This window comes from Microchirus variegatus (genome assembly GCF_963457635.1).
Source record: "Microchirus variegatus genome assembly, chromosome: 9".
NCBI lineage: Eukaryota > Metazoa > Chordata > Actinopteri > Pleuronectiformes > Soleidae > Microchirus > Microchirus variegatus.
This window is the reverse complement of record NC_139810.1, coordinates 10674008-10793364: the sequence shown is the minus strand read 5'-3', so window position 1 is coordinate 10793364 and position 119357 is coordinate 10674008. Positions and strand designations below refer to the sequence as shown.

The 119357-nt window shown below is 40.2% G+C and overlaps 9 protein-coding genes across 10 annotated transcripts; 6 read left to right on the top strand and 3 right to left on the bottom strand.

Annotated features, from left to right (window-relative positions):
- Positions 1-10616: 10616 nt before the first annotated feature.
- On the top strand, positions 10617-20696 carry LOC310931798 (proline-rich transmembrane protein 3-like; the record flags this gene model as incomplete). The annotated part of the gene is made up of 3 exons (XM_083895027.1): positions 10617-11415; positions 12547-12870; positions 18228-20696. 3 exons carry the CDS (start codon positions 10617-10619, stop codon positions 20240-20242), a joined length of 3138 nt encoding a protein of 1045 aa, XP_083751153.1. The 3' UTR covers positions 20243-20696.
- A 3091-nt stretch (positions 20697-23787) lies between these two features.
- On the bottom strand, positions 23788-31158 carry LOC310931614 (cytosolic sulfotransferase 2-like). 2 transcript variants are annotated; one of them, XM_083894830.1, is made up of 8 exons: positions 31097-31158; positions 29497-29635; positions 29281-29409; positions 28516-28616; positions 28311-28437; positions 28126-28223; positions 25519-25693; positions 23788-25438 (listed from the first exon to the last, which is right to left on the bottom strand). In XM_083894830.1, the coding sequence occupies exons 2-8, from the start codon at positions 29633-29635 to the stop codon at positions 25326-25328; spliced, it is 882 nt and encodes a 293-aa protein (XP_083750956.1). In that variant the 5' UTR covers positions 31097-31158; the 3' UTR covers positions 23788-25325. The 2 variants fall into 2 exon arrangements, with proteins under 2 accessions (XP_083750956.1, XP_083750955.1); XM_083894829.1 differs by having other exon boundaries at positions 28126-28437.
- Positions 31159-35960: 4802 nt separating this feature from the next.
- wdr46 (WD repeat domain 46) lies at positions 35961-51708 on the top strand (the record flags this gene model as incomplete). The annotated part of the gene is made up of 14 exons (XM_083895026.1): positions 35961-36017; positions 36584-36745; positions 37717-37797; positions 37891-38006; positions 38109-38196; positions 39988-40049; positions 42733-42837; positions 42929-43079; positions 43396-43631; positions 46551-46704; positions 50354-50501; positions 50740-50930; positions 51025-51138; positions 51237-51708. The coding sequence occupies 14 exons, from the start codon at positions 35961-35963 to the stop codon at positions 51360-51362; spliced, it is 1791 nt and encodes a 596-aa protein (XP_083751152.1). The 3' UTR covers positions 51363-51708.
- A 6168-nt stretch (positions 51709-57876) lies between these two features.
- Positions 57877-59010, bottom strand: b3galt4 (UDP-Gal:betaGlcNAc beta 1,3-galactosyltransferase, polypeptide 4; the record flags this gene model as incomplete). Its single annotated transcript, XM_083894828.1, has 1 exon — positions 57877-59010. The coding sequence occupies one exon, from the start codon at positions 59008-59010 to the stop codon at positions 57877-57879; it is 1134 nt and encodes a 377-aa protein (XP_083750954.1).
- Positions 59011-62603: 3593 nt separating this feature from the next.
- nr2c2 (nuclear receptor subfamily 2, group C, member 2) lies at positions 62604-72226 on the top strand (the record flags this gene model as incomplete). Its single annotated transcript, XM_083894825.1, has 15 exons — positions 62604-62716; positions 64207-64291; positions 64527-64622; positions 65731-65931; positions 67068-67173; positions 67278-67457; positions 67589-67751; positions 67863-67947; positions 68135-68280; positions 69007-69169; positions 69261-69382; positions 69512-69651; positions 70169-70306; positions 70398-70503; positions 72052-72226. The coding sequence occupies exons 2-15, from the start codon at positions 64232-64234 to the stop codon at positions 72224-72226; spliced, it is 1881 nt and encodes a 626-aa protein (XP_083750951.1). The 5' UTR covers positions 62604-62716; positions 64207-64231.
- A 5988-nt stretch (positions 72227-78214) lies between these two features.
- Positions 78215-81221, top strand: mrps25 (mitochondrial ribosomal protein S25). The gene is made up of 4 exons (XM_083894833.1): positions 78215-78385; positions 79349-79455; positions 79576-79663; positions 80232-81221. The coding sequence occupies exons 1-4, from the start codon at positions 78252-78254 to the stop codon at positions 80419-80421; spliced, it is 519 nt and encodes a 172-aa protein (XP_083750959.1). The 5' UTR covers positions 78215-78251; the 3' UTR covers positions 80422-81221.
- A 342-nt stretch (positions 81222-81563) lies between these two features.
- On the bottom strand, positions 81564-85495 carry LOC310931796 (keratin, type II cytoskeletal 8-like; the record flags this gene model as incomplete). The annotated part of the gene is made up of 9 exons (XM_083895025.1): positions 81564-81673; positions 81774-81820; positions 82436-82656; positions 83633-83758; positions 83863-84027; positions 84128-84223; positions 84350-84410; positions 84502-84710; positions 85160-85495. 9 exons carry the CDS (start codon positions 85493-85495, stop codon positions 81582-81584), a joined length of 1353 nt encoding a protein of 450 aa, XP_083751151.1. The 3' UTR covers positions 81564-81581.
- A 1060-nt stretch (positions 85496-86555) lies between these two features.
- LOC310931795 (deoxyribonuclease-1-like) lies at positions 86556-91903 on the top strand (the record flags this gene model as incomplete). The annotated part of the gene is made up of 9 exons (XM_083895024.1): positions 86556-86636; positions 87193-87281; positions 87391-87477; positions 87566-87678; positions 87945-88057; positions 88974-89131; positions 89231-89327; positions 89403-89517; positions 91782-91903. 9 exons carry the CDS (start codon positions 86556-86558, stop codon positions 91901-91903), a joined length of 975 nt encoding a protein of 324 aa, XP_083751150.1.
- A 2897-nt stretch (positions 91904-94800) lies between these two features.
- abtb1 (ankyrin repeat and BTB (POZ) domain containing 1) lies at positions 94801-108167 on the top strand. Its single transcript, XM_083894826.1, has 12 exons — positions 94801-95007; positions 95528-95590; positions 95677-95732; positions 97083-97227; positions 98298-98457; positions 98560-98605; positions 99683-99799; positions 102179-102291; positions 102386-102484; positions 102560-102727; positions 105171-105371; positions 106227-108167. The coding sequence occupies exons 1-12, from the start codon at positions 94952-94954 to the stop codon at positions 106431-106433; spliced, it is 1431 nt and encodes a 476-aa protein (XP_083750952.1). The 5' UTR covers positions 94801-94951; the 3' UTR covers positions 106434-108167.
- The last annotated feature ends 11190 nt before the right edge of the window (positions 108168-119357 follow it).

Genomic DNA, 119357 nt, shown 5'->3' with positions numbered 1-119357 from the left:
TGCTTTTAAACTGACATGACACCACATGCATGTCACACCTCTCAGAACAGACAGTCCTAACTGTCAGAGGAGCACAACTCAATCGATGAGGCTCTAACAACAACTAGGACAGCAACTTTGTGATTATTATTGGTCCACAAAATGTCATCATTTCAGTCAGTATATCTCAAGCCTTCAGAATAAATGCTATAAACCAAAGATATTCAGCTTGTAAAAGAAGAGCAAACAGAAAACCATTTAAGCTGAAATCAGAAAAAATACACTTACAATGATTGTTCTGATGAAAATAGGAGGCATGCACGATATTATCAGCATCGGCCGATATTGGCTTTTGTACCTGCTTGCACACCAGTCTAGCTTTTATTTATAATGTTTAATTATTTTTTGCACAATAAAGATAAATAAGTCATACGTTAACATGCCCAGAACTAAATTTAATACTGGTTATGTGTAACACATGACTAGACTATAGCCAGTAAATGGTAAAATAAGGAAGAGCGGATCCAGCAATTTGAATATTCTAAACTCCAGTGCATGAGAGCTAGTGAAAGTAATGCAGGGTTCACGTAAACAGGAGTAGCTTATATGATGCATTCAAAGATGCTGTAACCACTACTATGCGTAATTAGATCTACATCTGTTATGACGAGAGTATGAAAATTATGTTAATTTCACTACAGGAGAGACAAAATGACCTCTGTAGGTGGCGCGGAAGGATAAACGTTTATATATTGGTATCACGCCGTGTCTGATATCGTGCATCCCTAATTAGTTACAGGAATATTAAGCAGTGCAGTAAATTCATTGCACTGTTCTCAAGTCGTAAATATGTACCAACGAGGTCCATGCCCAAGCTAATACCGTGTTTATATGATGCAATTTGCCTGCAAATTGAGTGATTGCCACGCAAAACACCACTTAACACAGCAGTGTTTTTATTGAATGCAGCTGTTAGAGTGTGGGTGAAGTGGAGCCATGGTTAACTCCCTGTTGCAGACACACAGTTTATGACTTTGTGATGCCTGTAACCAGTTTTCCTGCGAGTGTTTTGTGGCTCGACGTGGTGCAGCAGCTGTCTTAATCAGTCACCTCACTTTCTTGTCTCTTCGGGGTGTAATTCTGGGAATGTGTGTGCGTGCTAATTTGAACATGTGAGCGCACACTTTGTCATCATAAGTTACTGGATCTTTGTGGACTCTGTCAGCTCTCTGGTAAACTGGTCACCTATCATATGTCAGTAAAGTTGGAGCATGTGTTTTTATGTAGAGGGCTGTGTCTAGCTAGGTGTGTGTGTGTGTGTGTGTGTGTGTGTGTGTGTGTGTGTGTGTGTGTGTGTGTGTGTGTGTGTGTGTGTGTGTGTGTGTGTGTGGTGGAGTGACAGTTCAAGTGCCTTAGCCCTTTAAGGCTGACCTTCTTCAGCCTTTGATCTGTGGTTCACATGAAGGCAGAACATCAGTCAAAGATGTTGTGGAGGCTCAGCACTTTTAAACTGGACATCCGATTTTCAGATGAGGATCAAAAGCGTCCATGGTTGGTTCTGGAGCCTCCTCTCTCCCCATAGCATGATCTCGCTGTGTGGTCGGTTGCCCCCCCAGGGGCAGCAGGTCACAGGGGCATTTTTTGAAAAGGCTTTGGTTTGATGTAGGAGCTAAATGGACAGCCTTAGTCTGGACCAGAGGACTAAAAGTTGGGTGAAAACTTCCTTGAAGCTCTTGTCTGTCTTTTAAATCAATGTAGAATGAACTGAATAGAGAGAGCAATGCTATTCAAGTTTTGCTGGTCATGCTGTCACTGTAGCAAACAATGATATGAAGCGTGATATGATCTGTGTCTGTGTCCAGTCTAGTGGGTTAGTATGTATGTAGTATGTAGCTCATACTAATTTGCCTATAAACTTATGCTGCGTTTCCATTGTGGTACTGTCCTGGGTCAGGCTTGTGTTTTGACAGAGAATAGTGCCTTTACTTGGTAGGCCGGGGGTGTGGGCTCTGCCCCATAGCTGCATAGTGTGACATTGTTGCTGCAATGAGGAACAGCAACATTGAACACGACACAGACGGATGGACAACAATGGAGGACATCCAGCAGCTCTTTTTTTCCTACTCAGTTTGTTGCCGTTTGTCTCAACAAGACGTCAAGCTTTGTATGAGGATAGACTGCAGGTGCCTCGACTTCCATGGGCTTTTTCTGTCACCCATTCAGCTGCCGCTCATGATTGTACCAGATCAATTAACTTTGCGTACTTTTGTTTAGAACGCTGAGAAGACAGAACGGCTATGATTTCATCCACAGGTTTATGCGTTTCTCAGCTCAAAACATTGCGCGCACACACAACAGCTATGAACTTAAAGGTCCGCCTCCATGTCTGTTTATATTCTGAAGTTATGTTAAAGTTTCTGTGAGATCCCAAATCCTTGGCATCACCTCCCTGAAATCGTCTGACTAAATGCCAAGTGTGTGGTCCTGCGCCTTGACTGGATCATCTAGTCTGTGCTTTCTCAGGATTAAAACATTATGGTTACAAAGTTCGTTGACAAGGTGAAACTGAAAGTAAGGGTCAATGGAGCTTTTCATTCACAGCAGATGCAGTGGATGAGTCACGACTGATAAGAACAATTCAGGAAATGAATGGAGATAACTAGATTATAGTTTCTGAAGGTCTGTGTTTTTGTCCGTCTCAACAGAAGTGCAGCGCTGCCTGGAGATTTTTTTTCAACCTTTCACTTTTGGGCAGTTTATAATGACCCATAATGTGTTGGAATAAAATTCACAGCCCACCCCTCATCCATAAAGCTCATGACACTGACCCATTCAAAGTGAATGAGTAGTTTTTTGGTTGATGCCACCACCATGTACATGCGAGTGCAGCATGTATCCAACTGTAGATCTAAGAGAAACCTTTAGATCTTCACAATACCTACCCGCCAACTAGAAGTAGTCATTGGATGATGGAGAAAGAGGAATGCCTATGGCAGCAGGACAGTAACAAACAGGAAGTTATCCAAAAAACAACATCACTGACAGTATCTTTACGTTCCACACTCCTCACAGTGTTCCTACTAAAAAAAAAATGTACATGGGAGGAATGAAAGAGGCACCATTCTCACTTTTACACATCAGTGGCCAATCAAAATATCTTTTAAACTGTTAGTTGAAGGTTGAATGGTGATGCTTTAAGTGCCAGTTTTATAAAAAGCAAATAAAAGAAATCAGTGTGGAAAGTGAGATTCAAAAAGGGCAAGAAAATAATGTGGGTGCTGTTGGTTGCTATACATATGTTATTTCAAGGTGTGGAATTTTCAACGGTCAGAACCAGCGACCTCCCCCCACTGCTCACATACCAGCATAACCACATATAGTCCCCCACCCATTTCCCCCCTCTCCCTGATTCTCTCTCTCTGTCACATACACACAAATTAACAAACATACACTTCTTCACAGTCTCACCTCAGAGTGCAGTGTAAATAAGTCACACATCTGTAATGTATGAGCTGATGGTTAGGCAGTCACACTTTTGCATCAGTGATTCTTCTTCTTCTCGTTCCATCTTTACTGTTCCGTTGCTTGTGTCCGTTCATCCTTGCTGTCACTGCAGAAATACTGTTACCGTACTCCTCCTCTCACCTTGTAATGAAATTCTTACTGTCAAGTTTACGTTTTTTTTTTAGAAAGCTTATTAGCTCATCACTTCCCCCTTGTCTCTTTTGGGTCCATCCATCCCCAGCCTCCATGAACCAGCTGTCCCTCTCAGCTGCGTGTTTCTCCGGTAATGACCCCGTTAAGTCCGGCTCATTTGTGAGCCACCTTGACACTGGATACTGTAAAGTCAACACAGGCAACTGGGCACACAGTCAAAGACATGACCCTGTAAACTCATGCCCAGACACATGCGGGTGTGTCTTTAGCTTAGCATTCTCTTTAATTCAATGTCCTTTGCATTATTTTCAGCTAATTATTTTATCTAGTATTTTATTGTATGTCAACTATATGTGTATATATGACTGCACAATGTTCAGCACAATGGATTGCATATTTACAGCAGAGAGTACTATATAAATTGGTACACTTTGGTGCAGTGGCTAGCATTGTTGCATTACAGTAAGTACATAGTACCTAGTACCATAGATGAATTTCCAAGCGAGCTGAGCCAATACTATGTGTGACGTCGACAGACTGCCGGCCACTGATTGGCAGAGTGTTAGACTTAAAAATCCTGAAGAAGTGCATTAATCTCCAACATTTACCAAGGAAATGTCTAAAATCTCAACATTTAACATATATATATATATATAATATTTAGTGACAGCTATTTAGTATTTAGCGAGCAAGTCAATAGTCACCAGTTTGTGTGTGTCACAAAAAAAAAAATAAAGTCACGGTAGTTTCATGCAGCTGTGATATGATGACTTTGCCCACCTTGAGGATGTACTATAGTATATAGTATAATGGAAAACAAACCAAAGTGTGTCGAGTCGAGCTGTGCAGTGTGGTGCCGAGCTGTGGAAAAGTGCTGTTCTCATCAGTTTAATATCTGATATGTTCTCTATATGGGGATTAAATATTAAATGTGTTTTTGAACAGTGGGAGCAGAAACCTGGGGCCAGCTCTATTCATTCCTTGCATTGACCTGGTATGGCAGTGCCACCAGGAATTGTGCAAAAAAAATAAAACATTTCTGTGTGGAGTTTCAGTTTGGGTTCTCATAGGGCAGTCCATCCTCCTCCCACATACGGCCCTGCAATGGACTGGCAACCTTTACAGGGTGAACTCCACCTTTTCACCAGCCTTTGAACCTTTTCTGATCATAAAAGCTACTTAATCTTGCAAACACTTAACTCTGATTTTATGATTGTTAGACCTTCAAATTAGCAGCTCTAGTATGAAATCAAGTTTGAATCAAAAATGATTTTTCATTGAATCATGACCAAATCGAATTATCGAATCAATTCTGAATGATTCCCATCGCTTGTAAATGTCCCTTTATTTTTGCACCTGATTTTTTTTTTTTTCCAATATTAATATTTACGATGTTACTATGTTCTTCTTCTTTGTTGAATTTATTGGTAGGCTACATTATGTCATGCTGGTATGATGTTAGTTACACACTGCTGGAGCATCTACTGCCAGGGGTGAAGGTAACTCAAAGGTTGTGATTCTGTGATTCCTGGCTCCGCTAGTCTACATGCCGATGTGTCCTTGGGCAAGACAGCAATGTGTGAATGGGTATGAAAAAATGAAGATGTGCTGTGTAAATGTGTCAGTGAATTGGTGTGAATGGGTTAATGGCAAAACTGCAGTGTAAAGCAGCTTTGTTTGGTCATCAAGACTAAAAACGCTCCAGCCTACACCAGAGATTCAGATCATCATGTGAACTCACAAATGCAGATCAGGTTTAGGTCAATTTGATGTTCTCAACTGATGAAAGGTGTGAATATGAGTGTGAATGTCATCTGTCTCTGCATGTTCGCTCTGTCATAGGCTTTCTAATCTGTACATGGTGAACCCTGCCCCTCGCTCAGTGCCAATTGACGTGAGACCCTCACAGCACAGGCACTATAGATAATGGATTAATGGACATTTATGTTCTCCTCAGAGTGATCGGTATGGGCTAAAATTAGGGTCAGAACGTTTTTGAAATACTGTCGCTGCAAATCAGCCTTTGCAAACTTTGGATGCTCCACAGCCAACGATAATGGAGTTGAGTGTAGCTTGGAGAGCAGCCTTTGTTGAGAAGACACAAACCCTTCTGTCCCTTAATGGATGAATGTCTGTCCCTGGAAATACCACAGTGACTGCAGGGAGGGAGTGATTTACAAGAAAAATGGTTCTGCAAAATCTGCACTGAAACACCCCGCCCTGTTTGCCTGGCTCCTTACGTAAAGTGACATTAGTCAGCCATATTAGTGCATTAGACGTGGAATCCCTACTGCACGGTTTAAACAGCTGCTGTTGTAATGAGTCATATGATTGTATAACCAGCAGGTCTATACTGTGGGCGAGGAGTTTACAGGAATCTTCATATTGTTGTTCTGCCACTGAAGAAGGGATATTACAAATGATGGATATGATCCATGGGCATTTCCTGCCTGGGATAAAGAACATATTGTGCGAGAGAAGACTGACAACATTCACTCAACATGCACAAGCCAGTGCTATTCAAATACAAAGGGATGGGTGCCTGGCCTAGAGCGGATGAATGGGATAAAAATACACTCGTCTGCACTCTCCCCCCTGGACACTCACAGAGGAACGTGCTGTTTTATGTGTGTGTGTGTGTCTGTATTATACTCCTTTGTGAAATGAATGCAGTATATGTAAGTATGTGCTGTGTTTGGCTGAGAACATGCGGGTCTACGTTTGGTCCAAACACAGAACGCAGCTGATTATACTGATGTGATTCTTGGGAGTGTTTTGGTTTGAAATGAAATCCTACAAATTATTTTCCAAGCCTGAAATTCCCACCGTTCAGAGGAGCTTCCAGACCACTCCAAGACTATAAGAGTTTAACTTTTGTGGAAACGTGTAGTAAAATTGTTCGATATGCAGTCAAGAAAAACATTTTAGTGTGTGTTTGTGGCTGTTTTGTACTTATGGCCCGTGTGTGAAGATGATATTAATGCTGACAGCGTTTTCAAATAGAGCAGCCGAGTGTTTTCTCTCTTTCACCAATGTGTTTGGGGTAAATGCATTTGGAGACTCATTTATCACTTCTACTTACAGAACTTTCATACACATAGTCTGACTCACGCCGGATTACTTTGGATCAAGGTGGTAGTGTGTTTACTTAAAGCCATTTCTCAATAGTCAGATTGTTTATCTCCAAACTGCCAGAGACTGCACACCTGCCAGTTTAGCTTCAGAGCAAAGAAAAGTAAAGAGGGCTCATTTTCCCCCGCATGCCTTCTGGACGTACTGCCATAACTCTGCTCGGACCATAACAAACCTGTTAATCCAGAAAATTGTTTTAGTTTCCTCAGGACTCATGTTCTTTTTCTCAGATATTCTGCCTCTGCGGTTGGGTCCACGGTCGTGTTGGGTGTTCGCGCAATGTGTGATGGCGGCCTCACAGCTTTGTTCTTCACACATGGAGCTTGTCTGCTGTGGAGCTTTTGCTACGTTTCACATCGTGTTTGAAAATCATAGAAATGACACTTTTATCTACATAAATACTCTTTACTGTACTAAATGTCAGGGCTCTTCTGCAAATACCTCACAATAAAGCTTTGTTGGGTTCTGGGTTCAGAAACGCTAGAATGCGTTTACTTTTAAGATAGGTACAGGATGTGTTGTGTTTGTGATTTATGTGACAGATGATAGATTGTGGTGTCTTACTTTGAAACGTGGCTCATGAAAAAAATAGGCAGTGCTTCTATTCTCAAAGACAGCTGTGTGGCTCACTTGCATGAGACGCATCTGTGTCAGGGTTATTGTGAGGGCATCTCACTCATATTTTCTCACTTCCGTTCTTACTTAAACAAGGGTGTGTCAGTCTATCGTTCCACGCATGTGTACATTAGCTCAAATTTCATGCTAGTAGTAGTGATTTCTCTCTAGGAAATCACCCACTTATGTGTGTTCTTGTATTATTTGGGGCGCTGAGTTCACAGATGTTCTTGGTTGTTGTTGTTTTCTGTTCAAAGGAGCGTTCATTTTATTCGGTCACAAAAGCAGTCGGGGGTCAAAATTACCAGAAATTCAATCCAGTAAAGCAAAGAAATCCAATAAACAGCACCCTACAATTCAGGGGTCAGAACACAAAACAGGCCAGATTAGGTAGACTATAGAACTTGTAGGATAGCTTGGCATAAACACAAGACAATCTGGCAGAGGTAAGGTGAATGTATATATATATATATATATATACATGTGTGTGTGTGTGTGTGCGTGTATAGCTACAGGGTGCAACTGCTAAGTTTTGTTCTCTGTTTCGGTGCATTTTTTAGGTACTTCCTGTTTTATTTTGGTACCTCTCTTTACCTTTCTGCCCTCCCGTGTCTTCCCCACCTGTGCTGATTATCTGCCGCTCCGTTATTACCTACACCTGTGTCTCGTTAACTCTCCTCCCCTTGTGTATTTAAGCACTGTGTTTTATGCCTGCCTCTCACTGGAGGACTTTAAAAAAATAATAATAAAGAAAAAAAATCTGAATTGATTATTTAAAAAAAATGTGGTAGACCACAGACACAACAAACTGCTTTTCAATGTTTTAATCCTGAGAAAGCACAGACTAGGCAATCCATTTGAGATGCAGGACCACACACGTTTGATCAAGCGATTTCGGGAGGAGATTCCAGGGATTTTGGATCTCATAGAAACTTGCATGATTTAGCCTGACTCCAGAATATAAACAGACATGGCGGCAGATTGTTGGTGTTGTCACTTAATACCTTTTCTCGATTGTCACAAGGGTCAGATCAGGATCGAAATCTGACCCATTATCCAGTCAGTTTTCTTGTGTATGACCTAGTCTTGTTGAATTAGCCCCTTGCCTCACAGTTTTATTGGATACACCTGCTTATTCCATTGTCTTTTCTTTGTTGCGACCTTATTCAACTGATTAGTCAACTTATAAACCTTGTATTGTAACAGTTGGGAGCAGTCTGCGAGTATGTTCCAGACTCACACTGGGGGTGTGCTTGTGTTTGTCTACATTGGATCCATACGGCGGAAACGTGCAGATGAATATACGTCACGCAAACCGTAGCAGACCTCTGGACCCGGCATTTGTGTCTCACACCCCTGCCTATTCTACATGCTTTCAGCCTTAATTTCCCTTCAATTCTTGCCCCCCCCACCCCCCACCCCCCTTTGCCACAACCTCGACTGTCAGATTGATTTACATCACTGTGTCTCCAACTTTTCCATCTCTTGCTTTTCCCCTCCAGCTGCACTGTCCTCTGTGAGCCTCTTTTCTTATCTCTACATTTTTACATCCCACATCCCTCCTACATTTCGACTTATCTCTCTTATCTGTCAGCGCCTTCTTTCAACCTTCATCCAGGAGCATGCGGTTCTATGTTGAAATATGTGGTCAAATGTCGGAAAATAAAACGAAGTGGTGGTGGGGGGGGGGGGGACAGGGATTAATCAGAGATCGGGTCGACTAACAGTCGAGAGCAGAGGAGGTGGTTGAGACAGAAAAGAATATAAATGCTACAATAGAGGTTACTGTGAGTGGGTGCAGATTGAGTTATAGCGCCACACATATTACCTCACTCATGGACACATTTTCTCCTCTGACACTGAGTAAACAGAGAAGTAAAACATCTGTAAAGCGACAATCGCAAAAGCATGTCTTTGCTGCGTGTGCTGGTCTGAACATTATCACACACCTACAGTATACGCTCAGGGAGTTCCTGCTTGGCGACTGACCTTTATGCACACACATACTTAAACACATGTTCCATATACTCGCACAGGTTTTCTCATGCATGTGTCCATGAGCACAAAATGTATGTAGCAACTGTGAGTGCTGCTGCTGCAGCTGCAGTACTTTCTCAGAGTGAATGGGACCTGAGGTGAGTCATATTCAGCAGAATGGATTCTCCTTCAGGCACTGATGTCTTGTTTCTGTGCTTTCCCTCCTCCTAAAGTTTCAGTATGATCCTGACTCTGCTCCCCTGAGGGTTATCTTCTACTGTGAGTCAGAGGCTATAGTGTAAACGGGGGAGATTTACTTCAATCTGATGGTAAAGTGTTTTTTTTTTTATTATTAATTTTGAGGATAGCAAGTGCATTTTGAGATGCGACTGGCAGCCGCTCAGCTAGATGACTCGTTGGATTGTGTAATCCTCACGACCCCCGGGGGTTTCTGTGTACCGCTGGACCGTCTGAGCTGTACCACGCTCGGTTTTACAGCTGTCAGCTCCTTGGCATCCGTGACTCTGACTGAATGCAGAAAAGGGAGTAGAGTAAAAAAGAAACTGATATCCATCCACAGAACATTTTATGGCAGGAAAATAGATAGTGTGGTGGAGGGAAAAAAGTTAATTTGTCCATCTGCTACTGAATGAAACCATCTGTGTCTCCTTCTGGTTTTGACAGTGCTTGTTATATAACTTTAGCGTTGAACTCTTGCCTTTGTGTTTGTCCGTGTGTCATTTATTCTGTAACAGAATACCTTACCACACCCTGTGTGTCTGTTGGCGTCACGCTGCTGAATCCATGTGGGTGTTTCATTGACAGGCTCTCACGAAGCCGCAGTGTACACTCCTGAGGTTATATATAACTGCAAAGTCATACATATTCACAAAATTTATTGTATTGTTTTTAGCAATCTATGACCCTTTGCCACGGCTTAGACAACATTCCTGGACGAAAGCACAGATGCACCAATGGGAGGGTTGCGTCATAAAGGTCATCCAGCATAAAAATGCATCATCCCCATTAGTGTCCGTATCAGTGAATATAATTTTGTTTTGTTAGTGGGCCGATGACAGTGTGACAATGTCGTGCAATTCTGCACTACAAGCTGTTTAACTGCACTTCTGCCTCTTGTGGCTCATACAATATGTGTGTTTTTTTTCTCTGTCAACAGAAGCACAGTGGAAGGATGTTGTGACAGATACAGACACAGACAGAGGGACTAGTCACTGCTCACCACTCAGAGGCAGACCATGGCTCCCGTGTACCTCCTCTCTCTGGGATTCGTCCTCTCCTTTCTCCATTCTTCAGATGCCCAGACCATCATTGGCACCTCCTCCTCCTCCTTTTCTCCTCTCAACCTGCCTATTAACGCTTCACCGCCACCAACCAAGCAAAGTGTAAGATTCGGGTCCTCTTTACCTCCCAGAGGGCGCAGTGATGTGCCTGTCAGAGCTACAGTCTGGGATAGGCTGACAAATACAGTGCCGCAGGGTCAAAGAATGAGCCGTCCTACTGCACAGTCCATTCCGTCTCTTATGTCTGCCCTCTCTACGAAGAACCTTAGCAGTGGGCCAATTTTAACCCAACCACCTGCTTCCAGGCCCAGGACTGACATGGACAGTTTAGTCAGCAGGGCCTTTGGACAGAGAGATGCTACGACAAAAGGCTTGACTTCAACGTTGCCTGCTGCTGTCACTGAGCCTGCTGGTACTAAACCAGTAACAACAAGTGTACCAGAGGAGGAGCCTCTTAAAGAGTCAGAGGTTGGCGATTCACAGGGATCAGGGAGTAATCCAACAGTGATGCTTGTGGTGAAGGAATCACCTGTTCCACTGCCAACAGTTGGTGATGAAATGGCACAGTATCAACCACAGGCACAGACTGTGGTCTCTGAAGCGAAGGTTCCACCAACTGACAGTCAGAGTGCAAACCCTCCGCTGTTTACGCTCACCGAAGCCGGTGAAACCTCGACGTCAGCACAGAGTGACACACGAACCACACAGGTCTCTGTGGTAACACAAGCAACACCTCGCAATGAAGTATTAACAGGTGAGCTATCAAATGTACCATGAGTTAAGCCTTGTTTATGCTTGCGCGTGGCACCGTGGCACAGGGCCGTGCAGACGGCGCACGACCTACAAGCATGCACAAAGGCCTTTATGCTCAACGGCAGGGGGGCGTACAACCAAAATATTCAGTGAATAAGCAGGAAGTCAACGTGTGCTGACATCATTATCCAACCTGGTGACACCCGCTGTATCTATATACGACTTTAGCAGAGTTGTTACAAAGTTTATTTTACTGTTTTGTTGCGTGGTGCCTTTTTATCAATAAGTAATACAGAACACGTGCTATAAACTTACAAAATGAACAACAGTAGAGATGGCGTAAGTAAAGTACACTGCCTAGCAACAGTAGTAAACAACAACTTTTTTTTCCATGTCCTACGGCAAAATCATTGTGTTTGTGTCCAAGAATTTAAAGCCATTTGACTGTCTCAGTGCTCTCGGACAAAAGAGTCATTCAAATGCTTGCCGCATTGAACAAAGTAAAAAAAAAACGTAAAGGTGCGCGCCCAAGCACCGCAACACTTTTTGGAGCTGATGCGTTTGGCGCGACACAGGATATGGCTTCATTTTTGTTGTGTGCCTGGCACACTACAGCGACCATAAACCTAGCTTTAGCCTCTTCATTCAGGTACTGACCCTCTTGGTCAACGATGTGAGTGTCATAATAAAAGGCACTTCCTAATCAATAGAATTTCCTCTACTCATTAATGCTGACTGTCAAGCTCGCCACAATATATACCAAACACATTACTTTACTTAAGCATGTTTACGCGAAATCCAGGCATTACTTTATAGGGTTTTCATTATCAGCAGAAAAAAACAAGCTGATATTATGTTATTATGCTAATATCAGGCCGATATTATCGGTTGGTCGATATTATCAAACATCCCTATGTTGAACATCTCTGCATCTTTGGCTGACAGCTTACTGTGAATATTCTGGCTTGTTGAAAACCAGGAAATGATTATTGTGGCCTATGTATCATGATATGTCTCGTACCAGGAGGTTGCAGAAAAATACCCAGCTGTGGATTGTATTAAATATCAGAACTTTGTTAGATCAAAATGTTAACACACTGTTACAAATGTTGTCTCTTCCACCATGTTGTAGGTGAACTGACTGCAAACACTCCTCCCACAGACAGAGCTCCTCCAAAGCTGGACTCTGCCACTGTGACGACTACTGCCACCAACGGCTCTTCCCACAAACAGCCTCAGAGTTCACCACTGCCAGTTTCTGCCCAAACCCAGAAGAGTCCACATTCAAGCACCACAACACCACCACAAGCAACAACCACATCTACACGTACAAGTGTGCTTACTACCACACAGGCGGCTGTGAGAAGGTCCACAAAAGCGTCAGATCAACCCAACAAAACAGCAACACACCTTGGAAGGAACACAACTAACACAACTGTACAGTCGTCTAAGACAGGTAAGAGACAATCGAGGGGTTCTTTATCCTTAAATGTTTTTTAACAGTGGAATTATTTATGCAGCTGGGACCTTTTCATGGGGGGAATCGGGGGGAAAAAACACTTGAAAGGGGGAAAAAAAGAGACACTTTTCCATGGAAAGTGGGGTGGTAGTTGTTTGGAGTAGACACAGCAAAGGGAGCAAGTATGAGTGGGAGGAAAGAGAGGGGGCTGAAGAGGGTGGGTGGGGGATTGCAGCCGAGCAGAGAGAGAGATAGACAGGAGGGAAAAATTTAGGGTCCAGAAATGAACTGTTGGAAAGCCATATGAGGGAGCAGACTGGGTGGGTGAAAGTGTGGCAGAAAGAAAGGTGCAGGCAGAGGAATATAGGGAGTGGGGAAGGTAATGAAAACCAGATGAAGAGGGAAAGCAGTGAAGGGAAGGGAATTACGGAAAAGTCGATGGAAAAAGAAAAACCACGACACATGGGACATATGAGGCATTCTCTTAAATGCTATGAGAAAAACATGATCACAGAACTTTAAAAGCTGTGTATTAATTGTGTCTTACAATAGTAGCTTGTTGGTAGGTCATTGAAAAAAGCATGTGTATTAGATGGACTATTACATAGATCAGCCACAACATTAAAACTGGTAACTGTTTTTAGTATTGATAGAAGACAGATGTGTTATGATGCTTCAAAAGAGTCTTTTCCCAAGTGCATCAGGGAACAACTGATGGTTTCCCACAGAGGACGTGGTTCATCCTGGTTTGTTTCCATAAACATTTGCCGGATATATAAAAAAATATAAATAGTCATCCAGTTGCAAAACAAATTCATGCTTTGGAGCTTCAAGGTTTGACCAGCACCATGTCACTTTTTGAAACTATAAGTTCCCAGATGATACCTGCACCCAGGCTCCTATTGGACGGCAATCTGTCAATCACAGGGTGTCAACTTGTTTGTGCTCTAAACGGGAACATACTTTACTAAAATTTAGATTATGTTCTATTGAAGGAAATCTGGCACTAGTGATTAAGACCATGAACCCCTCAGACTTCCATTCAAACTTGTTTTTTTTGTTGGAACTACTATTTGTGCCCTTGGCCAAGTCCATTTCATGTATCCAGCCGAAGGTAGTAAACTTCTGTTTCAAAACTCTGGCTTTTTTGTCCTTTTCGGGGGTGTTGTAGACGAAATATGGTGGCGCAAGATGGCGGCCTACATAAAGCAAGGCCCTTGCCTAAAGTACACATAAAAGGCTTATTCTAAGGCTAAGAAAACCTAATGCTTTTGATTTTAAAGTGATTATACATTTATATAAACATACTTATGGGTAGTATATACGATTCCTGCCAATAAACCCCTGCTAAAAGTTACACACTGGACTTCTAAAGCCAGTTACTGGTTTCAATGTTTTAGTCCACTGTCTACATTTATCAGAGCCATAAAAATGATTGTGTTTCCAATGAGATGGAACAGGATATTTATTTTTTTGTTAATTGCACCACGTGGACATACAGTATAAAGCTGTGTAAGCAGTAAAAGAACAAAAAAACTCAAGGGTATGGGTAACTTTAAGTGTATCCAGCTGTGAAATGTGATCAGCACATCTGGAATGTGTCTGGATGTTGCTCCTTTGAAGAAAAAATGGTCGTTTGTCGGGAAGGAAGTAAAACATACCTTTATAAAAATAAAGAAGTGTGTCCGTGATGTGTGTGTGTGTGTGTGTGTGTGTATAACCGGTGTAGTTCCTGCGGTCTGCACTGTGAAGAATTAGCCACAAGATGGATATCTTTGGAGGCAGTCTCCGTTTATTTGCCTCTCCGACACGAGGCATATAAAAGAAACTACCGTCAGAATGTGAAACATGGGAAAATGTACCCTCCATACAATACCCCAAAAGTGAACACAAGGGGAACATTACAAAGGTTCCACATGACAACATGTGCTCCCATGTCAGATTAAAATAGACAAATGGGAGGGATGGATAACATGAAAAGGGGGAAATAAAAATAAATAACAAGCACGGCACGGGTATTTCGCTTAACAATCCTAAAAACGTGGGTTAATCTCCAACAATTACCAGGGAAATGTCTAAAATCTCAATATTTAACAGAGGAGTCTGGTGTATTTAGCGACAGCACTGCTGATCGTGAGCGGCATCACAAACCCTGCCACTGTGTCAGACGGAGTCTGTGCTCCGGTCATGGAGGAAGTACTGAACAAATAGTTTTAATTAACTGATTCTAGTCATTCAGTTACACTGGAAACAACTGCTTTACAAGTCACAGTTCACTCGTTTGTGTCGCGTGTAAAACAAAGTCACAGCAGTTTCATGCAGCCGTGCAGTGATGACTCCGCCCACGTTTAGTTGGTACTATTTTGTGGTGGAAAACCAACCTAAACCATCTCCAATCTAACGTGTTTTTAGTATTGATTTTTTCGGTCCATCACCTGTAATAATTCTTTATAGATAATTACGGGTGACCTGAGGCTATATATCATTTCTTAAACTTTTTTCAAATCCTCCTCATGTCCCGAAACCCACTGATAAATAAAGTTGTCTGGGGAAAATAATTCAGTTTAACAGGAGTCTGGAAAAGCTTGACACTGTAACCGATACATCTGTCTGCTCTGTCATCAAAGCTCAGCCATCAAAACACACAGAGCACACACTCACACTGCAGCCCCAGTCCCAATCCCAATCCACTCCCAACCCACAACCTCTTCACTCCAAATCAAGTCACACTCAGAGCTGTGGAGGGCACTCCTGATAAAAGAGTGAGCACATAAAACAGTGTAAAAGAGAGAAAATTACAAAAAGTATCAGGACAATGATAGAGAAAAACATTTTAATTAACATTTAATTAAGAATTAAAAAGACTTGCATCCAAAATAAAATAAATGTATATAATCAGAGAAAGATTTTGGATTAAAAACAAGGACAAGACAGTCTGGCTTTGAGTGGTTCAGGAATAGGTGATGCTGATGATCAGGACATATAAACTGGAACTTTTTTTCTAGAGAACCAATCAGCTCCCATGATTCACCTTGACCCATCATACACACACACACTGACCCATGTAGAGAGAGAGATGGATAGAGACAATGAGAGCTAGAATGAGTTATATGGCTTTTCATACATTTGTATTGTTGTAGCACTCGGGCTGTACACTTTATGTATTGATTTAGATGCTACATATGCTATGGCAGCAAATGCTGTGATTGTGGTCTTGAGACACAAAGGTGCCGTGCAGAGTTGACATAATGAATTGACATTAACAAACTGCCAGTAAACTATAAATTGTGCTTGAAGTGTTTCTAACCTTATACAAAAGTGCCTGTTGACTGGCACTAATACTATTTATTGCAGTGTTATTAGCCATCATTTGACCAGTTCTCTGTAGTTTGTGTCTTATTACTCTCTATGTCTGATTAGTCTGTTTAATTGAAAGTTAACAGGATCATGTCAATATGATCACAAGTATGATCAATTAGTTGTCTGTTAAGAGTCGACAATGTTATTGTTGACAATCGACAGATTATAAGAAGGGGAAATACTCTTTCATCTGTAAAGGAGTGTCAGGACCATGTCATTCAAGTGAAAAACAGCTGAGAACAGTAGATATAAATAAGTGTCGACTGATGATCTGTTGACATGATAGTGAATACCTGTCGATTACTAGTAGAGAGTCAACAGCGGACTATCAAAATAAGGTGCTACCAGAGTCAATTGACTTCCATTTCCCTTGATGTTGAAAGTAAATAAAACTGTCTGCCCTACCCAGCCCTAATAAACACACATAGGTCAATCACTTGTTGACAGTTGGGATGTTTTTCCAGATTACTTTATTTGTTAATGGCTATGACGGGGCATAAAGAGGGTTTCAACCAGTGAGATAAAAAAGTGTTTAAGAAATCAATGACAGACTGCAGCTTTAATACCCCATCACTTACCCCAGTTGTGTTTTACATATTTATTTTACAGAATGCTTAATTTCATTTAGTTGCGTTGACAGACACATAATGTTTAAGTGCTTACTTAGGTCTTTAATTGTATATTTTTAATGCTATATCAGTTTAATTACAGCAATAAATAGCTTACAAAGCACTCAGTGATGGATGGCCCTATTGTTATAATGTTGGGTGTTTCCAAGGTATTACAGGACAAGGTGCAGGGCCTTGAACAAACACAAATGTGTGTGTGTGTGTGTGTGTGTGTGTGTGTGTGTGTGTGTGTGTGTGTGTGTGTGTGTGTGTGTGTGTGTGTGTGTGTGTGTGTGTGTGTGTGTGTGTGTGTGTGTGTGTGTGAGAGACAAGGTGAGAGAGATTGAAATACCATGTATTCTCATGAGGGATTTAGGCATTTTAAGCAAAACTGCACATCTGAACAGGGATTTCCCATGTTCAGACAACTCAACTCAACTCAACTTTATTTATAGAGCGCTTTAGGCAGCTAAAGCTGGTACAAAGTGCTTAACAGTACAATAAATAAAACATGGCACATAAAACATAGGAGACAAAATAAAAACAATAAAACTATAAAACAGTAACAATGTTTAAATAATAAAAAAAAAAAAAAAAAAAAAAAAACTATAAAACAATAAAAATGTTTAAACAATAAAACACTAAAACAAGAGCAGAGTCTCATGCTGAGTTGAACGCAGAAGAATAAAAATGTGTTTTAAGATGAGTTTTAAAAATGGACAGTGAGGGGGCCTGTCTAATATGAAGCGGGAGGGCGTTCCAAAGTTTGGGACCGGCAATGGAGAAAGCTCTTTCCCCTCTGAGCTTCCGTTTAGACCTCGGTACCTCCAGGACTGTGTCTTTGCACTGCAGCATGTAAAGCAGACAAGCTTAATGACATAATCTAATCCAATTAGATCACGGAAGAGTTTTGCTCAGCAAAATGTCTCAGTGTATTTTTACGAGGACGATGCGGTGGCATGATACTCAGATCCTACTGACATTTGTGCGTGTTTCAGTTGTACCTACGTAGTGTGTACATAGTGCATAGATTTTCGGGACATAGTTAAATAAACTATCCTAATGTTATTTTTATTGTGATACAGTGTTAAGACTGATGGGCAGACCCGACATAAACAAAAGAAGAACATTTTAAAGTTGTTATTAATGCTGTATAAATGTTTGGTCTGTACAAAACTGATTAGAGTTAAAAGGTCGTGTCTCTTGAACTTCATGGTGAACTACAGCCCTCTAGTGGCTTTGAATATTAATGCGTATCCTTTTATGGCATTGTAGCTCCCCAGTTAAATGTCTTTTAGAAAAAAATAATCATATTGTAACTATACAGTTACAGTTGCATTTGGCTTACTATATTTGACCCTAAAAAATCTCTGTTTTAATTTCCAGGGACCACTTCCTTCCTCACCACTGGTGTTATCCCAGTCACAAGAATGAGGGTCAGCCCCACCTATCAGACTGGTATCGTTGAGAGGAACCATTCTATTCTCCTGGGACATCCTCACCAAGCTCCACACTCCACTTCCAATCCAGCCCCCTTACCCAGCAACAGCCCATCCCCGAATGGCACATTTCTTTCCTGGGGTGACCTAAGCAGGACACTGGCATTCGCTTGGGAGCTGCATGTCTTCGGCTCGGCGAGTCTCTTCCTCCTCCTGTTCGCTGGAGCTGCTCTCGGCCTCACCCTGTCCCCCGGCATAAACTGTCCTCATCGGGGTGCTCTTGCACTCGCCAATGCTCTGCTGTTTCTAGCTGGAGGCCTCAGGGCAGCTCTTTTTCTTATTGATCCCTATGGCACGCGGAGACTGCTCCCTCGCCCTGCAGTTATGGCCTTGTACAACTTACCTCTACACTTACTGGTGTGGACACATGCTGCCCTGGCACTGTTGGCCTTGAGGGTGGCAGGGATAAGTGTGTTACCTTCAAACATGGAGCGCCCTCCTCTGGTGGCTGTGCTGGCAGTGTTGCAGTGCACCCTGCTGTTGGCGGCTGATCTGCTCTCCCCGGCTCTGTCCCCCGTGGTGCCTGTCACTCTGCAGGTCCTGTCCGTGTGCTGGGGCCTGGTCCTCTGTCTGGGCTTCCTCTTTCATGTCTTCCCACGTATCCGATGCCCTCCTGTTTCTCAACCTGGAGTCCCTGAAGGAGATGGGAGAAAGGCTTGGACAGGAAGCAAGAGGATTGGCATCATCCTTGGGAGAGTGTTGGCAGTCTGTGCAGTTTTGGGGACAATATGTTGTGGACTGCATGTCCACGCTATCTTATGGCTCTATGAACTGTTAGGAGACTGGACGCACTTCAGCTGGGGATGGTGGCTGGTCCACTTCTGGGCCCGGCTCTTAGAACTCTCCTGGGGTTTTTCACTTCTCCTCCTGGGTTCATGGGTGTTCTGGAGGCCTCAAGGGTGCCAGGGAAGAGAGGAGAGTGCAGTGGATGGCAGAGCAACAGGAGACTTGCCGTCTCCTGGCCAATCTACAGGATCCACTCAAAGACATACCTGCTGGTCTAAGATAGTGCAAAGTCTGAAAGGGAAGCCTTGTAAAAAATCAGACAGTAATGGGGTTGGAGGAGGTGGAGGAGGACCAGGGGAGGTGCCTAACAACTGGGCTGGTCAGGAACGTCCTGGAGCTGATATCAGTAAAAGTCTCATCAGGAACCAAAACCACGAGCAGGCCGCTATCCAGCCTCGCTACATAAAAGACATCAACAGTGGGCGCAATTTCAGAGGCCAGTCTGCAGATAGAGGCATATGTGATGGTTCTACAGGTTCGCTGTTGAGACTGCAGGCACTGGGACGTCCTCCTCAGCGTTCAGCAAGTGGAAGCCTCGATCATGAAAGGGACACGTCCCTCTCTTTATGTGAGTTTGATCTGCGGCCCCCATCTCCCATTGACCTGACCCGCAGCATTGATGAGGCTCTGCACAGGGAACACCTGCTAGAAGGACGCAGTCTGTTTCATCCTCTGAACCCAAATTCACAGTACCCCTCCCAGGGCTCAGGAGTCAGCCAGGGACCATGGCTCCGCAGGAACAGTGATCCTCAGCTGTCCGAGAGCAGCGAGGCTCCAACAGAGTCGTCCATGCCACTAGGGGGCAGCATACTCAGTAGTGTACCCAGTAGACAGGTGACTGCTCCCCCCACGCCTTCCCATCAGGGTCACAGGTGGACTGGGAACGGGGTGGGCAATGTCCCCTCTTCCGTGTCCTGTCCTGTGTCACTTCGTCCCTCCAGAATATCCACAGGGAATCTGGAAGACGAGGGAGTGGAAGACACACGGCCGTTCATCACGCCAGACTCGGAGAGGGTGCGGGGAAGACACGCAAGGCCAGCAGGTTCGCGGAGCTACCTGGAGGTCAGCCGTCATGACGACTCTGCCAGTGTCAGCAGTGAAATAATTGACTTATGAACCAAACATGACATGAGGACCAATGACTGCATGTCAGGCATACCCATTTAACAGACACTGTTCCCAATGAAGACCATTGGAAAAATCTGTTCACCTTGTTATAGGGGTTTGTTGAACAGAAATGGTACACATTTTACTCTTTGTGTAAAACTGGGAGCTAGCACAGATGAACCACATCATTTCACTCTTATACATACATTCTTATTCTTTCTTGGCCTCTCTTTTTAAAAACATACACATACCTGCATCACACTGATGGGACATCGAGTAAAATGGGACCAAGTATACATTCCAACAAGTGCTGAGAACGGTTCCTCAGCAGGTGTTGGGGTGAATTTTGTGATGCTGATGGATTTCTTTCTCCCGTTAAAACTTCATGAGCCAAGATTTATGGAAAAATATTTAATTGTTGAGTTTCGATGCCGGGTTATTAAATCCTAAAGCCTTGACGACCTGAGACCTAATTATCTGAAATACTCCATGTCCATATTGACAGTTTTATTCCATTTATCTCACTTCTTCCACTCTTTTTTCCTTTTTTTAAGGATGCTTTGCAGTGCCCTCTCTCTGTGATCAGCCCTGTGATTGGTTAAACTCTCCCATTATGTACCAGATTAGCCCACATCAGGGAGAATATGCTTTGGTCAGACAGTTGATGAAAAACTGTCTACTTCAGGGGTCTCAAACTCACATGACCTTGAGTCCTTATCACGCAATGATAATATTTCATAGAATTTTAGAATAAAAGTGTATTGACATGGAATTATATTTAGTTCATGATAACAATGCAATGCAAAAAGGTCCACATGTGGCCTTGCGGGCACAGAGTTTGAGACCTAGTCTATGTACAGAAAAGGTGACTATCAATCCCATTGTGTGGCAAAATATGTGTTCACAACATAAGAAGCTTCAAGGTGCTTGATACATTTAAAAGTGTCATGCAACGAAAGCCCATACCAGGCTTCAGATTAAGCTGCAGTGTTGCCTACCCCAGCTTTAAAGCGGACCTAGACCGGAAGTTCCGATTAACGCTGTTTTTTAGTGTGTATCTGCGTCATTACCTTGTTTACGAAGCCCTGAAGGTTCTAAACAAACAGTTCAGCCATTGCTTAGAACGCAGTGTTTTATTCTAATCTCGGGCTCAGCGAGATCTCCCTTCTGGTTACATAAACAGCATTTCTCCTGAACAGCAGATCCTCCTGCTCCGGGCACTAGTCCGGGCACATCTGGTTGCGTACATTGAACCGCAGAAGAAGAATAACGTCCGTTGTGGAGGTGTTTTTTCACGAGTGACAGTGTCTTCTGACTATGAGTCAGACTCCGGGTCAAAGTCATAAAAGGGACTGCGGCGGGGAGTCGTGACGAAACAATTGTTAAAACAATGTTTTGATAATGAGTAGCAGTGCATCCACCGTTCCAGAGGGGGGAGCTGCGCTTCTGAGAGCGGGTGTGCTGATTATGTCACTTCCGGGTATTGGCCAATCACAAGACAGTTGGGAAGGCTCTACGCTGGCTGGCCAATCACAACACACTCTGTCTTCTGGGGGTGAGATTTCAGTCTGAAATATCGCGGCTCAGGAACAAAAAAGAAAAGTCAGAAAAGAGGGATTTCTATCGGCTCGTTTACAGCAACTAGGAGGTTTTTGACCATAAAAACCAGTTAATGTATGTAGTAGATCTCCATAACTAACATGTATGTGCAACAGGACCACTCTATGTGAGCTATAAGTAAAGAAATCCATAAAATCCTTAAAATGATGGATTATATGGCTGACAAGACACCTAGTTCCATTAGTGACAGGATAAATGTGGCTGGACCCTTCTGCAGGTCCAATTTCTGTTCTGTTCTGCATGTGATCAATCATGAATTTCATTGTTTCATTAGGTCTATTCACAGTCTTCCATATTTCAGTTTGTGATGTAAAGATGTGCCATATACATAACCTTGGTTGGTTCTGTGCTGTTTTTAAATGCCCTATGAACCCATATATTTGGGTTTACTCTATAGCGTCTTACCGGTATCATAGTGACTCAGCTATGGATTACTACTTCTAAGCTCTTAATATGCTGCCGCTGTTGTTGTTGATGTTGTTGTTGTTGTCTAGTCTGCCTGGCAGGCGGAAAAACAACAGGTCTCCTGAAGACTCATGCTTACATGCAAAAGTGTTATCGAGGCTTTTAGCTTTAGCTGAAATTGGGTTTAAAGATGAATTCAAGCATCTGTTTGTGAGGTTACTGCATTTCTATGAGTGCATCTATACATAATTTAACAAAGAATATTAAATATCATTAAAATCCTGCATTGAAAGTGCAGTGTGTAAAATTTAGCCACATTGGTGAAGTTGCATGTCGCCGCTGAATATCCCTCAACTTTTTATGTCTTGTTTCCACCGGCTCGTCTCACTTCGCCTCGGCACGGCACGGTTAAGTTGTGTTACCAGGTACTTTTTTGAGTACCTGCTCTGGTAAGGTTCCAAGTGCGCTGAGTAGATACTATGCGTGATGTCGCCAGACTGCCGGCCACTGATTGGTCAGAGTGCCGTCACAGGAAAAGATGTCAACACAAGAATCATGCCAAACTGTAGATCCGTTAAAAAGACTTAACTATCTTAAAATGTGGGTTAATCTCCAACAATTACCAGGGAAATGTCTAAAATCTCAATATTTTAAAGAGGAGTCTGGTGTATTTAGCGACTGCAATGCTGGTCGTGAGCGACATCACAAACCCTGCTGCTGTATTTCAGTCCAGTGACTGTGTGCTCCGGTATAGTTTTATAGTTTTAATTAACTGATTCTAATGATTCAGTTACACTGAAAACAACTGCTATACAAGTCACTAGTTACTTGTTTGTGTGTGTGTGAGTAATATGAAGACACTGCAGTTTCGTGCAGCAATGCAGTGTTGACTCCGAAGAAGAATACAAGAAGAATAAAAGGCTCATTCTCTGGTAAGGTAAAACAACAATTCATTATTATTTAATCTTCAATTACTGCCAAATGAAAATGACTTAGCCCTAAATTTCACACACTGGACCTTTAAGTCAATTCGCGGGGGACTACAGCTTAGCAGAGCCTGCAGCACACAAGACTGACTTGGCACGAGCCTCTGAACTGTTATACTTAACTCATTACATAACAGAACACTTAACTGTAAGCCTGAGCACTAGACTGAAGTATTTTCCTACTCTAGAGGAAAAATATCTTTCAAGTATATGTTGTATATGCAACAATGTAAATACTGTTTGGGTTGTTTATTTCCCCCGTTTGTTTCTTTTCGATGTTCATGAATAAAGGTGTATTTGAAACAGTTGTAGGTGTTACTGTGAAAGACAATCTAAAGTGGTGTAGCTTATGTCTGTGAGCCTGCGTGGACAGTTGTTGTAACTTTGGACTTCGGCTTGTGGCTATGGTTCAGGACAGAGCTGTGACGGTCCATACTTGACTTGCATGATGAGGACTCTCTGGGCTGTGCTCGGGATTATGATGATGATGATGATGATGATGATGATGATTCTGGTTTTTAGCAAAATGATGTCAAATGGCCATGGTTCGGCTATTTTCCTGATTTTGAATGATTACAAATGCATTTGTAAATGAAGAAACAAAACATCGCTTAGTTTGTCTATTTATTAACTCTGAAACAGTTTCTGAAAATATCCGTTTTAAATATTATATGAAACTAAGACTTGCTGACACTGATTTCTGTTGGTGTGATGTATTCTATTGACAAAAATTACCATTAGGGATGCACCGATACCAGTATAGGGTCCCATGTTGCCCTTGTATTGTACTATGATTCTGCTGCTCTTGATACCACTTTACGTATCTTCAAGTGAGCTGAGCAGATGTGCAAGCGATAAGCAGATGTTTTGCAATGTCAGCAGTTGAACGGGAATACTTTAAGATGTCAAGTAAACTGCAACCTGTATTAGTATTATAAATAATCGTACTTGTACTCACATTCAGAAAAAAAGTGGTATTGGTGCGCTCCTAATAACTGTTTTTTCAACATTTAAAAAGAAGAAGAAAAAAAAAGAAATATGAACTCATGCCTATGTTCCTGGTTCCTGACAGCACCTCCCAGTGATGTGAGAGATTTGACTTTTTTTGTTTAATATTTGTATTACAATGGCCTTGTGTTGTTGTCTACATTCCAATGAACCCCTTCCGTTATTGCTGTTACCTCCTTTTCTTCATGACCACAGTGGTATATCCAGGATCCAAAGTGTTTCTTTCCCTCAACAAAGCATTATTATGTGCCATAGAAAATAGAGAAGGTACAGACATCTACTGTCATCTCCCTCTAGTCTATAGTCACAGTGCAGAAGTACAGTGTTAGTTTGATTCATTTATTTTGCTCATTGAACTTTTATTCTTGTATTTCTTGCTGCATTTTGTGTCTGGATACTGAATAAAAACGAGGAACCTAAAATCTGTTTTTCCATTATGTTCTGAACATCCAATTGACAGTCACACATCAGTTCTTTGATTTGAAATTGGATCATGATTAACATCATGTGGGCAGCCCATGGCCAAGAGGAATGGAACTTGTAACCGGAAAGGACACCAAATCTCTTTGTGTGCAAAAACTGTAATAATTCTAATACAAAGTGGACATCATGCTGTGTTGAAGAAAGCCTGGACGAGTCACCATGAATGAACCTCGCAGGAAAATGTTATCAAAACTGTCAAGAATTCGAGTGAGAAGGAAGTATCCTTTTTTGTCACAGTCTCTCACACAAACCGATCGTCTTGACTCCTGCAACTCTCTTCTCAGACTGCTGACGACTTCCCCTTAAACGTGGGATAGTGGAGGCACTGGAAAGTTTCCTTGATATCATAATATGATATGCACTACAGATACACTAGGTAAACATTTTACAGTAAAGCTATTATATATACGACTTTTGATAGATGTATGTAAATCAGGCTATAGATTAATTCCTCATTATTTGAAATTATATTTAAAAAAAAGAACTGGCTCGCACTCTATTATACCCATTGTACCCAATGTCACATGATATATATAATTACAAAGATATTTACAGTAATTATCTTTGTAATTAATTATGCATAGCTCAACCTAAATCTCAGTGCGAAACTTGACGGTGGAGTTCTTCATCTTTTTCACGTAGTCTTCATCAAACACTTCATTCTGGGCCACGGTGAAGTGGTTCTTCCAGTCGCCGACTTTTCCTGCAGAACCAGAGAGACAATCAGTCACTATCATGATGATGAGATCCAGCAGCATGCAGATTTTTTCCATCGCTTCGTACCTTTTCTCATGAACGGAGACACCTTTTGATCCATGGCTGAGAGAGTGGAATAGTTGGCCATTTTGTCTTTCTTCATGTTTTCAAAACTCATTTTGGCCAGGACACTTTCCCGCTCCTCTGGCGAGGGAGACAAACCGAGGAAGGAGCAGAGGTGGTCGAGCTCTCGTCCAGAATCCTGCACACATTCCACAATCTCAAGTTCTCTTTTCCAACAATTATTCTGTGCGACATACAAAAAAAAGGCCCATGTTAAAGCAGAAAATTGTCATTTGGAATTGTGCATAATATGTAACCCGACCGGTAATAACCATATCTCCCTATTCAAGAGTCTGGTATGACAAAAGTGAGAAAAGCACTGTGACAGAAATGAACTGTAACAATTTCTCAGCCCTGTTGAATTTCATCGTTCTTGTGCATGTCTTCTGTCATTCTTCATGTGTCCACCAGATGTCCTCAGGCTGCTTTATTTCTTTGAAGCACACAGGGTTGGACCTACCTTCAACTAACTAACTGTGGTAGACAAGAGGATAACATAGTGAAAGCAAGTCTTATGGGTAGGACGGAAATTGCAATTTTTTCGGACAGAGATAATATTTTTCTCAGCTGACATAGGGCGATAGGCTGGGTTTTGCCAGTCCATAGCAGAGACACATATGGAGACAAACAACCATTCACTCTTTATCCACTTAGTCCAAATGTTTTTTGGACTTTGGGAGGAAGCTGGAGAACCCAGAGAAAACCCACACACACACGGGGAGAACATGCAAACTCCATGCAGAAAGGCCCTTGTTCTTTCTTCTTGCTGTAAAGGCATGTGTGCTAACCACTACACCAACCGTGTGGCCCTTTGTCACTCTTCGTCAAGTTTATTAATGTTCGTCTTCCTTTTTTGTTGAGTCACGTTTTCTGTCACTTCCTGTTTTATTTTGGTGAGGGTTTCCTTTCCTGTTCATCTGCACTCTGTCTTTTCTGATGTCCTAAATGTCTGCACCTGGTGTGATTCCTGATTACCTGCACCTGGCCTTGGCTCCCTCTTCACCTATATAGGCGTCTCCCTCCCTTTGTTTGTCGTCTGTGCGTTATATGCTCCCACACTTTTGGTCCTGTGTATGCATTTCTCTTGTCAAAGAAAATTTAAGTTCTAGTTAGTTTGTTTTTGTTATTCATGCCTTGTGCATCCTTTTGTTTTGACGCAATTTTGAGCATTAAAAACTCTTAAAGGTGCCATATGTAAGAATGTGGCCAAAAACGGTTACTACACCCAAATTCAAAATACCAGGGTCTTTTAGGTAGTGATGGGCAGATGAAGCCCCATGAAGCCTTGAACCTTTCCAGCCAACTGGTTCGAGAAAAGGTTAATAGGGCCACGGAGGAAAAACATATTTGAGATCTGACTTTAACATCACAATTCTGAGAATAAAGTCAGATCTCAATTATTTTTTTCCTCCGTGGCACTAGTCCTCTTCCTTACATGGGAATAATCATAGATTTTCCCATAGAAATAAAATAGATTTTGGGTGGTTCATTCATTTATTCATCTATTCTGTTTTGATTAATATGTGTGTAATGCTAATAGTGGTGTATTAGTAATTACTAATAATATTTAATAACAATAATAATAATAATAATAATTATAATACTTATTATTATTATTGCTTACTTTACCAGTATCAACAATGAGATATTTGTTGAAAGTATTACAGTGTTTTCAAAGGATGGGACAGAGATGGGACATCAATTGCGCTTGTGACTTTATTTGTTATTGTTTAAAAACAATAATCTCAACAGTGGCGGGACTCTTTTCGTTCTTTTTTTAAGTATATTTTTGGGGCTTTTTATTGCCTTTAATCAAGAGTATAAGTAGAGAGAGACAGGGGTAATGACGTGCAGGAAAGGGCTGCCTAAAGCAGGATTCGAACCAGGGCCACTCGCAAACAGAACTGTTGCACCAACAGGGAACAGCAGCTCTACCAGGTGAGCTACACGCCACACCTGCCGGTCACTTTTCTTGGAGACAACATATCCAGCTTTTGAAAAAACTCTTTCGCATGATACTGAGGAACCACCGAGGCTTCAAACGTCATCAGTGACGTCACTCGCCCTAAACAACACAAGCGTCGATACGCGCTCCATTAAAGACTTCCGGGATTTCTCGACACACGCTCCGAAGCATCGACGCGGTACAACCCATCACTACTTTTAGGTTTCGTTTTCTCGGCCATTGTAGCTCAGACATAACTGGCAACCCATGGTTGCTCGGCAGCTGAGACTCTACTGACTGCAATGATTGGTAGACGGCGGTAGGTGGCGCCACATGCCAAAACATGATTTCAAAACAAACTAAAGTACATACATTATTTGCTATTCACTCTTGTGGTGCTCACAGTTAAAGAAAATAAACAACCCCCTCTCGTGGGAGACATTTATGTCACATGGAACCTACTGGACCTCGACAGAGCAGCAGAAACAAAAAGTAGGACCTAATATTAATAATATAACTAATATAAAGAGGATTTCAACAACTTCTGGAAATGACAGACTATCAGTTTTCATGACATTGCTTCTGTTTATTTTAAAAACACACACTAATAACACCTCTCAGCTTACCTCGATCAGATCTTCGTAGAAGACCACTTTAAGATTTGAGTAAGTCTCTTTTTTCTCCCACCAGCCGTTCACATGGTCATACCACGATCCGAACACCACTGAAGCCACAGAACAATGTGCGGTTGAACAAGTTAGAGTGAGTAAACTTGAGCCTCCTTTAAGTATGAGCATGACTTCAAACTCACCCTTCCCATCCATGAAAGCCTTTAGAAACGTGCACCAGTCTCCTGGTTCTGGCTGGATAACGTTCATACGGTGAAAGTGATAATAGGACACTGCGCAGTCCTTAGCATTGCGGACAACACAGACGATCTACACAGAGAGGAAATATGAAATTTAAACATGAATATGTGTATATATATACAAATCAGACATTTACAAGGTGTTTACCTTGCTGTTCTTCTCCCAGAAGGACTTGGGTAAAAACTGGACTGGCAGATGAGTTTTAATCAGACGAGGAGAGATGGTAAGTTGGTCTGCAAGCGCTGTCCCTTCATGACGAGAAAGACGAAAGACCAAAAAGTCACACATGAACCATTTACTGTACATGAACAATGGGTCAAACTGAACATGCATGAATGCATCCAATACAAATGAGGTCATGGTAAAAATAAGAATTGACACAAATTCCTAAAACGGGTCGTGTGTCAGGACTTTTTCAGGACATTTTCTGTAAAACATGCCACTTTAGTAATAATCCATTCATGTAGATCAGCAGATTACACACACCCCTTAATATAATGTTATATGAAAACATGACCCGTGACCACCTGTTCCTTTAAACACAGTGCATGTTGCTGAGGCATAGCTGCCAGCGAGGTCATAAAGTATAGACAGAATGTCATTCAAATCACGTTGTTAAACATTCAATTACACACACACGCACACACACACACACACACACACACACACACACACACACACACACACACACACACACACACACACACACATGAATATTTTGCATCATACATGTGTTTGTATTCTGAAGTATGCACCATCCCATATTAAATCAAGCACTTTTACTTTGAAATTCTGTGAAATGGCATCATGAATATCGTTATTGTGATACTATGATGTAAAATGTTGTCATTTGAGTATGTAATATATATTACATGACTGTGTACGTGACTGTGACCATGTGAGTGATTCAACCTTTTGGATAAGGCGGTACGGAGAACTCCAGAAAGGGCACTCTTTCATAAATCGGGATGGTTTTCTGACGCTCCGGACTCATCTGCCCAAAATACAGCAGGTCCAGGACGTGAGAGACCCACGTGGTCCCTGAAATGAAAACACATTTAGTGATTTAATTGTCACTAATTAAGATTTGAGGGCCAAAAGGACCAGGTTATATACACAGTGCCTCACCTGCTTTAGGATAAGTAGCAATAACAACATCATCTGGTCTGGCCTGGAAGTTTTGTATTTCGTCCCAGTTGTCAGTGAAGAACTTGCTCATGGAGACTCCATGGAAGTCAATCAGTGCTGGACGAAGTTGTTGTTCCATCTGTGAGACAAAGTCAAGCGAATATCAGCCACACCACACGGCAGCAACTCAAATCATTTAGGTGTGTGTGTGTGTGTGTGTGTGTGTGTGTGTGTGTGTGTGTGTGTGTGTGTGTGTGTGTGTGTGTGTGCAGATATGGTCAAGATGACCAGCTGGATTTCCAACAATGCATCACAAGAAAGGTGATTGATGTGACTTTCAGCATTGGTCTTGGGGTTTACAATGACCAGACTGGTTCAACATGATATTAAAGGTAATGAAAAATAAAAACAAGTGACAACCAATGTTTGTACAAGAGCATCTCTGAATGTGTTGAACACGTCGAATCCACAACATGCCACTTCCATTAAGAAATAGGCAAACATCTGTGTGACAGTCATTAGAGATTTCCATATTCAAATGAGAATCTAAAATCTATTCATTTGTTACTTGACCTTGCACCAAAAAATAGCAAATATTTTCAATATTGATATGCTTACATTTAAAATAATAATAAAAAAAAAAAACGATAACAGGTCTAGAGTTGAAACAATTACTTGATTATTAATCGATTACTAAATTAATTGGCAACTATTTTGATCATCGATTAATTGGTTAGAAGCTTTTCTTTCATGATTAAAACAAGATTTCTGATTGTTTCAGCTTCTTAAATGTGGATATTTTCTGGTTTCTTTGCTCCATATCACAAATAAATCATTTTCGTTTGTGGACAAAAACAAGAAACATTCGAGAACATCATCATTTCCAGGTTTGATAAACACTGATCAACATTAAAAAACAACAACAACAACAAAAAACGTTTGAAATGTATGGAAATAAGCGTTAGTTGCAGCTCTAAAGAGGTCGTACATATGTTTGTGTTCTTGTATTTATTCCCTCTTTAGAACATTTTTGACATTCTGGCACTAACACTGACCTTGTCAGCCCCAATAGACCAAAACTAGACAGGTTTTATGATTAACATTCGAACTGTTGTTCGAACTGTTGTTCGAATGTTAGTTATTTAGCCGGCCGAGAGTGTGTGTGCGTGCACGCGCGCGCGTGCGTGTGTGTGTGTGTTACGTAATGATTTCCTGGACCTTTTGTGTTGTGAAGAGAACTGAAAACGTGACCAAAATGAAAATAGGAACGCGTTCTTCAGCGGTTATAATAATGTATTGGTTATAGGTCCATGTCCGGACAGCACGACCTCTGGACCGCGGTCTGTCGTTTACTGGCCTTTGGATATGCACAATGTCATTGTTTACGGTCTGCTGAGTTTTTGTGGATGAGATATAGTTTATAGTTCAAGTGTGGAAAAAATAACGTTCAGCGGCAACACAATAAAGAGCCAACAGAACTTTCACAACAACATTGCAGAGGACTAGAAAGAGCAAAAGAGAGCAAATAAACCATGGATGTCTAGTATTCAAACATAACAAGATGGAGAAGAAAGTTCTAGAAACCAAAGAGTAACGTTACCTCAACGTCTGTAGCGCACGGTTGGATTAATTCACAGCTGCTGCGATTCAGAACCCTGCAAAGTTGTGTGATTTAGTCTGCAGGCGGATACTTAATAAGGACGACGTCATAAAAAAGGGGGGGGGGGGTAAAAAGGTCAGATAACAGAGACGAAGCATAGAGAAGAAGAAGAGGACAGTAATCATAAAGCAACATCACATAAAAGTTACTGCCTCAAACCACCATGAACAAATAAGCAAAATTTATTCATCTAAATTTAAGAGACATGAGACTACACTTCTTTTTACACGTTTTTTTATCATACACGTGCAAGCCAAGCCTTTAGGGGGCCCTAAGTTAAATTTGATTTGGGGCCCCCCTCCCACTACCCCATGTGTAACCGGTGTTTGACTCTTGTGGCCCTTTTCCACTGTGGTCCAGGCACGATTTAGGTGACGTTTCCACAACAACAACAAAAAACTACTCAATGTGGGCGGAGTCATCACTGCATGGCTGCATGATTTATTTTATTTATTTTTTAATTAAAACGATATCTTGATGATCCATCATGAGGTTGCAATTCAAAATATTTAGGATGATACTGCACATCATTTCAAAGTCAAAGTGTTTGTTTTGGCATCCTTATATAGTAGTTCACAGAAAAGAGCATGATAATGATGATGATGATGCAAAATTAATCTATAAATAACAGACAGAGTTGCAATATAACAACATGTATAACACAACTGTAATTAAAACACCAGACAAGCTTATATACTGTTAAATGTTGAAGTTCATACATTTAATAATGTGATAAATGTAACCTATTGTATTATGATTATGATTATGATCATTAAAAGTATTGTTGACTGGACAGTTTTCGTTCTAACTTTAAAATAAGCGTGAGTTTGGAACCTCTGATGTAGGATATACGTAAATAAAGATTAAAAAGAACAAACATCAGTAATAAATACTTCAACTTTTAGGTTACATTTTTAAGAGTCTTATCGAGGCATCTCTCCTGCATCTGCAGCACACAGACATGGACATTCATGGTGTTGTTGTGTTTTTGTTTGTTTGTTTTAAAGGCAAACAGCTGGTCTTCATCGTTGCTTTAGTTAACATTCAGTGCCAGATGTTTTCGGAGAGGCGTTCCTTTTCCCTCGTTCCTCCCTCGACCGTGCTTTCATCCTGCTACACATCCCCTTTTACTTGGTTTCCCCCTATTTCAAAAGTGTCAGTTAAATGTTGAGAAACATGTACTCGGCTGCACACGTGATCATTTTTTTTTAATGGAAAGCAAGAGGAAGTTGCCTTTGCGTCTATTATTTTCCTTCATTTCCCTCAAATTAGATTGCATTTTAAACCATTCATTCATCACATATTCTGACTCTGTTGTAACGCTCTCATGTGTAAGCAGATTCTCTCTCCTCCATGCTGCATGAATGAATGTGAATGGGTGAAGGGCAAAACTGTAGCTTTGAGTGGTCATCAGGACTAGAAAAGCACTATATAAATACATGCATGGTATTGTTGGGATGCATACATGTATTTAAGATCTAGAATGAGTCATTTTTGCACACACACCAATCAGTGATAGTGAATTTCACATCTCACGGTGAAACAGACCAAATTAACCCCCTATCCAGAATAAACCTGGGTATAGTTTAGCGTGAATATACCCGGGAATAAACTGGCCTAAACCAGAGGATGCCCCTCTAGGGCAGCGTATAACCCTCTTGTGTAAATAGATGTTGATTGTGTTCACACAGTATATTCACTAAACAGGAACATTTAATTTACCCTGGAATAATATACATTACATTTCACATTTTCTTCAGGTGATATTGATGTGGTGCTTTCTCACTTAACTTACAGGACACAGCTGAACCCCAATAAAATGTTGAACAATTAAGTAATTCTATATAGGCTAATTTATACTCCGGGTTAACTCAGCCTAGGCCAGATTGGAATTGAGAAACACTGGCCTAGGCAATAATAAACCCAGGGTATAATCTATCATATTTAACTTTAACCCCAGGTTTATTCTGGGCTGGGGGTATACTATAGTCTGTTACACTGGGATTTGAACTGGCCACCATCTAGTTACAGGCACAATTCCTTTCCACTTGGCCATGGCCCTTAAGATATGTTGAGTCTGATTATGTGCAGAAAGAATATTTGCGCTTTTATTATTCCTAGTGTGTCATTTATCCCAGCCGTTTTGAGCTGGACAAAGAAAAGACTGTAGTAACTGATTTCGAAATCTTATTCCACCAGCTTGTTGAGTCCTCGTGCTTTTGTTTTTAGTGGTTATTGATCACAGCTTATTAAAGCTGAGCTGTGTGACCCAGCCACCGGGGAGGCCACATCAGGTGAACTCCTAGTGCCGCTCCCAAGCCCGAATAAATGGGGAGGTTTTGCACCAGGAAGGGCATCCCTTATAAAACCTTTGCCACATCAATGTGTTTGTCCCACATTTTTTTTCTGCGAAAAGGGTCTTTTACATCAAGCCATCTTTGAACATTACATGCACATGTTGTATGAGTTAAACCCATCGACACCTTGTTGATATATAAGACCATGTTTGACTCACATTATTCCAATCCAAATGCCAATAATCGCAGGATTTGAGGCAAAGGTTTCCTGAAACCTTTGTACAGTATTGTATAAACACAAAAGTGTCCGTGTTAATGTTCTACAGCACTGACAAGAAGTTTTTTAAAAGAGATATACAGCATATTTACTCGATTTATCTCTCTTGGTTCTCATTTGAAGAGTTGAAGTTTAAAGTTAATTTTTAACTAGAATCACCTTTGACTGATTCTGTGTTTCTGCCAGCAGGTCAAGGTGTACTTTTTGAGTTACAGTTTATATGCTTCTTACATTTTATAGTATAATTATTGAGTTTCAAGCATGTTGTGCAGTGTTTTATGTATGTATGTGTTTTATGTGTTCTATATATAAGGCAAAAGGTCAACTTGATTTATTTTATCTATTAATTTAGACTTTGGACTTTTGTATGAAAAAGACATGGTAAAAGCTGCAAAAACCTAAATTGAGTTCAACAACACGAAGCCATACTTAGAATTTTGACATTTGGCAACCATACTCAAAACAGCTTTTCTTGTGTATTATATTGTATTATATAATATAATTAGGACATTCTGGTAGACCCAAGTTGTGAATGCTTAAGCCATATATCATTGCAATTAGACGGCTCTCTTTCTCTCTCTCTGTCACACACACACACACACACACACACACACACACACACACACACACACACACACACACACACACACTCACACACCCACAGTCAAATAGAGTTTTTGCCAGTCATTGTCAAAAAGATCTGTAACTGAAGCAATCCACCTGCCAACTCCCACTAACTGCTAGTATAAATGGTGAATTGCAGTATGTATTATTACTTTATAACAAGCTATACAATTGCGAAAATGATAACATAGGCAATGTTTTTTCAAACAAATATTTATTAGACAAAAAAAAAAAAATATCTTGCAAAAAAAAAATCTCGCCAAAAGGACCAGACTATTTCCGAAGGACCAGCTTTTCTGAAGGCTGTCCAGCCAGTGGGTCAACCCCTGTACTACTATTTAGTGTTGCATGTACAGTAACCTGATACAAATAGATACAAAAGGGAAGTAACAAAACCACCAACATTCAGGTACAATACAATTTGCGTATAGTGCAAAAACGTTACAGTATTACAGTAAAGAGCAAAGAGTAAAGAGCAAAGATACAGTACCACCAACATTTGGGTATAACAGTCACAATTGGCTGTTACAAAATTAGAGGTAACAATATAAACAACATTAAGGTGCAATGGCCACAATTTTGCAGAAATATAAGTAATAGTAACAATAATATTCCGGTCCAATTGCCAGAGTTGGCTCTTAGTGCAAACAAGGTGATAATCTCATCTCTTAAATCACAGACCCTCTGCAGTGAGTTGGCCTGACTAAAAGAAGGTCAGTGTGGTCAGCTGTCATGTCAGCCAGTAGTTGACTGATGTATGAGGCAGTGAAGGGACTGTATTTTCGGGGGCAATAGCCGACATTCATGAATTTGTCCCCTCATCCTCCCCTTTATCGTAATGGGCCGCTTGAAGGGCCGGTTCTGGCCTGCGGGCATTAAGTTAAAATACAGGGGAATGCCGTTCCCCCGCGTCCACCGACCACTACACCCCTGGTAATAACGAGTAGTTAAAAGAGAATATATTTTACACAGTGCTTAAATAAACTGAACACTGACTTGGAAAAAAATGCAACATCATTTAAATTGCAAATGCAATATCTGTCAGAAAGGTCAGAATTGGTATTCCCCCAGTCACTATGTTCTTGTTTTTTTGTAAAACAAAAAAAAACTATCTAACTACTAACGACTATCCATCTTCACGGGTAGGTTAGAACCTTCGGTTGACCCTGTGTGGTTAAATTAAGTAAAACAGTCTGAGGACATCTGGTGGACATATTGAGAACGACAGAACAAAACTTCACAATAATAATAATGTGAGGTTGTGAATTTTTACCTAAAGAAAATTAGGTAAAATTAATCAAGATGTATCAAGAAAGATACATTCTAAAATAAAACAACAACATCATAATATCAAAATAAATGTTAAAATAAATAAGCATGTGATAAGGAGGGATTTGTGTAGAAATTAACAGTTTTTATACTCGTAATCGTATTGACAGATATTCAAGTGTGAATATATTATTCCTTGAATTCCATCAGAAAACCAATGAAATTAGGCCTGATTCTAGAAAATTTACAGAAAAATCAATCATTGGCTCATCCAGAACAGGAAGTGACGTTTACCAAAGTGACGTCACAGGAACTCAACAACGCGTACACAACAAAGATGGCGTCTCCCAGCACGGCTGACGTGAAGAGCCCACACGTGGGGAAAAAGAACAAGGTAAATGTGATTATTTAGCCAGTAAAATGTTGTTGTTTTTTTTTTTTTATACAACCAAGTCAGTTTCTTAATGTTGTCGGCGCGAACAGACAATGAGTAACAGTGGTTTATTTGCTAGCGCCAGCAGCAGAGCTGATGGTGTGCGAGCAGATAAAAGTGTGAACCAAATTCATATCAATGCTTTGTGAATGTTATTATAGAGGGGGACGCTGAAATAATAACAGATGAATAAATTCTAAACTCTACAGCGATATTAGGACTGTAAACATGACATGGTGTGAGGAAAACCGACTAAACAAGGGGGTAAATATGGGAAGAGTCCACTTAAAAATCAAGCATTTTCCCCCTTTCTCTTTCATTAGCTTCATGTTACAAGCAAACTCTTTATTAAAGTCCACCATCAGAAATTGTGTGTTGATGCATTTGCAGTTGTCGATAGAATTTTTGCCTAGAATATTTACAACGTTTGATAAGTTGCCTGAGTTCGTACCCATCCTCCCGTATGTTGTCTTACATGTCGCAACATTGCTTCTAATATCATCCCTTTGTCTGCTCCTCTTCAACAGCCACCGGCGCGCTACTGGGATAAACTACAGCAGAAGGAGGAAGGAAATAATAACGAAAACAAAGATGGAAAAGATGGAGGAAAAGCCCAAGATGCTCCACAGCAAACACAGAAAAGAAAACTTGAGGATGCTGGATCATACAGAAACAAATTCATTTCAGGAGTAAGAATGTTAAGGCTATTTTAATTATCCATTTATTGTTGTTAGTATGACTATGATAGAATAAAAGTGGTTATTATGTGACCACCAAAGCTTCAAAATACCACTTTCATCATTTCATATCCTCTCTGGGTGAATTTCTTGATGCATAAGAGGGATGGGCTTTTCAAGCGAAGGGGCTAATTGATAGACGCTGGGTATTATCAGGCGGTTATTTGTAGTTTTCCTCCACCCAACACACACACCCCTCAAAACACACACACACACACACACAGAAATTGATAATCTGGTGCCACATCTACTACCATTAATTTGGATTGTCATTTGACATTTCAGTTTAGTGTGTGTTTATTGAGCTTCTCGCATCTATTCCTGTTCTGCTACATCAGAGAACACACAGACAGTCACAGTCCCATGTGTTAGTGACATGGGCAATGGATGAAGTGATCTAAAAATTACTTGGGTAAACATTTTGTTAAATGTCTCTCAAAGCTAAAGATGGACCAGCCTTAACATGAAAACCATGCTGAAATATCAGCATTTGTAAACACCCTGGCTCTCGTTATGAATCTGCTAACAGAGCTGAGCTGCAGTTCTTAAACTCCTCAGATTTTGGGATGTCTTTGTGTGTTTTAATGCAAACTTACTTTGAGCTGTCGGAGCATAACTACATAACTGACTACAGCATAACTCGTTTAAACGTTTGTTGTTGTTTGGATTTGCCACACTGCCATTACAGGATAATGATGGCAACACTCAATGTATACATATAGATAAAAAGTGGTATGCTCACGATGGGCCATTTATCAGATATAATATCTGAGCTCGGGCCACACAAATCTGATTTGAAAATGGGAAGTAATGAGAGGATGTTTGTCCACACAACCCTGAATACAGTCTGGTCTGAGACTGATGTAAAAAAGTGAAACAAAGCAAATCCTGTGTATTTACTCAAAATTGGTTGTACTCCACAGAAATCCGACCCTTTCCCTGGTCCTGCTCCGATTCCCGAAGAAAGGCTGCAAAAGTTTAAGAGGAAAGATAAAATTAAAAAGGTAAACAATGCAGTGTCTCTTTTATTGACATTACATGCAGTTAAACTGTTTTCATCTGCCAACTCATTGGTCACATTCTCTCTGTCTATCTAGCCTCGCAAGGGGCAACAACACACGTTGAAGACAGCGATAGCTCGCTCTGAAGAAACTAGCGAGATGGCCAAGAAACAAGCCGCTCGCTTTGACCTCCTTCTCCCAGAGGACGCAGGGTAAAAAGCTGCCATGTTCATTAAGTGACTCCGATTCAACAGAGATTACCTTATAACAAAACAGTTGAAAACCGCTTTGACGGGTTTCTCTCGCAATCCCAGGTTTCTAGAAGGAGACGAAGATGAGGACACATGCACTATCTCTCAGGACGATATTGCGGATGCTGTGGATATAACATCTGGAGCAAAGGTGGGGACACTCGCTGGATGTGTTTTGAAGATTTCACTCCAGACATATAAGTGCTAGGGTGTTAGGCAGGTTTTCACTGGATGTATGTGCAGCAGTGATTAGTGAGTCGGGCGTTTTTATAACCCGCATCTACCCGATTTGTTGCGAAAGCTGAATCTGACCCACCCAGCCAGGTAATGTTAATTACAAGTGGAACCAGTCGGACCACTATGCTGCTGATATTATTATATATAGATATGTTCACAGCCACTTGTGTAGGTAAAGCAAAAAGACACAATTAATATAAATATATAGACGAATGATTCCAACCTATGTTGTTTTTTAATTGCTTAAGGGGAAAATATGGCCTGTTCCTACATCATGTGACCAGCTGAGCTAAATGCGCCCTTGCTTGTGATTCTGGGTGCTGGGAGACACAACACCGTTCTGGCCAGCATGTAGAGGAGAGGCTATGTAGAGCAGTGATTACTTTGAGAATGATTTTTAGTAGTCTGTGTGAGTGTGAGATAGAGAGTATATGTTTATTTATTATGATGTCATCTTTTCACCAGTGGCTTGTCTCCTGTTCACCTGCCACAAACAAAGCAGCTGTAATTAGTTTGCTTTTGAAAACCATAAAACATTCTTTTAAATGCTATCAGGACCAGGACATACTTTCAATGTCTGCATGGCCCAAATTTGATAATTCACCTATTTCTGCATTGGTCAGTCCATGCAGACACTAAGGGAACCAGTTCACACGTGGACTTTGTGTGCCAGCAGTTCATTCCCCTTGTAGCACACACTTGATGGTAACCATGGAAACTCCCGTGATGTTATAAGAGAAGTGCACCAGTGCCCATGCATGTATGAGTCAGTGCTTAAAGAATACAACATACATCGGGGCAGTTTTCTGTCACTGCTGCTGTACTGGAAAATGAGATCGAGTATGCATGCTAGGAACGTTAGATTGACATGGACCCTAAATACTCCTCTGTACTCGACTTAATACCAGGACAATTATTGTTGTAAAAACAGAATCAGGGAAGTGAAACTCAGTCTGTTTATTTTGAAATAGGAACAGGACACTTTGCGACATACTTGAACGATAATACTGACGAAAACAAGCAAATTTTCCACTGTCAATTTTTGCTGTGAAAGCAAAATACAGAGAGGTCATACCCTTTTAACTTGTCACGATTTATTCACAACATGTAGAACAAAGTGCATAACATCTATGTATGGAATGTAGATGGGGCATCTCATATCGTAGCTTTCTTTGCCATTATTCTGCTGTAAACTCCTTCTTTGGCCAGGTAACTTATGCCCAAGTTCGCTCACTCATTTGATCACCACCCGGCGAGTGAAACTGGCAAGGACTGTTTAATTAACAGCCACTGCTGTTAATTAAACTGCCTCATACATCAGCCAATAATGGTCAATTTCAAAGTCATTTAGTTCTATTTTCTTAAATAATATAAACGATGTTTGGTCCATAAATATCAGGGGTAAAACCCCCAAAACTCAAAATAACTACAACATTAAATGTCTTATTCACAAACCAAAGCACTTAGAGGAGCAAATAAACCAGAATGTATTTACATCTGAGAAGCTCAAATCAGAAAAACACAAACAGATTAATCATTATCAAAATACGATTGAATACCTGCTGCAGAACTTCTGTGAACATACAGTCATAAACAAACATATATCTGTGTTGTATTTAAACTGAAATCCATTCACTCTGTCAAATTCTTCTGTTCCTGCCTTGATTTTATTTTTTTTCCCCTCTCTACCTTTGTTCCTGTTTAGTATTTTAACCTGAAACTGTCTCAGTTTGGACCATATCGAGTGGATTATAACAAAACTGGACGGTCAGTATCATGCACTCTTCACTCACATCATCACCATTTTGGTTCTTAAAAAAAAAAGTATTAAGAAGATGAAAGCAGTACAAATCTGCTTCAAATTGTTCTCAATTTAAAGCTGCATTAGTGTTTTTTACCACTTGGGGGCAGCACAAGAATGTCCAAACTAAGACCAACATTCTCAATAATGAAATGGTAATATGTATACAGGTTGTATGAAACTGTAAGAGTGAACATTATTGTTGCGGTGAAAGTACAGATGTAATTACTTAATAGTTTACCTCCCTAATTAAATAAACACGACAAGCCTTGTTACATGATTAAGCAGTAGCTGTATTATTGGTTAAGTGACTCTAGGGCTTCAGTAACCATAAGAATTTAAAAAGTTGTACTTCGGTCTAGTTGTAGGGGTCGGTTTGGCAGCATCCAGTTTCCATATTTATCGCTGCTATGAAAAAAATAGTGTCATAGGGCTCAGAGCAAGTGCCAAAATAAATAAAGTTACAATAACAAAGGCAACACAATAGAGCAATTATCAATTTCAAATGGTTATTGCAATAGCAGATGTTTTGCCTGAAACTGAACTGCATTTTTGACTGTTGAATGTTCTTTTATTTAAATTTAAACAAATGTAATTAGGAAAAAAATTTCTCAATTGCAATCATATATTCTATCTATACTAATTGTTCAGCCCTTCTTTAATGTGTATATTTACCCTGTGAATGTTTACTTTTGTATTTTATTAACCTAACAACAGCTCCTACATGTTTGTCATGGTGCTGACGTAACCTGCACCCTGTAATAAAAGAGTCTTAGACTCTTCTGTCTGGTCACTGTACCTGGTGCTTGCTGCTCCACTCCAGTCTCACCAGTTTACAAGTCAAGCTCCATCTTTGTCATCACTCTGCTGTCCTCCGTGATACTGGGGGATAAGAAAGGTGTGTCATTTCTGCATCGACTTGCTCATTTCCGTTTCATGTTTATATCCAGTTCGGACAGAATTCCAATTTTTACCTTCTTGGGTTACCTGGTCTGGCACAACAACACATCAGCAGTGATGTTCTTTCGAACTGGCTCACTTGATGTGCGTGCTGCTGCTTGCCATTTTATCTTCTATTTTTCCTCTCTTATGAGGAGAAGTGTTCACGTGGCTGTTGTGTCCATAGACTTTGTTAAATGTCATCATACGAATCAATTGTCAAAGAAACATTCTAGTAAAATTAAAACTTCTATATTTAGGGAATCAGAAGAGACGCCACAATACGGTCAATTTAGATTGACCAATTTTACCTAATCCCCACATTGCATGTTTTTGGACTGTGGGAGGAAGCCGGAGAACCCGGAGAAAACCCACGCACATGCCATGCAGAAATGCCCTAGTTCCAAACGGGGCTCAAACCCAGGTCTTCTAGCTGCAAAGGCAAGAGTGCTAACCACTTATATTGTGATATACTCACACAACACCTCTCTTGAGAATGAACACTTTCACACCCACCATCTAGTGGATTGAAAATACATTGTGTACAGGGGTAACGATATAATATACGGTGTTTTTTATTGTGGACACCACTCACCCATACTCTGCTGGCATTTATCAGGACTAGTGCAGTGCCCGTAAGAAGTATGCATTCCTATAGTGGGAGCTGAATGAGATTTTTCAGTATTGGCCAAATTATTTTTCATGAGTTGATTGAAACTCAGCAGCAGCAGCTACAGCCGGGAAATAACAACAGCAGAAGACAGCACGAACACGCTGCTGCTGCAGCAGTGGAGGCTGTCGCAGAGCCCACGCTCCTCTTGTTTTTTAATTATTTTTTATTTTTTAAAATAAAAAAGTGGAAGGTAAGTCCCGGGCAGCCGCGGTCCACTATCCAGCTCTGCTCGGTGCGAGGCGCAGGCTCCGCCACGGTGTGGGAGGGCTGCAGTGAGAGCGGCTGGCTGTGGGCGCGGTGTGTGGGTCTATCTGACCACTATTACTCCCAACTCTTTTCAGTATAACTCCATATTCTGCGTTGAACCGTGTGAAAATGTCTCACCCACCATGAGGACAACCTCTTCAATCCGATCTCCCTGCTCTAGACAGCACAACACAGCTGCTGCTGCTGATGAGCCAGTCTGAAGTGAAAATCAATGATGCACACCATCGGGCCATTCTCAACCCATATCCAAAGTTTTAGGGTGATCTAACAAACGATCAGCGAGATATGCCTGTCACAGACACACACACACACACACACACACAGACGCAGCTTGCTTTATAGATAGATGATGGGAAGATGAATAAAACAAGGGGAAATCGTTACGTAGCGGAATATCCCTCACCTCTCTCCAAATATGTTGGAGAACCTGGGGCGTTCAGTTCAAAACTCAAAAGGTTTTTAGTTAGTCCATTGTGGTTGTATCGGTTGTAAACGCATAGTGGTCCAAAACGGCCTCCATACAGTCAACATACATTATAAAATGCTCATTCTAGTGTAATGAAAAACAATCCATGCAATTAGGTTATTCTACAATTACCAAAGAAATAAGAAATTATTTTCACACTTGACCTATTAACTGGATCAACGGCAACATTTGGTTCTTCCATAGTCTGGTACTGTTGTTTAATATTTCTTATAATCCCAATCTCTATTGGTGAACGCATTGTTTGAGTGTTGTTATTAATTATTGTTTTTTTTGTCTTCTTCAGTCATCTTTTGCTTGGTGGGAGGAGAGGCCATGTCGCTTGTATAGACTGGCAGTCCAAACAACTTATGTGTGAAATCAACGTGATGGAGTCTGTCAATGACGTAAAGTAAGCTGTCCAGCCCTTCTCGACAATGTGCTTCACAAAATGCAGTGGTTTACAGTTGCGTACAAGGATTCTCTGTGTTTGTTTTGTTAAGGTGGCTCCACAGTGAGGACATGTATGCAGTGGCTCAAAAGAAATGGCTCTATATTTATGACTCCAAGGGAATTGAGCTTCACTGCATCCGCAAATTCAACGATGTCCTGCGTATGCAGTTCCTTCCCTACCACTTTTTGCTAGCCACAGCGGTAGGTTCACTTAAACGCTGCTTAAAATATGCACTTAAATTACAGTAACACAGAGCTGTTCTCTGCCACCCTGGTGTTCATTTTTATTTTATTTTATTTTTCAGATTAAAATATAGGGAAGCGTATTGCTGCCACACCAACAAAATAATAACTGTAACAACTGTTTCACATTTTAACCTGATAGCTGATCATTTATACATAATTATGTATACTGTTCTTACAATATAATGATTTTATCATTAATATAATGATTTCCTTGGGAGGTTTAAGTCACTTAAGTTCTGACAAACTCTCCTGTTGTCGTGCTCATTTTCAGAGTTCTACAAGTTTCCTGCAGTACTTGGATGTGTCTGTGGGAAAAGAGGTGGCAGCCATTTGCACCAAGACTGGTCGGCTTGACGTGATGTGCCAGAACCCTCACAATGCCATCGTCCACCTGGGACACTCCAACGGCACAGTCACCCTGTGGTCGCCAAACCAAAAGGAGGCCCTCGTCAAGATGCTCTGTCACCAGGGCGGCGTTCGCTCAGTCACTGTTGACAAGACCGGCACGTGAGTTACCTCAACGTTTACTGAGTTGGAGTCTGTCCACAAACACATTATTATTTACATGCTTCTTTTTTGCATCAACTTGTCATTGTGAAAATGTCAAACTGATGACACAGTGTAATGATAATCTGCGCCGTATGCAGCCAAGTTTCACTTTTGCGCAAAGAGACTTTCCAGCATTTAATAGCTGCTGTTCCACAGTGTCCTCACGTCTTGTTGGAACAGTTTTATTGGTGTTCCAAACTAATCTTGGACAGACTCTAAGCAGGAATAGACAGGTGTGTGTGGGACGCTGTCTTTGCATGCGTCGTCTAATTTCTTATTATTTTTAGTACAGGGCGTCCCGCTGACTAAAAGCCTGCATCATCGCAACAGTCTGTTTTGGTCATTTTGTTTTGATAAACGAAAATGCCATTTTCGGCCGATATGTTTCGGTCGCCAAATTTTCGGTGCATCTCTAACGTATTTTAATACCACCCAGACGATGTGTTTGGTCCTCAAGCAACTACTGCATGTTAGGCCTGGGCGATAAACCGAAAAATTTACAGATACTGAAATTTACAACATTATCCGACGTGATTTTGCCCATGTCGGCATATTCTGTATTTTTTTTAAAAAGAAGAAAGAAAAGTTGTTACGTCTTTTTTGGCTGTGTGTGTGTGTGCAGGCTACTGGTATGTTCATGTCCCAACATGCTCTGGCTGTGTACAGCGTGTGTAGTCGCGTGACTCCACTCCCTCCAGTCTGTAACAAGAAGGGAAAAGGTCAGGCTTTTAGCCAGCAAGGTGTCCGGGCACCCGCGGACGCCCTGTGCCAAAAATAATATGGAATTAGACGCCCTATTTTATGCAGGATGCTCTAAAAGACGCCCTATTTTTTCCTCCCGTTTCCCCTGATAAATTTGCTGAATGTGATCAAAATTAGCTGCAGGGATTTTTCTAAACCGGCGAGCAATCAAATACGTCATAATTACAGTTATATTGTTCTTGCCTATAAATATGTTATATTTAGGGATGCACTTAAAATTTGGCAGCCAAAAGCGAAACTTTGCTGCATACATCGCAGATTATGAACTCCACGCAACAGAACATCCTCTCTCTCCTTGCTACCTTTGAGCAGTTAACTAAAGAGAGCAGTTAATTATCGTTCATTTATCGTTATCGAGGTGAGCTGCTCAATATATCGTGATATTGATTTGAGGCCATATCGCCCAGCCCTACTGCATGTTCAGTCGGACCAGAGTCGGACACGAGCTGACCTGGAGTCCACTTCCTACTTAGCTTGACGTTGTATCAGTGCGATGTCAACGTACAACGACATTTTTCATGCCGTAACAGATAACAATGGAAGACATCCAGCAGCTCTTTTTTTTGGCTGTTTGTCTCAACAAGACGTCAAGCTTGGGGCTGGTTATTTTGATACTACCGTAATTTCCAGACTAATATAAGCTGCTACTTTTTTCACACAATTTGAACCCTGCGGCCTATATAACGATGCAGCTAATCTATAGATTTTTACAGGCCAAAACTGGCCGCATGCAAAGAGTCTGCCAGTGGATCCTGACAGCGTGGGGCAGTGTGAAAAAAATCCACAATCACAAATGGGTTTCGAAAGGCTGGACTGCTGCATGATGAAGAGAACGGCACACACGCAAATTCACCTCAAAACAAAAGTGACATTGAGAGCGACAATGAAAGAGAGACTGTGACAAAGACATTCTGAGGCTGTTCAAGTCCGACACTGAATAAGACGACGTCTGTGTTTTTAGTGTGCAGGAGGAAGATGAAAAGAGCGATCAATTACTTTTATGGTAGGCTAGTTATTTTTTTAACCAGCTGTGTTGTATTCCTAATGGGAACGCAAAAACATTTGACCATACTTGCAAACAGAACCATTCCACTTGGTAGAAATGCCACTTAAGTTTGGTTTCACCCAGTATGAAGTCACACACGTCAGTGTTACACATATTTCATAATGGAACAATTGAATCTGAAATGCCACAGTGCTTTTACTTTGAAGCAGAAACAGGACGTGTTTTGTGTTTGTGACCTATGCAACAGATATAGATACTGAGACTCTCATTCAGTAGATAAAATAAAACATTTTCATTGTATTTGCTGAGGGTTGCATTATTAATATTTTTCTTAATGTATGAGACAAAGATGAGTCTAATGCAGTATAATTATTTTAGGGCTTTAGAACAAATGTTGACCAAGACTCACAGTGAACATTTTGATGTCAGTCAACATTAGATTTTTGGTGGACAAAGGGCACGGTGCTGTCACAGAACATGTTTTGTTTTTTTTCTGGCCCCAGGAGCATGAAATTCCTTGTGTGTCAATGTTGTTTATCTCAACGTTTGACTTGTGCCAAAAATGGGAATGGGTAGGGGCTGGTTATTTTTCTACTATTCCTAATAGAAACACAAAAAAAACCAAAACTGAACTGTTCTACATGATGGAAACACAGCTTCTGTGTATACAGCAGCTGTGCAGATGTATTTGACATGAGATCAATTATTTATATTAAAAATGTTACATGTACAATGTAGCTTTAATCCAGACATGGAAATTCACTATCACTGGTCTCTCTGTGTGTGTTATTAATGTATGCTTTAACTTGGAACATTTTAAGGTGGAAATAAAAGGCTTTACTAATATACTTCTGCATGTCTGTGTCCATACATGCAGTGGATCACATGTTGCCAAGAATGTGTGAATTAAGTACAGTTCTTTTTGCTTCTGTCCCCGGGCTGTGCAGTGGTTGAGTTAAGGCAAACGCATTACCAGAGGAAACCTATTAATGATGAATCAGCTCCACTTTGTTGTCACTTCATTGTCAGGTTTGATTTTCTGTGTTGACCCAGTGAGCTGCACTCCTCCATGTAATCAGTCTGTTGTCCTGGTTTTCTTCCTTTGTTAGATACATGGTTACGTCTGGAATGGATAAAAAGCTGAAGGTTTATGACATTAGAGCCTTCAAGCCCCTCAAGTCCTACTTCCTGCCTGCTGGAGCTTCCTCTTTGTCACTGAGCCACAGAGGGCTACTGTCTGCAGCTACAGGAGATATTGTGCAGGTCAGTGGTTCCTAACCTTTTTTTTCTGTATACATTGAGCCCACCTGCTCATGTGTACTTACAAAAAACGAAATAATCTACTATTGTAATATTTTATTTATATATTGAGCTGCCTTGGAGGAGGTCTGCGCTCTCTGGGTGCTTTTCTAGTGTTTTCATGGATTATCTGAGAAAAAAAGGAGGATAAACATGTTTTAGAAAGCTCATCAGAACTCTGAAAAGCTGACTATACTTTTCAAAATACATGTTCACACACTGACATTTGTATTTTATCATGTTTTATTATTTGAAAACAAACATCACATCACAGGTATACAGCTGGAGACCACAGCTGCACAAAGTTGCACGTTTAATCAAATCTACGCTCACTGACAACGTCCTCTGGACCGCCCCTCACATAATTACTGAGAAGCGCTGACCGTATAACCACATGTCTGCAGGATATGTAGTTTCAGGTCATGAGATTATTTTGTCATGGAGCCTGCTCTGCTACCATACACACATAGTTTACACAGCTATCCTTTTAAGGACATTTGTACAGCTTGGCGGAAATCTGCGCTCTCTGAGTGCTTTTCTAGTTTATTATATTAATCCCAAAAAGTAAAAATAACAGAGAGCAGCGTAGAACAATTAATTAATCATTATGAACCATTGAACATAATGCAAGGTTCACAGTGTGTTGAGCAGCTAAGGAGATGCATTCAAAGACTCTGGTAAATTCCATCACCTGTGGCATGTACAGCATGTTTAACAGAAGCAGCTTCAAGAGGAGTTAAAGAAACCTCATGAATTTCATCACTTCTGTAAACAAACACTGACGTCCACTAAGTCATTGTTTACTTTCACTGCCACCTTGTGAGAATAGATGCACCACAAATTAGGTCGCCATTATTGTAGAAATATATTTTTCAAATCACTGATAAAACATTTGTTTTTACATCTTTGTCATTGTATTACGAATAATCAAAGTGACCGGTGTACTTTGTATAATCAAGCAAATCGAATTCTCACACCCATCCCTGTCATGCACTGCAACTCTTAATATCTGCTGGAAGTCTCGCTGTTGAGTGAATTCAACCATTTTGAATACAATTCAGAATAGGATTATTGCCTCTAGATGTTGCCTTTTTTTTTTTTTACACAAAACTAGTGAACTCACACAAGCTGGCGTATGAGCATTGGGTAGCAACAGGGATTGGCTGCCTTGCTCAGGTGCACCCCAGGCCTTGACCTGTCCAGGGATTTTGAACCGACAACCTTCCGGTTACGAGCCCAATTCCTTTACACTTGTCCATGGGATACTCAAAATTGGAGCATGTCTTCTTCTTAGACAGAGTGTTGTCTAAGAAGGAGTTGTATTTAGTTTCGGAATTTGTTGTTGTGTTTTGGGCATAAAATTAAGCGCATTGCTCTTTAAATGGCGAGATGGATCTGCTTGTGCGCGAGGTGAAGCTACGTGAGCAGAAACGATGCAAAATTAAAAAAAAAAAAGAATCTGAGATGAAAATCAGTGTTCATAAAGAAAGGGTTGGAGAACTTTAAAGAAATGTGCCAAAGGCAGGTTTGGAGATAAGCACACAGGGCCTCACATGATGTGCAGTTGCGATAAAAATAATAGTTGTTTTACATTTAAGACAACACATGGAGTCGGCACTAATGTGTGAGACACTTTGCTTCGTCTTTCAATTCACTCATGGAGGGGAAGAAGATGGTAAAGTACAGACCCTCTCCCTCCATTAGACTGCACAGCATAAGGAATTGCGCTAACACATTTATTTGACGAGGAGACAACACACTGTCAAGCACCAGGCATAAGAAACAGTTGACTGCAGGATAATATTGATACATGTGACAAGAGGCCTGTTCTCTCTCATCCAGGTTAGTTTTCTTTATCTTGAGTAGTTTAACCATGTTTAAAGACGCTTCACCTGGGTTAATTTATGAATGAGTGACAATGAGGACAATGTCTGTTTCACTTCTCTTCAGAATCAAGATACTTTTTGAATCCCCGGGGGGAAATTGGGTTGCATTACATTTGCTCCTTTTATAATTAAAATAATGTTGAGGAGAGGAAATAAGGATGAATGAGATACAAACATTTTTTTTTTGTGGTTTAAGAATTGGTTTTATTTTGGGTTCAGTTAATGGTTAGGGTTAGGAATGTATGTGATGTTAATATAAGGGTTAGAGGGTTAGAATGAATCATGTCAATGCTTGTCCTCACTTGGGATGTGTGTTTGTGAGTGCGCTCTGGGTGAGGGGTCGAGTAAGAGTTGCTGTTGCATTGATAATCATCATATTTATTTATTGACCAGTTATAATTAAAGGTAATTGTTTTAGGATTTTGCAATACAGATCATAAACAGTATTATTTTAGATTGTATTTACAGTGTATTGTCACTCTCCTAGAGAAGCGCAAACCCCTTAAAGAAAACTTTGAGCCCAGAGAAACAACCTGTGCATGCAGCTTTATATCCCCATATATCTTGTATATCATTGTGTCAACTTACAATTTCAAGATATTATTGAGACGCATATGACCCAGCCTTAGTGTGGATCATGAGAAGCCATAATTCTGTGTGCCAGTGGGAATAAATGAATGCACAAACTCCACCAGATCAGGCCAACTGTCTGTGTGTATATCATCTGTCAGTATGAAGGGAGGATGTTTGCCTGAAGAATTACGTCTATATCCCTGGAAAAACAACCACCTCCTGACCACGGTCCAGGAGTGAAAGCAGAACTTGACTGAGTTTTAAAGCACCGTGACACACCAGCTTCATCATACAGATGCATAACATTAAAAGATGGGACATTGAACAGTTTGTAGCACATTTAATCAATAATCAATAAAAGTAGAAATAAGTTGACTCCTGAAAACAGTCCATTATCTTGACTCAAAACCTTTGGAAACCCAAATCTACAAGTCTTCTTACTATGTAATTTAGGGTCTTATGCACATAATATTTAACATAAAAATATTAGAAATAAGTTTTCATCCAAATTCAAAATATTTCTCTTTTTTACTGTTGAAAGTTGGGCGGAGTTATCTCTGGGATTTATTACGCAATAAATCCAAACCAATCATAAATCATCTACCCGAACCTCGCCGCTGACATGTGTAGTACCTCCACTGGCTGCCTCCTCATCACCGGGGAGTTTCGGTGGCGGTGGACCCCGGGAGACAGAGTCCATCTGTTCCCGACGCGACTGTCAATCAGAGCGTTATCTGCCACACTCGCACTGTCCTGACCAGTGATCTAAACCAGTCTTGACAGCAAAATGAGCTGTTTACAAACCAGGTTTTTAATAGTTATGAATAGTTATTATCACTCAGACTTCTGTGGATGCTTAATGAGACACTCAACTTTGATATAATATAAACATTTTTAATATTGCAAGCCATGTTTCCACAGATTTTAAAAATTTAGAGTTGGAATTGTTTTGGCTTTAAACTTTGCACCTTTATAATGTGTATCCTTTTTCCACCTAGTTTCTATATCAGGAATCTCTATAACATGTGATTTTTGTGGCCACTGTTTGTTTGTTTTGGTTTGCTTGTTTGTAATATGTAATGTTTATAGTGTTGTAAATGCTGTTTTTTTGTATGCATTACAGCCATTAACCTATCATGTGTGTCTCCATGCAGGTGTACAGGGATGTATGGAGCAGTCCTGTGACCAAGCCCTACATGGCCCACAGACTGCGAGGAACGGTGTGGGGGCTACAGTTCTGTCCCTTCGAAGACGTCCTCGGGGTGGGACATGGAGACGGTTTCACTAGCATGCTCATCCCAGGTCCCTATTGATTTCACATCACACACACATACACAAATGCACACATTTAAAGCAGAATGTGTGTCTACTGCTTTATCCTCACTGTCGTAAACACTGCTGATGCTCCCCCCGCCCTTACCCTCTCCTGGCCAATTCAAAAATAATCCCATTGGGGCGGGGGCGGTGCCGAGCTGCCTTGGCGGAGGTTTTCGAGTTGAATGTGTTTTCTCACTCTGCTGTCCTGAAATAAAATTCACAGGTGCTGGTGAACCTAACTTTGACGGTTTGGACGCAAATCCGTACCGCAGTGTGAAGCAGAGGCGGGAATGGGAGGTTAAAGCTCTTCTGGAGAAAATTCAGCCAGAACTCATCAGCCTGGATCCAAGTGAACTGGGAAAAGTTGACCACGCCACCTATGAACAGCGACACCAAGATCGAGTCAAAGCTCTGGTCAGTGTTTGTCACGCATCAGGTGTTATTGTCTGATACAAATCTGTGCTTTTGAATGTTGATGACCACCTTCTGAAAATGTTTGCCTTCTCAGGGATTTGACCCACTCGCCAAAGAAAGGTTTGTGCCCAAGCATAAGAAAAAAGGACGTAGTTCTGCTGGCAGTGTTGAAAGGCGCAAGAAGAAAGTGGCTCATGAAGACCAGAGGGTAAGTAAACCAGAATGCAAAAGGTTTAATAATTGAAATTGTGATAATTTTTTATAGCTGCGGTGCTTAGCTGACCTCTTGATCTATTTACACTCCAGGATATAATCAAGCAAAGTGTGGAAGACAAAATGAAGATGGGAAAGCAAAGAAAGCAGGAGAGCGAGAAGAAGGAAGAGGCGTCATTATCTGGGCAGAAATCTGCTCTGGACAGATTTAAAAAATAGAAAAGAAGCAGCCTTTGTTTTGCACAGAGGCCAGTGACCTTTTGTGGGAGTGACCTTTTTGAACTTCAAATTCATGACACATTTTATGGCCATTTGGGGGCAAAACACCAACAGTCCATGACATTGATAACTAACAAGGACATTCTGATAGTGGCAGTACATCCGTTTCAGTGCAGTGGGAGAACAGCCCAATGTAACACCCGTAGCCTGGAGCACTTCCTGTCTACTTGGCCTGATACTGTCACATGCTGTTACTGGCATGTGTGTCACCTAAACACAATGTATTGCTTTTTCTTAACTCTACTGATAAAATCTTGCAATTCTGTGGCTGAACTGATGGAGAATAGTGTATGTCAAATGTTTTATATGAGTGTGTCCGAGAAAAATAAATAACATGAAGAAAATTCTCTAAATTCAGTGTTGCATAATACATTTTAAATAAAGAACCTGCATGTAATAGCATAAAATAAAATGCTGCCTGCACACACTGTTGGAGGAGCAGGCTAAACTGATTAATCAGGCTAAACTGGGTCAAATCTCCCCAGTCCAATGAATATATAAATAATATATATTTGTTTATTACACATGGATATTACATAGTAAAGAACGATTCTGTAAATAGGCCAGACTTAATAAAAGGTTTCGTGACCATCATTAATGATACTTAATGATGATGTAGTTAAGTAACAAGAAGATAAGGCATTAAAATGAGCTCACTGCACAGTAGCCATTTTGATATTTTTCAGTAGGAAAATCAAAATCATGTGAAATAATAAAAAGTATTCAGCTGAATTACATTTCACAAAACCTGTGGTTTTCCTGCTAAAATGTGTCCCATAATCATTATAGTAACGTTAATGACAATCAAGCAGGACAAATGCATGCAAAAATGCATGCTGCATGTAATTAACCTGGTCAGCTTTGGCAGCTTTTGTGACATATAAAGGCGGTAAACTTCAGAACTATGCAGTTGTTCACATTAACCGTCCATTCATCATCTACTGCCCTTATCCTCCACATGAGGGTCGCGGGAAATGCTGTGCCTATCTCAGCTGACATAGGGCGACAGGCGGGGTACACCCTGGACAGTTGGCCAGTCCGTCGCAGGGACACATATAGAGACAAACAACCATTCGCTCACATAAACCATCAAAGAAATTGTTAAAGGGCATGGTCAGCACTTTAGGATCGTGAAACTACTTAGAGCACTGCACAGGAAATGCCCTCAATAGCACATGCAAAAAGAAGCCAAATTCAAAGACTGATGCTGACAAGATACAGCAGAAACCAAGTGTTTTTATTGTGAGTGTCAATGAAACCCCCTTTTTTTTTCTTAAATGAGGTTGATGGTTTAGCAGTGAACACACACACAAGCCAGGCACAGGAGCAGTGGGCAGCACTTATCTGTGCCCAGGGAACAATCATGGATTAGGTGCCTTGCTCAGGGACACACCAGCCCTTGGCTCTTGCCGGGATTTGAAACGGCGACCTTCCTGTTGCGAGCCCAGTTCCTTTCCTCACTTGCTTTCATGGAAAACATGGCTACCAGCAAACTCTGAATCCACATCCTCTTAAGTCTTTGATACCTTAAGAATGTTTAAGATGGCCTTTTTCTACTGCAAAGTGGAGTTAATGTCACCTTGTAAACTGCTCACTCCCTGCACCAAAGTCCAGAGAGAAAGTCAGTTATTTTTTTACATCACAGGCAGCACATGTTTAACTGTTATTTTGTATAGTGTTTGAAATCCTTCACTGGGATTAACCAAAAGACCAGCAGCTCCTGCGGCATCTTAAGGTAAGAACAGATTTTTCTCTGTGGACTTCTCTGCAGTGAGTGGGTTACAAACGTCAGTTTCTGGTAAGAAAGGCTATCTAACCATAAGATAAAGCAGCAATATCTTCTTAAGGAATCTGATTCATCTAAACGGGTGTATATTTAAGTGAGCCTCTTGTTGTTAAATATTGTTCCACTTTTATGAGGCTCTAACAGAAAATGCTGCCTCTATCTTAGTGAAATAACACTGAGCCATTTTGTAAGTCCTCTGTCACCTTGTGTGACTTTGACTTATGTTCTGAAAAGGCTTATATAAGATTATGTTGACGGTTTACTTTTCATATCATCAGGTCTTGGTAAAGGGAGTGGTGGTGAGGCTGGTTTCACTTCACCAATAACTTCACTGTGCCATGGAGATTGAGAACCTGAAAGACTGAATATACAGTGGTATGCAAAAATTTGGGCACCCATGTAAATTCTCATTGGTTGTTTGGATAAGAAATTTCAGTTAAATATATCATATAGGAGACAAACACAGTGATATTTGAGAAGTGAAATAGAGTTTATATGATTTACGGAAAGTGCAATAATTATTTAAACAAAATTAGGCATGTGCATAAATTTAGTCATTTAGTCATAGTCTTTAGCACTAATTATTGGAACTCAAAATTGGTTTGGTAACCTCAGTGACCCTTGACCTCCATACACAGGTGAATCCAATCATGAGGGTATTTAAGGAGGCCAATTGTAAATGTTTTTCCTCTTTGCATCTTCTCTGAAGCCTGGCAATATGGGAGCCTTAAAACAACTCTCAAATGACCTGAAAACATGATTGTTCAACATCATGGTTTAGGGTGTCGTTTAGTCAGGCTTCCTTCTTGTTCAGAACACCAGGTGATGAGATGATGATGTAGAATGAGACTCCGTGACACAAGACTTTTCACCAAACAAAGAGATCTTTATTTCGTTACAAGTCAAGTGTCAATTCCAAGCGCTGCAGGTCACTTGGGAGAGCTTCAGCCAGATACCCAAGAAGCTCTAATTTTCCCTGAGCAAGATGGCACTTTTAAAAGGCTACCTGCTCCTCCTCCTATACCTCACCTTACACCCTTGTTTAGCCAGTCGACCGTCAGTTACCCCTTTAGGGAACACATCAAAGGACAACTGCCTAACCTATGCATACACTATGGTCAACTGAAAATGCAGAAGGCAATGCCTCAGGTAAAGCCTACAACTTCCAATTTAGGCAATGTGTATCTAGTTACAATGTATATGTGGACACCAACTTATAATGCAACGTAAACATTTTTCCTGTGTTAATGTGTGTATCTAAGACACTTCAAGGGGAAGGATACAGAAAGCTATCTCAGAAATTTAAGCTCTCAGTTTCAACTGTGAGGAACATTGTGAGGAATTGGAAGACCACAGGCACAGTCCTAGTTAAGGCCTGAAGTGGCAGACCAAGAAAAATCTCAGATAAGCAGAGGATAAGGATGGTGAGAACAGTCACAGTCAACCCACAGACCAGCTCCAAAGACCTACAACATCATCTTGCTGCAGATGGTGTCACTGGGCATCGTTCAACTATTCATAGCACTTTACACAAGGAGATGCTGTATGGAAGAGTAATGCAGAAAAATCCTTTTCTCTGCACCCGTCACAGAGTCGCTTGAGGTATGCTAAAGCACCTTTGGAATAATGTGCTGTGGACTGATGAAACTAAAATAGAGTTATTTGGTCAAAACAAGGGGCGTTATGTATGGCAGAAAAAGAACACAGCATTCCAAGAAAAACACTTGCTACCTACAGTAACATTTGGTGGTGGTTCCATCATGCTGTGGGGCTGTGTGGCCAGTGCAGGGACTGGGAATCTTGTTAAAATTGAGGGTCACATGGATTCCACTCAATATCAGCAGATTCTGGAGAACAATGTCCAGGAATCAGTGACAAAGTTGAAGTTGTGTCGGGGCTGGATCTTTCAACAAGTCAACGACCCTAAACACTGCTCAAAATCTACTAAGGCATTCATGCAGAGGAACAAATACAACGTTCTGGAAAGACCATCTCAGTCCCCAGACCTGAATATTATTGAACATTTGTGGTGTGATTTAAAGCGGACTGTCCATGCTCGGAAACCATCAAACCTGACTGAACTGGAGATGTTTTGTAAAGAAGAATGGTCCAAAATACATTCCGCCAGAATTCAGACTCTTAATTGGAAGCTATAGGAAGCGTTTAGAGGCTGTTATTTCTGCAAAAGGAGGATGCACAACATTTTTCTTTTGTGGTGCTTAAACTTATGCACATGCCTAATTGTGTTTAAATAATTCTTGCACACTTTCTGTAAATCATATAAACTTTATTTCACTTCTCAAATATCACTGTGTTTTTCTCCAAAACTTTATCCAAACGACCAATAATTTATAAAGGAATATCATGAACATTTACAGGGGTGCCAAAACTTTTGCACTGTAACTGATCTTTACAATTCCCTCATGTGCCTTTTACCAAATTGGATTGGTCATATTATGTCATATTCAAGACCTTCCACACCACGCCTCCTCATTCTGCAGGTACCTGTGACTCAGGACCAAAGGATACATGACATTGTCCATCTATCCATTTTCTACCACTTTAGCCTCCACACGTTGTTTCCTCTTCCCTCTCGATAATACTGTGAAGTCTCTGCCTGCATGATGTGATTTAGCGCTATTGAAATAACATTTAATTTGATTTGGTTCACGACATCTTCAATTTTCTTATAAACTTTCCCTCATTCTACTGTGGAGAATGTCTACTACACATTGCTATAAAAGCCTGACAACTAACGATATTAAAATGAATAAGAATTGGATTGTGTACTTGATATGAGGTGATCAATTTACAAGTGGAATCGGTTGCCTGTGTTCCCATCGCTCCACCTTCTGTGCTTGCTTTGAGCAGAGTTTCATGGCAGTCTTTAGTAATCCAGTTTGCTCATTTTCGACAGTTATTGTATCCCAGGGCAAAATGGATATACACCATCTTCTCTTTTTATGAATACAGTCGGCGGAAAGCATGCTGTCTGGTATATTTGCTGCTGGTTATATGCTGTATCATATACCTATGGATTTGAACAACGTGGCTTCCTGCCAATATGGCGTTGTTTTAGTTTAAGATTGCATGATGTCATCTACTGATCCATCCATTGTGTTGATTGTGACACAACTGATGGCTCTGCTCACTTCAAAAAGACCAGTGTGACAGTATTTGGAGGGACTTTGAAGGAAGTTAAAGAGAAGTAACGTCTCTTTTAGACACTTAGCGTCCTAAAGAGACAACACTCCTTCCTAGCATTCTGGGAACACGTGGAACAGGCTAGCAAGTGTGCATCACTGACTGATTGATGCCCACTCTTGGTAGACGAGAGGACATTGAAACCATGCAGTGTGTGAATGCTGAATCAGCATTTCCAAATACAGTGTTCCTCTTTTCTCTTTATTACTGCCATATCAACTGATTTCAACAGTTCAACATTGAAACTGTTGTTTCGTAATATAAACTATCGTGTAACTCGCGGTTTACGGTTAAGGGTGGGGTGGGGGGGGCCTGCTGTCTTTAGGAGAAAAGATATATGTGTGTGCGTTCTGTGAAATGACAGCTGCGTACGTTAGGAGGTGTGAGTTCCTGTCAGTTGCGATTCACATCTTCCTGTGTAGGTGGCAGAGCACTTAAAGTTACATGAGTAAGATGTGGAAAGTTTGTATAAACGCTGATTTTAAATGTGAATAAACGTGAGTCAAATGTAAATAATGTGATGATGTGTTACGTGTCTTTGTATGAGGGAATGTATATTCCATGACACTATCAGGTCATGCCAGAAACTGCCAGAAACGACTGTGCCCATGAGTATCTGCATTGATAACTGTTTACCAGGGTCCTGTTGCATGTTCTGCACTGTTTATGTTCCCTGTGGTGATAAAACGGTCTCGCCCTTCCTTTGAGGTGCAATTAACTTAGTACAATAATAATTTAAAAAAAACTTTCAAGAAAAGTGTCAGACACAGCTTAGTTACGATACTGAGTTATTTATTTGTGACCATAATGGATTCTTGCATCTATTTCCTGAGTGTAAAAACACTGACTTTTTCATGGCGCAAGACAACCTAAATGTCTCTAATTGATCCATCAATCCCTGCAGTTACACATATTATCTTTTTCCTTCTTATTCTTTTTTTATTTATTAATATTATTAATTATTTCTTACCTACTACTGGGTGTATGAATTCTGTGATTTGATATTATCTATTGTGGGTTCATTTTGGAGACATGCATTATCATGTTTTTTTTTAGGACTAACATCTACAATTTAGGTACCTGGTGATATATTTCATATGTGACAGCAGCAGCTTGTAGATGTCTGACTTATCATGTTTTAATAGAAGGGTGTGCTTGCTCATTACTTTCTATCAGCATGCCCGTGTCGTTTACCTACGTCTACAGTGTGTGTCAGGATGCTATAACAGTCAGTTTAAAGATGAGACAGTTCTTCATACAACCAGCTGGTCATCCATCTTTTTCTGGAAAGAAAAAGCCTGTTAAATACATTATAGTGTTTAAAAAAATAAAGCTATAAATATAAACTGCCACTTTCTCTGTGCACATTGTTGTAGCTTCACATTTTGAAGAGCACTTGAGCTGTTCACAGCGTTGAAGCAAGGCACAGCTTCACTTGTTCATTCGTTCTCCTCAGTCTCACTCTTACAACCCTCGCTCTAGGCCCAAGGCCGTCCCGAGCATCGCTCTGACTTTGCACAATCCCAGAGAAGCGCGTACGCTGAGCCAGGAGCAAGCAGGGGATGAGTGAACGTCAGGCCAAATTTGTAGCATCTCCCTGGGTGAGATGTGATGGATGGACACCATGGCCTGATAGCAGCAGCGACCATAAGGGATGCCTGGTCCTCCAGAGAAGAAAGGGCAGTGTGAGGGCAGCACCCCAGCGGCCCGAGCACACAGACCAACAAACACATCCTCAGGGGGCAGAGGTGTGGATAAAGGAGAGGCAGAGGCTGCCAGGGAAATTTTGAGCAATGCAGAGCGGGACAGGGCATAGGCCGAACCACTGCAATAGTCTGGAAAGACAGGCGGTGGGTAGGCTCCTACAGGGAGGTAGTGTTTGCTGTCTGGGTCACGGTTTGGAGCCACGTGGAGATGCACCCTGCCCAGGTACAAGTCTCCTTGTTCATAAGGGTTGCGGCTTTTGTTCAAGAAGTGCAGGAGGGCACCGGGATTGAACAGGACATCATCGTCCACCTTGGCCATGAAGTGAGCCTGTGAGCAGAAGCGGCGGGTCCAGCCAAGCATGGACAGGGTCTTCAGGGTCAGGTTGGAGTACGTGTCCACAAAACGTCCTTGAATGAGATCACCTCGCTCTCGGGCCTCCTCTACCAGCAACTTGGACAGTCCCGGGTCAGAGGCAATTCCCACCATGAAGAGGGTCATGACCCGGAGGCCCCTCACTTCCACCTCTCCTCCCCAGGTGTCTCTGATCGCCTGGCGGGCCCTCTGATTGGCAGGAGCCGTGGTAACCATGGTGATGAGGTAAGGCTTGGCACGCTGGCACACGAGCGGGCTTGGCATGAGGAGGAACTCTTCTGGTCTGGTTGGAGGAACGCTCTGTGGAGGGATGATGCCGGCGTGCGGCTCCAGCACAGTGCTCATGCTCATAGTGGTCACCCATGACTCGATGAAGTCCACGAAGAGCAGCGCCAGCAGAGCTGCGCTCCCCGCCGCCGCGCACAGATAATAAGGCAGAACCCCGAGTCTGCTCCCACGCTTTCCCAACCGGGGTTTACACACCCAGAGTCCACACAGCCAGAGTCCCCGTCCGACCATGGCCGATCTCGGCTCTGAAGAATCTGGACTGCTGCTGCAGCTGCTGCGCCTCCTCCGTCTCCGCCTTGTCCGCCTTCTCTTCTCCCGAAGACTGTCTGTCTTTGCGTTATTGCGCGGCTCCTATGTTGCGGTTTTGCGCAGAGATCCAGACCCGCAGCAGCAGCAGCAGAGAAGAGGAGGAGGAGGAGGAGGAGGAGGAGGAGCAGGAGGACACAGTGTCAGTGCTAGTGATTCTGCAGCTCAGTCAGTTTCACTGAAAGGACACATCCGTTATGCAGCTGCGCAAATCAAACGCTCATCCACAGCCTGCAGCTCTTGTCTCGCCCTCCTTCACATGTGGAAACACGCGTCCTGATGCTCGTCCTTCCTCTGATGATGATGATGGCTTTTGGTTATACACATACACATACAGCCTGTGGCCAAAAATCACCATTTACTCGCTGTTTTCTTCTATATATATACTGTGGGACACGCAGATTCCCGTTTCCCTTCACTGTATCAATACATGCTGACCCGGTTAACACACGCACCATCTTGATAGCACAGCGTCCTATAGGCTGATCATGACCTATGCATTATGAGACAGCAGCCTATTAAAATTAGCCTCTGTGTTGTTGAGAAACTGCAATTGGCTCAATGGGCTCCATTCTGATAGGAGCAAATCATCTCGACGCACCTAACAAATGTGCAGTGGTCTGCGAAACATCTGAGACACAGTGGTGGTGGTGGTGGGGGGACAAATGAGTAATTATCTGACCATCAGCAGCACTGTTTTGTTGTTGTTGATGATGATGATGATGATGATGATGATGAGGATGATGATGATGATGAAGATGATGTTGATGATGATGTTTTTTGTTGTTGTTGTTGTTGTTGTTGTTGTTGTTGCAAAGCTGGATATTCGACCAAGCACATTCACTCGGTGTAGCAACGGTGTCTTTCTTATCACGCAGCACCTTCTGACTGTCGGCTCTCCTCCGCCCTGCAGTGCTCAAGTGTTGGTGGTTGACAACAAAGTAGCAAAGCTGGAGGAGGAAACCAGCCTCCATAAAGGAAACCAACTAGAAATACATCTTTGCTATTATTACTACTACTACTTATTGTTATTATTATCATTATTATTATTATTATTATTAACAATTATATGTTGTAGGAGCCAGTGTGTTGTTTTGTTTAGTTTGGTCCAATAATGTTTTTTGACCGTCAGGTCACTACGTGAATTTGGATTATGTTGTGTTACAGTTTGAACCCAAAGATCCTCATTCACGACCCGGAACATCAAGGGGACATATACCCCCCCCCCCCCCCCCATATGTTCTTAGTATTTCCCATTATTTCCAGTTCTTGCAGCTGCAGATCGACATCTTGTGGACATTTAGTGCTAAAGCTTGTTTTCTTTTCTGTTGACCAAACATCATATATATTAACATTATAGATAGATAGATAGATAGATAGATAGATAGATAGATAGATAGATAGATAGATAGATAGATAGATAGATAGATAGATAGATAGATAGATAGATAGATAAACTAGGTGCTTACTAGTGCATTATATAAGTAGCATACTAGCCCTTGATTAGTCAAATTAAGCACGATAACCACTTATTATTTTGTTAACTCGAGAAAACAAAACGATAGTGTAGCATATTAAATCATTGTCACCGCGTCACGTATCTATTCAATCAAGGCCTGACACGGGCTGAAATAGCATTATGCCTTGCTATTACAGACAATATACACACATTAGTGAGCGTAATCTAAGAAGACGTTAGAAAGGCTTCAGCTGTATCGGCGGCACAATCTAAGTGAGGCTGAAAAAGTTACGAGGTCCCTGGCGTCTCCATGGATTCCGGATGATGACTGAGAGAAATCAAGACGAACACATTATTAATGAATTCATTATCACGAGAAAACAATCCTTGTTATATTGAGTTAACGAAATAATACATTTATTATCACGAGATAACAATCTTTGCTATATGGAGATAACGAAATAAATTAACTTGTAATCACGTGAAAACAACCTTTGATATATAGAGATAACAATATATTAATTCATTATCAGGAGATAACAGTACATAAAAAAAGAAAAATCCATGGTCATTTAGGGCTTCTGTAGTTTTGAGTGTGGAAAGTGTGTCTAATTAGCCAGATTAAAAATAAATAAATAAAAAATATTGCCCCCCCCACAGGGATTTTTTTGGGGGGAAATGCAACAAAATTGCAGAACTAAACACACTGTATGACATGAGATACCACAAACACTTCAGAATGGACATACAATTTGCACCTGTCCTAAAACACCATCTGATTTTCAGCTTGGGTAACATTTAAATCCATGAGCAAACAAATGCTGCTTTGCACCATCACTAAGCACTTAGTCAAACTGGGTGGGTGGGTCACATGACACACTGACATTTCCAATTCAAGTTCAGCATCCAACACACTTAGTGCTTCACTTTGAATATGGAAGTGCAACTTAATGAATTACTACTAGGCAACTTTTGTGATTCTACTACCCTCTATTGCAGTGGTCCTTAAACTTATTCTGCCACCTGAGAAAATATTGAGCTCTCAAAGTAACACCATTATCACCAACATGTGTATATAATCACAGGAGGCAGATTTATTCCCATTCTCTTCCTCATACTTCATACACTGGTATAGTGAAATTAGAGTATGATGGAGCAAGAAAGCTTGCTGGTACTGGTGGTACACATACCACAGTTTGAGAACCATGGGGTGACAGTGACAGTGGTATGGTGCAGATAACACAACAACAATTAATCCAATTTATACTGTTACATTTCTACCAATAGTCAAGCACAGGTGACTCCAAGATATACCACCATCTCGGAGTCAGCTGTGCTGGTCACTTTTAATCTGGTGAATGCTGGGTTTTATATGTATAATTATGAAGATTTCCTATGTATAATAACATTGAATTAGAAACCTTCATATGCTTTTTCCTAAAATAACATCCCTTTTCTTCAAAGCTGTATTCCACATCAACTCAGAACAATTAAATATCCATCCATCCATTATCTACAGCTTTCTCCTCCAACGGAGGGTCGTGGGGGGTGCTGTGCCTATCTCAGTAAAAAAAAAGGATAATACATCAATGCATATTGAAATGCAGACTCACAGAACTCCATATGAGAACCAATTAAATTAAGGGACATTTATTTTTAGAAAATATACATTTTAGTTTCTGCCAAACAGAATATACTAACAAAAACTAATGTCGTGCTTCTACTGTAATTTCAATTTCAATACTTGAATTATAAAATAAAATACCTAAATATGAACTAATTTTTAGTCAATTCAGCTGTAATAAGCAGTAGATGAGATATCATGTCAAGTGGATTATTCTGCCTGTCAATGAGGATTGAGAATGAGGATTTAGAGAAGTGGAACTTTGTGTGATTTGTGTCAAATCCTCATCATAGCGTAACCACAGAGTCCCCAGACACGATGACGTCACTACTGTCTGGCTCGCGCGGAGGAGGGAGGGAGGAGGAGGAGGAGGGGAGCGCACGAGGACGCGAAATAGGAAGGAGGGGAGAAAAAAATAAAAACCTCAGCCATCATCAGCGCCCTGGCGGTGCGGGGTCACGAACTATGACCTTTAAAAGAAGAAAACCAAAACAAATATTTATTAAAACAGCACAGCGTCCCAAATCCACGAGCACCGTTCCCTGCAGGTAAGTCCAAGTTCCTGACTGAAAACCGCAGAAAGCTCTGGAAAGATACAGGATGATAAAGCAGTGCAGCTAACATCCCGTTTAGCTTGTTAGCTCGCCGATGCGGAGCTCCTCTTCCTGCCTGCAGTCTCCACTAACTTGGGGTCTGGGCATGGATGCTGGGCTCGCTATGGCGACGCTGGTTTTCTTTAGACAGTTACACACATGCCGACGTTTGACAGCCGTGTTGAATTGACCCACGTATACTAACGTGACACACTCGGGGGGCAGAGTAGGACAGAAAGGGCTTCGAGCAGCTGCGGTGTGGTTACACAGGCTTAAGCTAACGTTAGCTGACAGCGCTATAAGTGGAAAGACGCAGCTGCTGCAGATGAACTCGACCCTTTTACCTTTGCCACCCCGGGGACAGGAATGGCTTCAAACAGTTCTGACTTAATTCACCAAAGCGGCGTTTTACACGTACTACCAGCACACCGACTGTCGTTCATTTCATTTATGGAAAGAAAATGTCACTAATATATTTAATAAGGATTCGTCTCCAGTGTTTTTGGATGACTGCCAGATTCTCCATTTTGTTCAATGCTGTAATGATGCGTTTAGGGACGGATGCGTTTTGATGGACATTAGTGTTGAACCAATCGGTAAACAGCAGCATCAATGGTGCTCGTCTATGGAGTACTGCAGGAACTTTAGTCACTGTTCTAAAGTAATCAGTAATCGATAGGCAGACATTTTTAAATCTCCAAACTACGACCTTTTTGTGTTACACTTTATAAATTATTAAAATGTAAATATTATTAATACATTTTGTTTTTTATTCTGAGCCCCGGTTAACAAACACATAGTTAATACAGTAAAGAACAGGGGATTAAATTATTAGTTAATTAACTGATTAGGGAACGCACAGAAAAGTAATTGGCTCTCTTGGCATTATATATAAATATTTGACTGTGAAGGTTCTCAGTCATCCAGGTCATGGTAGTCTTTCAGTGCTGAAATTAAAAAAATAAAATGAATCATTATAGTCAGATACAGGTTATATTTAGGTCAAAGAAGGGAGGAAACACCCACTGAATCTTTCTGTAGAAGTCCAGTTGCCTTCATTTTAATAACAACAATAATTGTGATGATTATGTCACGAACATGATATGATAATTATTATAATAATCACATTATTATTATTATTACTGTTATCACTGTGTTAACATTTTAAACAACAAGAATAGACAACCATGTCAATAGACATTAGTTTTAATTGTTGGTGTCCTCAAAGGTAATTACAGTGTGTGTTTATACTCATGATTTCAAATACTAACTTGTGATGTTTCGGGCCTCAATTTGATTAATGTATGACAGTTATGTCACATAAATTAGGTATAATGTCGCTACAAATCGTACAGAGGAAATGCAATGGTGTTTTTCTGTCCTGCTCTTCTGAGTCAGGTTGCCCCTTTGTCACAGATGAATGTGTGTGCCATATTTCCTTACAGACCTCACTAATGACCTCACATCATCATGGCATCCAGCCTGAATCTGCTCGCTCAGCAGAAAGTGGATTCTGAGCACGAGGCAGAGGTGAGTGAGTGCACAGGGCAGGAAGAGTTGCTGCCCTTTTGAGTTGTTCCTCAAAAGCCATGAGGGTTTTTTCTTTAACAGAGATACTGTCTCTACATAGTTCCCTCTTGACTTTATATGAAAGTGTTTCATAATGACATTTTTGTGCTTTACTAAGAGTCGAGTGAAATTTGTGTTGCTGATGTGTCGTTTTAAATGTCCTGTATTTAACACACAAATGCTTTCCAACTGATAGGTTCCGTCCTCTCCGTCAGACTCAGCAATGAGTGAGTCTCCTCAGCGCTTTCAGTTCATTTCAACTGAGCCTGCGACAACACCACAGCGTATACAGGTACTACTGCAGTTTGCTTTAGTTATTAAAGATATTTGGACACTGCTCTTGCCTGTTGTTTTAGTCCTCTTTAGGTGTGTTAGTTAGAGGTCGACTGATATTGGTTTGTCAATGTCTGATAACGTTTTCTTTTTTTCCATTCTCCATTTGATAAATTAAACATTTTGTGTCTGTGCTGAAGAGCGCTTATTTATTCAGTATTTAAGTATAAACTAATTAATAAATACATGATAGTAGGGCTTTTTAACCCAAAATCCACTTTTGTATACATAGTATGTGCTCCTGCATTGTCTAGTCGCTGTATAATAGTGTGTGTTTCATTTTCGTAGTGTTTCAAAACGTCATGTAAAATAACATGGTCGCAGGCCGCTACTGCATTGCCACGACGCCATGTTTCTACCGGAGCCTGTATAGACAAACGCGCGAGAACAAATAAAGCGTCGCTTTACTTGTAGCGGAAGTCCCGCCTCCACTCTCTCCGCTTCGTCTGCTACGGCCGCGGTAGCTCGCCCTCTCCCTCACCTCATGAACCTCATCTGCTGACACGGAGAAAGACGACGAGGACGACATTTGACTGGCTGAGGTTACTGTAGTGCTCAGGGAAGGGAGGGGGTGAGCAGAGGAGCAGTATTTTGTTGTAAATTTCAGCCTCTCCTCTAGATGTCACTATACTTACTTCACCTTTAAATGTCAAATGTGTTTTCTGGTTTTTTTGCTCCATGTAACAAAAACAAATTATGATTTAATAATTTCTAGTTTCTGGACAAACTTAATTATTTAGGGGTTTGGGAAAAATGTTTCAACATTTTATGGACCAAACAACCAGTCTATTAATCAGTTAAATGATAGACAGATTAATAAATTAAAGAAATTAATTGTAATTTGTCACTCAGCTGATTGATTGCTGAAAAGGGCACACTCTGGTGCAATTATTAAGTGGGTTGACTGATTAATCAATCTATCTCTAGCATTAGCAGCAGCAGTGATCAAGTTGACCAAGTTCTCTCATGTACAGTTACGTTTAATTTTCTTTTTTAATTCTCTCCAACCATTTGGTGTGTGCTCATTTCCTCCTTTTGTCTCTCTTTTCCACTTTGATCACCCTCAGATTGTAACTGACCAGCAGACAGGTCAGAAGATTCAGATAGTGACCACGATGAACTCATCATCCACTGCTCCCAAGCAGCAGTTCATTCTCACAACAGCTGATAGCTCAGGGGGCAAGGTTATCCTGGCCTCACCAGAAAGCCACAACACTAAGCAGCTGATCTTCACTGCTACAGACAGCCTGATGCCAGGAAGAATACAGGTAAACCTGTACCCAGAATATCAAACCCTGAGTTGACACATACTGTAACATTGCAATCTCTTGGTCTTGATGTTCATTATCATTATTAAGCTGGATACACTGTGTGTTTTTGCATTATGCACCCTACTGCACATATGCACCATATTTGTGAATTTGATAGTGTAGTAAGCCTAGGAATTTACTGTATATGCTGAGTATGAATATATGACTGGGTCACACCTCCTTCGGGCTACTACTTTTAAGTATTATTTATATATTTATTATGTTAAAATTATATTTAGGTTCATGTCGCATTTGGTCATGCTGGCTGGACTAACCCGAGTACATATGTTGCACCACAAAAGAATGTGATTTTTTGGGCTACAGTATACTCAAAAAATCACATACTTCAGTGTTATGATCTGGGGTTACTTAAGTTTGTCAAGTCTAGGTTCTGCAGCATTGGCCCCCTTTACACCTGGTAGACAGACAAGGGAGGTGAGAGAGATGGGGAGAAAGAGAGAGGGAGGGAGAGAGCGACACTGGATAGAAGTTAGTAGCATAACACAATAAGGCAATAATTATAACATCATAACATTAACATCACTGATATGCATTTGAATAAGTGCAGCACCAGATGTGGAAAAAGTACTAAAATATTGTACTCAAGTAAAAGTACCAATACTTTGATGAAATATTACTCAAGTAGAAGTAAAAGTAGTCATCTGAAAATGTACTCAAGTAGAAGTAAAAAGTAGTTCATTTGAAATGTACTTTAAGTAAAAGTTACTTAGTTACTTTGCGTGGGGTATGAGGGTAGTAGAAAGGGGTCAGAAATCCAAAAGTATTTTGGAGCTCACGCGCCCGGCGCGACACACGATATTATTACACATATCCTGTAACAAATAACTAAAGCTGCACAGTTTTGTTGATGTTTTCACTTGAACTGTGCCTGGAGTCTTCAATGTATTTCCACTCAAGTAGTTGTTGTGGGTGGAATGGAGATGCATCGAATTAACCATCATGAACGGTTGCATGTTAGGGACAGGGTGGCACAAGCTCAGTGTAGCTTACATTAAATGCTATGCTATGTTGCTATGTAACAAACATACACGAACGTGCACGCTTACCAACCTTCCCTTGATTTTGCTTTTTAGATTGTCACAGATCCAGTGTCTATTGGACGTTTGTTGGGACAGTCGGGGGACCTGAGCCGGTCACAGCCAATAGAGTACTGCGTGGTGTGTGGGGACAAGGCTTCAGGTACAGTTGTGATATTGAGACGGGCAGTTCATGTAACTTCGTAGTGTCAACAAACACACACACATGCAACGCACACAGTCTTAATCCGTTTTGTTTGTGTTCAGGGCGTCACTATGGAGCAGTCAGTTGTGAAGGATGTAAAGGCTTCTTCAAGAGGAGTGTGAGGAAGAACCTGACCTACAGCTGCCGCAGCAAGCAGGACTGTGTCATCAACAAACACCACCGCAATCGCTGCCAGTTCTGTCGGCTGAGGAAATGCCTTAAGATGGGAATGAAGACTGAGTGTGAGTTTGTATCCCAATCTAAAAAAATAAATGAATGAATGAATGAATGAATTGATTGATTGATTGAATTGAACTGATGTACTTGAGTAATTATTGGTAACTATTGATTTGAGCCCCTTGGTTTTCCTTAGCTGTCCAGAGTGAGAGAAAACCCATTGACATATTGCCCAGGGAGAAACATGCCAACTGTGCTGCCTCCACTCAGAAGATCTACATTCGCAAAGACCTAAACAGTCCACTCATCGCCACACCAACCTTTATCTCAGATACAGAGACAGATGGATCCAGGTCAGTGTGAAGCAGTGCCACAGGCAAACCTCAGGTGGGATGCCTAGTTCTAGTTTCTCAGCTGTTGGTTTGAAGTGGATGTGAACTAATGTCTTTTTCTGATATGTGCAGATCCAGCCTGCTGGACCAGGGGATGCTGGTTAACATCCAGCAGCCAGTCATCCAAAGTGATGGAACTTTGCTGTTGGCCACTGACTCAAAGGTCAGTAACATTTCTTTGCTCTACACTGCTGCCTGTCTACTTCTGCCACTTAATTTAGTTCCTCAGTCTGTTTTAAGAAGTAACAGTTGTTTTCCTTTTGCTGCATGCCTCTATTTTTTGTCTCTGGAATGGATCAAGTCTCATGTGACCTTCAAACATTCTGGACCATTATTTGTGTTGTCTTCAGATGGAGTCTGGTCATGGGGACCTGGGGACACTAGCCAATGTGGTGACATCGCTGGCCAACATGAGCGACTCGCTGAAAGAAAACCTAAACAATGGCAATGCGTTGGACAGCCAACAAGACGAGCAGTCTGCCAGTGAGATAACACGGTCAGTACATCCAGGAAGGCTGATTTTTATGAGCTAACAACAATTTTCTCTCAATTCATTTTAAAGGTCTTTGTCATTTGTTGTGTTCTTATTTTTACATACCATACTTGTATGCAAATTCTGTGTGCTCTGTGGAACACATTATGTGCACCACCTCTGCCTAACAACTGAGCTGTGCAGCAATTATGAATGACATATTTGCAAGTGGCACTGGTGCTCCCAATTAGAACATTTACCTACACCAACTCCAAAATGTGACTTAATGGTTACAGTCTGGAACCCTTTGCTGCTGTAGTGATTTAGATAAAATGCGAATCAATCCACACAGAGTAGGTGTAGAGGAACAGTCAATAGGGGCACATGCTCTGTCTTGCTCCCTGAGTTGCTCTGTGATTTATTAGGTCAAAAGCTTCTATTGATGGTAAGGATATATTTAGTGCAGGCTGTAAAGTGAAAGTGAACAAGCATTGTTCTCTCTCAGATCACTTGACTGAGTGTTTATTATGGAATAGTTGATCTATAGCACCAAAAAATATGTCTACTATACCTTTAATTATTTATTTTTCATTTTAGATTAGTTAGCTTCATATATTATTTCTTCACTGGAATAGCTTAAAAAGTAAATATGTGTTGGGAATGTATAGATCAGTAACACATTTGCATTAAATGATGTTAAAGGACTGTGTGTGTGTGCGTACATGTGTGTTTGTGTACATATATATAAAGTGCCTTTGACACCCTGGCGAAAGTCTTCAACCCATCTGAGAGACGGAGTCTGGTAGATAAGTGTGTCAGTGGAACAACAATCCAGCTGATTGGTAGAGACCAGGAGACCCCCATCATTGAAGTGGAGGGACCATTGCTCACGGACAGCCATGTCGGCTTTAAGGTGGATGGAGTCAAACGCTATTCAATGTTCAAAACATTGGTCCAATAATCTCACCATAATAATCTCATTCTGTCATTGCATGTTTGTCTAGCTGACCATGCCCAGCCCCATGCCGGAGTATCTGAATGTACACTACATCTGTGAGTCAGCGTCCAGGCTTCTCTTTCTCTCCATGCACTGGGCACGCTCCATCCCAGCCTTTTTAGCACTCGGGTGAGAAAATATTTCACAGACCTAAATTACACTCTCAGGTTATAACCCAACAAGCTCCATTCTCCAGTTTTCCCAGTATATGATCACGCTCATTTTTCTTTGTTGCTGTCATTATTAAAACATTTTCAGTCAAGAGGCAAACACCAATCTGGTGCGAGCCTGCTGGAATGAGCTGTTCACACTGGGTCTGGCTCAGTGCGCTCACGTGATGAATCTATCGACCATCCTCACTGCAATCATCAACCACCTACAGAGCAGCAACCAGGATGGTAGGACCACAGACCTCGTCATCACTTCACAGTAGGACACACACAGAAACCGGAGATGAAATGTGCTTACAACAACAAACAAAAACCTTGAGAATTTATCAGTGTTTTTAAATTTTATGGTGATGGAACTCAGAGATATCATGTTTTACCACTATACCACTTTACCACTCATTTGTCAGATGCACAGATGGCACATGATTGCATTATTCACATGTTATTGGTGACAGCTCAAATACTGTACCACCAATTGAATGCCATAAATTGGAAAATATATGCATTCTTGAGTCCTGACACAACAGGTTGTGCATTCAATATATTGTCACTTCTTGACCGACTTCACCCAGGAAACCAGAAAACTTCGTCCATTTTTCATGTGGTTAATGATCCATATGTGAAACTGCCGTCTTGTTGCAACTGTATGTCTTATATTAACATTTCACAAGAGTTCCTACCTTATAAGTGGTTGTTTGGATGAAGCTTAAAAAAACAACCTACATTTTCTTTTCTTCCATCTAAGACAAGCTTTCAGGAGAGAGGGTGAAGCAGGTGATGGAGCACATCTGGAAATTCCAGGAATTCTGTAATGGCATGACAAGGTTGGAGACAGACAGCTACGAATATGCCTACCTGAAGGCTATAGTATTGTTCAGCCCAGGTGAGTCTGCTTATAGGAGCATCTGGTTGTCTTAATCTGGTTAATATTTACAACTGTGACTGCATTTTGTGAGAAGATAATTGTGTGTTAGATCACCCAGGTATGGACAGCAGTGGACAGATTGAGAAGTTCCAGGAGAAGGCGCTGATGGAGCTGCAGGACTATGTGCAGAAAACATATCCTGATGACATGTACAGGTGCGCTCATACCTGTCAGCCCAATCTGCTTAGAAAGTGACCGTTACCTATAGTAAAATCTTCTCAATAATAATTATACTTTAATTTATATTCACTGCCTAATTAACATGGTATTTTAATTAGGCTGAACTAGGGATGTCCCCATCCTGAGCTCAAGATCAGAGCCAATCTTGGCATTTTTTAACTGATTGGAGATGATCAATCACCCCAATCGCCGCACCTCTGATCATTTATACCAGTGGTATCTATTTCATATCCCATGTGTTTGATATAATTTGTCATATTTTAATACAATTACTTGTCTTTATTTGCTCTGGGTAATTCAGTTGTCTCTGCCCTGAACGCTTCAATGCTTGCTTATACACACACACAGAAACACAGTTGTGTTTGTACAGAAAACAACTGTAAATGCTCCGGTATCAAATCACCTGTTAACCAGTAGAGGAGCGACATTGTCACCGTTTTGGCCACAGTTATTAAACAACATATTGTGCACAAACACAGTTGGTTTAACTAACAGAGAGCTGTCTCCCCTACAGCGGTACCTGCAGCTTCAGTTTTATTCCCAGTGACCTTTTTTTTTTTTCCTTTCTTTTTTTAAAGTTGAGAGGTATACGGGATAAGCACTTACACTTTACAAGTGATGTAATGTTTTCAGTTTATTGTCTGGCAAAAGGTTTCGTTCATCTTAACCGGATACCTTTTAGTTGATAATTTCAGTAGCCAGTTTACATCATTAATGGCCTGATCTTAAACCTTCAGCTTGTTTTTTGTGTATCCATATCTAAGCTAGTTTTTTCTTTGTTTTGGTAATGGATGCATTTGATGACATTCCATCCATCCATTTTCTACCACTTTATCCACCACAGGAGGGTCGCGGGGGGTGCTGTGCCAATCTCAGCTGACATAGGGCGATAGGCGGGGTCACACCCTGGAAAGTTGGCCAGTCCATCACATGGCCACATATAGAGACAAATAAGTGAAGTGTGTAACTTCTAAGTATAAACAAACATTGAAACCATTGTATGAACTCCCACAATGCTCATAAAGCCAGCTTACACAACTGTCTTGTGAGAGTTGCGCAACATTCCTGCGCTTGATTTGTGATCAAGACAGAAGTAAAAAAGTTGCAAACAGGTTTGAGCATGACTGAAAACATTAAGAAGTGCCCCTGAGAAGTTTCAGAGATTGATTCTCCTTTCTGTCGTTAAGCAGTTTGACTGGATAAACACCTCTTTACAATCTACACCCAGCTCTGCTCTGCCGCTGTATACACAAACGCTTCCCCAGTCAGGTCTGATAGTTTTGCTAGACAGAGTCTGTTTTCAGATGAAGGATTTAGCAAACAAACAATATTACATCGTTTCTATTCACAAAGACCAAACAGAAGCAGAATAATGATATCAACAACAACCAAAATCTCCAAACGTTACACATTGCATCTTTAAGTGCCTGGCTATTAATGGCTCACAGAGGAAAACAACCTATCATGTGGCTATCTCAACACAAGTAACGATGACCTGAAGTGTTGTTTGTTTGTCGCCTCAGGTTGACCCGTATCTTGACTCGTCTCCCCGCCCTACGCCTCATGAACTCAAGTATCACAGAGGAGCTCTTCTTCACTGGCTTAATAGGTAATGTCTCTATTGACAGCATCATTCCCTACATCCTCAAGATGGAGACGGCTGAATATAGCAGCCAGGACTCTGATGCTACAGACTGAGACAACCACCACTCCAGCACTCAGAAATGTTAATTAAGACACACCACTGTCTCTGTCGCAGGTTAATGGGTTTAGTTTTGAACTCTAGTAGCCTCTTGTTTTCTGACAGTACATGGTACATGGTCCAAGTCATTCAGGAATCCATGGCATATTAAGACAAGCCATTATTTCAGCGCCACTGAATGTCTTCTGGAGCTGATGCACTGTGGTCCTCTTAAGTTTCTGACCTAAACTAAGCCACACCAAAAAAAGAAAGAAATGATGAGCGAAATCTCTGCAGCTTCAGCCACGCTCGTCTCCTGCAGTGCATTTATAGCACTTAAAGCTTGTTACATGTGAACTTTACCCTTTAGCTACACCTGTCAAATATGTTTGTTTTAAATTTAAGCCTTACCATGCTCTCAAGTTTATCAAGGTATCATCAAATGAGAATTGTTTTATTTTTATTTTTAAAGAGGAATTGAATTCACATATTTTAAACTCCAATCTTATTCCTTAGCTGTATTTTAGTGTGTAAATTATTTAATTTATGTTAGCCTCTAGAAATACTGCTTCAGTATTATCTTAAATGGCTAATGACTATACTAAGTTTTTTTTTTTTCTTTAATTTTCATAGTGACACAGTTGTCACTCTAATAAAATCCAAATAACAGTTGGCAAGAAATAACTGAAACTTAAGCGCTTAATCACTAGGGGTGGGAAAAATAATCGATTCTTCGATGCATCGCGATTCTCTTTAGAACGAATCCGAATCGATGCGGATAAGTTAATAATCGGAATAAAAAAATAAATAAAAAAACTTTACTTCGCCTGCTGCAACATTCTGTTCGCTTCACTCGCTGCAGAGCTAGGGTTTCCCCCAGTGTATTATAAGCCTAGCGGGCCGCCAGGCTTTGCGTTGCTTGTTTATTTATTTAAAATATATTTTTTTATACACCTCAGCTTTTTCTATACCGGGGAACAAGAGCGCACGTTCCCCCATGTAATCCGCGCAGCGCACTTGTACAGGTGCCGATTGAAACCTAAGTCACACTATCAAGTGCGTCATTATTATGGTTACATCGTTCTTGTCAATAAAGATGTTATATTTAGGGATGCACCGATAATTCGGCGGTCGAAACACAGCGAGTTCACTGTGGAACATCACCTGTTAAACGCTGGAAAGACTCTGCGCAAAAGTGAAACTTGGCTGCGTGCGGCACAGATTATGAACTCCCCGCGACATTGACTTCACAGCAGAGAACATTCTCTCTCTTTGAGCAGTTAACTAAAGACATCAGCTCATCTGATGCATCTGTTATTCCCGTAATTACAGCGTAAAAGCGTCTTCTTTCACAAAGATTAAGACCACAGTGTGAAAACGATGAAAAGTTTTCTCTGCTCTTCAGAGTCTGTCACCACTCAGTTTCACTCGGATCACCTGCACTTCATCACGACTGTACTCCATCCTCGTCATAAAGATCATTATTTTTATGTGGGGATAAAACATGTAGAGAAATGATCCAGTCTGCTTTAGATCAAATCAAAATCAAATGAGCGCTTGGAGACGCAGGAGCGACGAATGGCAAAGGAGAGGGAGAAGAGAACAGAGCAGGGGCGGTGCGCAGAAATAAAAGGGCTGTCTGCACCAGATGAGGCAGATGAGGGGGCACTACCACATTTATATTTATGTTGCTTTATCTTACTTTTAAATGAGTAGCAAAGTATTAAAGTAAAAAATTGTTGCATCGAGATGCATCGATAATCGGTTTAGAATTGAATCGTTGACCTCTGAATCGTAATGGAATCGAATCGTGAGGTGCCAAGAGATTCCCACCCCTATTAATCACACCATGAAGCTAAAGTTTGTCGCTCATTACCAACGTCAAATTATTTATTCTGTTTAGTTATTCAGTTTCGTCCTCAGAATCACATGAAGCAAATTTTCTCTTTTATATTGGAAAATATTTAGAGCTTTTATGTTTAGATACACTCTGGGCCACTGTGACTATGTTTATATTTTAAGCAGTGCAATCACCATATTACTCGATCTTTTTACGACAATCAGTTATATGCCGTTTCCCCTCCTTCGTCGTGTTCTCAATCTGCAGTCTGTATGTGTCATCATTAGTGGCAAGTATTTCTTCAAAATAATGACATCTTCACATTTTTGAGTTCAGAAATGTTACATACGTATGGGTAGCTCAGCTACTGTTTATACTGTTTGCATTTGTATGCTGTTAAATGCACATCAAATCAGATTTCGTGGCGTTTTGCTGCAGTTGTTCTGACTAATACGTTTGTGTTTTGTATGTTTTCTAAAAACTTTAATTTGTTGTGTACAAATTTGCTTGTTGAATATGAAGTGTACTTAAAAGTACTGGGCAGGTTACCCTGATTGTAAAAAAAAAAAAAAAACATAGTGAGGAATACAAAGCTCATGAGTGAAGCCAGTCTTGGGTGTCAGTGTTTCCATGGGTTTGTTAGGGGGCGGGACATCCATTATTTTACTTTGATCTTTTGGCATGAGCTTCAGATTACTGGATGCATCTTTAATTTTAGAGGGATTTCAAGCACTTGATTAAGTGCAGCATCTTTTCCCACCGACAAATACTTGATTTGTTTGACTATGAAGACGGGCATCAGATGTGCTCACTGACATGAGTGATGCTGTTGCAATGCACATACCGTTGACGCTCATAACAAATTGTAAAATTCTAGAAGTAGATCAAACTGGTATTTTCCACTGTTAAATTAGCTTGAGGTACTTGAATTAGTTGGTGGAGGAGAGGAGCGGTTCTCAAATTTTGGTCGTAATAATGACAGATGCAACAGAAATGCAATCCCAAAAGATCCTTGGTTAAAAACATAAGTGGCTTCTTCCACACGTCCTGTCAGGGTTTTTGTTTTTGTTTGTTTGTTTTCTTAAATGAACGGCCTCCAAAAGCTTGTATTGCACTTTAAGAGTTTTCAACCTCTTTGAAACAGAGACAAACATAACTACAAAGTATACTCTCACTCCATGGTAAAAAGAAAGAGTGCATAAATTAAGTAAATAACATTTTTAAAGCTCGGCTATGCAATTGGTCAGCACTATTAGTTGTCGCAGTTGAGCACACGTCAGACCAAAACAAAAACAATCGTGGCGGCTAATGCTAGTAAGCTATCGACCTATTCTACCTGCTCACCAGGTGTGTGGCATGTATGCATCAAGTTAGGGCTGGGTCATACTGCATTTGTGGAGAGCTGCTTCCCATTTCCACATGCCTGTACAAGCTGGAGTTCCCGTTCATACTCAAACGTGGGTCCGTGTCAGTCTAGCACTCCACACCTGCGTACTCAATCTCAAATTCCATTCCATACCCTAATTTGTGTTTCCTTGTATTCTTTGGTGGACTTCCGCCTATAACCTCCAGCAAGTTTCCGTGGTAACCTTCTTCTTTGTCGCCTCTTTGTACTAAAACAAGAGCGTGTCAACAGTTGGACTGGGAAAGTGTTTTGAGGCAGTTGGCCATACGAATCAAACTGGAGGTGTGTGTGTTGGCCGTGTGGATGAAAGCAGACATTGGAGGATGATGTAATTTACATACAGTGGACCACTGCAGACTTCAACCCGGCACTAACTTATGAGTTTATGGAAAGGTAGCTCGAGTCATTTTGGAGCCCTTCCTTCACTCACAGAGCTCAGAGACAAATATTAACCCTGTTCTCTTCTCCATGCCTGTAGCCCTTTTACTTGAAAAACAACCCTTCTTTGGGAGTAAAAACCCTGACAGTTGCCTTCCGCTGACACTTTAAACCACTTTCTGCCACAACTGAGCAGCTCGTTACTCTATGTGTCTATTGCTGCATGAGAAACTTGTAGTAATTACATACACATCCTCATCACTCTGAACTCTTCGAAAACATTGAGCAAACAGATTATGAATGTGACAGGGCTATGTAGCAAACAACCCTGTTTGAAAGCAGTATATTTATTTATGGAGTCTTAAATTTCGGTACTCAAATGCAACTGCTAACGAAACAGCAGACATGACAACTCAACAATAGGAGTATGACGCCACTCTTTACCCGAGACAGTAGCACTCTGCCATATTTTTACATACTTCACATCTTATGAGGCAGAATGTTGCATATTTCCCTCTCAATACATTTTCTACTTTTCACATTTTCTAATTTTTCTTATCTTTTTGCCCCCCCCCCCCCCCCCCCTCAAAGCAACAGTATGGGAAAATGCTGATTGTCTTGTCAGACATCCTTTTTATTTACCACTTGTATAATTAGGGTTCCCACAGTCATGAAATGCCTGGAAATGGTTTGTAATTTTGTCTTGATCTGATATCAAATATCAGATATAAGACTCCGAGCTGCATTAACGTCACTCACTTATGTCCCATGACACATGTGATACCTGTAGTATGCATTATGTCCACTCATGAAGTTAGGATGATAATCAGCAGAAATGCAAGGCAAATGTTTTTAATAATGTTCGGCTTTCCAATGACAAATATACAGTTTGTTACACTAAGATATTCCATTCCAAAACCCATGTTACATTTTCAACTTTTGTTAAACTACTAAAATTGTCATGGACGTTTGGTAGAATCTCATGGAAAGGTAAAAATGTGTGGGAACCCTGTACAATGCCTCAGAGTAAGCCTCCACAGCAACATGAATGATAACATGAATATAAAGAAGTCATCAATGGCTGTGTCTCGTGAATATATAATGTCAGTTGTACTAATAGGGTTGAAAGCAGACTCTATGTAAAGACACTGGTGTGAACTGACGTTTGTATGTGTAATTTCATTTAAATGAATGCATGTTGTTTTTAAGCAGGGTTTTATAATCGTGTTGCTGTGTGCTCTAATAAGGAGCATTGTTGTCATTTTTTATAGTGCATTGCAGTGCATGGAGAAGCTGCTTAAATCCGTTTTATTAAATGCTGTATAGGAAAAAAAAATTGATTTTAATGTCTAAATGTGGCTTTAAAATATCAACCATGAGCTGCCCATTTTAGAGGGGTATTTGAGCAGATTTTCTTTTTCAGATTTGTGGATTGAATATCCAAAGGTCAAGAATGTATACCATATAAATGTTTTGTTTTTGCTCATGTAAAACAAGAGAGAGAAAGATGAAGACATTCGGATGTTCAAGTTTGTCACAACACTACATTTCTACCTCATACCAATGACAATATAAAACAAATGTATAAAGACTGTAACAGCATTCCTGTCTCTGGGGCCGGCTTCCCTGAAGCCACATTATTATGAAAGAAATAAACAGTTATTCATGACATATAACAAGACTCTGTCTGTACATGATGGAAAGGTTTTACATCTCTAGGATTCAGTTTTATCCTGTTAGTTTTACAGACAACAGCTAAAACTAAAAGCAATGTGTCCTGTATTTTCAGGTAAATGCTAGTAAATACTAATGGTTTATTTTAAAGTTTTTTGTATTGGTTTTTCTGTAATTAACAACTGTCTGTATACTTATTCGATTTATTATTTTTTATTTATTTAAGTATTAAGATTTAAGACTTTTTTGTTTTGTTTATTTTATTGTTCTCAAATGAGAGAGCACCAAACTCCCCACTACAAAAGATATAATATAATAATAAGGCAATCAGAGAGACTTCCCCCCATTTATGCAAGAAGCATTTGGCGCCCTCTGCTGGTCATAGTGGCAAGTGCAAGTAGAAATGTGGAAACACAACAAGCAGACGGACAAACAAACAGGCACATAGAGCCGCCAAAAACAAAACTTCACTTCCTCTCCGACATATATAATATAATATAATGTAATATAATAATGTATACCATTACATCACATAGACTAAAAAATATCAGACTTATTTACAGACAGTGAATGAAATACAGAAGTTATTTTGAAACACTACATTTCCCAGGACGCTCTGCTCCCTTGCCACGCTTGACGTCATCAACACGCGTCTCTCTATACGCGCATCTGTGACTTGCTGCTCTGCGAAGAGGCTTGATTTCACATGTTAGTGTGTAAATAACGAAGGATTTAGTTCACCAAGATGCCTATGAAAGGAAGGTTCCCCATCAGGAGAACACTGGAGTATCTGCAGAAGGGCGACATCATCTTCAAAAACAAAGTGAAGATCATGACGGTGAATTACAACACATTCGGAGCGCTGGGCGAAGGAGCAAGGTCAGAGCTAACAGCTAGCAGCACGCTAGTCTAGGTGCAAGATGAAACACAGTTAAATATATTTACACGCTAAAGTGTTACATATTCACCAGCAATTTTATTACTGGGATATGAAACTGTTACGACTAAAAAACGAACAAAAAACACTTGTATCTACTCAAGGCACGTATACTGCAGACTCGTGTAATAATAACACACTTAATCAGAGTTGTCAGTGTTTTTATTACTGAGCTTATCAGTATTCTTCATGTTTATGATTTATAAAATATATTCTTATTCAGTAAAACTTATTCAAACCAGTAGTCCTGCTGATGGCGCTACAGCAGCAGTGTATATCAAAAACTGTATGTAAACACAGTTTCATGTGTTGTTTAACTATAATTTAAACAATTATTTCATGTCATGCAAGGGAAATTAAATGCACTTGTCTTCATAGAATTACGTAATGTAAAGTCATGGTAAAGAAATTTGGAATCTTGAAACTTGCTACAGCAATACATCTGCAGACTGTCGCACACAATCTACACACGTTTGTCTTATCCTAAAAGTTGCTTCAAATATTTGACTGTAAACGGCTGTGTATCATTCTTCGAAGCCGAACGAGGAAGAATGCTGTACATATTTGCTGATTCTTGAATACATCTACAGTGTTGAAAAATGTACAGTGTTTTTTCTGTCATGTCAGTTGTCAAGGTTTGACATTTTTCCATGCACTATATTGGACTTTTTTTCCTTCCAATATCTGATGTGATGATGTATATTGGAGATGCTTAGGCAGATGACATGTATGTGCACCTCACAAGGACAATGACTTGCCTTTGGCGTCTGCGAGGTTGTGAGTTTAATACTTGTGTAATGGGTAGTTGTTGTCATCCAGTTCTTCAGTTACCGCGACACATTGCTGCACAACAGCTCTAATGTATAATGTTGCTAAATGTTGTACTTTCTCATGTTGTTTTGCAGGAAGTTTGTGTTCTTCAATATTCCTCAGATCCAGTACAAAAACCCCTGGGTCCAAATAATGATGTTCAAAAATATGACACCATCCCCCTTTCTGAAGTTCTACCTGGGTGTGTAGATTTGCACTGTTGTTTACTCTGTATTATTGTCATTGAAATACCACTCTTAATGATCACAACTATCATAACTGTGCAATATCCCATCAAGTTAATCTTCTGTCTCTCTTGTAGATGATGGTGAACAAGTACTGGTGGATGTGGAGGGCAAGGAGCACAGGGAAATCGCAAAACATGTTAAGAAGATTTTGGGCAAATCAGAGTAAGATACTTGTATTAATCAATTAAATTTTATTTGTATAGTGCCAAATCATAACATACATTATCTCAAGGCACTTTACAGACATTATAATGTCCGTGTGTTCAAACATCATGAATATACAGTAGGTCAATGTATGTCAATGTATGTATATGTATATGTTTTAAAAAGAAAAAAAAACATCTTCTACAGGTGTCAAGTTTTAGCGTGATCTACCCTTACACTTGAAAAATAACAGCTCTGTTAATAGTGGAGTGGAACCTTAATTAATGTTACTGGTAAATCCTGTGTTTGTTCTACTATTTCATTTAAAGGAATATCTGCTGTAAAAAACGTATTTTACGCCAGGTTTATTCAAGACATGCTTGAACATCACATACACTTGTTGCATGAGTTAAACTCATTGACGGCTCGCTAATATATAAGAGCAGCTTTAAGTCGCATCACTTCATTCCAAATTCCAATGAATTCCACAGAATTTGCTTGAAACTTTTGCACAGTTGTGTGTCACAACAGTGACCCCTTCAGTGACAAGTCTGAGGTTTTTTTTTCTTACTCCCTCTGCTCGCAGAGAACTGTTACAAGATGAGGCTCAAGCCAAGATGCAGGCGTCCAACCCTGCCAACTTTGGGCCAAAGAAGTACTGTCTGAGGGAGTGCATCTGCGAGGTGGACAGTCAGGTGCCGTGTCCCGGCACCACGCCGCTGCCCAAGGAAATGACAGGCAAATATCGAGCCCAAATGGCGGCGTCGCAGGAATAAGAGCAGACTGTTGATCGTGAAGTGGACAATATTGTATTATTTTTTATTATATTACCGGACAAACACACGTTGCATATTAAGTTGTAAATATGCACAGGTGTTTGTACTTCTAGTGCCTGTGTATTGAAGATTGGCAGGGCATGGACTGACTTCCTCCTCTCCACCAGGAACCAGCAGAAACACTTGTCAGAGAGGACGTTTGGTTTGGATAACTTGACATCACACCTTGTTTGTACTGTACGTGACATGACCTGGTTCCAGGATGTGAACAGAATATCGCAGTGTAAACATTCAAATAAAAACCCAGATTCGTCCATGCCAGTTGAAGTCAGTGTTGTAGTTGAGTCTCGGTGTTTGAACCCATGTCCAAAGTCAGTCCCCATTGCTGATTGACAGTCATCAAGGTTGAGTCCACATAGTACATAGTACAAGTTATGTTCTGTGTGACTTGAAAGCAAAGGTTAAGGTAGAAGCAGTAAGTTGCATTACAGAGACATGAAACGCAGAGTCTATTGAAAGAAATCAATACAAAGTCAAACATTGTAATCCATAGCAATTGTTCAAATTCAAGCTACCTGCAGCGTTGAAAAATGAGGGCATGCAACAGTTATATCTGTTTCTCTCATCCTTTGTAATACATTAGCATTTTGACATATACAGCAGCGAAGTGCTGCCTGGAGTCCAATAGGCAATTGGGGAGCGTTATATAGTTATTTTGCCATGTCCAAACCTAAGTGTGGTATCAAATTATAGGATTTGTGCATTTAAAAGGATGTCGTGGTTTGTCTTCTTAACAACTTTCCTAAAGGCCTCGAAGACATGTTAGTAGATATTAATAATATCTCAGACATAGGATAGCTGCGTATATCTCTGTATGTGTGTGGAGAAATTAAGACAAAATATTATGTTGTGAAGTATCTTTATTTTTTGCACTTCAGTGTAATTAATATATTAATTTGATGCATATTTCATTTATTTGCACTGCCTTTATGCTCAACTTGGTTTCTACTGATTGTGTTACAACTGAAATAAATCGAAGATACCATTAAATCAGAGTCAACAAACGTGCAGACGTTTTATTGCAGGTTACAGACGTTATAAAGGTAGAGTCACAGTTTCTAATCGCAGAGATTCAGCAGTTGAGAGCTCCGTGTGGTCTTTTAGTTCTTGTTGTATGATCTGTCAACGGTCTCCATTGTCTTGATGTAAAGTGGACCTGAACGACGCCGCTGGTGGGTCTTTACCATGGTGGCTGTTAGAGAGAGGATGGTGGAAAGGGGGGGAAGAAAATGGTTTCACCCAAACATGATGCCAGGGACTGTGGTAATAATGGTGTCATCGTCAGTGTTTACCTTTGGTGGGCACTGTCTGGATGTTGACAACTGAGTTCTGTCCAATTCTGTTCAAGAAAGAGCAGGGGATACACAGTAATAAGTGTACACTGGGATACTGTTCTTATTTTGGGCCTAAAAAGAAATAACAATTTTAAGGAAAAAAAAATCTAAATTTCTCTTAATGAGAAATTGCATCTTTTGTTTTAGCTTTTTTATCCCAACTGTTCAGGATTAAGGATATGTTAAATACAGAAGTAAAATCCACTGTTACAGATTGGTGTGGTATAAATTCCTAAAGTCAGCTTACTTAAGTAATAAGTACTAAGATACTGAAGATAAGTTCCTTAAAGTTGGGGCAGCTTGTGCTTATTTTATTATTTTATTGCACATCATTTTTTTAAAGAATTTTAAATTCATTGCATATTTTCCTCATTTGTGCACGGACAATTTGTAAACTGCACAATGTTGTTTGTATAAAGGTATCAGAATTCACCGTTAATACATGTATGTAATAGGTACGATTATAATCGGTGTCAAAAAAGAAATTCTGGTCTAAATTCTGGGGAAATTCTGCAAATTTGTTTGGGGACCCCAACAAATTTCCCATGAACCATTTGTAGGTCACTACCCAGACTTTGGGAATCACTGGTCTAAACTACCCTCACCATGAACTCACTCACCTTTGCTCCTCTCCCTCCAGCAGCTTCCTGTAGGTGGAGATCTCTATGTCCAGGGCCAGCTTGACGTTCATGAGCTCCTGGTACTCCTTCAGCTGGCGAGCCATGTCCTGCTTGGCCCTCTGCAGAGCCAGCTCCAGGTCCCTGATGCGAGCCTTGGCGTCCTTCACGGCCCCCTCCCCGCGCTGCTCTGCTTCCACAATCTGGTGCTCGAGATTTTCACGCTGAAAATAACGTGCAAGTATGAGTCATTTCAGGCATTCAGTAAACTGAAAGGGTTTCAGTCAGTCGTCAATATTATGCTTGACAAGTGTCCGAGTACAGTATGACTGTAGCTTAGTTTTCACTTACCAGCACATGAAACATAACGCTTGATTAATGTATTAACAAATTAAAGTTAAAGCTGCTGTTGGTGAAATGTTAACTGTTGTCTTGGCTTGGCTGTCAACTGGGACAACAAATAAAACCATTTTAGCCGCACCTGTTTAAATCTATGATATCCTTAAATATGTTCCCAGCTTTACCTCACCATTAGATGCTCTTTTCTGACAGGAAACTAAAGTTCTTGAACTGCTCACTCTCCTGCACCAAAGTCCATATAAGAAAATCAGCATTTTTCACTTTCTGGCGCTGGAGAGCTGCTGGTCTACTGCTGCCTTTTTGGTTTGATATATGCAAAGTTGATAAGTTTGTTTCTGCCATTTCTGCCTTTCAAGGATTTCAAACGCAAAAATCACCAAATAACACATTAAAACTCATTGACGGAAGCAGCAGAGGATCGACAATGCAAAAAGTGAGCCTAACCCATGTTGTTAAGGTGAGTCTGTTCCTGCACCACGTACATTTCACAAAAAAAACATTACTCTTCTTTTAACTGTTTCCACTCTCTAACAGCTCTCATTGAAACCAGACTGTCATGGGTCTCTAAATCTCAAGGGTTTGACAGTAAATCATAAAGAAACCATTTTTGGAATCCCTCAACAGGAACTCTACAAATACCTGTTGGGGGTCATTTGGGAAGAAGGGTTATTGAGGTGATTATAGGGAGAAGGGAGGAAAAGGCAAATGGCAGCAAGTGAACCAAAGTTTAGCCGACAGATGACATCACTGACAGCAGCTTTAATATGAAGTATCCTGTTTCCGCTGCCTTCGCCTTTTTCATCACATCTGTATTTGTCATTCACTATATCCGATACTCACCTGTTTCTTGGCAGCCAGGATCTCATTCTGCAGACGGCTGATCAAGCGAGTGAGATCAGCTATTTCTGCTTTGGTGCTGCGCATGTCCTTGCCATAGAGTTCAGCGTCAGCAGAAATCTGGTCAAACTGGAAACAGTAACCCAGATTAAAACATGTAATTATCAGGCATGACAGAATGATTTATGAGTGTTCGACATTGACCCCTTTCAAAATATGCTTTACTTCCTCACCTTGTTCTTGTACCAGCTCTCAGCCTCGTCGCGGCTGCGAGCAGCAATGTCCTCATACTGAGCCTTGACTTCAGCTACAATCTGATCCATCTTCAGGGAGCGGGAGTTATCCATCTCCACCACCGCGGATGTCTCTTTCAGACTTTCCTGCAGCTCGTGCAGCTCCTTTTTAAAAAAACAAAACAAAAGATTTTCGCAGTGAGAAGAGAGACCCAGCCCAGAACACACTTATTTGTTGTTCAAGATCAATAAAAGGTTTGTGTACCGCATCATAGATCGCCTTGAGGAATTGGAATTCATCAGTGAGACCACACAGCTTGTCATTCAGCACCACCTTGGATATATAACCTGAATCCAGATCCTGCAAGTAGCATGGAAAAAACAAATGAACCTACACCTTTTGCACGAGACAGACAACACTTACAGCCTTTGAACACGCCGCTCATCATTGTTTAACGTGTACACAGTGATAGACTGCAAACTGTACCTTTTTCAGCACGACAAAGTCATTCTCAGCTTCGTTCCTCTTGTTGATTTCCTGCACGTACCTGAAACCACCATATTAGAAATCCTCTTTAATTATCACACCCCCACACACTTTCATTACTGACATTCGGTCTTTCACAAAACTTGTCTTACCTCGTTTTGTTGTCATTGACATTTTTGTGCATGACACTGTTCTCCGCGTCGAGCCGGAGTTTTTCGTTGTTGAGAGACTCCAGCTGTTGCTCCAGTTTGAGGATGTAAGACTTCAGCATGGGCTCAATGGTCGACGGGGCAGTCGTCTGTCCCTGCAGCAGGTTCCACTTGGTCTCCAGCATTTTGTTCTGCTGTTCCAGGTATCTAACCTGTCAAAAATACAAAATAATAAATGTTTAAATATTAGGTCAGGTACAGTATTGGCCACCATATCAATGATATAATGACCACACAGTATGTTTAAAATACAGGAAACCCTGGTTCTACAGGTTAAAGGATCAAGTATTTAGTGGGACCTACCCTTACACTTGAACAACAGCATGACCCTGACTCTCATAAACCTGGACTGGAGTCTGAACAGGCCTGTTGTTTCAGGTTTGAGCATTTACAAACACATGCTGTATGAGTTCAAGTGATTGACAGCTTGCTAACATCTTTCAGCCACATCATTCCAATCCATATGATCCAATGATCACAGAATTTGACAGACATAAAAGCCACAAAGCTGATTGTGCCCTGAGACTTTTGCACAGTTCTCGTCTGTAAAAGGATGACAAGATCATCCAACACAAATAACCAGAGATGCTGTGATTCTTACTTTATCGATGAATGATGCAAAGCGGTTGTTGAGGCTCTTGATTTGCTCTTTCTCCTGGGTGCGGATGGCCTGGAAGTTGGGGTCAATGTCGACGTTCATCCGCGTGAGCAGGCTCTTGTTGACGGTCACGGCTGTGATTGGGGCCATCTGCTGAGCCCCGCTGCTGATCCTGGGGATGGAGTAGGATCCCATGGACGTGCTGCTGAAGCCCCCTGCAGAACTTTGCAGACCTCGGCGGGAGGTGCGTGTGGCATGGAAGCTCATGGTGGTGATGTGTGGAGACTTTGGGTATGGATGGATGTAGAGGTCAGGCAGTGGTTGAGCCCTGCAGTGCATCCCTCATCTCTTGGGTGTTGCTTTATAGACAGAACAAGGCGTGGTTGTTGATAGGGAAGGTATGCGTCTCCCAAATGTGGCTTAACCTGTCTGACGGCATGCAACCTGTTCCCCCCCCACCTACCCCTGCTGTAAGTAAAGGATGGTGTTGTCACACTGGATTCCAGGCCTGCTTCACAACCTCTGGTATGCTACAATTGCAAACTGTTTTCTATAAGTAAACTCTGTGTCAATGACAGTAGCTGCCACTGCTGTCATCCAAGAAGTCATTAGATCGTGTGTGAAATCAGAAAACCATTGTCAAAAGGTCCTGGGATACACTCCTGGTATACTGTAGACACAGAGAAAGAGAGAGAAACACTGTGACTACAGAGACAACACAGAGTCACACACCACTGTTATTCAGTAGTATGACCCCACCCACCCCTGCTCTGCTGCTGTATATAAACAAACATCAGGTCTGATAGTTCTGCTTGTCCATTTTCAAGTGAAGGACACAGCAAATATATATATATATATATATATATATGCACTGTATAATGTTACAGCATTTCTTGCCACAAAGACCAATCGGAGGCAAAATGTCAACAAAAAAACAATTTTTTTTCAATTAATAGTTTTTTGGTTTTTTTTACTGATAAGGAGCTTAACCTAAATATTGTACAATAATAATACACTTATTTCATACTGGCTTTGGGAGAGTCTTGCAAGACTGAGAGAAAATGTCACAGTTGGATGCATGATTTCCGTATAGCTGAGTGTAAACTATGAAACTGGTCTGACCTCTCAGTCTTTGCTTTGTTTTCACGCGCCAACGTAACTCTCACCCCTTTTCAGACTGATTGCATAATCATGGCCTCCCTTTAAGAACACACGCATTCACACATGAATACGTTTCTCACACATTACATGCAGGATTATTCTGGGGCGAGACTGCAACACAACACAGAGACTCACCACTGAGGTAGGTACTCCAGTCTCTGTCTGCTGTATATTTTAAAGCAATTTGAATTATTTGAAATATGTTGTTGACATTTTTTTCCCTTTCTTCTTGTCAGACATGAAGATAGCTTCCTTCAATGTTCGCCGGTTTGGCCTGGCAAAAGTCGCAGACCCAGACGCCCTGTCGACTCTGGTTAAGGTAAAGCAGTCAAAAGTATGAGGTGGCTGGTTTTCAAAGCAACTCTGTGGTTTATTGATCATTTTATATAGTTTACAATTAAAGACTAATGATAATTACAAATGTTTAGGTGTGGAAAGCAGCCAGTTCATAATTAATAGCTAGTGTAGGGAACAAAGAGTGAGTGGCAATGATTGATGTTATAATGTAAAGAAGGACCTCAATAAGTTCACACAAAAACTTACAGAAGTACATTTTCTTTCTTTCTCTAAACTTCTTGCTTTGGTGTGATTAAACTTAATTAATTTAAGTAATAATATTTTATACGTTCTTCAACCACTTAAAATGTAAATGTACAATGTTACAATTTTTTAAATGTCATTTGTTAAAGACCTTTCTGCTTCATTTAAACCTGGTTTGCATTATGGTCAACCCATTATTGAAATGATTCCATAACTTGACTCCTCTGACACTAACACCCATATTTATTACTGTTAGTTCTCACTATTTATTGTTAATGACTTTAAAATTTCTCCCAGAAGGCTAAAATATACATTTTTGACTTTGTTTTGAACAGATTGTGTCACGATATGACATTATTTTGATTCTGGAGGTGGTGGACGTGAGTGGAGACTCTGTCAAACTGTTCATGAAAGAACTGAACAGGTGAGTGAAAACTATTGATGATGCTTAATATATATATATATATATATATATATATATATATATATATATATATATATACAGTATATTTTAACTCTGGTGTGTATCCCAGGGTCAACACCAGCCATCACTATTCTCTGCAGCTCAGTACTCGTCTGGGAAGAAACAGATACAAGGAACAATTTCTGTTTCTCTACAGGTAAGACGATATCTTCTGTCATCTGTAAGACTGGTTGTTGTACTTTGCTGAAAGGCGGCTTTAAAAAGACATCTGCTCCTTGTAAAAGGGACGACGTGGTCAAGCTGATCGACTCCTATCAATACGAAGACAACCAGGTGAACGACGTGGACGCTTTTGCAAGAGAGCCGTATATTCTTCACTTCATGCCACGCTACACAGGTCAGCACGAGGGAATGTTTCATCAGTACTCATGTGTTTGTGGTTGAGTTGATTGGTTGCCACAGCACTGTTGTCATGGTATGAATGAGTCATGTCCGTATAGATCCTGTAACGGACGTCTTTGTTTTTATTAAAGCAAATCACTCAAGCATAGTTTGATGTTTGAATCGAAGCAAGCAGCGGGTTTATCAAGTTTGTTCAGACTGTGTCAGTGAGCACTGTCGTGATACGCACTCGTGGTCTCAACCGACTGTTTCTTCTCGCAGTGCTGAAGGACTTAGTGCTGATCCCAGTCCACACCACACCTTCAGACTCAGAGAGAGAGCTGGATGAGCTGTACGAGGTCTTCCTGCACGTCAGGGACAAATGGAAAACTGATGTGAGTTCATCCATGCAATGAAATATGAATGATCGACCGGTGGTTTGTTTTATTGTGGTGGTAGACTGAAGACTTCATGATTTAGAGGCAGAGGAAGTTCACAGACACACCTTGTAACAAGGCTCTTATTGGAAGATACCAGCTGTCAATCATACTGCTGTCCACTCGCATGGAAACTATGTTATCCTCAATTTCCTCGAAATGGAAACATAATTTAGAAAATTTATATATTTTATTGGAGAGGATCTGTAACTGATTGAAAACAGCAAAGTTGCCCCCCTGGTGGCCATTCAATATATCCTTATTTCCCTCATAGCTTCAGGAGGAAAGGTATATTGTCTATGGTCCTGACACACCCATAATATGCTCAAACACAGACAAACAGTCATGGTCAGATAAAATGGAAAAAAAAAAGGTGAAAAATTAAACAATAATGCACAGACAATGTCTATAATGTCCCATTATGGTGACATAATAATCAAAGTCAAACAAACAAACAAATAAAGACTCCCTGGGGAAACATGTTGTCAGTAATCCAGTGGGAATCCAAAATCTAGTAAAATGAACCAGCAGTTACAAAATTGCAAGAATAGTTATTTAAGGCTCATAGAGCGATTGTCAACACAAAACTAGCCAATTTAGTTCTGATAAATATGAGTATAAATAAAAAGAAATAAAGCAAAACAGACTGTTTTGCAGTATCAGTTTTTTTTATGGTAATTGGTTTCATATTTACAGGATACTAAATCATAATTATGAGATGTTAAGTCATAATTATGAGATACTAAGTCATAATTTGGAGATAGTGTCTCATAATTATGGCATAGCATCTTGTTATTATACTAAGTAAGTCTTGTATGGCATTTCTTTGTGTTCTTATACTAGTGTTGTAATGGCTGCAGTTGATTTCCTCCAGAACATTATGATCCTGGGCGACTTCAACGCAGACGGTGCGTATGTCACGCGTAAAGAAATGAAGGCGATTCGTATACGCAGTGACACCAATTTCCACTGGCTGATTGGCGACGACGTGGACACCACTGCAAACACATCCAACGATCACACCTACGACAGGTGGGGGCGTAACAGAGGTTAAAATGCTGTCAGGAAATGTTTGTTTTTCAATAGTAGAAGAATGATTTTCTACACATGAATGTCATGTTTCTTTCACAGGATTGTTGTGTATGGAGACGACATGTTGGCAGCCATCACACCGAAGTCGGCCAAGCCATTCAATTTCCACACAGAGTTTTCTATGACAGAAGAAATGGTAAGTTTATGTTTTCATTTAACCATCCTGTGTCACGACAACATGCCTCATCTGGTATGTCCATCATCCCCGCAGGCCCTGAGAGTAAGCGATCACTATCCTGTGGAGGTGGAATTACGCATGAGTAAAAGCAACCAAAGGTGTGGCGTTGTTGATGCCCAGAATGTGCCAGGTGACAACACAATCACAGGTAACAGAGACACATGTGTCACACAATCCTTTCTGTGTCAGTTGTCAGACATGGATGAAAGCATTTCAGACATCTGTGTACTTGACTTTTAAAATGCAGAGCTGCTTCCGTGAAAGACAAGAGTGGGGTGTCAGTAATGAGAGGAATGTTTTACAATGCCTTGTGAATCACGTTTACAGCATTTTACACAATGATAATATCTATATTTGACTGAATCCTATTGATTTACTCCATTTGTTTTTCTGTGACATAAAGGTCAACAGGAAACAGATTCAGTACGCACTAGCTTATAGAGAGATGCAGCGCCATCTACAGAGGCGGAGTCAGACGGACGTACACAGCCAATAAATTAGCATATTATCCCATTAAGCTGCTGAACACCTGGCATTTTGAGCAGTAGAATTCACCGCTGAGGCGTTTTTGTTGTTGGCACTTCTTTGTGTATTCATTCATACATATAACCTGTTTTACGCTTTACGAGCTCAGTGTTGTTGTTCCTTCAGTCTGTCTTGACATAAAACAAATAATTTCCTGTGTGTAGCACAGCACCGGAATGGGAATGTTGCCAAGTGAGATCGAAATGCTGCTATACTAAGAAACACACAGAGAGAGTCACGTGGAGCGGAAAGGCTTAATCAACTATGTGTGAATTCATTTGACAATGGTTTCATAGTAGCAGATGTTTTGTTTTTATTTTAAAACTTACACACTACAGCTTTAAATTATTTGGCAGGCAAATGTTACATTTTATTGAATTAATCCCTCCATACATTTCCTGATGCCCACTTATTGTTTATTATGTGTTATTGTTACATGTGTCAAATGTTGACAATAAATATTATTTATTATTTGTAGATAAATGTGCATGGTTTTGTAGAATCACTTCATACTTCCTTAAAGCATCACTATGTAACATTTGTCAGATGTGCTGTCACTGAAGGAAACATGCCACGATGATGAAAGCAGATATTTGATGACTTCTAAGTCCTTTTAATTGACCTCAGTTTAGCATTACTGTTTAACCTGCTGGGCCTGATTCTGGCATAGTAGATCGTCGCTGACTATCATTAAGTCACACACTTCTCTCACTGTGTTTATACCTGCTCCCCAAGATGGCATAGGACAAAGTATCAGGTGCAGAATGAGAATAAAAGGGACTTAATTCTCCCTATTGCCTATCCCATACCAATGACCCATCTAAAATGCTTTTGAAGCTGTTATTTTATGTTAAAAGAAAGTAAAGCATAGTAGTCAAATGTAAAATACTCCTGCATTCCATTTGTAGTCGTAACTCGTAATTTCCTACACCATGGAGCGTTCCTTCAAAATGACAAAGAATGGCTTACTAAAAATCTCAAGAACAACCACTTGTAGAGCATGCTGCAAACATTACAAGTTCAATTCAATTCAATTCAATTCAATTCAATTCAATTCAGTTCAATTTAATTCAATTCAATTCAATTCAATTCCATTTGTATAGCACTGAATCACAACATACATTATTTCAAGGCACTGTACATAGACAACATCAACACAATGAGCAAACACTAGGCATCAGTGGAGAGAGAAAAAAATTCCCTGATAACAGAAGAAGAAATCTCTGACAGAACCAGACTCAAAGATGTGCAGCCATCTGTCTAGACAGGTTGGGGTGAAAGGAAAAAATGGGGGACAGAAGAGAGGGAGAGAAAGGACAAGAGGGAGGTGAGGTAGAGACAGAAGAAAGAGACCAGGAGCAGATATACAACAACTGTATCAAGTTATAAGTTTATACAGGACAGTTCTGAGTCAGTGATGACATGTTTATATAACTACAAAGTCATTTATACAAGCAGCAGAGGTTGCCCTCCCATCTTAAACTGTGTCAGCATATTCGGCCCTTTTTGAATTTGAATGAATTGGTCCTGGGAAATCCTTGAAAAGTCCTTGAATTGATGTCAACCAAGGTGTGGGGACCCTGTCCACAGTAAAAGGTGCACATAGTTAACCACTGACTGAACTTCAGTGCTCTTACACAAGATTAACATTTCTCTGATCAATCAAATGACATTTTAAGTGATATTTCTGAACATTTCAAGCCCAAAGCCAATGACCCCACTTCATCAACAATTCTATGAGGAAAAAAATGCCATCATGTACAGTCACACTGATCCATTTTGTTGAATGAAAAACACATCTATTGGATGAGAGAATGATTTCTGTTGACATTTATTACTTGTGTGTCTTGTGTGTGACTAACTAAATGTACTTGTTTCCACTCCCAGAGAGTTTGCAGGCTGATGTGTTAAAACTGCAGAGGGAAAATCTCCTCTTGGAGCAACACAAACTTCAACTCCAGATCACTCTACTACAACGGAAACTTGCCAAAATGGAATTGGAAGAATAAATGGTTTACCTCAAATTCTTCAAATTTAGCTATGCTATTGTTCTGTGTGTGTTTGTAGTTCTTTTGTGTCTTTCTGTAAAAAAGTGGTTATTAAAACCAATAACGAATCATATGAGAGAAACCTGTCATATTTTCATGGTTAAATCTACTACAGTCTACTACAGGTGAAATAATGATATTTGCATATAAAAGTGGAATATAAATAGTCATTTTTTATTTAATTGCTTGAAATTACTAAAAGGACACTTACCTGCTCAGCTATAACCTAGAATCATATTTTCGGTCTATAAAGAGTAACTACACTGAGGTCCATAAATATTGGGACATCAACACAATTTTCTTCTTTTTGGCTCTATACACCACTACAATGGATTTGAAATTAAACAAACTTTACATGCTTTAACTGCACACTTTCAGCTTTAATTAGAGGGTATTTACATCCAAATCAGGTGAACAGTTTAGGAACACTTTCTATATGTGCCTCCCACTTTTTAGGGGACCAAAAGTAATGGGACAATCTAAACAATCATAAATCAAACTTTCATTGTTTAATACTTGGTTGCAAATCATTTGCAGTCTACTGCAATGACCTTCAGTTCCTGCTTGTTCTTGGGCCATTTTCCCTTCATTGCTGAAAACACTTCAGAATTCATCATGCTGCTTTTGTCAGCAGTTACAAAAAAATATATGCCTTTTACTTCAGCCTAGTCCTTTTTTGGGGTGAGTTACACCATATATTTCAGTGAAAACATTCAATAAACACAAGGGAACCAGTTCCATTAGCAGCCATACATGCCCACACTATGACACTACCACCACCATGCTTCACTGATGAGGTGGTATGTTGTGGATCATGAGCAGTTCCTTTCCTTCTCCACACTCTTCTCTTCCCATCACTGTGGTACAAGTTGATCTTGGTCTCATCTGTCCATAGGATGTTCTTCCAGAATTGTAACTGCTTTTTTAGGTGTAATCTCGTCTTCCTGATTTTGAGGATCACCAATGGTTTACATCTTGTGGTGAACCCTCTGTATTCACTCTGGTGAAGTCTACTTTTGATTGTTGACTTTGAAACACATACACCTACCTCCTGGAGAGTGTTTTTGAACTGGCAAACTGTTGTGAAGGGGTTTTTCTTCACCAGGGAAAGAATTCTCCTGTGGTCCACCACAGTGGTTTTCCAGGTGTTTTGGTGTTGCTGGGCTCACCGGTGCATTCTTTCATTTTAATAATGTTCCAAACAGTTGATTTGACCACACATAATGTTTTTGCTATTTCTCTGATGGGTTTGTTTTGATTTTTCAGCCCAATGATGGCTTGTTTTACTGACAGTGACAGCTCCTTGGATCTCATACTGAGAGTTAACAGCAACAGATTCCAAATGCAAATGTTACTCATGGAATCAACTCCAGAACTTTTACCTGCTTAATTGAAGATGGCATGATGAGGGAATAGCCCACACCTGTCCATGAAACAGTTTTTCAGTCAATTGTCACATTACTTTTGGTCCCTTAAAAGTGGGAGGCACATATAGAAAGTGTTGTAATTCCTACAAAGTTCACCTGATTTGGATGTAAATACCCTCAAATTAAAACTGAAAGTTACAAGCCTTCAGTTACCAGGCTCCTCTCCTGTGGAAACAGCTCCCAATGACAGTTCGTAAGGCAGACACTCTGTGTATTTAAAGTTAGACTTAAAACTTTATTTTTGATAAAGCTTATAGTTAGAGCCGGCTCAAGGAAACCTGGACCATCTCTTAGTTATGCTGCTATAGACCTAGACTGCAGGATCCAGATCCAGTTTCGAGGCTATTATTCTTATCACTAACAGTAGTATTATTGTCATTATTAATGTCATGCTATAACTAAAGTTGATATCAGTATAATTTTTTTGTATCAACAATCTCTACTGCTGCTTGAATAAATGTCACTGTAGTGCAATAAACCCCTTTCTCTCCCCCAACTCTCCTTTTTCCTGTCTATCCAGTCAGGGCAGTTGCTGCACATGTTTGAATCTGGTTCTGTCAGAGATTTCTTTCTGTTGAAAGGGATTTTTTCTCTCTCTCTCCACTGATGCCCAGTGCTTGCTCATTGAAATGTGAATTGTTGGGTGACTATTGTCGGGGATGTTGCAAAGGTTTATGCCTTACTATGTACAGTGCATTGAATTGAATTGAATTGAATTGAATTGAATTGAATTGAATACATATAATTCTCCCATTTCTAAGTTCATTGATATGTGCAAAATGTTTCACAGAAATATACGGTGTAACTCATCCCAAAAAAGGACTAGGCTGAAGTAAAAGGTATACATTTTTTTAATAAAATATAAAGATTAAAAAAGAAAGAAGAAAACAAAACACACAATATGACTTTAAATTGTTGTTTAATATTTTAAATTTTTACAGTTTTCATTGGTTCTCACTTTACATATTTCAAAGACACACAACTGTCCTACATCTACTCTTCCACAACTGTAAAATGCTGTGTTTATTTAAGGAAGGTCTTTATGCTCAGCTTCAAACGTAAAGAATATATATTTTATATTTGTATTAACACACAACAAAAAATATACATTTTAGGCGACGTCTTTCATGTGATTTGAAAGTCCAACGTGGAGCAAAACAAAACAAAAACATTCGTCCCGTGGACGAATCTCGGTTTTCCGATATTTTGTATTGCTCGTGAAGTAAACACTCTTGACACTGCTGAACTTCCTGCCCCTTTCCTTACTCTGATTGGCTCAGTCGGAAACGGCCCAGGCTACAACCAATCATCACTCTCCGTGAAACCAGACACGGAAAGACAACAACTAAACTAGCCAATCACAATGGAGGCTCGTAGCGCGGGGGGTGGGGGCAGAAAAGGGGGTTGACCATCATAACAGTGAGGTCTCGAGTAGTTTGTAAACAACTGAAGGTTGCAGTCAGCAAAGTCTCTCAGCTGAGATCCAGAAGGTAACGAGGAAGCTTCTTTAACCCATCGCCCTCCTGTCCAGCAGACAGGCCGCCTCAATGCATTACAGAGCACCGACAACGCCGACGACGTCATGGATGTGTACGACATGTTTAGTAGCTGCAAGAAGGGCGACGTTAGTAGAGTCAGGTAATCGACTGACTGCGTAGTTTGGCTTGTTTGGTTGTGCTTACATCTAATTTGTATGTTTTCATGAAGCCAAATGAGCTTGTCACTCCCTTAGTTTTGGACTTCCGTGGAGTAGAGTTGATGTTTGCATATAAGCAGGAGGTGAACAGTGGAGGCAGTGTCGTTTCACAGTAGCTTCGACGGGCTCGGTGCTGGCTTCTGTGCTCCTCAATGTGTGACAGCAACAACAAATCAATACATTAACTGGAAACGTCACCATCAGACACATCTGTACAGTCGAATTTGCAAAAAAACCCCAAAACACCTCATTTTGTTCTTGCAGACAGACATGGTGGTGGTCACAGGAGATGTATTGAGGACAAGTACAAAAACAGTTGAGTTCAAAGCTGTCCACAGATCATTGAGGGTTGATGTTAGTACCAGGGATAATTAGTAATTCAGTCCCCATACCTGTGTTAAACAGTACAACACCACTGCAACCACTTCTTCCATCATGTCTTGTCTGATTTCTCTTTCTCAGGTACCTTGTTGAACACAGAGACGTGGACGTCAATGTAAGAGACAAATGGGACAGCACCCCGTTGTAAGTTCATGTCTAGGCAAGTCATCTTAAACCTGTAACTAACACTGCATATCCTAACCTGAGGTGTGGCCATGTCTATCCCTCAGGTATTATGCCTGCCTCTGTGGTTACGAGGAACTGGTCCAGTACCTGTTGGCTAGTGGTAAGATCGAACACACAGCACACGTCATTTAAGACCCTAAACAGTAAAAAAACATAATGTTAGACAACAACATAAGGAAAGTAATAGAATGAGTGGGGGCCGATGAAGACATGTAGGTGTTTGTTTAAAAACCACATCCAGTAAACTTACAACAGGTTAAAAAAAAAAAAGGTGAAATAAGAGCGGTATTTCTTTTACATAATCATATATTTATCTATATATAAATCTATATTTTTCCAAATCAACACATTTTAGATTATTGAGAAGTTCTCAGGCCTTATTTCTACAGGGTTGTTTTATTTGATTATATATACACCAATAGATATATTGGTGTATATATATACACACATGTGAATGCAATAATTAACCTTCTAAATACTGAATCCTTTACTCACAACAGATTTTTCATGAGGAAAAAAGAAAATAGAGGGTTGTCAGTAAGTAAGTGAGTGCTCAACAAGGATAAGAGCAATAGTCTCTTCAAACAATAACACTAGTTATATAAAACAATAGTTAAAGTGCAGGTGAGCAGAATGAATGATGGTAAAGTATTCCTATTGATATAGCTTTTGTGCTTGGTTTTATATATTGTACTTCTTTCCTACCTTTATTGTCATGGTTTATTCATCACCGTTGAGTGCGTTACGATTTTCTTGATGATAATACTTTTTAACATTTGTATTTGTATATTATCACACTGTTAAAATAATTGCATAAGTCTCTTTTTTTGCCTAAATCATCTCATCATGACGCCGGCCACCTATGGTAAAATTGCCTACATCCTCAGTTGATCAGATCATGTGATTTTACCCCTTTAAGATAATGGCCTATGTCAAGTGTGTGACTTAAGCTGTGAAGTTTTTTGTGTTCCCTGAAAAACTTGAAAAAGTTAGTTAGGCAATTATTTTAACAACGATATCTATTAAATATTACCTGTATTTTCTTTTATTATTTATTCAAATAGGTGGACTTTCACTTTTCACCTTTCACTCGTTTAGTCCATTTAGGCACCTGCCATCTTTGAACTGAATTTAGTCAAATAGGCTTTTAGCTACTTCATTTATATGCTAACTCCCTGTGGACCAAAAATCCACTGCACCTTAACACTAGAGGGGGGAGTTTCTTTCCCCCACATCTGAGATCAAGGAGGTTACCATATTTAATATATACTTTACATTAAAGGTCCAGTGGGTAAGAATTAGTGACATCACCACTCACTCAGTTTCTTCCCAACTCTTTCTTACAGTATGCGTTGGGTGCGTGGAAGTATACAAGGGCCTTTACAATTGCATAGACATTTTATCTAGTTTTATTTTAAATTTTCTATTCTTTTTTTTCTTTCGCTACCAGGTGCCAAGTGTGAAGCCAACACATTTGATGGCGAGAGGTGCATGTATGCCTGCCTGCAAGACTCTATTCGCCGCCTGCTGAAAGAGTACAAGTGCGTTAGCATGCACGCTATGCAGCGCGATGACTTGAACTACTTTCTGCACATGTAAGTGTCAAACATCTGTATTTTTTCATTTCAAATATCTGCTTTCCCATGGTGATTGCTCTAAGACAGAAGGAAAGCTGAAGCTTCCTCTAAAATATTACCAAATAAGTGTTTTATTTACATTTCAATACATAACATGCGCTAGAATGCGATTAGAACGTGTCGCTTGTCTGTTCAGAATCAGCTGTTTATCTCTTTATGACGGATCATTTACGCGATTTTGGTAATTCCCCTAGCAGCCACCGCAATAGAACCACTTGAAGCTCAGCTTCAACTGTTCGCTATGCAACGACACAAAAATGGCAAACGACGCCAGCCAACGTGCGCCGAGCAGGGAGGGAGTGACTAGTAAGAAGAACTGTGTCTGCCGTGCTGCTGTGATTCTGACACACAGAGAACTGGAGAACTGTGGCTGAGGACATGAATCTCGTTCGCGCTGTCACTCACTCAATGACCCGCGGCGCGAACGTACTGCACTCAGGGAGGACGTGAGTCACGTAGCAGGGTACTGGGCTCCTGCTAAGCACTGAATGATTCGGTGAACGAATCTTTTGAACAAATCATTTTAATGAACGGATTCTAGTGATTCAGTACACTCAAATCAACTGCTGATCCCATCACTAGCGGGCCCAGACACTGGGCCTCTGCATGATGATTGATGGAACTGTCTGAAAGGCGGGGCCAGTTTTTGATTGACAGCGCTGCAGGAACATACACAACAGTGGAGCCTTTACTGCCTGGAGGAAAAAAATAACTGTTCGTTTGTGCGTATTTGCTCTGCGATATAGCTCATGTAGCATTTCAGTTTAAGTAATTATCACGTTTCCTAGTTGTTCTGCTAGTTGTTTGTTTGCAGAATTTCTGAATCAATAACTGGGCCTGAAATGAGCTTCCCCTGGTTCAAAGAGCAGCAACCGTTACTGCTGCTTTTGTTACTGCTGCCGTCATTTTGACAGATGACATTTAAGAAAATGTGTTGCATCTTTATAGTTTACCATTAATATGCACATAATACAGTACAGTGCATGAAGCTAATCCATGACTCATTATGGTTGTTTTTTTTGCCTCAGGTTATTGGAGCAGGGTCAACACAATGACGTGAAGTTCCTGATTCATGGACAAACTTTCCAGGCTCATCGCTGCGTCCTCAGTGCACGCTCTGAGTACTTCAGTCATATGTTTGAGAGCAAGTGGAAAGGGAAGAACTTAATAACCCTCAAACATCCTCTGGTATATAAATATATATATCTTCTGGTTTATTACTTTTATCCTACTAGGAAAATACATGGTCATTACTTTGTCATGAGATTGTGATGTCTATTGTGATTTCAGATTAACTCTGCAGCCTTTGGAGCAATAATGCAATTTATATATACAGGTAAGTTTCTATAACATTGACAAATATTCAGGCTCTTTTTCAACTTAAAAACGATTGTTAATTTGTCAAAAGATAAGGTTTGACCATGTCCAGTTAAAGTTGTAGTTGGTTGGATCACTCGAAATATTGTTAATTGTTAAATCTCATCCCCATATTGTTAAAACTAGTGCAGTGCCTGTGCAAAATCTGTGTTTTTACATAGGCATCTGTGTAATTATTGGTTTGGTGTGCTTGAGTGCTCATTGTTACACAGAAAAAGTTCATTGATAGTTTTATTAATGTATGGTAGAAAGCAAGTACTGTTACTGACATAATGCATACAATAATTATGGGAAATGTAACTACATGGTTGCATAACGGTTGGTTGAGTTAGACTTCAGTACACTATTAGAAACAAAAGTGCTAAGTAGAACCATATAAGGTTCTTTGGCTTGTCCTCATAGGAGAACCCTTTTTGGTTCCTTTATAAAAGGTTCTACCTGGAACCCTGATTGTTACCAAGAACCCTTTTAAAACCATTTATTCAGGAAAGCGGTTTTAAAGGGTTTTCTGGATCAAAATGGTTCTTACTGGAACCATTAGTATTACCAAGAACCCTTGAAAAACAAATGGTTCCAGGTAGAACCTCAGCCCTTGTAGAAGAACACTTTTGGAACCCTTATTTCTAAGAGTGTAGGGTGACAGCTGCAGGAAAGAAGCTTCCTCTGAACCTGCTGGTTTGGGTGTGGAGAGACCTGTAACGCCTCCTGGAGGGGAGTGGGCTGAGCCATCTGTGGTTGGGGGCTCTGCGTTCGTTCTCCCTCAGCTTGACGGCACCTTATCTGTCGTGCAGCTTCACTGGCCAGTCGAGCACTGTGTTCATCATCTGCCTCAGCTTGACGGCGCCTTGTCTCACAGTGCTGTGTGAGTTTAATAGGACTTTATTAGTGGCAGTATGCTACCCTGTTTTTTGAGTGGACCCCCATTTTACAGGCATTTTTAATTCACATTGAGTGAAAACCTACAGAAACATGGACATGGACCATAAATGTTCTTTACTTTTCTTACTCTTTATTTATTTATTTATTTTTTTCACAGGAAGGATGGATATTGATATTAGCCTTGTGGAGGACTGCCGACGACTTGCCAAACAGTGCAAGATGGCTGAATTCATAGAGGAACTGGACAATGAGTGTAAACAGCTGTATGAATTTGGTAAGACTGCACCTCTTGTACTCTCTCAGGGTGTCCACGCATCCTTAAAAAATCTTAAAAAGTCTTAAATTCATGTATCTAAAATTAAGGCCTTAACATGTCTTACATTAATTAAACATGTTATATGCTGCTCTTAAATACATTACTCAAAGGTCTTAAAGGAGGCATATGCTGCAAAATCAACTTTTTAATCATTTTAATAGACTCTGGAGGCGAAAAAGACTCACTCATTCGGAGCTTCGCCTTGTCCCTAAAAAACGCAAGAGTGCAGGCGAGGGCAATAATATCCTGAAGAGCGGAAGTCAGCGAAGTGTTCTATTCTTGGCTCCACAGTGCAGCACAGAGTTCTACACAAACTTCCAGCCTCAGAGTATTTACCTGTCCAGTGGATACATTTTATATATGACAGCAATGTGCGGGCTAGACTAGACTGATCGCGAAATTATCGCTTTTCCAAATGCTAACTGCTGTTAGCTGCAGGAGCCTCAGTGACCCTGGCATAGTTTCCTGTGTCTCATTTGCATTTAAAGAGACAGGCACTCAAAACAGAGCGTTCTGAACAGAGCTGTTTTGGCAGAGTGATTGAACTGCTGTGGTGCGTCATCCTTAAGGTATTTTGACCAAAACATGTCACAGACATGTTCATTAGGACACCAGGGAACTAGGTCAACTTATGAAAAAATATCCTGCCACAAAATTTTTTAAAGGAGACACATTATGTCGCCTTTAAAAATTTTTGTGGCAGGATATTTTTTTGTGTACTTGGTTGGAAACATGCAGTTAAACTGCACTTATACATACAGCTATTGAACCAGAGAGCACTGAGTATCACTTTACGTTCAATAAACAGACAAAAAGTAAGCTTGAATGAGTCTCATTGAATGACACACGTGCTATGCTTGAATCCCCAACTATCGCCTATATTTATAGTGTTTTCGGTCTTAAATTTCTTTCAAGGTGGCATGTTTTTCAATTACAGTGTAACATGTTTTAACTAGGGCTGGGCGATTATGGCAAAAATATTAGTCACAATTGTTTTTTACTGATATTTTACTTCATTGATTTCAAAACTTGAGTATTATTGAACCACCAAAACTCAACTTTAAATATAATTTAAAAGAACAGCCAGAAATACATTAGTAACAAGCAAAAAAAAAAATAATTATAGTAAACTAAAATAATGATAGCAATAAATAATAATAAAAAAAAAAAAAAAATATTATATCTACTTGCACTGCTGCACAACTTGCAAAAATATACAACATGCAAAACACACTAATAGCCTCCGTTATCTCTTGATGACTGCGGGACGTAACTCATATTGTTCTACCTTTCTTCTCAATCAAAGGCTGCCTTTCTGCCATGTTTTCAATCGCTCGCTCCTCATATTATTGATCCACACACGTCACGCACTTGCTGCAGCTGCACGTAACACAGGTGCATTCAGGGTGTTTTTCTAGCATAGGAATTTACATACACGCCTTAATCGTTTTTCTTCGATTATAATGTTTTTATGATCGTGAGAAGCCAAAAACGAAATCATGAATGAAATTAAATTAATCGTCCAGCCCTTGTTTAGACCCCCCTCTGATTTAGCCTTTGAGGCTTTCAGGGGGTCTCAAGTGTTAATCAGGGGGTCTAGCCCCCCCAGACCCCCCTGTATTTCGCACAGTGTCTGTCTCTGCAAGGTCTGTTAGGTTTCATGTAGTAGTACAACACTTTCCAGTCCAGTCCAGTTGGTTTGTGCCTGCCAGTTCACCATCATGTGTACAACTTAACACTCAAATAAAACTAGGACTTACAAAGAGGGCAAACTCCTGGCAAGTTACCACAACTGGAAGGAAATCATCAGGAGATAATTTACACACAATATACAATGCAAGACTGACGCCCACCCTTGTTTTAGTATGAATAGAACCATGGCCATGTACTTGAATGTAGAAATGCAAAGCAGCCTTCTGTGAACATGGATTGTGGAAAGTATGACCCATATAGTAAGAACATTCATTCATTCATTCATTCATTCATTCATTCATTCATTCATTGTCTACCCCTTTATCCTCCATGTGAGGGTTGCGGGGCCACTGGTGCCAATCTCAGCTGACATAGGGCGAAAGGCAGGGTCACACCCTGGACAGGTAGCTAGTCCATCACAGGGCCAGCGCACACAGACGAACAACAATTCACTCACACCTATGTTAAATTTAGAGTGTCCAATTATCCCCCAATCAGAGTATATTTATAGTTGTTATAGCTGTAATACACCCTAGAGGTTTTCAAAAGGCATAAAAATACGTGAACAGAGAGTAATCACAATCCCTCGTTCAATTTTTTGTGTTTGTTTCCTTTCTTTATTTCTTTCTTTTCTTGCTACTGAAGTGTCCAACAAGCCAGGAATATGTGTGAAAGTCCTGACCCTGGAGCGTCGCAGCTGCCAGCTTCAGGAGGAGATGGCTCAGTTAGCAGACTGTGCTCTGCCCAGCGAACTTATTGTAAAGCTATGTTTCGAAAATTAAATTTTCAACACACTATGGACGCTTGTGTTTGGCAGTTTTAATGAGTCTTTTGTCATGGATTCCCTCTCAGGTTGGATTTGGAGAACTTCCCTTCAACAGATTTGACACATTCCCCACTTACCCTGACATCTGCTTCAGAGTCGAGGGTTACAATTTCTTATGTCATAAGGTAGGAACTACCAAACTCCTTCCTCTGTAAAACCAGGTCCTGACACATTGTGCACATAATTGTGTTTACCTGCAGGTGTTTTTCTGCGGCCGCAGTGATTACTTTAAAGCCCTGCTGGAGGACCACTTCAGTGAGGGGGAGCAGCTGCAGTCCCAGCCCAGCACCTCAGTGATAACATTACACAACATCTCCCATGAAGTCTTCATCCATGTCCTGTATTACATTTACACTAATTCCACAGAGGTTAGTGCAGCTTGGAGTGTTTGGTTTGTGTTATTGTTATCGTATAAAGGGTGCAACCTTTGTGCCAACCATCAAGAAAATTAGAAACACTTTTAAGGCTTCCCAGCCAAGGAGTCGTGAAAAGATGTATATTTTTTTGGGGGGGAAGCCCTAAAAAAAAAACCAAAGTATATTTCCTGCTTAGCACCAAACAGCAGACACACCCTTGACAACTAGACACACAACTTTTTGTCTTTGATGTAAACAAATGTCACACAGTTCTGATTAAGCCTATCAGCTCCACACAACTCTCTGTCTTGTGGTTGGTGCTCGACTACGCTGTTCAGTTGGACGACTGTCCTAGTATACAGTACAAGCACTAATGGGGAATTGATTTATGGCTAACACTTTATAATAAGTACACACCATTAAACATTAGTTAAGCATTAATAAATATTTAATTCATCATTTATAACGCATGAATACTCATTAGTATGTAGTTTGTAAACACAGTTCTAAATGTTTTACTCATCCCGTCAGCTGAGGAACAGTGTCCAAATAGCTGCTTTAATCCCTCATTCCAGCAGGAGGATTATCTGTACTCAAGCAGCCAATCAGCATCCACTTCTGATAAATGACCTCTTTGATCAACTTACAAGGCACTGCCGTCTCACCTCTTTCTGTGTGTCCAGCAGCAATATTTATTCATGCTTAAAGCTATACCTTTCTTGCATGTCTCACAGCACTTCAGCAAAAAAAAATTTGAACATGAACACCTCTGCCTCCCTCAAAGTCCCACCCTCCAGGGCAGAACGGCAGCAGCTATGCGCATTAGCAGCCTGGACACAGAGTGCTCAGGTTTTTCTGTCTCTGCTCTGACTATAGGCTGGGACTGTGGAGGTTTCCCTGCTTTGGGAGGTGATCCCGGCAAAAGACGCTGCTTGTTGAGCTCAGTAACTGCCGAGTGATACATGCTTTCACGTGAGCGTCTCCAAAACACCACAAAAAGTCAGCAGATTTAGCGAGTTTAGAGTCGAGGCGTGAGACAGAAGACAGACAGGTAGCTCAGCCAATTATTTTATTCGGTCCAAATATTTTAATTGGTCTTACTTTTATCATAATAATATGATAATTAAATAATGGTGGGTTTAGCTTAAGTTTTAGAGTGCCATACGCTTATTAGGAACAAAAGAAAAGTGTAAAAATTCAAAAAAATGTAAGTATAGCTTTAATAGTGTGTACTTAATGTAATTATAAAGTGTTACCGATTATGGAATGAAGTGTCTGCCTCTGCTACACAAGGCATTGTCCAATTTGTCCAAATTAGTTGTTAGACATTTCTGACATACATGAACATAAAATATAACATTCTTTAAGTTGACAGAGCATATAAATAGTCTCCTCAAAAGTAAAAAAAATGTGGCCTGAGCTGAATTTCTTCATGTTTTTTTCTGCATTCTTCTGTGAACCGACTTCTATTTCTTCTATAGAAGTCGGTTATATATATATATATATATGTATGTATGTATATATATATATGTATGTATATATATATATATATGTATATATATATATGTATATATGTATATATGTATGTATATATATATATATGTATATATGTATGTATATATGTATGTATATATATACATATATATATATATGTATATATATGTATGTATATATATATATATGTATATATATGTATGTATATATATGTGATGTGATGTGAATATACTAATACTAAACTATACTATAATGTATGCACTATACTAAACATCTAATCAACTTCATGTGAAATTCTTCATGAGAATAATTCAGTCAGTCAGTTGCTGCTCTGAGAATCTCACAGCTTTTATTCAGTCTGTTCAGAAAATTCAGATGAAAATGGAAAACAAGGGGAGAGAGTGAAGCTTTATATGAGGTTGTGATATGGAGCAAAGATCCACAGCTGCAGTTATGGGGCATGCACCATCACCATTCAGCCACCAGAGGACTCTAACGAGCCATAGTTTGAATTCAGAAACCCTGACAACAAAACAGCTGGACACGTTTTCCTCCTTGACCTTTGTAACATAGCAAATATTTGAACTCATTTCATAATTCCTGCTACCAGTAACTTTCCACTGCTATATACTCTTTGAAACTTTCCACTGAATATACATGGAATCTTTGTCTGCCTTTTGAGATGGACTGTGGAAGGAATTGGCAAAAAACTAAACTAGGAAAGCGATCTTTGTGAATTGTTGACTGAGCATCCCCAACTTTGCAATTAGTACACACAACCTAATAGTAAAATACTTGTTGAGTAAATGATTTCCAACTATTTTCCTGGGTCTGCCAGGTTTATTAATTATTTTAAAAAGTAAAAAAACAACTAAATCTCTTCAAGTCTAATTTGTTTACTATCATATTTCTTTTTTTGTTGTTGTTCCTCTTTATACCTAACCTGTGTTTTATGCCTCAGCTGACTGTGGAGAACGTGTTGGACGTGCTGTGTGTGGCTGACATTTACCTGCTCTCTGGACTGAAGCGTCTGTGCGGGAAGACACTCTCCATGACCATATGTGAAGATAACGTCTTGTACTTGTGGAAAACGGCCAAGCTCTTCCGTCTCTCTCGGCTGGAGGATCACTGCATTGAATACATGGCCAAAATCATTGACCTGGTAGGTGTCATTTCAATTTGATAATGGGTAATAGTCCGATTGTGGCCAATATTACTGGATCAGATGAGAGTCAAAAGAGAAAAGTAAAATCAATAAGTGCAGTAAACCTTAAATATCATGTAAAATATTCCATAAATACGGGAGCCATGTTGTAAAGAAACATGTCCCCCACCATCATCGTGTGACCAGTGACTCATTGTCTTTTTGGAGCATAAATATCCTATTCACAACTCAGTAGTTCCAAAGAAGTGAAAGACTATATTGGACTTATATCAGTATAGGTGGAAATTCAAGGTTGTTATATACAGTATACGCTAACTTCACTATATATGTACAATTATTGACTTTTATACCTTGGCTTGGGTCAGTTCAGTGCATAGATATAATATTTTCCTTTATAACATTGTTACTGCGTCCCAGCTCGTTAGGGGTGGAAGGGAACGCAACATAAACAACCAAGATGTAATATGGCTAAAGAAAGTATTTATTTTACAAAAGAGTTGCGGGTAAGGGTTATAATTAAATGACACATTATTTTGACACAAAATAATGTGTCAAACAACAGAAAATGGGAAAGAAAGAGCTAAACTACTTATCAGAGGTTCTGGGGCAGTACCAATCGTTGTCCAGTCCACCTGTAACTCCGCCCATCCGGTCCAATGATAGACGAGGGACCACACAGACTAATTTGCATATTTAACTCAATGCTAAATTAGGGAGGACGATGTTCAGTGGCTGCAACAAAGCGGACTTATGCATCACATATCACATATATATACACACACATATATATGTATATATATGTCAAACAAGATGTGCTTAAACTGTGTGTGTGTGTGTGTGTGTGTGTCACAGCTGGTGGAGCAGCCAGAGTTTGTTGAGATCATTAAGGAAGATGCTGAATCGCTGGAGGACCGGCACGAGACTGACTCCGTCCCCCTGGTGGACGAAATCCGCTACCACATTGCGGGCAACGTGCAAACCTACAGTGAAATCGAGGAGGCGAATCAGAAGCTGGAGGCCCTGGAGGATCTGCTGTGCAGCATTAATATCGACTGCTGAAAGGTCAGCGGTTGGTGGTTTAAAGTCTGCGGTTGCAGCTGTTGTGGAGTGTGAGGTTTTTTAATGTGTTTGCTGTGGCAGGGGAAAAAAAAACGGGGAAAAGCTGTTGGTTTTATGTTATTCACAGTATATTTGACAGTATATATATTTTCAAAAGGAGCCATGTTACAGGTGTATATTCGGAAAGAGCTGTTAAAAGACTTTAAATATGAAAAACATACAGTATATGGATTATTATGTGAATTTGCTCTGAAGTGTTTCTGAATGAGGTAAAGGGTGTGTTTTATATTAACAAAATATCTTTGTGTCATGTATGCATGAATTTATTTTATTTTAAGTTATTTGTGGCTTGTAGTTTTTGGACTTTGAAATTGAAGTTTGACCCCAACACCATTTAGCAACAGCTCTTTTCTTTCTATTGTTCCTAAAAGAACAAAGGAGTCCACGCTTATGCACCAGCTTGCACTTTTGATGGAAAATATGACATAAAAAATATTTCTTTGATTCCATGGCTGTGCTGAGATTTCAGTTACACACTTTTTTCATGTTTGTTTGCATCCTCCCTTTTCTGTACGAAAGCACATGGCTACTTTTTCGTCAATCAGCACCAAGCACAAACTTAAAAGTAAACTAAAATACAATTGAAACTGATGCTTCTGCTGTCAAGCTGCAGCTTCTAGCATCTGGAAAATCAACAAGCAATATTATCAGCATGATCAGCATGATATCAGTATCGGCCGTTAATGGCTTTCAAATGTATTATCACGTATCAGCAAACACACCAAGATCCCCTGATATGACTAATGATTAAAACAGTAGGCTGAATAAGCTGAGACCTTTATGTCAACTCCCTCTCCAACTATTCTTTTTTGCACAATGAAGAAAATGATGCGACATGAGTATGCAAAAAATATTCAGTTTTTCACTACAGATGAGACAAAATGTCTTCCACAGTTGGGTGCAGGAAAATATATTTTGTAGATGAGTAGTGGTCATCGGCCCAAGCGCTTCCGATATATTGGCAAAAATCCAATATTGTGCCTCCCCACTGCCAGTTGCATTGATGCAGAATCATCCATGTCAACAGTGTGATGCATCCAAGACTATACACGCAGGAATATGTTGAGAAAATATAGCCCCAAAGGAAAAGGCTGCCTGATAACTGTCAAATATTCAAAATAAAATGCACCTTTAGAATATTACAGATATTTCCAATGGGCTACCATACTTTTTTTTGACACTTAACACTGTGTACATTATGTAACACACTGAGTGTGCATTAGTTCCTCATTTCCTCCCACTTCAATCCAAATCCTAATTATCCCTTTAAGGCAGATGCAAAATAAAGTCCATTTCCTGTCACGCAGTCAGTGACTCAGTCATGATCCTTCTTGGATGTTGTGTTGAACTGAGGTCAAACCAAAAGCAGTAAACATTGGCTTATCCAGTTCAACATTTTTAAATTCAAGCTTTTGAGGTTGGATTATTTAGAGATTTTTTGTTGTTGTTGTTTTTTTATACACTCAATCAGTTTGTATTTTGAACTGCAGATTTTATTTTCACCCTCTTCTTACTCTTGCTCTCATTTAATAGATAAATCGGTCTGCACAACAGCCTGTCTTTTCTGCAGTGAGCCCACGAGTAACTGTTTCTGAACTGTGTGCATGTAAAACCCTCCACTAACAGCAAAAATATGTAAAATTTTGGTTTAAGAAAAAAAAAAAAAATATTGATTCATCCATGACTCAGTCCCAGCTTGGTGGTGGGGAAAAACATTTTTGTCTTTTGGACAATTAAATGTGACAAAGCAAATAGGAGTCGTGTTTTTATTTATCGTGAATTTTGAAGTGTGACTTTATTTGAACTTGTTGAAATCAGCTAGTGATGTCAATTATGAGTGGTTTGAATATAAAAACACATATTTATTACATAGGACAAATGTTTCCATCTTAGAAGCTACTTAGCTACTAAGAAGCTACTTGGATGTTTCCGTCCTCACCAGGTATAATTTATGTGTCCAATATTTGGTGTATAACCAAATATCTCTTAATCTACTATTATTACTACTACTAATAATAATCCCATTAACCTTACATACACACGGGACAATCCCACCCATTTACAACAGTAGGGTGTATTAATATTTAATATATGATATGATAAATATTCTTTCTAACTTTATTTTTCCATGTTGCCATTGATTATCCTGATTCATCATCATTATTATAAAAGTAGTTTCCAAATACAATATTAAATACTCAGGTTCGATCCCTGGTTGGAACAAGTCCCTTTCTGCATGGAGTTTGCATGTTCTCCCCGTGTGCGTGGGTTCTCTGGGTTCTCCAGCTTCCTTCCACAGTCAAAAAACATGCAATATGGGGATTAGGTGAATTGATCACTCTAAATTGACCATAGGTGTGAGAGTGTATGGTTGTTTGTCTCTATATGTATCCCTGTGATGGACTGGCACACTGTCCAGGGTGTACCAAGCCTATCGCCCTATGTCAGCTGAGATTGGCACAGCACCCGCCGTGACCCTCCTGTTGAGGATAAAGCGGTAGAAGATAGATGGATGAATTTTCCTTTAAAACTCCCAGTTTTTTCTTATTGTTTGTCTGTTGTGCTGATAAATACCTGCATTCATGTGTGTTTTTAATGATCAGAAAGAACCCTTTAAGATCAAGTTCAGGAAGTCACCTAAAGATGGCACCACTTCTCAGTTTATCACCAGTGTGGCTGTGGCTGCCTGATGTGAAACAGCTTTTCAGACTTTGAGGGGAAACAAGCAAACGGTTCATGTCGCCCTCTGAACCCATGGGAAGAGTCTCTGAATGAGGCTGTTTGACACATCACCCATCAATCACTCGTCGACTGGGTCGCGCTGAGGGTCAGTCAATAGTGAGGCCCTGTTAACGTGTCCAAGCTGATTTAAATATGTGCGCACGTTTGTGCCATTGTTGTCCGTCTGTACGTTGTAACCGGCTTCGCTGTGCAAGAGTCTTTGAGGCAAAGACAAAGACCGTGTGTCACATTAATGGAGCCCTGAGGTTCTGAATAGCATGTAAGCTCCGATCCCAGCGGTGGGTCCACTGTGCGGCAGAGCTGCTGTTGAACACATTAAAGTGTAGTTCAACTGAAAACACTGAGGCCATCTGTTAGGCAACAGAGAGACAACAACCTCCAGCTTATCCAAGGCTCACATACTGAAAAAAGAGACAAATAAACAGCACAATTATTACCCCAGCAAGTGCCTTTCACATCTTTGTTGATTAGGAACTGACTGTGGACTTGTCTTGAAAGGTTGTCTAGTTTATTGGTTTTCAGACTGGACTAATAAAATATTTGTGCAGTGTATATGTGTAGATGTTCTACTCCTCTCAGCTTCTCCATTTAGAGGTCGCCACAGCGGATCATCTGCCACCGTCTTGCCCTATCCCTTGTGTCCTCTTCTCGTACACTTAGCTTAGCACTTGGCAAGATCACTCCTGGGTGTTGGGTGTGATCCTGTTCTGTTTTCTGTGATCTCTGTGTTCCTTTTTTTTTCAGGTAACATGTAACAGGCAGAACTAATTGTTTTGGCGTCGGAGCAACTTATTTTATGGATGCAGAACAAACAAATCCACTGCCATGGTGATCGCACTCTTTTGTCTAGTCACTAGACAAAGAATGTGGGGGGTTGGAGAATGGACGTCGGCCAATGTGACTGATGATTCACCAAGACGAGTAAATATGATCACATATATCTTGGATTCACGTGCGTGTGATAGATAAAGGGAGATCTGTGTGCTGTGTCACAAAACTCTGGGAGGGTGCAGTATGAAACCTAATAAATTGAAGAGACACTTCAAGAGGTACACTCCAGACACATAAGTAAGCCACTCAAGAGTTTTTAGGGAGGACACTTTGTGTATACTGTGAAAACAGCTTAAAAACAACAAAACAGCATGTATAAACAACAGATCACAACTGGCATCATATAGCATACATAATTGTTATAGTTATTACAAGATAATTGCATAATTGCACATTTCATATTTTTATTTGGAAATTGGACATTCTAAATTGACCATAGGTGTGATTGGATGGTTGTTTGTCTCTTTGTCCCTGTGATGTACTGGAGCCCTGTCCAGGGTGTACTGCCGTTTTTGCCCTATGTCAGCTGGGAATGGCACTAGCGGCCCCATCGACTCCTCATGTGGAGGATAAAGCAATAAAAGACTTTTATTATTATTTGGAAAAGTATTTTCTCACTTAGCAATCTTGTTGAGTTTATTTGTACTGTTCAAGCAAACAATTTAAGTTGCTTTTAATTTGTACAACACATTATTCGTTGAAAGACAAAAAAGAATGGTTATAATATTGATGTTTATTTATGTTAACTTTTATGGAAATAAAAGTTATACGTGACCCATTGTTACAATTTTGTTTGGGTTGGGGTCGCCTTGGAAATGTTTCTTCCTCCAAAGCGGAGACCCAACAGAAAAAGGTTCAAGAACCACTGTGTCACACCAACTGTCCTCATATCCTCCTTCACAACATCTCTGTGGTCTTCTGCTTTTCCTCTTTCTCGGCAGCTCAATATACATGTAGATGTTATATTTCTGCCTGCAGGCAACACTGGGAACCGTCCTTCCTTGATGTTTCATGTGTATGTAAATACAGCACACACACAACACACGCAAATCATATTTCTGCTATATTGATATTGAACATTGTGTCCGTATTTTATTGCATCTTATTGCTTTTTATTTTTATTTCTTGTGTATTTTGTAAAGATTTAATATTATTATCTGGAAATTAAATAATTTCCAGATAATAATAAATAAAATAAAATAAAATAAAATAAAATAAAATAAAATAAAATAAAATAAAATAAAATAAAATAAAATAAAATAAAATAAAATAAAATAATAAAATGTAATTTAATGTAATTTAATTTAATTTAATTTAATTTAATTTAATTTAATTTAATTTAATTTAATTTAATTTAATTAGTGCTTTACAGTTGCACAGAGGGGCTTGTTTTGCAATGTCATTTCACTGAATCTTGAATCTTGAATCCTTTCAATCCCAGTACATCTCTGGATGGGGCAACGTTCTCCCCTGCAGCTGGATTGCGACGCTCAGGTTCCACTTGCTGTTCGGGTCCCCCAGCTCTTGGCTCGTCAGTGTAGACAGAGCAAGACACTCCCCTTCTCCTTCTTCTTCTGAGAGATGTTTGATGGCTTTCCAGGCTTTGGCTTCTGTGTACCTGAACCACAGGACATGCTGCAAGATTTCTCGCCATTGTCTTCTTCTGTGTTTCTACAACACCCTGGCAAAAATTATGGAATCACCAGTCTTGGAGGATGTTCAATCAGTTGTTTAATTTTGTAAAGAAAAAGGAGATCACAGACATGACACAAAACTAAAGGCATTTCAAATGGCAACTTAAAAAAGGAGTGATCACACCTTGGAGAGCTGTTGTACCAAGTGGATTGACATGAATCATGGCTCCAACACGAGATATGTCAATTGAAAAAAGGAGAGGATTATCAAACTCCTTAGGAAGACAACGCGTCAAGACAGAAAACTTAAGGCAATATGTCTTGAAAACAGAAAATGCACAGCAAAACAATTGAGGAACATATGGGAGGAAACTGGAATCAACGTCTGTGACTGAGCTGTAAGAAATTGCCTAAAGGAAATGGGATTTGCATACAGAAAAGCTAAACGAAAGCCATCATTAACATCTAAACAGAAAAAAACAAGGTTACAATGGGCTAAGGAAAAGCAATCGTGGACTGTGGATGACTGGATGAAAGTCATATTCAGTGATGAATCACGCATCTGCATTGGGCAAGATGATGATGCTGGAACTTTTGTTTGGTGCCATTTCAATGAGATGTATGATGACGACTGCGGTGAAGAAAACAAATGCAACAAATTTCCACAGTCATTGATGATATGGGCCTCCATGTCAGGTGAAGGCACTGGAGAGATGGATGTCATTACATCTTCAATAAATGCACAAGTTTACATTGACATTTTGGAGACTTTTCTTATTCCATCAATTGAAAGGCTCTTTGATATCTTCCTTGGTCTACCAGTATGCTTGCCTTTAACAATCTTCCCATGTTGTTTATACTTGGTCCAGATTTGAGACACAGCTGACTGAACAACCAACATCTTTTGCAACATTGCGTGATGATTTACCCTCTTTAAGGAGTTTGATAATCCTCTCCTTTTTTTTCAATTGACATATCTCGTGTTGGAGCCATGATTCATGTCAATCCACTTGGTGCAACAGCTCTCCAAAGTGTGATCACTCCTTTTTTAACTGCAGACTAACGTGCAGATCTAATCTGATGCAGGTGTTCGTTTTGGGAAAGAAAAGTTACAGGGTGATTCCATAATTTTTTCCTCGGAATTGAGTGATTCCATACTTTTTTCACTCTGCTTGGTCTAAAAAAGTAACTGTTACTGACTACCACAATATGTTTTCTTGATTTCTTTTAGAGTTTCTTAAAGCCAGAAAGTTGCCATTTGAAATGACTTTAGTTTTGTGTCATGTCTGTGATCTTCTTTTTTTAAAACGGAATTAAACAACTGAATGAACATCCTCCAAGACTGGTGATTCCATAGTTTTTTGCCAGGGGTTGTATTATTTTGGGTTTAAAACCTGGGGACAGGAACAGTTGGACCACATCTGGGTGCTGATAATGCACCCAGGTGGAGTCTGAATTTGAAATGTGATTTAGTCATTATCAGTGCATTTAAAAAGTCCAGTTTTAGTGAGATTAACACAGTAATTAGAATTATTTCTGATCATGTAAACATACTAACAAACATACTAGTTTACTAGTTGAATCGACCAATCGAAAACAGGCAGGACTCCTGTCGACAGCTTGAATTGGCATTGGCGTACACTGACAAACAAACTTGCCCCACCAAATCGAAAGACGAGAAGAGATATGGAAAAGACATAGCAAGCCTATGACTCTACATCAAGAGCGCACGCAACGAAGAGCTCATATCAACTGTCTTCATTTAGTCCCTATGGCAGGAAGTCCCATTTATTATCAGTCCATCTGTGTGATGACTGACAACAATAAACAAACAACAAATATGCACCACCTGCCTTTTTTTTAGTTTTTCTTCTACTGCCATCTGCTGGTAAGGAAAGTAATCTCCTCTCACCAAGGTGCTGGTAGCTTGTCGGCTGTAGACGATGAGGAATGTGTGTGTGTGTGTGTGTGTGTGCCACACATGCCAACTGAGGCAACATGGCAGTTGGTTGACGTTCTTTGCCATCTGTCAACAGTTGGAGCAGTGCATCCTGGGCTTAACACTTCGGCTAGTTCCTGTTTAACACCTCTACACTGACCCTGTGTCAAAGCAGGACAGAGTGAAAACTGAGAGTCTGGATTGGGGTGAAAGTTACACAGTCAATTCATTCTGCTGTTAAATAGCTCTAGTGATGGCGGCAGCTGGTTAGTTCAATATAATTTATAAATTAAACACTGTGCATTGGATTCTTTGAAATTTGGAGCATTTTTTTTCTCCTTTATAACCCTGCAGATCCCTTGACTTCAGCAGGTCACGTCTTGCTCTTGTTGTCCAGATATTAAAACTGCAGTAGACAGTGTTTTTCATCTGCAGGTTGTTAAGATAATTATTGATGTTTTGGGATCATGGCATCATGGCATACATTACAGATGACACAATGCAGTCTCTTATCTCTTATGTCTAGAACTTTGAATATTAACATGTAATGCATTTTTTTTCCCTCAGCTTTATTTGCAGTGTAAGCAGTTGTTGCTGATGCTGGAATAAGAGCTGGGTAATTGACATCTCATTTTGACAAAAGAGACAAGGAAGAAGACCAGAATGCTGGTGAGAAATTGCCACTATTGGAGTGAAATATGATATACAGTTTTTCTCCTTTGGTTTGGCTCTTTTCTTGAAACAGAAATTACATTCTCAAAACAACATGGACAAATCTCCAAACCATTTGGCAATTGTCCACAACAGAATTGCATTTCTCATTTATTTCATCAAATTGCAATTGTCTTAGTACATGTCTCAATATCTCAATACATCTTTGCAAATGATTAAGCACAGTTAACCTACATTTAGCACAATTTCCAAGTGAATGGATCTTGTTGATCTAAACTGATTGTCGATTTTCAGTCTAAACATGTCAGCATCATTTCATTGTGTAAGTCATCACTTGCACAATAGTCTGTTCAATTGTCAAAATTAGCCAATAACACCATATACCATGAATACCATATATGAATCCATATTTGATAATCATTTATCATAATTGACACATTGTTTGATCAGATCTGTCATCTAAGGTGAGTTTCTATTTTCACCTGACCTTGACCTCAATTACACAGAAGCTCCTCATTTTCTTGCACCACCTTAATTCTGATTTGATCCCTGAAAATGAGAGGTCTGGTCGGGCTTCACCTACCAAAGTATGCAATTGTGTGGGACAATGTAAATTTCCTCCATGGCCCACTCATCAGGGCCTGGTTCACTACTCATCCAAGGTTGGTCATGGTGTTCCTACAACCTTACTCTCCTTTCCTCAATCCTATTGAAGAGTTTTTCTCCGCTTGGCGGTAGAAAGTGTATGAGCATCATGCTCAAAATCAGAGGTCCCTGCTCCATGTGATGATATTACAGATCAGTGCAGGGGATGGTTGCAACATGCATGTTGTTTCTTCCCTCATTGCATCACAAAGGAGAATATACAGTGGTATGCAAGAGTTTGGGCACCTCTGTAAATGTTCATGATTTTCCTTTATAAATCATTTGTCGTTTGGATAATACATTTCAGTTAAATATATCATATTGGAGAAAAACACAGTGATATTTGAGAAGAGAAAAAAAGTTTATATGATTTACAGAAAATGTGCAAGAATTATTTAAACACAATTAGGCATGTGCATAAGTTTAGGCACCACAAAAGAAACATTTTGTGCATCCTCCTTTTGCAGAAATAACAGCCTCTAAACGCTTCCTATAGCTTCCAATTAGTCTGGATTCTGGCGGAATGTATTTTGGACCATTCTTCTTTACAAAACATCTCCAGTTAAGTCAGGTTTAATGGTTTCCGAGCATGGACAGCCCACTTTAAATCACACCACAAATGTTCAATAATATTCAGGTCTGGGGACTGAGATGGTCATTCCAGAACGTTGTATTTGTTCCTCTGCGTGAATGCCTTAGTAGATTTTGAGCAGTGTTTAGGGTCGTTGTCTTGTTGAAAGATCCAGCCCCGACACAACTTCAACTTCAACATTGTTCTCCAGAATCTGCTGATATTGAGTGGAATCCATGCGACCCTCAACTTTAACAAGATTCCCAGTCCCTGCACTGGCCACACAGCCCCACAGCATGATGGAACCACCACCAAATTTTACTGTAGGTAGTAAGTGTTATTCTTGGAATGCTGTGTTCTTTTTCCGTCTGGCATAACGCCCGTTGTTTTTGAGAGCTTAAATCTCTGAGATAGCTTTCTGTATCCTTCCCCTAAACCATGTTCAGGTCATTTGAGAGTTGTTTTAAGGCTCCCATGTTGCCACTCTTCAGAGAAGATGCAAAGAGGAGAAACACTTACAATTGGCCTCCGTAAATACCCTTTCTCATGATTGGATTCACCTGTGTATGGAGGTCAAGGGTCACTGACGTTACCAAACCAATTTTGAGTTCCAATAATTAGTGCTAAAGGTGTTGAAATCAATAAAATGACAAGGGTGCCAAAATTTATGCAAATGCCTAATTTTATTTAAATAATTATTGCACACTTTCTGTAAATCATATAAACTTTAGTTTGTCTCCTATATGATATATTTAACTGAAATGTCTTATCCAAACAACCAATGATTTATAAAGGAAAATCAGGAAAATTTACAGGGGTGCCCAAACTTTTGCATACCAATGTATGCTGTGATGTGAACGAGAATCTGTGGCCAGACAGACAACAGCGTGTGGATGGCCAGGAGGGTGAGGGAGAGGACAGAAATGTCCTCAAGAAATGTCTTGAATCTCCAGCTTTATCTACAGCACTGTAGGCTACATATGAATTTCCTTTCTTTTTGTTTATGTTTTTATATGACAGTATATTGTGCTGTATACATTTTCTTTGCCTTTTTTTTATGCTGATGTATGGGCGTTAGTTTATATCTGTGAATAAAAATGGTTACAATTTCCTTGGCAGTATGAGTGCAATGTGGGATGTCAAACCTTGTATGGTACTCTTACCATAAAATCCTCAAAATACAAATCAGTATTCTCAGTATATACACAATTGTATTCTGTTAGCTGGACAAACAAACTAGTACAGTAACCATTGTCAATGAAGGACTGGGCTAAGACTGAGAGGTGGATATTTCATATTAATTTCATTTCATGGGATATTTCAATGGTCCTCTGCCATAGCGACAAAACATCTAAACATTTTGACTTGCAGTGCTTACACAATGCCAAAGGGACAATGGATTTTGGGGGCACTGACTATTTATACGAGAAAGAAATTTAGTTTTGACACATAAGTGAACAGTTTTGGGAGGAATATGAGCTTTTGCAAGTGAACTATGGTGTTGTGCTGAACTGTAAGACTGTTTTGCCAAACGATCTTAGAGTTTGGAGAATGTAATTTCTGCTTCAAGAAATGAGCCAAACCAATAGAGAAAAACTGTAAGTACATGTGAATGGAGCACTAGACTGACTCAGAGCCCCATTTAAGCTGTGTTTCCACCGAATGGAAAGGTTTGTCAGTCTCTTGCGATCAGTGTAAATATCCCAGGGAAGTCAAGGCAATCGCCCGCAGCCTATTCTCATACGAAGCTCATTGAGACATCAAGCAGCCACAAACTGAGCAGGAAAATAATGGAAACCATGAAGAAAACACAGCATGTGGTAACTCAGCACTAACAACAAGGCCACTAGTCTCCTGTAAGACAGTTAGCTTGACAGAATTTGATAACCAGTTCAACAGTTTTGTATGACTCAAGCAATTAAATGAAGACTATTAGTTTTATTGGGAACAACTATTCAGCATCCATAAGTATAGTTCATTTTGACTGACATGACATAAACAAATGATAATGTTATAACACAGCAGAGAATTGTACGAAAGCAACTGATACATGTCCAAAAGCATTTGCAATTTGTTCAGAGGAAGGAGAAATTGCTACTATGATGTACACAAATGATTAAATGTCATGGACGTTGAACTAATAGTTAAGGGAATTTTCATTCTGATCTGAGAAAAGCACCAAAGTGACTGAGAAAAACTGTAATACTATAACTCTATGTATGAAGATTTTAACAGCACTGGAAAAACATGTTTTTAAGGCTCATTTTCTGTTGGCATAATTCAATGTATGTGATTTTAGTGGAGTCAGATGTGAAATGTGTGCGCCATCTCATCAGTGACACCAACTAATCACACTTTACAAGTGAACGTTTTCATATGTGATTTCCTTTTCAAATCAATGCCAACACACTGGTGTGTGTGCAATTTTGAGATCTAATCTAGCAGCAGCCTCCTTCATAAAGGACACTAAGTTGTTGTATTGTGTTGTATTTTACATTTCTGTCACATGTCCTGGGAATGCCATGTTTTGCCCAGACAGTTTCCATTGTGTCTCTGTTGGGGAAATGAAAATCTTGGATAGGGCAGAAAAGGCTAAACTCTATGTTGCTGTGTGACCCATTGTGACATCTGTCTTCTACAGAAATCTAAAAAGTTACAACTCTACCACAAGAATGAATTCATGACTGTTTCTGTTTATTGATTCAGGCACCAGTAAAGTTACTATCTGCCAAGTTGTTGTGTCATAAATTCCCCAAGCTCCATTCATGCAGTTATTACCAAAAAAAGGGGAGCATTTAAAAGGTATAACAATACATTAACACCATATTTTCTCCCACTGGCTTGTGTAGTTTACTGTCTGCCTGTGTTTCCAGGAACAAGCCATGATTCCCTGTGGCTCACATGTATGATTCATGGGATTTTGTGCAGATGGAGAAGCGGCAGGTGATCAGTCATACATCTGATAACAGGGCCTTTGTTGCAAATAAGCTGTTTTTGGAATTGTTTTACTGCAATTTGTATTGAGGGAAATGTATTCAACCTTTTTTTTACGGCAACAATGAGAGAAGTGTGCACATAACTCCACTGTTACTACTTCTATTAAGTAGTCATCATAATGGATCATCTGCCTTAAACTTGTCCTGTCCCCTGTGTCCTCTTTCACAACATTCATGAAACCTCTCTGTGGTCTTCCTCTTTTCCTCCTTCCCAGCAGCTCCATTGGTAACACTTTAGAATAAGGGTCCCTTAATTAATGTTAGTTAGTACATTATTAAGCATCAATTAACTGTTTGTATTAGTTAATACATCAATAAGCAGTGAATTAATGTTTACTACTAAAAGATAGTCAATAAATGATTAAGCATTAATACAAGTTTATTGTAATTAATTATCATTATGTATGAATTACTCAGCATAAATCAACAATTTACTTAATATTAGTAAGCTGAATGCTTTGTGGACCCTTACTGTAAAGTGTATACGTATCCCTTAGGAAACAAATAACATTGGTAAAGTAGCATTACTTGAAAATGATTAGTTGAAATGTAGTTGAAGATATCACAAGCATTTTACACATTAAAACACATTAAAACTTATTTAGTTCGGTTAGGGTGAGGAACAAAAACATGGAACAAAAAGTATGACATTTTTGGTGACATTTTGGACAATATACTAAAGTATGTCTTTTTGTCTAAATTGAGACGACATACTAAAATATCACTTTTTCGTCAAATTTTGGACAACATACTAACCCATAATATTGCTTTTTTGTCAAAGTTTGGATGCCATACTAAAGTAAGGCTTTTGTCAAATTTTGGAAGACATACTTA

What these genes read in the sequence shown, in the direction of transcription:
- LOC310931614 (XM_083894829.1), bottom strand. Translation starts at nt 29,635, where the DNA reads ATGGAACAACAACTTCGTCCAGCACTGATTGACTTCCATGGAGTCTCC. An exon ending in CGTACCGCCTTATCCAAAAG is followed by an intron (nt 28,617 to 29,280) that starts GTTGAATCACTC and finishes CTCGTCATGAAG; the next exon opens with GGACAGCGCTTGCAGACCAA. An exon ending in GTCTCCGTTCATGAGAAAAG is followed by an intron (nt 25,439 to 25,518) that starts GTACGAAGCGAT and finishes CTGGTTCTGCAG; the next exon opens with GAAAAGTCGGCGACTGGAAG.
- mrps25 (XM_083894833.1), top strand. Translation starts at nt 78,252, where the DNA reads ATGCCTATGAAAGGAAGGTTCCCCATCAGGAGAACACTGGAGTATCTG. An exon ending in GCGCTGGGCGAAGGAGCAAG is followed by an intron (nt 78,386 to 79,348) that starts GTCAGAGCTAAC and finishes GTTGTTTTGCAG; the next exon opens with GAAGTTTGTGTTCTTCAATA. An exon ending in CTTTCTGAAGTTCTACCTGG is followed by an intron (nt 79,456 to 79,575) that starts GTGTGTAGATTT and finishes TCTCTCTTGTAG; the next exon opens with ATGATGGTGAACAAGTACTG.
- abtb1 (XM_083894826.1), top strand. Translation starts at nt 94,952, where the DNA reads ATGGATGTGTACGACATGTTTAGTAGCTGCAAGAAGGGCGACGTTAGT. An exon ending in TTGAACTACTTTCTGCACAT is followed by an intron (nt 97,228 to 98,297) that starts GTAAGTGTCAAA and finishes TTTTTGCCTCAG; the next exon opens with GTTATTGGAGCAGGGTCAAC. An exon ending in TGGCCAAAATCATTGACCTG is followed by an intron (nt 105,372 to 106,226) that starts GTAGGTGTCATT and finishes TGTGTGTCACAG; the next exon opens with CTGGTGGAGCAGCCAGAGTT.